The 144179-nt window shown below is 32.6% G+C and overlaps 2 protein-coding genes across 2 annotated transcripts; both read left to right on the top strand.

Annotated features, from left to right (window-relative positions):
- The first annotated feature begins 38340 nt into the window (after window positions 1-38340).
- LOC139901986 (uncharacterized) lies at window positions 38341-124646 on the top strand. Its single transcript, XM_071884644.1, has 3 exons — window positions 38341-38836; window positions 123522-123601; window positions 124521-124646. The coding sequence occupies exons 1-3, from the start codon at window positions 38341-38343 to the stop codon at window positions 124644-124646; spliced, it is 702 nt and encodes a 233-aa protein (XP_071740745.1).
- A 982-nt stretch (window positions 124647-125628) lies between these two features.
- Window positions 125629-129198, top strand: LOC139898464 (zinc finger CCCH domain-containing protein 34-like). The gene is made up of 7 exons (XM_071881198.1): window positions 125629-125706; window positions 125817-125962; window positions 126168-126233; window positions 126967-127086; window positions 127268-127579; window positions 127825-128106; window positions 128675-129198. The coding sequence occupies exons 1-7, from the start codon at window positions 125640-125642 to the stop codon at window positions 128942-128944; spliced, it is 1263 nt and encodes a 420-aa protein (XP_071737299.1). The 5' UTR covers window positions 125629-125639; the 3' UTR covers window positions 128945-129198.
- The last annotated feature ends 14981 nt before the right edge of the window (window positions 129199-144179 follow it).

Here is a 144179-nt window from a genome sequence, read left to right as displayed (position 1 = left end):
TTACATATAACATGAAATATAGTATACTTTGATACATGACAGTTTTGAAGATAAATCTAGTTAATACGCAAGTTGTTCAGCAAAGGAAATAAAGACACGTAATTCATAAGTCCAGAAACAAGTCATGCATTCTGGTTTTACTAAGACGACTTCCCATCCTTGGTCTTGTGGAAAATAACCGTTATGACCATTGGCTAGGCAGCATGTTGTAATGTCGTTAAAAGGATGAGGGTTTTGTAATGTCCAACAGCCCCGTAATAATCTAAAAACCTTGTTTCTCACCCCAACTACTGAATCCGTCACTTGTGGGAAGGTTTTATTTAAAAGTTGCAATCCAATGTTCTTTTTCTCACTTTGATAAGAAGCGAACATCACTAACCCGTAAGCATAACATGCTTCTTTATGTTGCATGTTAGAAGCTCTTTCTAATTCACGAAATCCTATGTTGGGATATGTTGAGTCAAAATAGGTTCTTAACCCGTAGCGTAAAATTGCATTTGGGTTCCCCGCATTTAACGCTTTAAAGAAAACACGGTGTAACTTACGGTCTCCCCAATGTGATATACCCCACCTATCAAAGGAAAGCCTTTTATAAACTAAGGCATTTCTGGAAAGTCTTTCAAATGTTTGACAAGTTAATTTCGCCATAACTAAATGTGCCGATGAATTCTGACCGACTCTAGACAAGATTTCCTCAATCATATCCTCTGGTAGGTCTTCTAAAATATTCGGTTGTCTACCCTTAATGTCCATTTTGTTTTTATACTGTAAAATAGACAAGGATTAGATTCGTAAAAGATAATTAACAAACAATACAAGCAATTTTTACATAGAACATAAAAGTACAAGCACACTACAATACATATAATACACAACATGATTACAACCTTCTAATCTGAATCACTGGTTTCTTCTTCTTCGGACTTGGTTCGTTTTCCTAATTTTCTAGGAATATATGGTGTTCCTCTAATACGAGCCATCGTTTTCCATAATGGTTTAGAAAAACCTGGTGGTTTAGAGGTTCCCGGGTCATTGTTACATTTTAGAAAATACGGATGTTGTCGATACATATAAAGTTCATCGGGGTTGGAATCGGGTTTCTCTATTTTTATACCTTTTCCCTTGTTATTTTCTTTCGCTTTATTAAATTGGGTCGAGGTAATTTCTATAACATCATCGGAATCCTCATCGGGATCCAATTCATCAGAAAATTGGTAATCTTCCCAATATTTTGCTTCCTCGGCGGAAACACCATTGACCTTTATTAACTTTGGTCCGTTGGTTGAGGATTTTCTTTTATTTAATCGATTTACTATAGGTATCAATATTTATTCCTCCGGAACCTCTTCTTCTTCTGGTTCCTCCTCTTCCAATTCATCCTCTTCTGGTTCCTCTTCTTCCGGTTCCTCCTCTTCCGGTTCCTCCTCTTCCGGTTTCTCTTCGGAAATTTGTGAATCTTCCCAAAATATATTCGACTCTTCATTATTATTAGGTGAATCAATGGGATTTGTATTAGAGATAGACATCTATCACACAATATCAAACACGTTAAGAGATTAATATATCACATAATATTTACATGTTAATAATATATAGTTTCCAACAAAAAAAAATGTTAAGCAATCGTTTTTGAAGAAAAACACGGTCGAAGTCCAGACTCACTAATGCATCCTAACAAACTCGGTAAGACACACTAATGCAATTTTCTAGTTCTCTAAGACCAACGCTCGGATACCAACTGAAATGTCCCGTTCATATTGATTATAAACGTTCCATATTAATTGATTTCGTCGCGAGGTTTTGACCTCTATATGAGACGTTTTTCAAAGACTGCATTCTTTTTTAAAACAACCATAACCTTTATTTTATCTATAAAGGTTTAAAAAGCATTACGTAGATTATCAAATAATGATAATCTAAAATATACCGTTTACACACGACCATTACATAATGTTTTACAATAAGAATATATTACATCAAAAATAAGTTTCTTGAATGCAGTTTTTACATAATATCATACAAGCATGGACTCCAAATCTTGTCCTTATTTTAGTATGCAACAGCAGAAGCTCTTAATAATCACCTGAGAATAAACATGCTTAAAACGTCAACAAAAATGTTGGTGAGTTATAGGTTTAACCTATATATTATCAAATCATAATAATAGACCATAAGATTTCATATTTCAATATACATTTCATACATAGAGATAAAACTCATTCATATGGTGAACACTTGGTAACCGACATTAACAAGATGCATATAAGAATATCCCCTATCATTTCGGGAAATCCTTCGTACATGATAAAAATGAATTCGAAGTACTAAAGCATCTGGTACTTTGGATGGGGTTCGTTAGGCCCAATAGATCTATCTTTAGGATTCACGTCAATTAGTAGATCGGTTTACTAATTCTTAGGCTACCAAGCAAAAGGGGCATATTCGGCTTCGATCATTCACCCATATAATGTAGTTTCATTTACTTGTGTCTATTTCGTAAAACATTTATAAAACTGCATGTATTCTCATCCTAAAATATTAGATTTTAAAAGTGGGACTATAACTCACTTTCACAGATTTTTACTTCGTCGGGAAGTAAGACTTGGCCACTGATCGATTCACGAACCTATAACAAATATCTACATATATATCAAAGTATGTTCAAAATATATTTACAACATTTTTAATACGTTTTACTGTTTTAAGTTTATTAAGTCAGCTGTCCTTGTTAGTAACCTACAACTAGTTGTCCATAATTAGATGTACAGAAATAAATCGATATATATATTATCTTGAATCAATCCACGACCCAGTGTATACATGTCTCAGGCTAGATCACAACTTAAACTATATATATTTTTGGAATCAACCTCAACCCTGTATAGCTAACTCCAACATTACTGCATATAGAGTGTCTATGGTTGTTCCAAATAATATATATAGATGGGTCGATATGATATGTCAAAATATTTGCATACGTGTCTATGGTATCCCAAGATTACATAATATATTAGAATATATGTATAATACAATATAATTTAGCTAGGATATGATTAATATAGATTTGTTACCAATTTTCACGTAGCTACAACAAGCAAAAATAACCAATCTTGTTTTACCCATAACTTCTTTGTTTTAAATCCGTTTTGAGTGAATCCAATTGCTATGGTTTCATATTGAACTTAAGTTTATGAATATATACAGAAAAAGTATAAGTTTATAGTCGAAATTACAGGTTACAAGTCATTTTTGTAAAGGTAGTCATTTCAGTCGAAAGAACGACGTCTAGATGACCATTTTGGAAAACATACTTCCACATTGAGTTTAACCATGATTTTTGAATATAGTTTCATGTTCATAAGAAAAATCATTTTCCCAGAAGAACAAATTTTAAATCAAAATTTATCATAGTTTTTAATTAACTAACCCAAAACAGCCCGCGGTGTTACTACAACGGCGTATATTCGGTTTTACGGTGTTTTTCGTGTTTTCCGGTTTTAAATCATTAAGTTAGCATATTATATAGATATAGAACATGAGTTTAGTTGATTTTAAAAGTCAAGTTAGAAGGATTAACTTTTGTTTGCGAACAAGTTTAGAATTAACTAAACTATGTTCTAGTGATTTCAAGTTTAAACCTTCGAATAAGGTAGTTTTATATATATGAATCGAATGATGTTATGAACATTATTACTACCTCAGGTTTTGTGTATAAACCTACTGGAAATGAGAAAAATAGATCTAGCTTCAAAGGATCCTTGGATGGCTTGAAAGTTCTTGAAGCAGAATCATGACACGAAAACAAGTTCAAGTAAGATTTCCACTCGAAATAAGATTGTTATAGTTATAGAAATTGAATCAAAGTTTGAATATGAGTATTACCTTGTATTAGAAAGATATCTTAATGTAAATAAGAAAGATTTCTTGAAGTTGGATGATCACTTTACAAGATTGAAAGTAAGCTAGCAAACTTGGAAGTATTCTTGATTTTATGAAACTAGAACTTATAGAATTTATGAAGAATACTTAGAACTTGAAGATAGAACTTGAGAGAGATCACTTAGATGAATAAAATTGAAGAATGAAAGTGTTTGTAGGTGTTTTTGGTTGTTGGTATATGGATTAGATATAAAGGATGTGTAATTTTGTTTTCATGTAAATAAGTCATGAATGATTACTCATATTTTTGTAATTTATGAGATATTTCATGCTAGTTGCCAAATGATGGTTCCCACATTTATTAGATGACTCACATGGTCTACTAAGAGCTAATAATTGGAGTGTATATACCAATAGTACATACATCTAAAAGTTGTGTATTGTACGAGTACGAATACGGGTGCATACGAGTAGAATTGTTGATGAAACTGAACGAGGATGTAATTGTAAGAATTTTTGTTAAGTAGAAGTATTTTGATAAGTGTCTTGAAGTCTTTCAAAAGTGTATGAATACATATTAAAACACTACATGTATATACATTTTAACTGAGTCATTAAGTCATCGTTAGTCGTTACATGTAAATGTTGATTTGAAACCTTTAAGTTAACGATCTTGTTAAATGTTGTTAACCCAATGTTTATTATATCTAATGAGATGTTAAATTATTATATTATCATGATATTATGATATATTAATATATCTTAATATGATATATATACATTTAAATGTCATTACAACGATAATCGTTACATATATATCTCGTTTCGAAATCCTTAAGTTAGTAGTCTTGTTTTTACATATGTAGTTCATTGTTAATATACATAATGACATGTTTACTTATCATTTATCATGATTAAACATAGTGTAATAATATCTTAATATGATTCATATGTAATTAGTAAGACGTTGTTATAACGATAATCGTTATATATATCGTTTCGAGTTTCTTAATTCAATAAACACAATTTTATGTATATAACTCATTGTTAAAATACCTAATGAGATACTTACTTATCATAATATCATGTTAACTATATATATAATCATATATATGTCATCATATAGTTTTTACAAGTTTTAACATTCGTGAATCACCGGTCAACTTGGGTGGTCAATTGTCTATATGAAACCTATTTCAATTAATCAAGTCTTAACAAGTTTGATTGCTTAACATATTGGAAACACTTAATCATGTAAATATCAATTTCATTTAATATATATAAACATGGAAAAGTTCGGGTCACTACACACACGCACTGGACAGGACACGCCATTATTAGGCCAGACATTAATGCGCCAGATTATGAAATCAAAGGACAAATCCTACACATGGTAACTAATCAATGCCAATATAGTGGTACGCCAAAAGAAGATCCAAACGAACATCTTCGAACCTTTAATAGGATTTGTACTCTATTCAAAATCAGAGAGGTTGAGGATGAACAAATCTATCTCATGTTGTTTCCCTGGACTTTAAAGGGAGAAGCCAAAGATTGGTTAGAATCGTTACCTGAAGGGGCGATTGACACATGAGATGTTTTAGTTGAGAAATTTCTTAAAAGATTCTTTCCTGCATCTAAAGCCGTGAGACTTCAAGGAGAAATTGTTACGTTCACGCAAAATCCAAATGAAACATTATATGAGGCGTGGACAAGATTCGGAAAGTTGTTAAGAGGATGTCCTCAACACGGTTTAGACAATTATCAAATAGTACAAATATTATACCAAGGTGTCGACGTTGCTACACGAAAAGACATCAACACAGCAGCTGGTGGTTCTATTATGAAGAAAACTTCAACCGAAGCTCAAAAAATCATTGATAACATAGCCTCCCACTCGCATGAGTAGCACCAGGAAAAAGATATCTTTCGTTCATCTAAAGCGGCTAGAGCCGATTCTAGCCATGACTTTGATTCCGTTTCCGCAAAAATAGATGCTTTTGAGAGACGAATGGAAAAGATGACTAAAGAATTCACGCAATACGAATCAGTTGTGAGCAATGCGGTGGACCACACTTAACGAAAGATTGTCACATCGAGCAAACGATGGAACAACGTGAGAATGTTTCCTACATGAACCAAAGGCCAGGAAATAATTATCAACCGCCAAGGCCAAACTTCAATCGAAATCAAAACATTTTTTACAATCCAAATGGACCCAACAATAACTCGTATAACCAACAAGGTCCAAATAACCAACCAACTCAAAACAACACTTTCAATCAACAAAGACCTGGCTTGTATAAACCACTACAACAAACCGAAGAGAAAATCCAAATTTGGAAGAAATGAAGGTAAAGCTAATGGAATCTCAAACAAAATTTATTACATCTCAAACCCAAACAAATGAAAGGTTTGATCAGTCATTAAGAACTCAACAAGCTTCCATTCTGAATCTAGAAAAACACGTAGGTACTCTTGCTAGCATGATGAGTGAGAGGGAACAAGGAAAGCTACCGAGTAATACTGAAGTAAATCCTCGGAATGAGAATGTTAATATGGTGTCAACAAATTCTGAAAAACCAGCACTAGAAGATGGGAAGGTTTTAGATGTGAGTAACAATGAAGAAGTTACACCACCACCACCACCCGAGTATGTAAAGCCAGTAGTTGCACCATACAGACCACCAATCCCGTTTTCAAGAAAAGGAGTTGAGTATGAGCAAGTAATAGGTAATAAAGTTTGTGATACCTCTGGAAAGAAGAAGAAGAATAAGAAAGTACAAGAATCAAAAATCGTAAAAATAAACCCGGTGAAGATAGTTTCACCAAAACTTCCACCAAGGTTGGGTGATCCGGGTGAATTTATTATTCCTTGTCTACTTAGTGATTGTGTCATGTATGATGCACTAGCAGATTTAGGTGCGAGTGTGAGTGTTATGTCTCTTTCATTATATAAGAGATTAGGAATAGGTGAGTTAAGTCCAACGAAAATGAGGGTTCGACTCTTTGATCAAACCATTAGGCATCCAGTTAGAATTGCTGACAACCTACCCGTTCAAGTGGGTAATTTAACCTTTTTAGTCAAATTTATTGTCATTGATATAGAAGAGGACCCAAACATTCCTCTAATTTTAGGTCACCATTCTTAGCGTCCACCGGGGCGTTATTTGATGTAAGAGAGGGTAGAATGACACTTAGTAATGATGAAAAATCGATCACCTTTGTGAGTTGAAAGTCTAAATCTCCACCAACCAAAACCGTTGAACCAACAAAAATGATTGATAAGAACCATATTATTTTACCAACTCCAACGGTAGTGCTTAGCAATAATAAAACGCCTAAGTGTGAGGAAGATGAAGTAACACCTAATGATGACCTGATAACAAAGAATCCCGTTATTGATACGAAATTAAATGACCCCGTTATTAACAGTTCAATGAAGAAACTTATTAAACGGATTCGCGATGGTAGAACCAAGGGGAACTTTAAGTTATGTAACCGGTTAGTATCCAATCTATCGCCTAAAGAAAAGGCGAAACTAGTTGAATTTGTAGATATTACACAGGAATCCGACCAATGGCTTAAAGCAAAAGTCACAGATATGCAAGTTGATTATGGTCCAAAAGAAATTGACGATGAAGTTAATCACAATTTCAAAACCACAGCTACCTAAGTGTGGGGAGATTCAAATGTTCTAAGAAATAATGTTATCTTGAGTTATTTATTCTGTTCTCGTGTAGTTCCGAGAATGGAATTCGATTGGTCTTTTCCACTAGCAGACACTAAAGAACTAGTTTTCTTCCCCCCATTCTGAATTTTATTTTGTTTTGTATGTTTGTATGAAATTAATACGCTTTTTAAATTTAAGTTTTGTGGCAATTTAAAATCAAAATTTACTTTATTTCATTAAGTTTAAAAAATGATTTCTAAAATTCATCGTAAGTTGAAGACTAGGTCATGGAACCGAAATTGCTTTACCCGAGGACGGGGCGAAAAATTTTGTTATCATTATTTTTAATTTTATTGATCTAAAGTATACCAAAAAAATTAAAAATCCCAAAAATATTTGCTTTTAAAACAATCACTTTAACGACAAATTTTAAATTTTGTCGAGGGACGGACTAGGTAAACATACTGAAACTACCTAAAGAAAGAAAAGAAAATTTTAAAAAAAATTATTCATTTAAATTGTTTTAATAAATAAAGTTTTATAAAAATATATATATAATATATATATATATATATATATATATATATATATATATATATATATATATATATATATATATATATATATATATATATATATATATATATATATATATATATATGTTTGTAGTTTATCTTATGTACAAAACAGGGTAAAACAGCGCACTTTCAAATACTGGCATTAAAGTTCAGCAAAAGCTACTAATTTTGACGACAAGACGCAAAATATCAAATGTGATATAAAATAATATGTTTGCAAAATCGGTATTTTTAATCACTTTTCTACACTAATCACCCTCATGAATTTATAATTATAGTCTGATTTCATGCAAATGGGGGCATTGCATGATCTCAAGTGTGGGTAAGGGTTATAAATGCTCTCGGGTTTACACTTAGTTTAATTGCCAAATTTTGTGAAAATTTGAAAAAATTTCAACTAAATGAATTCAAAATCATGTTTATACATATTTATGAACGATAAAACTAGGTGTTAATGCCGAAATTATTGTTACCTCGGAGATAACATAAATGGAGAAACAACCCAAAACGATTGAATTCATTTAAAATGGAATAAAGGAGAATAAAAAGGCAAAGAAAAACAAAAGCTAAGTGTGGGAATAATTTACCAAGTTCTTTAAAACACATATCACAGATTTGGTACAGATTATTGCAGGTACTTTTGTTTTGGACTAAACTAATCAGTTTTACCCGATTTATTGTAATACCTTTGAAAGAATAGATGGATCTACACGATGAATCAATTCCATCATTAAAAGGAAGTAAAGTCTTTCGAAAAAGACACGCGCTTCTTGATTTAGGTCAGGAAGTTGTCGTCCAGACCATTTGTAGAGTCTACGAAAAACCTTGAAAAGTTTTCTCGAAAATCAGCTGGAAATCCACGGACCTCAGCATCAAACAGGGTAAACAGGGTCGCCAAGTGGTCAGACTTATCCTAACCATGAGAGGATCTGTCTCGTAAAATGGGGAGGGCGCCGTGCAAATTAGCTTGATAAGACTAATGAATCAGACCCCCAGAAAGGATAATCTCCTTAAAGATTAAAAATCAGCTTTTAAGCCTGATATTACTCAATCCTTGAGATTGACCTTAAAGATTGAGAATTACAAACTCATGGAATTCGATGATATCTAAACTCGAACTTGAACGAGAAAATATTTTGATCAAATTAAAACCGATTTGTTTTCTGAAAACCTATTTTCAATGCGTTCATTACCATTGAACGTAAAATCCTGAGAATTCATCAGAATTCATTAGGTCTCCTGAACCAAATTGGGTGTCAACCGTAAGAATGGTGGTTGCATAGCATGGTCGAAGACAGGACCTTGTGCCAGACCAAAAAATTATAGGGTGATCTTTACTATTGTTCCTACAAAGGATAGTAATTGCATCCGACACGTTTTTGACCATAATCAAAAGCATGTCATTAGACATTGCCTTAACAGTTGCTTGTTCAACGCTTTCCTTTACAACCGGATGGTAGTTTACCAATAGGTAATATACGGAGCAAGTATACTGGACATGTTGCTTTCCTAATACAAGGTTAGCAAGTGGGTGACACAAAATCACGAGTTTTGAGCTAAAATTTTAAAATCTGAAACCCACAAAACCCACAAAAACATTTTTGCAAACACCGGTGAAGGGTTATTCCGGGAAACTTGTCTAGGGTAAAATCTAGCCTGAATTTTCAAAAGATCAAATATTTTCATAAAGATCCAATTTCCTTAAAGGATCTAAATTTTTATAAGTCATGTGGGACTGTAAACCACATCGTTACTATCATTGTTTATACCACCGTATTAAAATCACTGTTGTACAAAGTGTGAGAATAAAAAAAGTGATTCAAGTGAAGTGTGATTTAATTTCAAGTTCTGTATTGCTTGAGGACAAGCAACGTTCAAGTGTGGAGATATTTGATAGTGCTCTAAATGAACATATATTTAGTATCAATATCCTTCCAATATGTAAAGCTTTTAGTTACTATTGTTCTATTTTTATGTAATAATCGTTTAAATAAATAAGTGCGAAGACAAAAGAAGAAAATGACGATTTGAAGACGCAAATGACCAAAAAGCTCAAATGTACAAGTTACAATCCAAGTGGTTCCAATTATTGATAATTAACGTCTAAATATTGATAAGAGTACAAGTCGCGGAACGCAAAGTACAAGATACCTACGCGTACGAAACGACGTTCAAAAATCCGGAACCGAGACATAAACTGAGTATCAACGTACGACTCAACGGAGCTAAAAGAAATTACAAGTCAACTATGCACAAGAATATAATATAATATATATAATTATATATTATTATATTATATATTATAATATTCAGCAGCCCACGTTTAACTCAATTTGGTGAGCTGGAATCCGAAGCTCCGCACTCACGGAGCTGTAAGGCACAAAAGTACCGCACTCGCGGAGCTGTACAGTTCAAAGTGGGCCTATAAAAGCTCACGCATTCTGCTCGAATTATACATATCTTTTTCTTTTCCTTTCTATGTAACGTAAATATATATATATATATATTTATAATATAATTTTAATTTTAAGTTAATAATAATAAGGTTATTGTAAGAATGTTTTACGGGTTTTAAGTCAAAATTCTGTCTGTGCGACGCTACGCGATTAATAACCACTGTAAGCTATGTTCTTCCTTTTTCAATTAATGTATTGTAACTAAGTTATTATTATGCTTATTTGAGCCGAAGTAATCGTGATGTTGGACTAAAATATTAAGATGGGGTTATTGGATTTTGTACCACAATTTGGGTTTGGACAAAAGACCGACACTTGTGAATTAGGACTATGGACTATTAATAGATGGGGGGTATTGTCTAATTGAATGACAACTCATTGGAATCTGTCGAACCTATCTTCAAATTAGTTAATCTAATAATTATTAAATGATTATGCATGTCCTATTTAGTGACGTTTATACGACATCTTTTACAAATCATTTAATTTAATCAATTGGATTGGGTAATTTATTATTCATTATGGCCAAGTGAATAAATTAATGTATCATGGACTAATTATAACAGGGGTGGATTACATACAAGGGTAATTGGTGTAATTGTTAAAAAAGTATTAAAACCTTGGATTATACGCAGTCGATAACCTAGTGTAATCATTAAACAAAGTATTAAAACCTTGTTACAGTTCGAATCCCTAATTAGTTGGAATATTTGACTTTGGGAATAAGATTAATTTGATGAGCATTTTATAATTAGGATCGATGAACTATTATGGACAAAAACCAGATATGTTTCAAATAATCCAGGACAAAGGACAATTAACCCAAGAATAATAAATTAAAATCAAAACGTCAAACATCATGGTTACGGAAGTTTAAATAAGCATAATTGTTTTATTTTATATTTCATCGTACTTTTATTTACTGTCATTGTCATTTTAAATATTGTTATTTATTTTACGCATTTTAATTATCGTCATTTATCTTTACGCTTAAAATATAAAATCGATAAACCGGTCATTAAACGGTAAAACCCCCCTTTTATATAATATTATTACTACTTATATATATATATATATATATATATATATATATATATATATATATATATATATATATATATATATATATATATATATATATTTTATATAAATATAGTTGTTAAAAATATAGTACGTATCACTAGCTCCCTGTGGAACGAACCGCACTTACTAAAAACTACACTACTCTACAATTAGGTACACTGCCTATAAGTGTTGTAGCAAGGTTTAGGTATATTCCATAAATAAATAAATAAAACTTGTGTAATTTGTATCGTATTTTGTAATAAAAATAATAGTATTTCGTACCCCTCTGCTTTAACATCAATAATGATCAGACATTTCATTGAATCGCTCAACATTGTCAACGGTCAAACAGATAGCATTGAAGCAGTTGTTTATCCGCTGTCTTTCAGCTTGAGCGAAGGTAAATTCGCGATACTGTTGTTGAACGTTTCAGGGTACAAACTTGCAGAGTTTGCGGTAGAGTTTGTTAGCTTGTTCCTCTTCTGCATCTTCATCTGCATCTTCTTCGCGGTTTGATGCTTTGACGTCAGAGGGGAGGTTTAAATCTTCATTTTCGGGCTCTTCAACGATATCATCAGGGATTTCCCCAGTAATGTTGTATAGCTGCTCGGGCCCCCCCTGAATCTGAAAGCACAACTGATAGCGAATAAGAAAATAAGATAAGTTAAAGGATATGGGAATAATACTCGCAAAATATATGCAAAAGTATTGAATATCGCTAACTTACTTGCTTCTTGCTCTGTAATAGAGCGAAGGCGTTTTTTGCGGGGAGTAGTAGCCCCCTCCGTTGTTGCTTTACGTTTCTCGCGTTCTTCAACACCGGGAATTGAAAATGTATTAAGAACAGATTCGTTCATAATAATGACTTCGTCTTCGCCTTCTTTTAGGCGGCACGCTGGTTTGATTGCTCGAACGTCGGTTGTGGTCATCAGTTGATCTAAAGTAATTTCTGCAAAAAACATAAGCGCATTAGTTTTTGCAAATGCAGTATAAGATAAAATGCATACTTAAGAAAAAAGAAAAGAGTATATGCGATGTACCATTTTTTGCTTCATCAATCAATATGGCGTCGTGATCACCCCATAGCCAATATATAGAAACTCTGCCGATATAAAGCGGCACGTTGGAGTATGCCCGCATAATCAAGCCCGCATTCTTAATTGTTTTGAGGATATATTATTCAAGGTCAACTGGGGTAACCTTATCGTTCACATTGGCATCCATCTGTAACACCCAGTTTTTTTTTTAAATCACAGCGGAAGACTTAATTCACATAAATACCATTATTCGATTGCAAGCATGATTACCACAAATCATCTAATTAATTGCTTAATTACAAACCACAGGTGTTACGTTAAACGACTAACTACATATATTAGAAAAGTTAAGACATCAGAGTTCATCTTGTCAAACATATCGTCAGCCCGACTCCCATCCCTACCAGCACTAAGATCCAAAACCTGCAAGGGATGAGGTGAGGGGTTAGCACAAGGCTAAGTGAATGGAACTATCAAAAGGTCTAGCATATGGTGCCAACTTGAACTCCTACAGCAACAACGATATGCAACCACATACAACACACAACAACTAGCAATTAGCAACTTTGCTCCAACTAGAGGATCGACGGCTTGTACGGGCACATAACCACTAGCTGATCAGTCTAGCGTCTACCGATAGTCTTTACTACTGAATCCCCAGTATAGTCATCCACACGCAGGTGATGCGTCGTTCAGCACTATACTCAACAAACAGTAGCCAACTAGACCCAAACACAACTAGGTTGACCTCTCTAAGCTGAACCTAACAGATCAAGGTTCCAACTACAACAACTTGTGCACATACAACCAGTGAACTATGACTACTACTACTACTACTACTACAAGCAACTAATACTACTGAAAGCATGGTAACCTTAAATGTGATCAACTGTACAGCATAACTACTAATCATGGCAATTATCAATAATATAAACATAGTAGCGCAACTTGCTACTCTATACTACACCAAGAGATAATCCCACTCACCGAATACTAGCAACTAGCTCAGATAATCTATCACTGAGCTTCTTCCTTATCCTTATCACCCGAACATAAGGCAAATCAAGTTAGTTTCTGTCTATTAACACAAAACAGCACAGTACAGTAAATCAGTCACAAAAAGCGCCGCTAAAAGTCCACCTAACACTTATGCATTTTCAGAATTTATATCCTGGTCATCATAAGTCATGCGGATAGCATAACGACTAGAAAACAACTAAATTACACAATACTGCATTGCTAATCTACATCTGTACGGTTGTACATGCATCCGTACGGTTGCAAGTCCATCTGTACTATTGCACATGCATCTGTACGGTTGCACACTCACTGCCCGGTTGCACCAACACCACTGCATCTGTACGGTTGCACATGCATTCATACGGTTTCACCGTGTACCCGTGCGGTTGCAATCTGCAACCGTACGATTGTATTCATCGAGCAGCAGCAGCAGAAACTGACGGGTTTCGAGCCAAAATCACCCAAATCTCGATTTCTAAAGGTTTTGACACCAAAATCCATTTAGGAAACACTTATAGCACTTATAGAAACAACAACCCCAACTAATTTCATCAAAACAACACCCAAATCACTTGATTTTGACCAAAAATGCACTTTTAACAAAACCTAACCAAAAACTCCATTTAAACTCAGATTACAACACGAACATGAATGATTCTTACCTTGTTATGACCACTAAATCAGTAGCAACTGATTACACAACACAATTTAGATTCAAAATCGAGATTCAAGAGATTAGGGTTTCAAGAGAGTGAATGTTAGGTACGAAGTAATATTTGGAAGCTTCAAGAAAATGAGAGAAGAAGCTGACTTCTGGCTTTTATAATTAGGTTAAATACAATACCCCATCACACACGGGTATTTACCAGTTATCTAATATCTTTCGTACTTAATTTGACTACCCTAACGGAGTCCAAATTAAACAAACGAACCTGTTTGGTGACCTTTGTCACAAACTGGTCTCAACTAAACAACTAAATAATTATAAACATATAATTATTATATTAACATACAAACACACCCAAGGTCAAAAGGGTCATTTTAGCTAGGCCCGGTAACAAGATGTTACAAATCTACCCCCTTAAAGAGATTTCGTCCTCGGAATCGGTTCAACTACGGTCAACAAACCCTAAACTCAACTAAGTCTTTCACAATAATCAACCCAAAATAGAAAATGTTCCTTCCAATACCCACCGTCTTTCTTCAAACAAGTGCACGCATATGGAATTTCAAACTTTTACTCACGTTCGATACAATACAATTTACCACCATGTCCATTGGTCAACAACTTGAATTCACAAATCTCCACTGTCAATCCAATTATCCAAGTCAAATTTCACGTTTCACAATCTGTCATCAAATTCAACTCTTAACATAGTCAACATTTCACATTTATTCCAAGCTAAGGCAACATCATTAGTCATCAGTCTAAGTCATGGGTTTATGTCCATAAAATTGTCCTTAAGTCAAGATAGTATCCAATATAATTCGTCTTATTTCCCATCATATAAAAGTCCCTATGTTCAACTTGTAGTGACCCGAACTTTTTCATGATTATATATTAAATTAAAACTATATTTGCATGATTAAATGTTTCCAACATGTTAAGCAATCAAACTTGTTAAGACTTGATTTATTAAAATGAGTTTCATGTAGACAATTGACCACCCAAGTTGACCGGCGATTCAAGAACGTTAAAACTTGTAAAAACAACATGATATATATATATATATATATATATATATATATATATATATATATATATATATATATAACATGATATTATGATGAGTAAGTATGTCACCAAGTACATTAACAATGAGTTATATACATAAAATGAAAGTAGTTAATTAAGAAACGCGAAACGATATATATAACGGCTATCATTACAACAACGTCTTACTAAATACATATGTATCATGTTAAGATATTAATACAATATGTTTAACATCATAAAATGATAATTACATATATCATTAAGCGTATTAACAATGAACTACACGAGTAAGATGAGACTACTAACTTAAGAATTTCGAAACAATACATATATGTAACGATTATCGTTGTAATAGTATTTTACACATATTTATATGATACTAAGATATATTAATACACCATGTTAACATGTTAACATAACAATTTAACATCTCATTTAAGTGTAATAACAATGGATCAATTACATTTAACAAGACCGTTAACTTAAAGGTTCCGAAACAACACTTACATATAACGACTAACGATGACTTAACGGCTCAGTTAAATGTATATACATGTAGTATATTAAGATGTATTAATACACTTTTGGAAGACTTCATGACATATATCAAAGTACTTCTACTTAACAAAAATGCTTACAATTACATCCTCATTCATTTTCATCAATAATTCTACTCGTATGCACCTGTATTCGTACTCATACAATACACAGATTCTAGATGTATATACTATTAGTATATACACTCAATCATCAGCTCCTTAGCAGCCCATGTGAGTCATTAAACATGTGGGAACCATTATTTGGCAACTAGCATGAAATATCTCACAAAATTACAAAAAATATTATAAATCATTCATGAATTATTTACATGAAAACAAACTTACACATCCTTTATATCTAATCCATATACCAACGACCAAAAACACCTACACACACTTTCATTCTTCAATTTTCTTCATCTAATTGATCTCTCTCAAGTTTTATCTTCAAGTTCTAAGTGTTCTTCATAAATTCTATAAGTTATAGTTTCATAAAATCAAGAATACTATCAAGTTTGCAAGATTACTTCCAAGCTTTCTAATCCAATCCAAGTAATCATCCAAGATCTAGAAACCTTTGTTATTTATAGTAGGTTATCTTTCTTATTCAAGGTAATATTCATATTCAAACTTTGATTCGATTTCTATAACTATAAACTATCTTAATTCGAATAAAAATCTTACTTGAACTTGTTTTCGTGTCATGATTCTACTTCAAGAACTTTCAAGCTATCCAAGATCATTTGAAGCTAGATCATTTATTGTCACTTCTAGTAGGTTTACCTACTAAACTTGAGGTAGTAATGGTGTTCATAACATTATTCGATTCATATATATAAAACTATCTTATTTGAAGATTTGAACATGTAATCACTAGAACATAGTTTAGTTAATTCTAAACTTGTTCACAAACAAAGTTAATCCTTCTAACTTGACTTTTAAAATTAACTAAACACATTTTCTATATCTAAATGATATGCTAACTTAATGATTTCAAACCTGGAATCACGAAAAACACCGTAAAACCGGACATACGCCGTCGTAGTAACACCGCGAGCTGTTTTGGGTTAGAAAAATAAAAACTATCTTAATATTTGAATTGGAAGTTTGTTTTCTGGAAAAATGATATTACATATGAACATGATACTATATCCAAAAATCATGGTTAAACACAAAGTGGAAGTATGTTTTTCAAAATGATCATCAAAATGTCGTTTTTTCGACGGAGATGACTATCTCTTTAAAAAATGACTTGTAACCTATATTTCCGACTATAAACTTATACTTTTTATGTTTAGTTTCATAAATTTCAGTTCATTATGAAACCATAGCAACTTGAATCACACAAAACGGATTTGAAACGAAGAAATGACGGGTAAAACAAAATTTGATAAATTTGCTAGTTTTAGCTACGAAAATTTTGTAACAAATCTAGACTAACCATAACTTAACTAACTTATATTGTATTATACATATATTATAACATATATTATGTAATCTTGGGATACCATAGACACGTATACAATGTTTTGACATATCATATCGACTCATCTATATATATATATTATTTGGAACAACCATAGACACTCTATATGCAATAATGCTTGAGTTAGCTATACATGGTTGATGTTGATTCCAAAATAATATATATACTTTGAGTTGTGATCTAGCCTGAGACTTGTATACACTGGGTCGTGGATTGATTCGAGATAATATATATTGATTTATTTCTGTACATCTAACTGTGGACAACTAGTTGTAGATTACTAACGTTGGACCGCTAACTTAATAAACTTAAATCATTAAAACGTAATAAAAAATGTTGTGAATATATTTCGATCATACTTTGATATATATATATATGTATATATTTGTTATAGGTTCGTGAATCGATCCGTGGCCAAGTATTAAATTTTCGACGAAGTAAAAAATCTGTGAAAGTGAGTTATAGTCCCATTTTTTAAATCTAATATTTTTAGGATGAGAATACATGCAGTTTTATAAATGTTTTACAAAATAGACACAAGTACGTGAAACTGCATTTTATGGTTGAATTATTAAACCGAATATGCCCCTTTTTAGTTTGATAATCTAAGAATTAGGGAACAGATACCCTAATTGACGCGAATCCTAAAGATAGATCTATTGGGCTCAACAAACCTCATCCAAAGTACCAGATGCTTTAGTACTTCGAATTTATCATGTCCGAAGGGAGTCCCAGAATGATAGTGGATATTCTATATGAAACTTGTTAAGGTCGGTTACAGGTGTTCACCATATGAATGATTTTTATCTCTATGCAGTTTGCGAAATGCCTGATACGAGATGTGTATTTATGAGAAATGAAATCTTGTGGTCTATTATTACAATTTGATAAATATATAGGTTAAACCTATAACTCACCAACATTTATTGTTGACGTTTTAAGCATGTTTATTCTCAGGTGATTGTTAAGAGCTTCCGCTGTTGCATACTAAATTAAGGACAAGATTTGGAGTCCATGCTTGTATAATATTGTTTAAAAACTGCATTCGAAGGCATATATTGATGTGTAATATTATTGTAAACCATTATGTAATGGTCGTGTGAAAACGCAATATTTTAGATTATCATTATTTGATAATCGTCGTAATATTTTAAAAGTTATGGTTTGTTTTAAAATCGAATGCAGCCTTTGAAAAACGTCTCATATAGAGGTTGAAATGTCCCGTTCTTATTGATTAAAAACGTTCCATATTAATTGATTTCGTTGCGAGGTTTTGACCTCTATATGAGACGTTTTTCAAAGACTGCATTCATTTTAAAACAAACCATAACCTTTATTTCATCAATAAAGGTTTAAAAAGCTTTACGTAGATTATCAAATAATGATAATCTAAAATATCCTGTTTACACACGACCATTACATAATGGTTTACAATACAAATATGTTACAACAAAATAAGTTTCTTGAATGCAGTTTTTACACAATATCATACAAGCATGGACTCCAAATCTCGTCCTTATTTAAGTATGCGACAGCGGAAGCTCTTAATAATCACCTGAGAATAAACATGCTTAAAACGTCAACAAAAATGTTGGTGAGTTATAGGTTTAACCTATATATATCAAATCATAATAATAGACCACAAGATTTCATATTTCAATACACATCTCATACATAGAGATAAAAAATCATTCATATGGTGAACACCTGGTAACCGACATTAACAAGATGCATATATAAGAATATCCCCATCATTCCGGGACACCCTTCGGATATGATATAAATTTCGAAGTACTAAAGCATCCGGTACTTTGGATGGGGCTTGTTGGGCCCGATAGATCTATCTTTAGGATTCGCGTCAATTAGGGTGTCTGTTCCCTAATTCTTAGATTACCAGACTTAATAGAAAGGGGCATATTCGATTTTGATAATTCAACCATAGAATGTAGTTTCACGTACTTGTGTCTATTTTGTAAATCATTTATAAAACCTGCATGTATTCTCATCCCAAAAATATTAGATTTTAAAAGTGGGACTGTAACTCACTTTCACAGATTTTTAATTCATCGGGAAGTAAGACTTGGCCACTGGTTGATTCACGAACCTATAACAATATATACATATATATCAAAGTATGTTCAAAATATATTTACAACACTTTTAATATATTTTGATGTTTTAAGTTTATTAAGTCAGCTGTCCTCGTTAGTAACCTACAACTAGTTGTCCACAGTTAGATGTACAGAAATAAATCGATAAATATTATCTTGAATCAATCCACGACCCAGTATATACGTATCTCAGTATTGATCACAACTCAAACTATATATATTTTGGAATCAACCTCAACCCTATATAGCTAACTCCAACATTCACATATAGAGTGTCTATGGTTGTTCCGAAATATATATAGATGTGTCGACATGATAGGTCAAAACATTGTATACGTGTCTATGGTATCTCAAGATTACATAATATACAATACAAGTTGATTAAGTTATGGTTGGAATAGATTTGTTACCAATTTTCACGTAGCTAAAATGAGAAAAATTATCCAATCTTGTTTTACCCATAACTTCTTCATTTTAAATCCGTTTTGAGTGAATCAAGTTGCTATGGTTTCATATTGAACCCTATTTTATGAATCTAAACAGAAAAAGTATAGGTTTATAGTCGGAAAAATAAGTTACAAGTCGTTTTTGTAAAGGTAGTCATTTCAGTCGAAAGAACGACGTCTAGATGACCATTTTAGAAAACATACTTCCACTTTGAGTTTAACCATAATTTTTGGATATAGTTTCATGTTCATAATAAAAATCATTTTCTCAGAATAACAACTTTTAAATCAAATTTTTTCATAGTTTTTAATTAACTAACCCAAAACAGCCCGCGGTGTTACTACGACGGCGTAAATCCGGTTTTACGGTGTTTTTCGTGTTTTCAGGTTTTAAATCATTAAGTTAGTATATCATATAGATATAGAACATGTATTTAGTTTATTTTAAAAGTCAAGTTAGAAGGATTAACTTTTGTTTGCGAACAAGTTTAGAATTAACTAAACTATGTTCTAGTGATTACAAGTTTAAACCTTCGAATAAGATAGCTTTATATGTATGAATCGAATGATGTTATGAACATCATTACTACCTTAAGTTCCTTGGATAAACCTACTGGAAAAGAAAAAAATGGATCTAGCTTCAATGGATCCTTGGATGGCTCGAAGTTCTTGAAGCAGAATCATGACACGAAAACAAGTTCAAGTAAGATCATCACTTGAAATAAGATTGTTATAGTTATAGAAATTGAACCAAAGTTTGAATATGATTATTACCTTGTATTAGAATGATAACCTACTGTAAGAAACAAAGATTTCTTGAGGTTGGATGATCACCTTACAAGATTGGAAGTGAGCTAGCAAACTTGAAAGTATTCTTGATTTTATGAAACTAGAACTTTTGGAATTTATGAAGAACACTTAGAACTTGAAGATAGAACTTGAGAGAGATCAATTAGATGAAGAAAATTGAAGAATGAAAGTGTTTGTAGGTGTGTTTGGTCGTTGGTGTATGGATTAGATATAAAGGATATGTTATTTTGTTTTCATGTAAATAAGTCATGAATGATTACTCATATTTTTGTAATTTTATGAGATATTTCATGCTAGTTGCCAAATGATGGTTCCCACATGTGTTAGGTGACTCACATGGGCTGCTAATAGCTGATCATTGGAGTGTATATACCAATAGTACATACATCTAAAAGCTGTGTATTGTACGAGTACGAATAAGGGTGCATACGAGTAGAATTGTTGATGAAACTGAACGAGGATGTAATTGTAAGCATTTTTGTTAAGTAGAAGTATTTTGATAAGTGTATTGAAGTCTTTCAAAAGTGTATAAATACATATTAAAACACTACATGTATATACATTTTAACTGAGTCGTTAAGTCATCGTTAGTCGTTACATGTAAGTGTTGTTTTGAAACCTTTAGGTTAACGATCTTGTTAAATGTTGTTAACCCAATGTTTATAATACCAAATGATATTTTAAATTATTATATTATCATGATATTATCATGTATGAATATCTCTTAATATGATATATATCCATTAAATGTCTTTACAACGATAATCGTTACATATATGTCTCGTTTAAAATCATTAAGTTAGTAGTCTTGTTTTTTACATATGTAGTTCATTGTTAATATACTTAATGATATGTTTACTTATCATAGTATCATGTTAACTATATATATATCCATATATATGTCATCATATAGTTTTTACAAGTTTTAACGTTCGTGAATCACCGGTCAACTTGGGTAGTCAATTGTCTATATGAAACATATTTCAATTAATCAAATCTTAACAAGTTTGATTGCTTAACATGTTGGAAACATTTAATCATGTAAATATCAATCTCAATTAATATATATAAACATGGAAAAGTTCGGGTCACTAGAGTACCTACCCGTTAAATAAATTTCGTCCCGAAATTTTAAGCTGTTGAAGGTGTTGACGAATCTTCTGGAAATAGATGCGGGTATTTCTTCTTCATCTGATCTTCACGCTCCCAGGTGAACCCGGGTCCTCTACGAGCATTCCATCGAACCTTAACAATTGGTATCTTGTTTTGCTTAAGTCTTTTAACCTCACGATCCATTATTTCGACGGGTTCTTCGATGAATTGAAGTTTTTCGTTGATTTGGATTTCATCTAATGGAATAGTGAGATCTTCTTTAGCAAAACATTTCTTCAAATTCGAGATGTGGAAAGTGTTATGTACAGCCGCGAGTTGTTGAGGTAACTCAAGTCGGTAAGCTACAGGTCCGGCACGATCAATAATCTTAAATGGTCCAATATACCTTGGATTTAATTTCCCTCATTTACCAAATCGAACAACGCCTTTCCAAGGTGCTACTTTAAGCATGACCATCTCTCCAATTTCAAATTCTATATCTTTTCTTTTAATGTCAGCGTAGCTCTTTTGTCGACTTTGGGCGGTTTTCAACCGTTGTTGAATTTGAATGATCTTCTCGGTAGTTTCTTGTATAATCTCTGGACCCGTAATCTGTCTATCCCCCACTTCACTCCAACAAATCGGAGACCTGCACTTTCTACCATAAAGTGCTTCAAACGGCGCCATCTCAATGCTTGAATGGTAGCTGTTGTTGTAGGAAAATTCTACTAACGGTAGATGTCGATCCCAACTGTTTCCGAAATCAATAACACATGCTCGTAGCATGTCTTCAAGCGTTTGTATCGTCCTTTCGCTCTGCCCATCAGTTTGTGGATGATAGGCAGTACTCATGTCTAGACGAGTTCCTAATGCTTGCTGTAATGTCTGCCAGAATCTTGAAATAAATCTGCCATCCCTATCAGAGATAATAGAGATTGGTATTCCATGTATGGAGACGACTTCCTTCAAATACAGTCGTGCTAACTTCTCCATCTTGCCATCTTCTCTTATTGGTAGGAAATGTGCTGATTTGGTGAGACGATCAACTATTACCCAAATAGTATCAAAACTACTTGCAGTCCTTGGCAATTTAGTGATGAAATCCATGGTAATGTTTTCCCATTTCCATTCCGGGATTTCGGGTTGTTGAAGTAGACCTGATGGTTTCTGATGCTCAGCTTTGACCTTAGAACACGTCAAACATTCTCCTACATATTTAGTAACATCGGCTTTCATACCCGACCACCAAAAATGTGTCTTGAGATCCTTGTACATCTTCCCCGTTCCAGGATGTATTGAGTATCTGGTTTTATGAGCTTCTCTAAGTACCATTTCTCTCATATCTCCAAATTTTGGTACCCAAATCCTTTCAGCCCTATACCGGGTTCCATCTTCCCGAATATTAAGATGCTTCTCCGATCCTTTGGGTATTTCATCCTTTAAATTTCCCTCTTTTAAAACTCCTTGTTGCGCCTCCTTTATTTGAGTAGTAAGGTTATTATGAATCATTATATTCATAGATTTTACTCGAATGGGTTCTCTGTCCTTCCTGCTCAAGGCATCGGCTACCACATTTGCCTTCCCCGGGTGGTAACGAATCTCAAAGTCGTAATCATTCAATAATTCAATCCACCTACGCTGCCTCATATTCAGTTGTTTCTGATTAAATATGTGTTGAAGACTTTTGTGGTCGGTATATATAATACTTTTAACCCCATATAAGTAGTGCCTCCAAGTCTTTAATGCAAAAACAACTGCGCCTAATTCCAAATCATGCGTCGTATAATTTTGTTCGTGAATCTTCAATTGTCTAGACGCATAAGCAATCACCTTCGTTCGTTGTATTAATACACAACCGAGACCTTGCTTTGATGCGTCACAATAAATCACAAAATCATCATTCCCTTCAGGCAATGACAATATAGGTGCCGTAGTTAGCTTTTTCTTCAATAACTGAAACGCTTTCTCTTGTTCATCATTCCATTCAAATTTCTTCCCTTTATGCGTTAATGCAGTCAAGGGTTTTGCTATTCTGGAAAGGTCTTGGATGAACCTTCTGTAGTAACCAGCTACTCCTAAAAACTGGCGTATGTGTTTCGGAGTTTTCGGGGTTTCCCACTTTTCAACAGTTTCTATCTTTGCCGGATCCACCTTAATACCTTCTTTGTTCACTATGTGACCGAGGAATTGAACTTCTTCCAACCAAAATGCACACTTTGAAAACTTAGCGTACAATTCTTCCTTCCTCAATACTTCTAACACCTTTCTCAAATGTTCACCGTGTTCTTGGTCATTCTTTGAGTAAATAAGTATGTCATCAATGAAAACAATGACAAACTTGTCAAGGTATGGTCCACACACTCGGTTCATAAGGTCCATGAACACAGCTGGTGCATTAGTTAAACCAAATGGCATGACCATAAACTCGTAATGACCGTAACGTGTTCTGAAAGCAGTCTTTGGAATATCATCTTCTTTCACCCGCATTTGATGATACCCGGAACGTAAGTCAATCTTTGAATAAACAGACGAGCCTTGTAGTTGATCAAATAAGTCGTCGATTCTCGGTAGTGGGTAGCGGTTCTTGATGGTAAGTTTGTTCAACTCTCGGTAGTCGATACACAACCTGAATGTACCATCTTTCTTCTTGACAAACAAAACAGGAGCTCCCCACGGTGATGTGCTTGGTCGAATGAAACCACGCTCTAAAAGTTCTTGTAATTGGCTTTGCAGTTCTTTCATCTCGCTGGGTGCGAGTCTGTAAGGAGCACGAGCTATTGGTGCAGCTCCTGGTACAAGATCTATTTGAAATTCAACGGATCGATGTGGGGGTAATCCCGGTAATTCTTTCGGAAATACATCGGGAAATTCTTTTGCAATGGGAACATCATTGATGCTCTTTTCTTCAGTTTGTACTTTCTCGACGTGTGCTAGAACAGCATAGCAACCTTTTCTTATTAGTTTTTGTGCCTTCAAATTACTAATAAGAAGTAGCTTCGTGTTGCCCTTTTCTCCGTACACCATTAAGGGTTTTCCTTTTTCTCGTATAATGCGAATTGCATTTTTGTAACAAACGATCTCTGCTTTCACTTCTTTCAACCAGTCCATACCGATTATCACATCAAAACTCCCTAACTCTACTGGTATCAAATCAATCTTAAATGTTTCGCTAACCAGTTTAATTTCTCGATTCCGGCATATATTATCTGCTGAAATTAATTTACCATTTGCTAATTCAAGTAAAAATTTACTATCCAAAGGCGTCAATGGACAACTTAATTTAGCACAAAAATCTCTACTCATATAGCTTCTATCCGCACCCGAATCAAATAAAACGTAAGCAGATTTATTGTCAATAAGAAACGTACCCGTAACAAGCTCCGGGTCTTCTTGTGCCTCTGCCGCATTAATATTGAAAACTCTTCCGCGGCCTTGTCCATTCGTGTTCTCCTGGTTCGGGCAATTTCTAATAATGTGGCCCGGTTTTCCACATTTATAACAAACAACATTGGCATAACTTGCTCCGACACTACTTGCTCCGCCATTACTCGTTCCGACACCATTTGTTCCTTTCGTTCTATTAACCCCTGGTCCGTAGACCTCACACTTCGCCGCGCTATGACCATTTCTTTTACACTTGTTGCAAAATTTGGTGCAGAACCCCGAGTGATACTTTTCACACCTTTGGCATAGCTGCTTCTGAATGTTGTTGTTATTGCGGTTATTATTGTTGTTGGGATGATTGTTGTAGTTGCTGTTGTTGTTGTTGTTGTTGTTGTTGTTGGGCTGTTTGTTGTAGTTGCGATTGATGTTGCGATTGTTGGGATAATTGTTGCGATTATTGTTGTAATTGCTGTTGTTATTGTATTGGTGATTCTTATCACCGTTTTCCTCCCACTTTCTTTTGACTTGCTTCACATTGGCCTCTTCAGCAGTCTGTTCTTTAATTCTTTCTTCAATCTGGTTCACTAGTTTGTGAGCCATTCTACATGCCTGTTGTATGGAGGCGGGCTCGTGTGAACTTTTATCTTCTTGGATTCTTTCCGGTAATCCTTTCACAAACGCGTCGATCTTCTCTTCCTCATCTTCGAATGCTCCCGGACACAATAGGCACAATTCTGTGAATCGTCTTTCGTACGTGGTAATATCAAATCCTTGGGTTCGTAACCCTCTAAGTTCTGTCTTGAGCTTATTGACCTCGGTTCTGGGACGGTACTTCTCGTTCATCAAGTGCTTGAATGCTGACCATGGTAGTGCGTACGCATCGTCTTGTCCCACTTGCTCTAGATAGGTATTCCACCATGTTAACGCAGAACCTGTGAAGGTATGCGTAGCGTACTTCACTTTGTCCTCTTCAGTACACTTACTTATGGCAAACACCGATTCGACCTTCTCGGTCCACCGTTTCAATCCGATCGGTCCTTCGGTTCCATCAAATTCCAAAGGTTTGCAGGCTGTAAATTCTTTGTAGGTGCATCCTACATGATTTCCTGTACTGCTAGATCCAAGGTTATTGTTGGTATGTAGCGCAGCCTGTACTGCGGATATGTTTGAAGCTAGAAAAGTACGGAATTCCTCTTCATTCATATTCACGGTGTGTCGAGTAGTCGGTGCCATTTCCTTCAAAATAGTCAAATGGAACAAGTTAATCATACAGAATATTAAGAGTAGTTAATAGTATTTCGTAGCATAATATGAACTCATTTATAAAAGCTTTTTCTTCATATTAGCGTTTTATAAGTTTAAATTCGGGTAGTACCTACCCGTTAAGTTCATACTTAGTAGCTAATATACAATTCAACTACTACAATTCTATATGAAAAACTGATTATAATAATATTTCGCGTTCAAACTTTTACACAATATTTTACAAACTTACAATACTGCTTATTTTACATATAGCATGAAATATAGCACACAATAAATTTGATACAAGATGGTTGTGAAGATAATTCTAGCTAGTACACAAGTCGTTCAGCAAAGGCAATAAAGACACGTAATTCATACGTCCAGAAACAAGTCATGCATTCTGGTTTTACTAGGATTACTTCCCATCCTTGGTCTTGTGGAACATAACCGTTATGGCCGTTGATAAGATAGCGTGTTGTAACGTCGTCAAAGGGGCGAGGGTTACGTAATGTCCAACAGTCCCGTAACAATCTAAAAACCTCAGTTCTTACCCCAATTACCGACTCCGTCACTTGTGGGAACGTTTTGTTTAATAGTTGTAGCCCGATGTTCTTGTTCTCACTTTGGTGAAAAGCGAACATTACTAATCCGTAAGCATAACATGCTTCTTTATGTTGCATGTTAGCCGCTTTTTCTAAATCACGAAGTCCAATATTCGGATATATTGAGTCAAAATAATTTCTTAACCCATTGCGTAAAATAGCATTTGGGTTCCCCGCAATATATGCGTCAAAGTAAACACATCGTAACTTATGGATTTCCCAATGTGATATCCCCCATCTTTCGAACGAAAGCCTTTTATAAACCAAGGCATTCTTGGAACGTTCTTCGAATGTCTTACAAACTGATCTCGCCTTAAATAGTTGTGCCGAAGAATTCTGACCGACTCTAGACAAGATTTCATCAATCATGTCTCCGGGTAGGTCTCTTAAAATATTGGGTTGTCTATCCATTTTGTGTTTTTATACTGTAAAATAGACAAGAGTTAGATTCATAAAAAAAAATACTTATTAATACAAGCAATTTTTACATATATCATAAAGCATAAGCACACTATATTACATATATTACACCACACGAATACAACTATCTTATTCCGACTCGCTTGTTTCTTCTTCTTCGGTTTTGGTTCGTTTTGCCAAGTTTCTAGGGATATATGATGTTCCCCTAATACGAGCCGTCGTAATCCACATTGGTTTAGAAAAACCTGGTGGTTTAGAGGTTCCCGGGTCATTGTTACAACTTAAGGACTTCGGGGGTTGACGATACATATAAAGTTCATCGGGGTTGGAATTAGATTTCTCTATTTTTATGCCCTTTCTCTTATTATTTTCTTTTGCCTTTTTAAATTCAGTTGGGGTAATTTCTATAACATCATCAGAATTCTCGTCGGAATCCGATTCATCGGAGAATTGGTAATCCTCCCAATATTTTGCTTCCTTGGCGGAAACACCATTGACCATAATTAACCTTGGTCGGTTGGTTGAGGATTTTCTTTTACTTAACCGTTTTATTATTTCCCCCACCAGTTCTACTTCTTCATCCGGTTCCGATTCTTCTTCCGGTTCCGACTCTTCTTCCGGTTCCTCTTCGGGAACATGTGAATCAGTCCACGAATCATTCCAATTTACATTCGACTCTTCATTATTATTAGGTGAGTCAATGGGACTTGTTCTATAGGTAGACATCTATCACATAATATCAAACGCGTTAAGAGATTAATATATCACATAATATTCACATGTTAAAAATATATAGTTTCCAACAAAATTTGTTAAGCAATCATTTTTCAAGTAAACACGGTCGAAGTCCAGACTCACTAATGCATCCTAACAAACTCGATAAGACACACTAATGCAAATTTTCTGGTTCTCTAAGACCAACGCTCGGATACCAACTGAAATGTCCCGTTCTTATTGATTAAAAACGTTCCATATTAATTGATTTCGTTGCGAGGTTTTGACCTCTATATGAGACGTTTTTCAAAGACTGCATTCATTTTAAAACAAACCATAACCTTTATTTCATCAATAAAGGTTTAAAAAGCTTTACGTAGATTATCAAATAATGATAATCTAAAATATCCTGTTTACACACGACCATTACATAATGGTTTACAATACAAATATGTTACAACAAAATAAGTTTCTTGAATGCAGTTTTTACACAATATCATACAAGCATGGACTCCAAATCTCGTCCTTATTTAAGTATGCGACAGCGGAAGCTCTTAATAATCACCTGAGAATAAACATGCTTAAAACGTCAACAAAAATGTTGGTGAGTTATAGGTTTAACCTATATATATCAAATCATAATAATAGACCACAAGATTTCATATTTCAATACACATCTCATACATAGAGATAAAAAATCATTCATATGGTGAACACCTGGTAACCGACATTAACAAGATGCATATATAAGAATATCCCCATCATTCCGGGACACCCTTCGGATATGGTATAAATTTCGAAGTACTAAAGCATCCGGTACTTTGGATGGGGCTTGTTGGGCCCGATAGATCTATCTTTAGGATTCGCGTCAATTAGGGTATCTGTTCCCTAATTCTTAGATTACCAGACTTAATAGAAAGGGGCATATTCGATTTCAATAATTCAACCATAGAATGTAGTTTCACGTACTTGTGTCTATTTTGTAAATCATTTATAAAACCTGCATGTATTCTCATCCCAAAAATATTATATTTTAAAAGTGGGACTGTAACTCACTTTCACAGATTTTTACTTCGTCGGGAAGTAAGACTTGGCCACTGGTTGATTCACGAACCTATAACAATATATACATATATATCAAAGTATGTTCAAAATATATTTACAACACTTTTAATATATTTTGATGTTTTAAGTTTATTAAGTCAGCTGTCCTCGTTAGTAACCTACAACTAGTTGTCCACAGTTAGATGTACAGAAATAAATTGATAAATATTATCTTGAATTAATCCACGACCCCGTGTATACGTATCTCAGTATTGATCACAACTCAAACTATATATATTTTGGAATCAACCTCAACCCTGTATAGCTAACTCCAACATTCACATATAGAGTGTCTATGGTTGTTCCGAAATATATATAGATGTGTCGACATGATAGGTTGAAACATTGTATACGTGTCTATGGTATCTCAAGATTACATAATATACAATACAAGTTGATTAAGTTATGGTTGGAATAGATTTGTTACCAATTTTCACGTAGCTAAAATGAGAAAAATTATCCAATCTTGTTTTACCCATAACTTCTTCATTTTAAATCCGTTTTGAGTGAATCAAATTGCTATGGTTTCATATTGAACCCTATTTTATGAATCTAAACAGAAAAAGTATAGGTTTATAGTCGGAAAAATAAGTTACAAGTCGTTTTTGTAAAGGTAGTCATTTCAGTCGAAAGAACGACGTCTAGATGACCATTTTAGAAAACATACTTCCACTTTGAGTTTAACCATAATTTTTGGATATAGTTTCATGTTCATAATAAAAATCATTTTCTCAGAATAACAACTTTTAAATCAAATTTTATCATAGTTTTTAATTAACTAACCCAAAACAGCCCGCGGTGTTACTACGACGGCGTAAATCCGGTTCTACGGTGTTTTTCGTGTTTCCAGGTTTTAAATCATTAAGTTAGCATATCATATAGATATAGAACATGTGTTTAGTTTATTTTAAAAGTCAAGTTAGAAGGATTAACTTTTGTTTGCGAACAAGTTTAGAATTAACTAAACTATGTTCTAGTGATTACAAGTTTAAACCTTCGAATAAGATAGCTTTATATGTATGAATCGAATGATGTTATGAACATCATTACTACCTTAAGTTCCTTGGATAAACCTACTGGAAAAGAGAAAAATGGATCTAGCTTCAATGGATCCTTGGATGGCTCGAAGTTCTTGAAGCAGAATCATGACACGAAAACAAGTTCAAGTAAGATCATCACTTGAAATAAGATTGTTATAGTTATAGAAATTGAACCAAAGTTTGAATATGATTATTACCTTGTATTAGAATGATAACCTACTGTAAGAAACAATGATTTTTTGAGGTTGGATGATCACCTTACAAGATTGGAAGTGAGCTAGCAAACTTGAAAGTATTCTTGATTTTATGAAACTAGAACTTTTAGAATTTATGAAGAACACTTAGAACTTGAAGATAGAACTTGAGAGAGATCAATTAGATGAAGAAAATTGAAGAATGAAAGTGTTTGTAGGTGTTTTTGGTCGTTGGTGTATGGATTAGATATAAAGGATATGTTATTTTGTTTTCATGTAAATAAGTCATGAATGATTACTCATATTTTTGTAATTTTATGAGATATTTCATGCTAGTTGCCAAATGATGGTTCCCACATGTGTTAGGTGACTCACATGGGCTGCTAAGAGCTGATCATTGGAGTGTATATACCAATAGTACATACATCTAAAAGCTGTGTATTGTACGAGTACGAATACGGGTGCATACGAGTAGAATTGTTGATGAAACTGAACGAGGATGTAATTGTAAGCATTTTTGTTAAGTAGAAGTATTTTGATAAGTGTATTGAAGTCTTTCAAAAGTGTATAAATACATATTAAAACACTACATGTATATACATTTTAACTGAGTCGTTAAGTCATCGTTAGTCGTTACATGTAAGTGTTGTTTTGAAACCTTTAGGTTAACGATCTTGTTAAATGTCGTTAACCCAATGTTTATAATACCAAATGATATTTTAAATTATTATATTATCATGATATTATCATGTATGAATATCTCTTAATATGATATATATCCATTAAATGTCTTTACAACGATAATCGTTACATATATGTCTCGTTTAAAATCATTAAGTTAGTAGTCTTGTTTTTTACATATGTAGTTCATTGTTAATATACTTAATGATATGTTTACTTATCATAGTATCATGTTAACTATATATATATATATCCATATATATGTCATCATATAGTTTTTACAAGTTTTAACGTTCGTGAATCACCGGTCAACTTGGGTGGTCAATTGTCTATATGAAACATATTTCAATTAATCAAGTCTTAACAAGTTTGATTGCTTAACATGTTGGAAACATTTAATCATGTAAATATCAATCTCAATTAATATATATAAACATGGAAAAGTTCGGGTCACTACAGAGGTCAAAACCTCGCAACGAAATCAATTAATATGGAACGTTTATAATCAATATGAACGGGACATTTCACAACTCACAGTCCACGAATAGTACATGCACCTACTTTTTTTTTTCCTTCTGCTTCCCAGAAACTCTGTATGACTCACCATAATACACTTCTGTTGGCCAGACACAAGTATATTATCCTGAATCGCACCTTCATTCTGAGTCGCTCGAAATGAAAAAATACTACTTGTCCCTTTCACTAGCTTAAGTCCAACAAGTCTCCTTAAATGCTTCGGCAATAATTAAGCTACTTTATAATTAATCATTCACACCATCTGTCCAACAATAGTTATTTAAACATTGTCCATCAAATGTTTAAGTATAATCTACCAACATTACCACACATCCAACAAGCATAGGAAAATATCTGGTAATTAAATTCCACTATCGACATATCACTCCTACTCATGTCACTGTCTAACTACTTTATGTCGTCAAAAGCCCACTGCGTAAAGATACCCAACACATCTTTATCTAAGTCACGGTTTTAAATCCCAACAAGTCAACCTAAAGGTCACCTTACCCCCACAAAGCACACAAGCGTCGCAACTAAAAAATACAACAACATAACCCAACAAAGTAAATCTTACACTACAATCAAGATCTACCAATCTAAAACACACAAAATATATATACATAACCATATACATATATATATATATATATATATATATATATATATATATATATATATATATATACAACTAAACAGTACGAGGATTTTAAAGCATACCTGTATTCGTATCATAATCATCATCTGTATCAGCAACCATCTGATAAGCTCTTGATGTTGTCGTAGGTGGATTCTTTCTTTTCTGCCCTACTGGAGAACCAGAAGATCCACCTACCGATCCCGACTGCGCTCCTGGCCCCGCCCCAGAACCTGATCCTCTTACATACGGACATTGAGCTGACCTATGCCCCACTTGATGACATCTCCAACATACAACCTCTTGGAACGAACACATCTGAATCTCGTGTCCCACAATACCACATCGCAAACATCTTTTGGTTGAATCTGAACAAGGACCACTATGAGATGATCTGCAACTATAACACCAAGAATTCTGACTTGATGCTGACCCACTTTGTTCTGACCCACTTTTATATTTCAACTTAACAGACTTCTTTGACCTAGAGTCTGACTGACTCATCACCTGATCTTGTTGTGGCATCACATAATCTTCCATTCTGTTTCTTGCTGCTCTGACATCATCTTCTACCATCTTAGCCATAACGAATGCTTGCGATAACGTCGTCGCCATCCTAACCATTGTTCTATACTCTGGTAAAATTATATTAACAAAATGTTAAATTTTGGACTGGTCATCTGGAACCCACTATTGCACGAACCTTAATTTATCCATATACTACTCAATCACCTCATCTATCGTCATATGAGATGTCATTTTCATTGCCAGAAATTCCGTCTTAATTCGATTAAGGTCATAAGACGAACAATACTGCTCATAAACTTTACTATAAAATTGTTCCCAAGTAATCATGCTCACTTGCTCTTTTGGTATACTAGAAATAACAATATCCCACCAAACCATTGCCCTATTTTTCAGCATACGACTAGCATAAATAACCTGTAATTCTGGTTTGCACTGATAGGCCTTAAAAACCTTTTCTATCTCTCTTAACCAGTTAAGGGTTACCATTGGGTTAGAACTTCCGGAGTACTCTGGTGGATTACAATTCATAAACTGTTTGAAAGTACATTTCTTCGGTTGTTGAAACATCGGCATCTGATACTGACCCCACATCTGATTTTGAAACTGTTGATTAAACTGAGGTGGCACCTGATACTGTTGAGGAAATTGATACTGAGGTGGTAACCATTTATGTTGTTGGAAGGCATCCCCAGTTTGCTGATAAATATTCGACTGCACCGGATACCCACTAAACATCTTATTCGAAACACTACCACTTGGATTCACTATTACCTGACGTTGTTCTAATTCTCTTATTCGCTCACGTGCTTCCTTTAACTTACTTTCTAAATCTAGAATGTGCTCATGCGGATCCTCTTCTGACACATACCCGTCGTCATCTGGGGCTCTGAATGTTCCGGGGGCTGACGGACCAGTTGCGTTTCCTGTATTATCTGCCATATCTGCACTACCACAACAACTCACATAAACTCTTAGTGGAAAACATGTTAGTGCCTATCGACTAACACATAACAACCCTATATTCACTTAACCCATCCCCTCTGATATGTTTGACACAACACAAGGTTTGGGAACATGACATTCAACACAATGTACATGCGGCCAAACCTATGATCTGATACCACAATTGTAACATCCAGTTTTTTTTTTAAATCACAGTGGAAGACTTAATTCATATAAATACCATTATTCGATTGCAAGCATGATTACCACAAATCATCTAATTAATTACTTAATTACAAACCACAGGTGTTACGTTAAATGACTAACTACATATATTAGAAAAGTTAAGACATCAGAGTTCGTCTTGTCAAACATATCGTCAGCCCGACTCCCATCCCTACCAGCACTAAGATCCAAAACCTGCATGGGATGAGGTGAGGGGTTAGCACAAGGCTAAGTGAATGGAACTTTCAAAAGGTCTAGCATACAGTACCAACTTGTACTCCTACAACAACAACGATATGCAACCACATATAACACACAACAACTAGCAACTAGCAACTTTGCTTCAACTAGAGGATCATCGGCTTGTACGGGCACACGACCACTAGCTGATTAGTCTAGCATCTACCGATAGTCTTTACTACTGAATCCCCAGTATAGTCATCCACACGCAGGCGATGCGTCGTTCAGCACTATACTCAATAAACAGTAGCCAACTAGTCCCAACCACAACTAGGTTGACCTCTCTAAGCTGAACCTAACAGATCAAGGTTCCAACTACAACAACTTGTGCACATACAACCAGTCAACTACTACTACTACTACAGGCAACTAATACTATTGAAAGCATGGCAACCTTAAATGCGATCAACTGTACAACATAACTACTAATCATGGCAATTATTAATAATATAAACATAGTAGCGCAACTTGCTACTCTATACTACACCAAGAGATAATCCCACTCACCGAATACCAGCAACTAGCTCAGATAATCTATCACTGGGCTTTTTCCTTATCCTTATCACCTGAACATAAGGCAAATCAAGTTTGTTTCTGCCTGTTAACACAAAACAGCACAGTACAGTAAATCAGTCACAAAAAGCGCTGCTAAAAGTCCACCTAACACTTATGCATTTTCAGAATTTATATCCTGATCATCATAAGTCACGCGGACAGCATAACGGCTAGAAAACAACTAAATTACACAATACTGCATTGCTGATCTACATCCGTACGGTTGCACATGCATTCGTACGGTTGCAAGTCCATCCGTACGGTTGCACATGCATCCGTATGGTTGCACACTCACTGCCCGATTGCACCAACACCAATGCATCTGTACGGTTGCACATGCATCCGTACGGTTACACCGTGTACCCGTGCGGTTGCAATCTGCAACTGTAGGGTTGTATTCATCGAGCAGCAGCAGCAGAAACTGACGGGTTTCGAGCCAAAAATCCGTTTAGGAAACACTTATAGCACTTATAGAAACATCAACCCCATCCAATTTCATCAAAACAACACCCAAATCACTTGATTTTGACCAAAAATGCACTTTTAACAAAACCTAACCAAAAACTCCATTTAAACTCAGATTACAACATGAACATGAATGATTCTTACCTTGATATGACCACTAAATCAGTAGCAACTGATTACACAACACAATTTAGATTCAAAATCGAGATTCAAGAGATTAAGGTTTCAAGAGAGTGAATGTTAGGTACGGAGTAATATTTGGAAGCTTCAAGAAAATGAGAGAAGAAGCTGACTTCTGGCTTTTATAATTAGGTTAAATACAATACCCCATCACACACGGGTATTTACCAGTTATCTAATATCTTTCGTACTTAATTTGACTACCCTAACGGAGTCCAAATTAAACAAACGAACCTGTTCTGTGACCCTTGTCACAAACTGGTCTCAACTAAACAACTAAATAATTATAAACATATAATTATTATAATAACAAACAAATACACCTAAGGTTAAAATGGTCATTTTAGCTAGGTCTGGTAATAAGATGTTACACCATCTCGGTACACCAAGTTCTTGGTATGTTGCTATCGACATGGGCAGTGTTGTTAATAAAGAAGAATGAGCCGCGCCAGTTCCCAATAGAATCCTTGGGAGAAGTCATCATGCAAGATGACCGCGGAATGAATACCATCCCGCATCATGTGGCGTAAGGCTGTTAAAAGTGCGAAAGACGTTAAGTAATGGTTGCTTATTGCGAGGTCTGCAGTACATCTCAAAGAGCACAATTTTGTTGACGGCGTTCGGATGCAGTTGAGCAACTGCAGCCTTGTAATACTCGCATACACTGCGAAAGAAGGGTGTAAGTGGTAATCGTAGGTTGCATGTGAAATAGCAGCCTCATAAATAGTAATCATATTCTTTGGAGGAGCATTAGCTCTATCCTCTGCTGTTGGTGCAGTAGGAGAAAACTGCGCTAATAGTGGGTAGTGCTGTTGAAGGGTTTCGATTTTCACTGTTGTCATATAAGATACAAAAGCGTTAGGAGTGTTCGCGGAAGATGATGATGCCGTTTTTTCGATTATATAAGTGGATCTGGTAATGAATTGTAAAACGGCGAAGTATGAATTGATTAATTGCAGGTGGGAATTGATAGAAGATAAGAGTGAGTTTCGGTAAATTTTGATCGATTAAGAAGTTGAAGGTGAAAGTGTAAAGTTGTTAACGCGAGTTGATTGGCTATTTATAATTAAAATTTAGGCGAGGAAGTCGTAAAGGCAATGATTAATTTTTAACCGCTAAAATTACCGCAACGTTGCAACGGTAATTAAATAGTCGTTATTGCGTTTCTGATTTGACAGCTTTGCAGAGTTGCTGTTATTATTACGCGTTGTCATTGCAAAAATCAACGGTAATAAATTACCGATGGAAAATTATTAAAATTTATTACAAATATATTAAAGTCGCATATTTTAGTTTTTAGAGTTTATCATGATACATTTGCTTCGCAAAATGTATCATAATAAACTGGGGGACATGATCATATACATAGCATTGTATATGTATATTTTACTTATTAAAGGTTAAAAACGGAAGTTACGCGAAGTGTATTCAAAAGGATTGGAATATTCACCGAAAATAAAGATAGCGGATCAGTTGCCGCATTAATAAAAGACTGCGGGTTAATTCGCTAAGATTGCGCGGATGATTAGACAATCCGCAGACCGCGAATATTTCAAATACTATAAATAGAGAGCTTGGCCTCTCATTTATAGGTGGTTAATTCTCTGCCATTTGCCCGAACCTCTGTAATTTTCTCTTGTGATCTTGCCCAAGGAACTTTTACATTGTGTTAAGGTGAATCATGCTAATTAACAATCAAGACCGGGTTGGGGTGGTTGATAAATTGATTACTAAAGTGAAAGACGATCATCAGGGCCCAAAATAATCATCAAACATCCCATACTCCATCTTAATCTCATTGCACTCAATCCATAATTAAGTAACTCATTGATTATGGATTGATCAGCAAGAAAGTGCGAAGAATGCGCAGATTTGTTCTAGACACCTTTGCCAATCTTATGCGGGTATGCTATGATTATATGCGTTGCAAAGAAGATAATAACATTAGACCATTTGTATCGCCAGAGGTTCAACCCCGTTGAAGCCTATGTGGTAGGCCAGCAACGCCGAAGCTCGGCCGTATCCCGGCATTGGCCGGTCACATTTTTCAGGCATTGGTGAGAGTCCAACGAGGTAGCCAACGGCCGTTGAGGCCACCAAAAAAATCAAACCGTTGGGGATTGATCCGTTGGAAAAAAATAATAATTTATTTTTATATTTATCTATATATACATACTCTATTAAATCATTTTACACACACACAAAATCTTTCTTTCTATATTTCCATTATCATTTAAAAAATAACAAACAATGGAAAATGCATACAAAATGTTCAATTTTAACATTGATGACTCCGATGATGAAAAGGTGGTTAATTTTATTAAGAGTTTAACGGAAGAAGAGGTGGAGGGAGAAGCGAGTAGTTTATGAGTCCCTCAAACATGGGTTTATATTGCAAGGGATCGTGAAGATGCGGCTGTGAGGTTATACAATGATTATTTTTCAGAAACACCCGTGTATCCGGAAAAAAAATTCAAACGACGTTTTCAAATGAGTCGTGAATTATTTCTTCGAATCATCGAAGGTATATGTAACTTTAATAGTACAAATATTCCCGATTATTTTTTGTATTTTAGGGAACGTCCAGACGCAGTTGGTAGTCAAAGTTTGATGATCCTACAAAAGTGCACCGCGGCCATACGTCAAATGGCGTATGGAACTACACCAGATATGTTTGACGAATACATAAAAATTGGTGAGAAACGGCTGCTTTATGTCTAGATAATTTTTGTAGATATGTATTTCATTTGTTTTCTCCCATGTATTTGAGAAAACCAACCGCCGATGATATTGCCCGACTTTATAATTTTCACGAACAAAAACATGGTCTACCGGGTATGCTCGGTAGTATAGATTGTATGCATTGGGAATGGAAGAATTGTCCAATTGCTTGGCAAGGACAATATACTAGAGGTGATAAAAAAGGCCCATCTATTATGCTTGAAGCAGTGGCTTCTCAAGATTTGTGGATATTGCATGCATTCTTTGGTATGGCCGGTGCAAATAATGACATTAACGTTTTAAATTATTCACCGTTGTTTAACACTATAAAAGAGTGCACTGCTCCACCTTCACCGTTTAATGTAAACGGTCATCACTACGAGAGAGGGTATTACCTAGGTGATGATATATACCCAAATTGGGCTATGTTGGTCAAAGCTCCCCACAATCCAATTGATGAACAGCATAAAAAGTTTTTACGGTTTCAAGAAAGTGCAAGGAAAGATATTGAACGTGCATTTGGAGTACTACAAGGTAGATTTGCCATGTTAAAGACTCCGACAAGATCTAAGGACTTCAACAAAATTAGAAGACATATGTACGTTTGTGTTGTATTACATAACATGATTCAAGAAAATAACATTTTTGTGATTTCGAAAATGTAACAACCCAACTTTTTCCTTTTACTATCGTTACTTGTCTGTTAAGTATTTAACGATATTTACTTAGACTTGTGTGTTTAATAGAATTAAATACATGCTTATTAGAGGGATTCTTGAATTAATAGGTTATATTAATTTATGAATTTATTTCGGAAAGTGAAATAACTAGAAAACTTTACGATTAAGTTAATCGCGTAGAAAGCTTTTCAGTTTACGGAACTCAGAAAAACAACGAAATAATTATTTTCAATAATTATTTACTTTAAGAAAAACTAATTTAATTTATTATTTATTTAGTGAATTAAATCCGTTGATTTTGTTTCAATGACTAGTTAACGTTCCGGAGACCCAGTACGATTAACGACACTCGAAACGGACCACACGCATATGAGTAATTAAGCAAAACGACGGCCGAACCCCCCCCCCCCCCCATGGAACCCCTTATTGGACTTTAAATTGCTAATTGGGTCATTAGTGGTGAGATTAGGGCTTAAGGGGACTATAAAAGGAAAATAGAATTAGAAACCCTCATTCTTCTCCCTTGTTTAGTCGACATCTCCCTCCCCTCTCCCTCTCTTTGGCCCTCGGCCATCACCACCACCATACCATCATCAAAAGTTGTTTTTGGAAGAAACCCTGTACACGAACATTGTTGCTTTAATCGTTCTCTACGCGATAGTATAAACAATTTGATCAATTGAGGTATAATTGCTAACCCTAGTTTTCATAAATCTGATTTTTATGCAATTACATAGTGTAGTAGAGTCTAGTGCTCAATTAATGGTATCTTGTGTTGTTATTAATCGTTTGATTGCTTAATTAACGTTGTTTACATGAAAAACGAATTTGTATTTTAATGATATGATTTAATTGACATGAGAACTGATCTTGTAACATGTTTTAATGGAAAGATATTTAGTCATTTATGTCAAACGTTTTCTAGTTACGTTTTCGTTAATAAATGACTTGATTTGATAATTAATGCGAATACTTTTCGGAAATGTCTCACATAGAGGGCGTGACCACTAAACTGTGGGACCAGGAGTTAATATTCAGTTAGTGGATTCTGACGGGGTATTACAGAAAAGGGATGAAAAAATGATTACTCACCCAAGTAAGCAACCTATTAGGTTGGAAAGGAATGTGATTTCGTAGCGCTAATACTAATTTTGATAATTAATAATCTGTTATGTATTTTATTTTTTTGTTTATGAATTTTAAATTGATGTATTGTTTTAGGAATTAATGTACTTTATTTTCATTAATAAAAAGTAGTCGTTTATTTCATTCATTCGCAAACATACGATTACATTATTTTCCTAAAAATTGAAAAACAACTTAGTTCCTAAAACGATTACATTATTTTCCTAACGGCTATCTTCAACAAACACCTTCATCAATCATTGAAAAACACCACCACTACTCTACTCAACAACACAACACGTCATAGTCATCAAAAAAGTGCAAAAAGTGCACAACACGAACTCACAACACGAGTTACCACTACAAATGGTCTTACTCGCACTTGTGGTTGGAATAGGGACAAAAGTTGGAAAGATGATTATGATCATCATCACAAACAAAAATAAATTATCTGGATCTGCGCGCAACAATTCCAGAGGTCATTGCACAATGATAGATTTTCGTCTTGTGGACCAAAGGAAAAATATTCGTCGCACAAATGGAATCATGAAAGTTTCGCAAAGGTGTGAAATATGTCAAAAACTCCGCAAGAAATCCTATCAACTGAGTGTTTCAGTTTCACATTTAGAAAACCGAAGCCATTATCAGATGATAATAAATGTGAAACGTCGAAGTTTTTCTCATTTCACAATGATCATGGACATGATACTGATACGTGTAAAGAGCTCATCGACAGGGTTTGTTGTGGCTTTTAACGAAGGAATTTGAATCAAATTAAAGATGTAGAATTTAATACGTAGAGGGATATTCTATCTTGTACCCCGGATAGAATCTATGTAAACTCCACTCTTAATTCCTTATCATCAATGATTTTACATTATAAGCTACTTTCTTTGAAGTAATCAAAGAAGTAGCAAAAGCTTTCACCCGTAATAATTCTAAGTGATTGTAAGCTTTTAACTTGAGGTGATCAAGTTAGTGGCATTGTTCTTATAATATAAACACCATTCTACTTAGTTAACTAATTTCCTTAAAGGGACTTAAGAAATTGATTGTTCTTGTGATAAGAACAGTTAGTATCTCATGGAGATATGAGTGATCTAAGTAGGCCTTAATCTTTCAACGAGATAGAAAGATTTTTAATGTGGCTAATTAAAGAACGAGTGTTGTAAACGAATCACCACCGGGTTTGTAGAAAATCTTAGTAAAGCTAACTCTCAACATGATGTTTCAAGGAGTGGATTAAGGAGGATTAGTTAACATCCTCCCCAACCACTATAAATCCTTGTGTTTATGCATTTTACATTATTTACATTATTGTATTAAAAAACACAAATGCTTTCGCACTTAAAATGTATGCTTTGATCATCAAACATATCGAAAATGTTTTAAGATACCACTTAGTTGTTGGGATTTAACATGTTCCAAAATACTTAAAACCCATTTAAGAAATAAACTTTGTGGAAGCGTGTAAACCGATTACAAACATGTTATTCTTTAACCAATTAAAGTCAAATCCCAAATCGGATCAAGTTGTAAAATATGCTTACAAACTACAAGTGAGTTAAGAGATTATACCTTCTCCAAGTTAGGAGGTAACAAAGAAGATGATGATGAAGATAAGTTCCAAATGGATGTAACCTCAAGTTGTAATACCCCAAGCTTGACACCAACACCTTCTTGAGTTTGGTTAGGATTTCTACACTTGAAATTACCCTTTTAAAACTCAAAAGAACCCTTTCTTTTCCTCTCTAAATTTCGGTCAGCATCATTGTCAAAGGGAGAGAGAGTTTTAAATGTCTTGATATGTGATTTGCATGTGTATCTAGTCCAAAATAAGGCTTGGTACATATGCATATAGAAATGGGAAAAGTAGCCAATGAAAGGAGTCTTGGACATGCAAAACATCCCTTCCCAATGCCACTACCAAATTTATAAAATTAGATTTTATAAAATATATTTTATAAACTTCCAATATATATGTTATGTACACTTTATTTATAAAACTCATTTTATAAAATGTAATATAACTTAATTATTTAACCAATAAATAATTAAATCCGCATTATGTAAATTAATCCATAATTTATTTACATATCAAGAGATTTAAAGAAAACCAATTTTCTTATAATTCAAGTGTAGTTTGATCAACAAACCAATCGCTAAGATCAAATATGAATAAGATGTCGATTAGCTTGTTATTAGGTATGACATGACTTGGATCAAAACATACTAGCCACATTAATTTAATATGTCTCTCGGTCATACGAAATACCATCAATCTCCCACTTGCACGAGAAACATAGGAAATTAATGCAAGTGATGGATACCACCTAACGACCGTCCATCACTCCCAATATGTTATGACTTTATGCCATTCAATAACATCATCCCTTTCGAGATCCCAACTCGAACATGAATATGTGAATCTTTCATTACATCCTTTCGTCCTAGATGTCATGTTAAATCTAAGAGATACAGAGTGATCACTCTCTTCTAGATTTAACTTTATCAAGCCTTAGACATCTGACTCTCAACGAATAAGAGGGACAAATTCCATCTTGACTACATACGTCCTAAATATATACTTTGTATTATACCTGAGCTCTTCCTTATGAACTACCATATTTCAGAATAGCGAAGGAAAGAATCAAGGCACAATACTTGGTAAATATCCGAACCCAATATGTATCTCAGGTCAGAGGATACAATGACATTCGCCTTTACTCAAGATTACATGTGATCTACCACAAAGGTTTCGTTCAGTAAGTCTTGAGAGCGGGTTTTCCAATATTTGTATCCCACAAATATCTATGAACCTTGGTAGCAACCTTGCCCCACATTCAATCGGAATGTATACCAATCCAAGTTCATAATAGTCTGAACCTCACACTTGTACCCACAAATGTGATCGACTATGGAATTTAGAATAATAGCTTATTCATGGATAAAATATGCAAAATAGGAACATGACTCAAAATAAATTAACACCATAGTTATATTAATGAGTTTGAACCTCTTCGTTCCATTACAATACTTAACACAGATCATGACCAATGTGACGGGTCTTTTGGTGAGCACGAAGTTCCTTGATTTGAGCAATCACACCCTCGTTGTCACAAAAGATCTCAAGAGGGTCCTGAATGGAAGGGACCACTCCTAAATCGTCGATGAATTTCTTCATCCATGCAGCTTCCTGCGCTGCCAATGAGGCATCAATGTATTCTGACTCTGTAGTGGATAATGCAACAACATCCTGTTTTGAACTCTTCCAAGAGACCGCACCTCCATTTAACATGAAGACAAAACCGGATTGTGATCTAGAATCATCTCGATCAGTTTGGAAGCTCGCGTCCACATAACCTTTTACTGCGAGTTCCTCCTCACCAGACCCGTATATGAGAAACATATCCTTAGTCCTCATAAGGTATTTCAATATACTTTTAACAGCAAACTAATGAATGTTTCCAGGGTTATTCTGGTATCCACTTGTCAAGCTAAGAGCGCATGACACATCCGGTCTAGTGCATATCATTGCATACATGATTGACCCAATAGCAGATGTGTATGGGACATTCTTCATTCTCTCATGTTCATCTTTCGTGGTGGGGTACTAAGATGAACTGAGAAGTGTTCCTCTTTGAATAGGTACCAAACCTTTCTTAGAGTTCTCCATCTTGAACCTCTTCAAGACCTTTTCAATGTATGTACTTTGATTCAAACCTATCAATTTCTTGGATCTATCCCTGTAGATCCCAATCCCCAAAACGTATTGTGCTTCTCCAAGATCCTTAATGGAGAAGCATCTACTTAGCTAAGTTTTGACACCTTGCATTTGCGGAATATCATTTCCAAATAACAATATATCATCCACATATAGTACAAGGAACATGATAGTGCTCCCACTAGCTTTCTTGTATACACAAGCTTCATCACCATTTTTAAAGAAGCCAAATTTCTTGGCCTCCTCATTAAAATGATGATTCCACATTCTAGATGCTTGTTTTAATCCGTAGATTGACTTCTTTAACTTGCATACTTTGTTAGGATATTTTGAATCAACAAAACCTTCGGGCTGAACCATATAGACATCTTCCTTAAGATATCTATTTAGGAAAGCGGTCTTGACATCCATTTGCCATATTTCATAATCATAATGAGCAGCAATGGCAAATAATATCCTAATAGACTTAAGCATTGCCACAGGGGAAAAAGTTTCATCATAGTCAACCCCTTGAGTTTGAGTGAAACCTTTTGCTACAAGTCTAGCTTTATATGTATCCAAGTTTCCATGCATGTCGGTTTTCATCTTGAAAAGCCATTTACAATCAACTAACTTGGAGCTAGTAGGTTGTACAACTAGTTCCCAAACTTGGTTGTCATACATGGATTGCATCTCAGCGTTCATGGCTTCCTGCCATTTATCTTTATCAATCCGTGATAAAGCATCTTGGTAGTTTGTTGGTTAATCCAAATCAACCACATAGCAATCATCCATGAGATACCCATATCTCTCAGGAGGACTACTAACCCTACCAGATCTATGAACGTCTTGTATACTTTGATCACCCATGTGATCATTCCCAACATTTTGATGTTGAGTGCTAGTGTCAACCAATTGTGTATCATCTTCTTAATCTTGAACCTCTTCAAGATCTACCTTCCTTTCACTATTACCTTCCATAAGGAACTTAGTTTCAAGGAATTCCGCCTTCCGAGCAACAAATACATTTTGCTCGATTGGATCATAGAAATAGTATCCCATATCATCCTTGGGATATCCTATGAAAATATACTTCGTGGATCGAGTATTCAGCTTATTAGCGACAAAGCGCTTAGGATAAGCTTCGCATCCCCATACTTTCAAGTATGATAGAGAAGGAGGTTTTCCAAACCACATCTCATGAGGAGTTCGTTCCACTTTCTTGGTTGGGGCCATATTTAGAATACGAGCCGCGGAGCATAGACAATAACCCCAAAATGATAGAGGTAACGAGCTTCTTGCCATCATAGATTGAACCATATCCATTAGGGTTCGGTTCCTCCTTTCGGATACTCCATTAAGTTGGGGTGTTCCATGGGGAGTAAGTTGCGAGATAATCCCACAACTTTTAAGATGATCTTGAAAAGCATCGCTTAGGTATTCACCTCCTCTATCGGTATGAAGTACCTTGATTGTCTAGTTGAGTTGATTTTGTACTTCGTTTTGATATTCTTTGAATGCTTCAAAAGTTTCGTCCTTGTGTCTTAATAAGTAGACATATCTGAAATGACTGAAGTCATCAATGAAAGTAACGAAGTATCTTTCACCATTCCTAGTCATGGGCTTAAAGGGTCCGCATACATCTGAATGTATTAATCCCAATAAGTCTTTAGCCCTTTCATAGGTCCCTTTAAAAGGTGCTTTAGTCATTTTGCCTTGTAAACAAGATTCACATACTTCAATTGAGCCTAGTTCACTTGATTTCAAAAGACCATTCTTTTGAAGTGTATGCATTCGGTTCTTGTTTATGTAACCAAGGCGACAATGCCATAAGTAGGAATCACTCAAATCCCTTTTGAGTTTCTTGGTGTTTGCATGGTATATTGAGCTATTGAATGATGTGTCATCATGAACCAATTCATAAATACCATTCAAAGGTGAAGCCTTAAAATAGAACACATTATGTAAAGAAACGTGGATATCATCATTAAAACCACATTGTCTTAAACGGGATATAGAAATAATGTTTCGAGTCAAATCAGGGGCATACAAAACATTTTTCAAAACAAGCTCCAAACCAGTTTGTAGCTTCAAAACAAAGTCTCCTTGAGCTTCTACGTCTACCTTTGCACCATTTCCCATGAAGAGGCTTGTTGTTCCCGCATCTAGTTTACTTCTTTTGAACCCCTGCAAAGAATTGCAGATATGAGTTCCACATCCTGTGTCTAATACCCATGTATTAGAAGAAGTAATACTAAGCTCAACGTATACTATGTATACATTACCCGAGGTTTGCCCTACATCCCTCTTTTCTTTCAACTCCTTTAGGTAGATCGGGCAGTTGCATTTTCAGTGACCCATTTCACCGCAACCAAAGCACGGATCTTCCTTGGGGTTTCCTTTACCAGCAACCTTTTGCTTCTTGTTTTTGTTGGTTGGGGTAACCATCTTCCCTCTTCCCTTGCCTTGGTAGGCGGGTCCTTTCCTCTTAGCCACCTTTGGCTTAGAAGTGGAATCGATCTTGGACCCACCTTCATTGATCATAAGCACGGGTGAAGCCCATTTACCCATGCTTGATTCGGCCGTCCTAAGCATGGCATGCAATTCGCCAATGCTCTTATCCCAACCATTCATGTTGTAATTCAACACGAATGTGTCAAACCTTTTTGACAAAGAGTTGAGGATAAGGTCCGTGGCTAATTCATTAGACACGTTACAGTTTAGACGGTACAATCGATCAATTAGGATTTTCATTTTAAGAACATAGGATGAGACGGATTGGGAGTCGTCCATTCGACAAGCATGAAGCGCTTGAACCGTTTTGAAGCGCTCAATATGAGCTTGTTGAAGGAACATCTACTTCAACTGAGTGATCATCTCGTATGCCCCATGATGCTCAAAATCCTTTTAGAGCTCGGGGATCATGGTCCCAAGCATAAGGCAAGAAACCTGCACCGAATCGGCGCAATATTTCTCCCAATATGCCATACCTTCAACATCATCCTCCTCGGGTTGATCGGGAATGGGGTCTTTCAACACATACGCCATGTCCTCAAGCTTTAGGACTATTCTTAGATTGCGATACCAATCCATGAAATTCGTATGGTTGAGTTTTTCCTTTTCGAGTAAGGATCTCAATGTTGATTGGTGCGTTTGAAATGTTGTTGTTATTGGCGGCCATCTACAAAATTTAACAAAGTTCGTTTAAGTATCAATTTTAATTTAACAATCAATACCCTTTTTATCCAATTGATATATTAAATTTTATAATCCAACGGTAAACCAAATTCCGGTTAGGTGACCTTTATCCCGTTATTTGATTTAGCTAGGTAGTCATTATATGACAATTGCAACCCTTTGCAACTTCTAAGGTATGGGATCATGCAATTCTTTTGCATGGCATATTTATCCCATCAACGCCTATTTGTTCCTCATGCTTCGGTGACCCTAAGTTCGTGATTCCCAAATCAAGTCGTCCTACTTGTGTAAACATGTAAACTTAACATACAAGTGGTTAAGTGACCTTTATCCCACAAGCATGCGAAATTCACCTTAATCATATTAGTTTGCTCATAACAGTTAGGTGACCTTTATCCCATCATGAGTTCCCTAACATGCTTAAGTGTCATACAAAAGGATGGCGTTAAACTTGTTTCCTTTGCATGTAAAAGGGTTTTTGAGGTTTATTTATTCTAGTTCAAGAAAACTTTTATACCATACACTAACATGCATTTAGTGTGTGGTACATGTGAAAATTCATTTTCATGTCATGTAATAAAACCAATTTTATTACTACTAAATCCTTTTAGTCATTTCAAATTTAACCAATTAAATTTTAGCTTAATTCTTTGCAAGTTGTTAATATATGAGATAAACTTGTAGCATACAAACATATAATCCACAATCAAACAATAAACAACCAAGCATGCAAAGAATATGTTCACAATCAAGCCAATTTGGTGGACATTTTTTTAGCAGAAGACGAATGTCACCGGTCAATGGGGACAAACACAGATTTGGAGATTCCAAAATCTTCCACTAAATCTTGCATCTAAATGCTTTCTCTTTGTGTTCTTCCTTGTCACCATCTTGTATCTTCATCTTATTACAAAAAATATATCTAATACATTTTTCTCTAGAAAATGAAAATACAACCTAATCTATTTTACATACCAAATATAAAATAAATTACATGACCAAATGAATAATTATTATTACAAACCAAATGAATAATAATGAATCAACCAAACATATAACCAACCACAAGGTCAAGACTAAGATTGTGAACATCATCATACAACCAAGTATGACCAAAATGGAAAAACCCAAAACCCATTTTTGGGTCCCCATAAATTCGGCCAAAACCAAAAACCACCCAAAACCCAAAAAATTTTGCATTCTACTATCATGCATGTTCATAGAATGCAAATATAGTGGGTTTAATAACCATCTCGAAGCATATTCCAACAACCTCGGCTCTAGATACCATTGTTGGGATTTAACATGTTCCAAAATACTTATAACCCATTTAAGAAATAAACTTTGCGGAAGCGTGTAAACCGATTACAAACATGTTATTCTTTAACCAATTAAAGTCAAATCCCAAATCGGATCAAGTTGTGAAATATGCTTACAAACTACAAGTGAGTTAAGAGATTATACCTTCTCCAAGTTAGGAGGTAACAAAGAAGATGATGATGAAGACAAGTTCCAAACGGATGGAACCGCAAGTTGTAATACCCCAAGTGTGACGACCCGAAAATTTCCGACCATATTTAAACTTGATCTTTATATGTTTCTGACACGATAAGCAAAATCTGTAATGTTGAGTCTCGAAAGATTTGGAATTATATTCAAGTAATCAATTACCCTTTTGACTGTGCTTGACGATTCACGAACATTTATGTGTATGTAGATATGTATATATAATATATAAAATTATTAAGTTATTATCAAAATGTGTGTGTATATATATATATATATATATATATATATATATATAAATTCCATATTTAAATAATAAATATTCAGTATATATATATATATATATATATATATATATTACATAAATATTATTATGTAATGATAATATTTAATATAATAAGTTTAATTATAAATTATATTTGTTATAATAATATTATTGTTACTTTCAATATTAAAATCTATATTAGTAATATTAATATGAAAATATATATATATATATATAAATAAAGTATATAGAATATATATATTTTGTGATATCTAAACTATTTAGTAAACGAAGGTAATGCTCAATTGTCATTCGATTGATTGTAAACGAGTTAAGAAGAAACTTATGTAATTTTAAAATAAATGGTGATCCGAAAGTGAGCTATATAAATTATAGGCTCATTAAAAATATATTTAGGAACTATTTGTTGAATTTTAAAACTTTTTATATTTTACTTGGGGTTGGTAGTGAATAATTAATGTAATTTTTATTTAACATTTAATAACCGAATTTTATACCATAATGACTGAAATAATTAAAGAAACTTAATATAAATATTCGGGATTTTTCTGAGAATTTTTTTTTAAACCGCCACTAATTAACATTGAAGCACGATATAGCGCTCCGTGAAAAAGGATAGGTAATTAAAATCCATTTTCACCCGGCTGCTCCACTATTCTTTTAATAGATTTAGTGGATTCATTGTCTTTGATTAGTTTTAAGTCACCATCCACTTTACTTACATATACAAACATATTACATGTGCATTCTGCGTAAAATAAAAACCCACATGTATCCCTTCAATCATTTCAACTCTTTGACAAGCATCACCACCTCTTTAATTGTCACAACCTTCTTCTCAAACCGCTACCACCATCGGTTCCCTTCTCCACCACCACTACAACAGTTATACAAGCCACCACCACCTAGGATAACCATCACCACCACCGAACACCCATCACCTATATAGCTTGTTCGTCTTTCTGTCTCCATTTAAAGTCGAACAACACCATCTTCAACCTTTTAACATCACCATCCGCCACCCTAAACCACCATCAATCGCCACCTATATCTCTCTTTCTCTCTCTCGTCCACCTCTCTCACTCTTAACTATGATCGAAGACCCCCTGCACCAGCCCAAAAATTAAACCGCCACCAAATACCTACTACTACTGCTACTAGGCTATTTTTATGTTTCATCTTGAACCATATTAACCGCCACCTCATTATTATTTTTTTCGCTGAAAGAGCTGCGATTGCAGCTGAAATATTTCTGTTTCACTTCGACTTCTGCTACTACTACGCTACTGCATACTGTTGCTGTTATGTTCTTAATTCCTACGAAAAGAGCTGCTGTCCCAGCTCCGGTATCTACTTCCATGATGATGGTACAATACACAATACACTTTTGTTTCTACTTCTTTTAAGGTTAAGTGAATTGTTGATGATTGGTGTTAAAATAGTGAAAACAAATACGAAACTTGGGATAACCTTTGAGTTAATGACCATCGGGCTTTATTAACAAATATATTTTGGACTTCTTTAATTTAAATGGATCGAGAGAAATTTGGGTTGTGTGTTTGTTTTATTATTGGGCCGAAGTAATTCTGGGCCAATTACTATGCTAGGGACGAGTTTCAAGTGATAAAAATAAGATTATGATTAAGTTGGCTGATGATTACTGTGTTAATGATGATCACGATGATGGTGTTGAATATGTTATAAAAATCGATGATACGAAGATGATGATGAGTGTTATAATCTTATGAGGAAGAAGATGATTACATGTACATGATGATATGTATGATGAGATGATAATTACGGTGTATAATAATGATGATGGCAAGTTTAATACGGATTACACAGTGGTAATTTAATGATAATGTTATTTGATGATTATTAGGATTTGGATTATGACTATGATGATAATATAGAAAAACAGATAGATAAATGGTTACATAGTTTTTAATCCAAGATTGTTTCAAAAATGAACAAGCAGAGGAATGGTTAGTGGTGTTAGCGGGTGAACGAGAGGTCTCGAGTTTGAGCCCGGGTTGGGACATTTTTTTTTGGAAGCTAATTCTTAAGGTAGTACTATTCTTATTCTTATTCTTATTATTATTACTATTATTTTTTATTATTATTATTATTATTATTATTATTATTAAATATATTAAAAGTATTAAAATTATGATTAATATCCTTAATAATATATTTTATGAGTATAATATTAATATAACATATATATATATATATATATATATATATATATATATATATATATATATATATATATATATATATATATATATATACTTAATATTTCAAATGACAAATACATTATTATAAGTAATGTGATATATAATTAATATAGAAACTAGTTTGATTACTATTACATGCTTATTATGTGTGTTAATATATATATATATATATATATATATATATATATATATATATATATATATATATATATATATATATATATAAATGATATAGGTTCGTGAATCCGAGGCCAACCTTGCAATTGTTCAATGCCGTCATATGTATTTTTACTACGAAATACAGTATTGTGAGTTTCATTTGCTCCCTTTTTAAATGCTTTTGCGATATATATTTTTGGGACTGAGAATACATGCGCTGTTTTTATAACTGTTTTATGAAATAGACACAAGTACTGAAACTACATTCTATGGTTGAATTATTATACCGGATATCACCCTTTTAGCTTGGTAGCCTAAGAATTAGGGAACAGACCCCCTAATTGATGCGAATCCTAAAGATAGATCTATTGGGCCTAACAAATCCCATCCATGTTATGGATGCTTTAGTACTTCGATTTTATATACAGATGAGTGTACCTGTATATTTGGGGATATTCTAGATACATTTGTTAATGTCGGTTACCAGGTGTTCACCATATGAATGAATTTTAATTCGCTGGTTATGCGTACTATTTTATTACACAGGTTATGTGTAATATAAAAATGAAATCTTGTGGTCTATTAAAATTATTGAAATGATTGTTATGATAAACCTATGAACTCACCAACCTTTTGGTTGACACTTGAAAGCATGTTTATTCTCAGGTATTAAAGAAATCTTCTGCTGTGCATTTGCTCATTTTAGAGATATTACTTGAAGCATTCATGGCATATTTCAAAAGACGTTGCATTCGAGTCGTTGAGTTCAAAAAGATTATTATTAAATCATTTATAGTATGGATATATATTATGAAACGGTATGCATGTCTGTCTACTTTCGACATAATGAAAGTTTGTCTTTTACAAAACGAACGCAATGTTTGTAAAATGTATCATTTAGAGGTCAAATACCTCGCAATGTAACCATATGTTATTGTATTCGTCCTTATGGATTAGGACGGGTCGTCTCACCAAGCTTGACACCAACACCTTCTTGAGTTTGGTTAGGATTTCTACACTTGAAATTACCCTTTTAAAACTCAAAAGAACCCTTTCTTTTCCTCTCTAAATTTCGATCAACATCATTGTCAAAGGGAGAGAGAGTTTTAAATGTCTTGATATGTGATTTGCATGTGTATCTAGTCCAAAATAAGGCTTGGTACATATGCATGTGGAAATGGAAAAAGTAGCCAATGAAAGGAGTCTTGGACATGCAAAACATCCCTTCCCAATGCCACCACCAAATTTATAAAATACTTTTATAAAATTAGATTTTATAAAATATATTTTATAAACTTCCAATATATATGTTATGTACACTTTATTTATAAAACCCATTTTATAAAATGTAACATAACTTAATTATTTAACCAATAAATAATTAAATCCGCATTATGTAAATTAATCCATAATTTATATACATATCAAGAGATTTAATAAAACCATTTTTCTTATAATTCAAGTGTCGTGTAGTTTAATCAACGAACCAATCGCTAAGATCAAATACGAATAAGGTGTCGATTAGCTTGTTATTGGGTATGACCCGACTTGGATCAAAACATACCAGCCACATTAATTTAATATGTCTCTCGGGCATATGAAATACCATCATAAGTAACTATTCAACCCTCTAGTTACTTACAATTGGTATCAGAGCGGTTGCTCTAATCTTTGCTCAAAATTATTTTCAATCTCTCTGAAACAGTTTCGTTCAAAAACTCGAGTTAAAGATCTTGGTAATAAGCTCTACTCTTTCGAGATAGCAACATATTGTTAAATATCTCAATACTCCGAAAGAGAACAGTTTAATGATAATGAATAATAAACAAGGAAAAATGATCACCAATCATGAGCTCTAAAACTTGTTTAAAGTTGGAAATGTCAAGGAAGAAATCAGATACGCACATATTCTAGCAACTTCAAAGCTACCACGTGATGAGAAGTCAAGCAAAAGAATTAGAATTCTCAAATTCACATCCATCATGTTGAGAAAAAAATACCACCATTTACATGGTGAGGTAATGTGACGACCAGGAAATTTTCGATCAAATTTAAACTTAATCTTCAAATGATTTAATGTTTCTGACACGATAAGCAAAGGCTGTAATGTTGAAATCTCAAAAACTTTGAACTGTGTTTCATATATTCATTTGACCCTCGACTATTCCCGACGATTCACGAACCACTATTTGAAAATAAATACATATATATTTAAATATAAATATATAAATATGAAAGAGAAACTTATGTGATTTAGTTCATTTGTGTAAATAAAAATAATATATATATATATATATATATATATATATATATATATATATATATATATATATATATATATATATATATATATATATATATATATATATATATATATATATATATATATATATATATATATATATATATGATTTAGAATTTATTTAATAAACGCTCGTAGCACTCACTTGTCATCTTGATAGTTATTAATCAAGTTAAAAACGAACTTATGTGATTTTAAAATAAACGGTGATCCGAAAATGAGTTCTATAAATTTTAGGCTTACTAAAAATGTATTTAGAATTTAGTTATTAAATTTTAACACTTTTTATATTTTACCTAGAATCTAGTGGGACAGTTGATGTAATTTTTATTTAATAATTTAATGATCGAATTTTATACCATAATGATCAAAATAAATAAATATAGTTAATTTAAAAATATGGGATTTTTCTGAACACTTTTATTCGCCACTAAGTAACAACGGAGTACGTTATAGCAGTCCGTAAAAAACTGTCGGTAGAAACAATCCAAATATTTCGATGGCTTACTGTTTGTTTCACACACAGTGCACTGATTGAAGAATATTATAATATATTATTATTATATTTATTATTTTATCATATGTCTATATCTATATATTTACATACGGAGTATTATGTGATCATTTTATAAGCCACCAACCACTTCATAGAACTGTAAACCACAAACAACCACCTCAAAACCCATTTCATCTTCAATTAAATCATCACCATCACAAACCCATGATTACAAACCAAAACCCAAATTCGTTTCTTGTTTTTCTTATCGAGAACCCACCATCTTTAACCACAACGACAACCACCACTTGTTTTCTCTTCCTCATCTAACACAATAAACCACATCACTTTGCTAAATTGTTACTACTACAACAATATGCTTTTACTGTTGTTTTTGAGTTTGATTAACACCAAACCATCATCACATTCTTGCTAAAACATCAACCATTTGAGCCACTTGCTACGTTCCATCTATTACTATTACCATATCCTTACTACATCCAAATGACACCACTTTCATCAAATCATGTTATAACACACATGATTCTATTAAGTTGCAACTCGTAACCCAATAACCACTTGTTCTAAGTTATTCAACGAAACCTCAAAATACCATCAATTACTAATAATAACACAACCACCATCATTGATTATCATTGAACATAACCGAACACCCTCTTGGTCGATCACCCGATACAAACCCACTTCACAACTATAGAGCCGCCACCCACAACCTCAAACAGTCCAACACCTACTCGCCACCATCTCCTCATCACCGGCCACCATAATCACAACCACCAGAGTCCACCGGCTACCACAGTGAACCATCGGCCACCGTCATGTCCATCTATCTCTATTCATCTCTCTCTCTCTCTCTCTCTCTCTCTCTCTCTCTCTACGTCTCTCTCTCTCTTTCTTTCCTGCAAGTCACAACACCACCACTTTGAATTTTCTACCATCATGAGATTCACACCTCAAACCTTTTCAACTATGAGCCACCATTGCAACCCACCTCCGGTCACGATGAACAAACCAACACCACCCTTCTGTATTTTTTTCTTTTCTTCTTCTCTTGTTTCTGTTTGTTCATGTCGGCAGAATCACAGAATTTGCTGCTGCTGATCTCCCATTATCTCCATCACATACAGTTCTTATCTACTACTGCTCCTGTCAGTTTCTGTTTCATGATGACAATCGGAGAAGATGATGAACAGTTAAATGATAATGATGACGATGAACAGTGAAGAGTTACGGTGATGATGTTACAAGAATGATAACGTTGGTGATGATGATTATAATGGTACTATGATGATACGTGATATACGATGAAGAAGCGGTATGATGATGTTCGACTGTTGACTGCTTCTGTATTATTGTTTTTGTGTTTTACTACGTATTTAACGAGAATGAAGATGGTGTTGCTGATGCCTTAAAGATGATGATGAAGAACGCTAATGATGATAATATGTAGACGAGTTGATGATTCTATGTTAACAGAGATTTGACGATGGTTGCTGTGACAGGAAACAAAAGAAACCATTATTATTTCTTTTACTTGATACTAGTTGGGCCAACTTTTAATGGAATGTTGTTTTGGGCTATATTAATGGGTTAGCTTATCATTGGGCTGTCATGTTTTGATTGGGCCATAGCTATGTTGTTGGGCTATTTAAATGAAGGCCAAACCCAATAAACTGATTAATGAGCTGAGTCCGAACAGATGAAGGTTAAATAAATTGAAGTTATGAATTAAATCAGAAAGTAACAATCAGAGGAATGGTTAGTAGCATGTTAGGGGAACTAGAGGTCGTGATTTCGAACTCGGGCTAAGGCAGTTTATGTTCTTTTTGAAGCCTTTTCTCTTAAGGTAGTAATATTATTATTATTATTATTATTATTATTATTATTATTATTATTATTATTATTATTATTATTATTATTATTATTATTATTATTATTATTATTATTATTGTTATTATTATTATTATTATTATTATTATTATTATTATAATTATTAATGTTATTCCAAAAATTATCATTATAGTTAAAATTATAAAGATTATCATTTTTATTGAAAGTAATAATTTTATTATCATTTTCCTTAAAATTAACATTTTTATTAGGATTATCATTAGGATTATTATTACTATTACCAATATTATTTTTATTATTATTATCATATGTATTAGTATTATTATTAGTAGTATTATTATCATTATAGTTATTAATATAAATATTAGTATTATTATTATTAGTAAAACCATTATCTTTATAGTTATTATTATTAGTATTCATTATTATTAAAAGTATCATTTATATAAAAATTACCATTTTTATTATTATAACTATTATTATTATTATTATTATTATTATTATTATTATTATTATTATTATTATTATTATTATTATTATTATTATTATTATAGGATGAAACAACTTTTATTTATTATTATCAATATTATTTTATCGAATGACTATTAGTTATATAAAACTATATTTACTACATATAACATAACTATATTAATATTTTTATAATAAATACTAATTATTTAACTAAAGTAAATAAAGTAAATATATCTAACTAAATTATTAATAAAACCTATAAATTGCCTTTCAAAAAAAAATAAAAAAAATAAAAAAAATAAAACCTATAAATTATTAAAAATAATAATTATGTCACTAAGAATAATATATAAACTTGTTCGATTACAATTATGTGTTTTAATATATATAATTGATATATGTTCGTGAATCCGAGGTCAACCTTGCATTGTTCAGTTCCGTCGTATGAATATTTTTACTACAAAATATTGTATTGTGAGTTTTATTTGCTCCCTTTTTAAATGCTTTTGCAATATATATTTTTGGGACTGAGAATACATGCGCTTTTATAAATGTTTGATGAAATAGACACAAGTAATTGAAACTACATTCTATGGTTGAATTATCGAAATCGAATATGCCCCTTTTTGAATTATCGAAATCGAATATGCCCCTTTTTAGTCTGGTAATCTAAGAATTAGGGAACAGACACCCTAATTGACGCGAATCCTAAAGATAGATCTATCGGGCCCAACAAGCCCCATCCAAAGTACTGGATGCTTTAGTACTTCGAATTTATCATGTCCGAAGGTTGTCCCGTAATGATGGGGATATTCTATATGCATCTAGTTAAGGTCGATTACCAGGTGTTCACCATATGAATGATTTTTATCTCTATGCAGTTTGCGAAATGCCTGATATGAGAAGTATATTTATGAGAAATGGAAATGAAAATCTTGTGGTCTATTAAAATTATGGAAATGATTGATTATGATAAACTAATGAACTCACCAACCTTTTGGTTGACACTTTTAAGCATGTTTATTCTTAGGTATTAAAGAAATATTCCGCTGTGCATTTGCTCATTATAAAGATATTACATGGAGTCGTTTATGGCATATTTAGGACAGTACCTCGTAATGGGACCAAATGTTGATGACTTCGTCCAGGTGGATTAGGACGGGTCACTACAGGTGGTATCAAAGCGGTGGTCTTAGCGAACCAGGTCTTGCATTAGTGTGTCTAATTGATAGTTGATTAGATGCATTAGTGTGTCTGGACTTCGATCGTGTCTGCATGTCAAAAGTTTTGCTTATCATTTTGTGTCAAAAATTACCTGCTTATCATTCTTAGTCTAGACACATCTTACTGCATTGATTGCATGAATAGTGTATAGACAAAAATTCATATCTTAGCGTATCTACTAATTCATATCTTAGCGTATCTGTTACTGTAAATCTTGCCTGGCATATTCTGTAAATTCCTCCGTGATCTACGAAATCTTTTGTTCTATATATATAGCTATTCTATGTAATTAGAATACCATCCGATAGCCAGAAATCATTTCATATCGAAAAATTCTTTATTCACTCGTACGAAATGGAACGCGCCACTAGTTCAAGTTCCTCGGATTCCGATATGGAGTTTCACTCAAGCTCCGAAAGCAGCGTCACCGGAATGAATCAACCAATCAGCCATCATCAATTCTGGATGAATTGGAGATGGGTTCGTAATCGACTTAATCAATGAAGACGAGAAGAGGGCGATCCTTTCCACCAACCGAATTCACCTCTTGGTGAAGAACCTGAAGCACTTACCGGCGAACCTGTCCGAAACACCATATTCACCCTCATTGCCAGGATATTTCACAACAATTATATGATATTCCAAATTTTGAACCTTATTCATTCCCTCGTTTCGACCGACAATCATCCCGGAATAATAGAAGAAGTCAACGAACTTCGCGTTCGAGTAATCAATTTGGAGAATATGGTGCAAAACTTACTAGCTTCAACAACATCACCAGCATCAACATCACCAGCAGCATAACCAATACCACCATCAGCAACATCCACATCCCACACCTCAACATCACAATCTGTACCTCGAGCATCAACGTCGTACGCACCATAGATACCAAGGAGTACAAACAACAACAACAACAACCGATGAAGTACTAATCTATAACATCATTGGAGAAACATTCTGTGGCGATTAAGTAATCTCCAAAGCCTCAGAGATTATTTATTCTGGCTCAAATCGAAAAGCAAATGAGATTAATATCATATTAACTCATTAAATTCATGATTACATCTGAAGAAAATATATATGTATATATGTTTTCATAAAGGTTGTAATTAAAAATTCTTTTGTACAAACTGTTAATGGTGAAAATATTTTAACGGGTAGGTAATACCCGAGGAATATTAAATTTCACATTAATAAGTTACACTGTACATTCTTCAAATCTGATTCAACAGTCATTTACTATCCTACTTACATCCACAGATATACGAATCCGTTCACCACGGAATAATCATTTTCATTCAATTTCATATTTGGATTTTGACTTATCAGAATCCAACAAGTGGCATAATGAAGAAAACATTGGACAAAAATAAAATTTGTTAGAAACAAACAAATTAACTATGAGAAATTTTGTTAAGAATCCATGCTAACAAAATCCTAGCTAACTGTTCCTAGCTAACTGTTAATTCCTTATTACATTTATTTATCGCAATTTATTTATCGCAATTTTAATTCTCTCAATTTTATTTATCGTCATTTAATTTCTGTTATTTACTTTACGCACTTTAAATATCGTCGGATAAATCGGGACACATATACAATGTTTTGACATATCATATCGACGTCATCTATATATATTATTTGGAATAACCATAGACACTCTATATGTGGTATTGTTCGAGTTAGCTATATAGGGTTGAGGTTGATTCTCAAATAATATATATACTTTGAGTTGTGATCGAGTCTGAGACTTGTATACAATGGGTCACGATACGTATTAATTAATTCGAATATTATATATTAAACTATATATATATTATTGAACTACTAACTGTGGACTACTAACATTGGACAATTAAAATGAATTAAAATATTGATTATAACATATGAAACTAAACATTTCTTCAAGTTTGCCACTTGATTTCATCTTAAACCTCATTTGTATCTTGACGATTACAATCTGCGTTCAAACCTTTCATGATTCTTGAAAACACCTCAATCGAGAGGATGAACCAACCGTACTTCATCTACGAAAGAAAAGATTGATGCATATAGTTATGCACCTGAAAACACTCGGGACCTGAGTAAACGTTTAACACGTATCTGTGCTTGCTCCTTTGGCATTGTTATTACCGAAAATAACATTGCAATTTTTTTTCAAATTCGCAAATTTTATCACAGCTCCAGCAAATCAACTTCAAATTTTCATTCGAATAAGCCTTATTATAAGTTTGATATATAAGTTTGCCTTTCGTCATCATTACCGGGGAACCGTTTACACCCCATCACATTAGCAGTAAACTTAAAAACAACTTCATTGATCTTTGACTTTCTGACATTATATTCACTGAAACTCTATCATATACTCATCCGCACCTTGTAACAAGAATTGCCATACCAATTACTGAGAATTAGCAAGTAGTATTTTGAATCTCGCAATGTTTCTACATCAACAGTTATATGTATACATATAACCTTTATCTCTTAGAATTATGATCTTCCATTTTGAAATTCTGGAAAGCACCTAGTCTGTGAATTAATACTTGGAATGTTGAAAAAGCTGAATGAAGCAGCAGAAACTGTAGACAACCGTAAACGACCTTAATCGTCGAAAGTTGGATGATAAGGAATAGTATGTTCGCAAAGTTTAGAAATGTTGGAACTGGAAAACGGATTGAGCAAACCATGAAGGAGGCTGTGGACAAATCACAAAGACTAAACCTGCCTTCAAAGAATCCAAATGATTCAGTATCTGCTGAAATCATTAACGAATACCTTGCTCCTGACTCTAAACCTTTGCGAACAGATCTTCTTCATCATCTTTTGATATTAGAAATTCTAAGATATCATCGAATCTCTCATTATAAATATCCTCGATATTTCTGAAGATATTTTCATAACTACTCTTATCTGAAATTATTTATCTCCACTCAATATGAGTGTTACATCAGAAAGGAAACTATTTTAGTTTCTAAACTCGGAAAAATTCAAATTTAAAATATGAAAGTTTATGAAGTAGTGTAGGGAACTGAAGCATGAGTTAGTATAATATAATGACACTTGATCAACATAATTATATTACAGTAAGTCATGCTGAGTTTCTAATGAAACGTGATGATTCACAGACCATAACGTCATCATGTGCCATGTTACACGACTCTTACATTCTGCCTAATTTCCAAACAAATCAAGAACATATTTTCTTGATAGTTCTATCTTTCTCTGGAATTCTGGTAATTTAACCAATCAAAATCATGCTATTACAATTTCTCTCTTAGAACGTTAGTCTTGTTCATTCGAAACTTCATACTTACCAATTCTGGACCATTACTCTCTTTACTAGAGGTTAAGAAGAGAATAAAAAGGCAAAGAGCTCCAAAATATAAGAGAAAATATAAAGCCCAATAACAACACGGAGGTTACAAACCGTGGATATTAATACGAATAGCAATATAAAGATACGGTAGAATTAAGAATAGTATTACCCCAAGAAAATAGTAGAAGTAAACAGATTTTTCTGGTAGAAGATTGAAAAGAAGGATGACAGAAATGATAATTAGGAAAATATCAAGGATTAGAACTGGATTAAGCATTTTCACAATCTTTTGGATGTATGAACTAAGAAAGAAAGTATAGGAATGGTGAAAATAATGGAACGGAAAAAGTTTAATTTATAATGGAAATATCGGACAGAGTAATCAAGGCAGATCACCATATTTAATTATAGAGATCTTAATTTCCTTATTCGCTGAAGAATCAAATCTTGTAGATTACGAAGATTTTCTTTAAATCCCTTGAATTCCGGAATTCAACCAAGACAACGTCAAAAGTTAAGACGCACCTTATTTTCTAAATTCAACCCTGACTACGTCAAAAGTCAAGAAGAATCTTATTTTTCCCAGTTCACTATTTTGTGATAGTTTCACTCGTACTCTTCACAAAATCAAATTGTTTTGTCTATATTAATCGATGATGATAAAACTCTAATTTACAGCTCGTATGCGTCATGAAAACATACTTATTGTCAGCCATGACCATCCCAATCAAATTTCAGGACGAAATTTCTTTAACGGGTAGGTACTGTAACGACCCTAGAATTTCTGATCAAATTTAAACTTAATCTTCAAATGATTTAATGTTTCCGACACGAAAAGCAAAGGCTGTAATGTTGAAATCTCAAAAACTTTAAACTGTGTTTCATATATTCATTTGACCTTCGACTATTCTCGACGATTCACGAACCACTATTTGAAAATAAATACATATATATTTAAATATAAATATATAAATATGAAAGAGAAACTTATGTGATTTAATTCATTTGTGTAAATAAAAATAACATATAATATTACTATAAATCTATATATATATATGAAAAGTAATGAATATATATATATATATATATATATATATATATATATATATATGATTTAGAATTTATTTAATAAACGCTCGTAGCACTCGGTTGTCATCTTGATAGTTATTAATCAAGTTAAAAACGAACTTATGTGATTTTAAAATAAACGGTGATCCGAAAATGAGTTCTATAAATTTTAGGCTTACTAAAAATGTATTTAGAATTTAGTTATTAAATTTTAACACTTTTTATATTTTACCCAGAATCGAGTGGGACAGTTGATGTAATTTTTATTTAATAATTTAATGATCGAATTTTATACCATAATGACCAAAATAAATAAATATAGTTAATTTAAAAATATGTGATTTTTCTGAACATTTTTATTCGCCACTAAGTAACAACGGAGTACGTTATAGCAATCCGTGAAAAACTGTTGGTAGAAACAATCCAAATATTTCGATGGCTTACTGTTTGTTTATGTTTCACACACATTGCGCTGATTGAAGAATATTATAATATATTATTATTATATTTATTATTTTATCATATGTCTATATCTATATATTTACATACGGAGTATTATGTGATCATTTTATAAGCCACCATCCACTTCATAGAACTGTAAACCACAAACAACCACCTTAAAACCCATTTCATCTTCAATTAAATCATCACCATCACAAACCCATGATTACAAACCAAAACCCAAATTCGTTTCTTGTTTTTCTTACGAGAAACCACCATCTTTAACCACAACGACAACCACCACTTGTTTTCTCTTCCTCATCTAACACAATAACCCACATCACCTTGCTAAATTGTTACTACTACAACAATATGCTTTTACTGTTGTTTTTGAGTTTGATTAACACCAAACCATCATCACATTCTTGTTAAAACATCAACCATTTGAGCCACTTGCTACGTTCCATCTATTACTATTACCATATCCTTACTACATCCAAATGACACCACTTTCATCAAATCATGTTATAACACACATGATTCTGTTAAGTTGCAACTCATAACCCAATAACCACTTGTTCTAAGTTATTCAACGAAACCTCAAAATACCTTCGATTACTAATAATAACACAACCACCATCATTGGTTATCATTGAACATAACCAAACACCCTTGTGGTCGATCACCCGATACAAACCCACTTCACAACTATAGAGCCGCCACCCACAACCTCAAATAACCCAACACCCACTCGCTACCATCTCCTCATCACCGGCCACCATAATCATAACCACCACAGTCCACCGGCTACCACAGTGAACCACCAGCCACCATCACATCCATCTCTCTCTCTCTCTCTTTACGTCTCTGATGTTGTGTCGTGAGGGTACGAAATATACTATTATTTTTAATACAAAATACGTTACAAATTACACAAGTTATTTATTTATTTATAGAGTGGGATATACCTAAACCTTGCTACAACACTATAGGCAGTGTACCTAATCGTAGAGTAGTGTAGTTTTTAGTAAGTCCGGTTCGTTCCACAGGGAGCTGGTGATACTTACTATATTTTTAACAACTACATTTATACAAAATATATATAATTATATAAGTAGTAATATTATTATAAAAGGGGGGTTTTACCGTTTAATGACCGGTTTGTCGATTCTATATTTTAAGCGCAAAGATAAATGACGATAATTAAAGTGCGTAAAATAATGACAATAAATAAAATGACAGTAAATAAAATTGCGAGTAATAAAATGACAGTAAATAAAGATACGATGAGAAATACAATAAAAGAATTATGCTTATTTAAACTTCCGTAATCATGATGTTTGACGTGTTGATTTTAATTTATTACCATGGGTTAATTATCCTTTGTCCTGGTTTATTTGATACGTCTATCTGGTTTTTGTCCATAATAGTCCACCGGTCACAAATATAAAGTGCGAGTATCCTCGTCAAATTACCCTTATACCCGAAGTCAAATATTCCAACTGATTAAGAATTTAAACTGTGACGCAGTTATCACTTCTGTCAACAATTACACCAGTTATCACTGTATGTAATCCACCCCTGTTTTAATTAGTTTATGAATATTAATTCATCCACTTGATCAGAATGAATAATCAATTACCCAACCTAATTGATTAATTAAATGATTATAACAGATTCCATATGAACGTCACTAAATAGGACAACCATAATCATTATTAATTATTAGGTTAATTAATTTGAAGATAGGTTCGACAGACTCCAATGAGTTGTCACTCAATTAGACAATACCCCCCCATCTATTAATAGTCAATAGTCCAATTTCCACAAGTGTCGGTCTTTTGCCCAAACCTTAATTATGGTCCAAAGTTCAATAACCCCATCTTAATATTTTAGCCTAACATCACGATTACTTCGGCTCAAATAAGCATAATAATAACTTAGTTACGAGACATTAAATTAAAAAGGAAGAACATAGCTTACAGTGGTGATTAATCGCGTAGCGTTGCACGGACAGAATTTCGACTTAAAACTCGTAAAACATTTCTTACAATAACCCAATTAAACCATAACTTTATTATTAAAATTAACTTATATTAAAATTATAATATAAATATATATTACATATTACAGAAGAGAGAAAGAAATATGAAGAAAGGTGTTCTTTTCATTACACCGTGAATTTCATTTTATAGACAATTGGTGATTTGAAATTTTCACTTATGACCCCTTAACTATGCTCAAGTAACAACTTTTTATTATTTATTATTATTCTTATTATGAATTATTTAAATATTATATTATATTCTTGAGCATAGTTAACTTGTAATTTTAGCTCCGTTGCGTCGAGCGTTGAAAGTTGGTTCATGTCTCGGTTCCGAATTTTCGAACGTCCTTGCGTACAATTTAATATCTTGTACTTTGCGTTTTGTAACTTGTACTCTTGTCATTTTTAGACGTTTCTCATCAATAATTTGAACCACTTGGATTGTATCTTGTACATTTGAGCTTTTTGGACGTTTGCATCTTCAAATCTTCGTTTTCGCCTTTTGTCTTCGCACTTATTTATTTAAACAATTACAATGAAAATATAATACAATTACATATGAAAACCTATTTTTTAGGAGGGATATTGCTATGAAATATATGTTCCTTTTTAGCCTTATCAAATATCCCCACACTTGAGCGTTGCTTGTCCTCAAGCAATACAGAACTTGAAATAAAAACATACATGAATCACTTTTTTATTCATCACACTTTGTACATCAGTGATTTTGATATGGTGGTATAAACAATGATAGTAACGATAGAACCATGGTTAAAGGTGGGTTTGTCATCCACAGTTGCCTCGGGTTTAGGTCAACGACACTTGCAATCAAATAGCCGATTTACTTTCGGTTTCCAAAGCAAAGTGCACATTTGAAAGGCGGTTTACAGTTCCACATGACTATGAAAATTTAGATCCGTTAGGAAATTGGATCTTTATGAAAACATTTGATCTTTTGAAAGTTCAATCTAGCTTTTACCCTAGACAAGTTTTCCGGAATAACCCTTCACCGGTGTTTGCAAAATATTTTTGTGGGTTGTGTGGGTTTCAGATTTGAAAATTTTAGCTCAACACTTGTGGTTTTGTGTTACCCACTTGCTAACCTTGTATTAGGAAAGCAACACGTCCAGTTTACTTGTCCCGTATATTACCTTTCGGCAAACTACCGTCCGGTTGTAAAGGAAAGCGATGAACAAGAAACTGTTAAGGCAATGTCCCGTGACATGCTTTTAATTATGGTCCAAAAATGTGTCGGATGCTTTTACTATCCTTTGTAGGAGCAATAGTAAAGCTCACCCTTATAATTTGTCGGTTTGGCACAAGGTCCTATCTCCGACCATGCTATGCAACCACCGTTCTTACGGTTGACACCCTATTTGGTTCAGGTGACCTAATGAATTCCAATGAATTCTCAGGATTTTACGTTCAATGGTAATGAACTCATTGAAAATAGGTTTTCAGAAAACAAATCGGTTTGTATTTTGATCAAAATATTTTCTCGTTCAAGCTCAAGTTTAGACATCATCGAATTCCATGAGTTTGAATTCTCAATCTTTAAGGTCAATCTCAAGGATTGAGTAATATCAGTCTTAAAAGCTGATTTTTAATCTTTAAGGAGATTATCCTTTCTGGGGATCTAATTCATTAGTATTATCAAGCTAATTTGCACGGTGCCCCCCCATTGTACGAGATAAATCCTTCTCATGGTTAGGATAAATCTGACCACTTGGCGACCCTGTTTGATGCTGAGGTCCGTGGATTTCCTGCTGATTTTAGAGATGACTTTTCTAGATTTTTTGTCAACCTACAGCTGGTCTGGACGACAACTTCTTGACCTAAATCAAGAAGCGCGTGTCTTTTTCGGAAGACTTTACTTCCTTTTAATGATGGAATTGATTCATCGTGTAGATCCATCTTTCTTTAAAATATATTACAGTAAACCGGGTAAAACTGATTAGTATCGTCCAAAGCAAAAGTACCTGCAATAATTCTTATACAAAAATGTAATAGATAGTTTTTAATTGAATAACTTGGTACATTCTCCCCACACTTAGCTTTTATTTATTCTTTTCTTTGCCTTTTTATTCTCTTCTATCCCATTTTAAATGAATTCAAGCGTTTTGGGTTGTTTCTCAATTTATGTCCTCGAGGTAACAATAATTTCGGCATTAACACCTAGTTTTATCGTTCATAAATATGTATAAACATGATTTTGAATTCATTTAGTTGAAATTTTTTCAAATTTTCACAAAATTTGGCAATTAAAACAAGTGTAAACCCGAAAGAATGTATAACCCTTCCCCACACTTGAGATCTTGCAATGCCCTCATTTGCAAGAAATCAGTAAAAATTTAAATTCATGAGGGTGATTAGTGTAGAAAAATGATTAAAAATACCGAGTTTGCAAACATATTGTTGTTATTTCACATTTGATATTTTGTTTTTTGTCGTCAAAATTAGTACCTTTTTCTGAACTTAATGACAGTCTTTGAAAGTGCGTTGTTTTACCCTGTTTTGTATATAACATAAAATACAAACATACATAATTTTGAAGTTGGGTATATTACCCCACGTTCAAAAATTTATAAAATCTAATATTTTTTTTGGCATACTTTAAATCAATTAAATTAAAAATAATGATAACAAAATTTCTCGTCCCGCCCTTGGTTAAAGTAATTTCGGTTCAACTACCTAATCTTCAACTCACGACGAATTTTAGAAATCATTTTTTTACTTAATGAAATAAAGTAAATTTTGTTTTTAAATTCACACAAAACTTAAATTTAAAAAGCATATTAATTTCATATAAAACCTACAAAATAAAAAAAAATCAGAATGGGGGGAGAAAACTAGTTCTTTAGTGTCTGCTAGCGGAAAAGACCAATCGGATTCCATTCTTGGAACTACACGAGAACAGAACAACTAACTCTAGAGAGCATTTTCTTTTTAGAACACTTGAATCTCCCCACACTTAGGTAGCTGTGGTGTCGAAATTGTGAATAACTTCATCGTCAATTTCTCTTGGACCATAATCAACTTGCATATCTATGACTTTTTTTAAGCCATTGGTCGGATTCCTGTGTAATATCCACAATTTCAACTAGTTTCGCCTTTTCTTTAGGCGATAGATTGGATACTAACCGGTTACATAACTTAGAGTTCCCCTTGGTTCTAGCATCGCGAATCCGTTTAATAAGTTTCTTCATTGAACTATTAATAACGGGATCATTTAATTTCGTATCAACAACGGGGTTCTTTGTTATCAGGTCATCATTAGGTGTTACTTCATTTTCACCACACTTAGGCGTTTTATTATTGTTAAGCACTACCATTGGAGTTGGTAAAACAACATGGTTCTTACCAATCGTTTCCGCTGGTTCAACGGTTTTGGTTGGTGGAGATTTAGTCTTTCGAATCATAAAGGTGATCGATTTCTCATCATTACTAAGTGTCATTATACCCTTTCTTACATCAAATAACGCCCCGGTGGACGCTAAGAATGGTCGACCTAAAATTAGAGGAACGTTTGAGTCCTCTTCTATGTCAATGACAATGAATTCGACTAGAAAGGTTAAATTACCTAATTGAACGGGTAGGTTGTCAGTAATTCCAACTGGGTGCTTAATGGTTTGATCAAGGAGTCGAACACTCATATCCGTTGGACTTAACTCACCTACACCTAATCTCTTATATAATGAAAGAGGCATAATATGAAATGTCCCGTTCTTATTGATTAAAAACGTTCCATATTAATTGATTTCGTTGCGAGGTTTTGACCTCTATATGAGACGTTTTTCAAAGACTGCATTCATTTTTAAAACAAACCATAACCTTTATTTCATAAATAAAGGTTTAAAAAGCTTTACGTAGATTATCAAATAATGATAATCTAAAATATCCTGTTTACACACGACCATTACATAATGGTTTAAAATACAAATATGTTACATCGAAATCAGTTTCTTGAATGCAGTTTTTACACAGTATCATACAAACATGGACTCCAAATCTTGTCCTTATTTTAGTATGCAACAGCGGAAGCTCTTAGTATTCACCTGAAAATAAACATGCTTTAAACGTCAACAAAAATGTTGGTGAGTTATAGGTTTAACCTATATATATCAAATCGTAACAATAGACCACAAGATTTCATATTTCAATATACATCCCAAACATGGAGATAAAAATCATTCATATGGTGAACACCTGGTAACCGACATTAACAAGATGCATATATAAGAATATCCCCATCATTCCGGGACACCCTTCGGATATGATATATATTTCGAAGTACTAAAGCATCCGGTACTTTGGATGGGGTTTGTTAGGCCCAATAGATCTATCTTTAGGATTCGCGTCAATTAGGGTGTCTGTTCCCTAATTCTTAGATTACCAGACTTAATAAAAAGGGGCATATTCGATTTCGATAATTCAACCATAGAATGTAGTTTCACGTACTTGTGTCTATTTTGTAAATCATTTATAAAACCTGCATGTATTCTCATCCCAAAAATATTAGATTTTAAAAGTGGGACTATAACTCACTTTCACAGATTTTTACTTCGTCGGGAAGTAAGACTTGGCCACTGGTTGATTCACGAACCTATAACAATATATACATATATATCAAAGTATGTTCAAAATATATTTACAACACTTTTAATATATTTTGATGTTTTAAGTTTATTAAGTCAGCTGTCCTCGTTAGTAACCTACAACTAGTTGTCCACAGTTAGATGTACAGAAATAAATCGATAAATATTATCTTGAATCAATCCACGACCCAATGTATACGTATCTCAGTATTGATCACAACTCAAACTATATATATTTTGGAATCAACCTCAACCCTGTATAGCTAACTCCAACATTCACATATAGAGTGTCTATGGTTGTTCCGAAATATATATAGATGTGTCGACATGATAGGTCGAAACATTGTATACGTGTCTATGGTATCTCAAGATTACATAATATACAATACAAGTTGATTAAATTATGGTTGGAATAGATTTGTTACCAATTTTCACGTAGCTAAAATGAGAAAAATTATCCAATCTTGTTTTACCCATAACTTCTTCATTTTAAATCCGTTTTGAGTGAATCAAATTGCTATGGTTTCATATTGAACTCTATTTTATGAATCTAAACAGAAAAAGTATAGGTTTATAGTCGGAAAAATAAGTTACAAGTCGTTTTTGTAAAGGTAGTCATTTCAGTCGAAAGAACGACGTCTAGATGACCATTTTAGAAAACATACTTCCACTTTGAGTTTAACCATAATTTTTGGATATAGTTTCATGTTCATAATAAAAATCATTTTATCAGAATGACAACTTTTAAATCAAAGTTTATCATAGTTTTTAATTAACTAACCCAAAACAGCCCGCGGTGTTACTACGACGGCGTAAATCCGGTTTTACGGTGTTTTTCGTGTTTCCAGGTTTTAAATCATTAAGTTAGGATATCATATAGATATAGAACATGTGTTTAGTTGATTTTAAAAGTCAAGTTAGAAGGATTAACTTTTGTTTGCGAACAAGTTTAGAATTAACTAAACTATGTTCTAGTGATTACAAGTTTAAACCTTCGAATAAGATAGCTTTATATGTATGAATCGAATGATGTAATGAACATCATTACTATCTTAAGTTCCTTGGATAAACCTACTGAAAAATAGAAAAATGGATCTAGCTTCAACGGATCCTTGGATGGCTCGAAGTTCTTGAAGCAGAATCATGACACGAAAACAAGTTCAAGTAAGATCATCACTTGAAATAAGATTGTTATAGTTATAGAAATTGAACCAAAGTTTGAATATGATTATTACCTTGTATTAGAATGATAACCTACTGTAAGAAACAAACATTTCTTGAGGTTGGATGATCACCTTACAAGATTGGAAGTGAGCTAGCAAACTTGAAAGTATTCTTGATTTTATGTAACTAGAACTTGTAGAATTTATGAAGAACACTTAGAACTTGAAGATAGAACTTGAGAGAGATCAATTAGATGAAGAAAATTGAAGTATGAAAGTGTTTGTAGGTGTTTTTGGTCGTTGGTGTATGGATTAGATATAAAGGATATGTAATTTTGTTTTCATGTAAATAAGTCATGAATGATTACTCATATTTTTGTAAATTTATGAGATATTTCATGCTAGTTGCCAAATGATGGTTCCCACATGTGTTAGGTGACTCACATGGGCTGCTAATATCTGATCATTGGAGTGTATATACCAATAGTACATACATCTAAAAGCTGTGTATTGTACGAGTACGAATACGGGTGCATACGAGTAGAATTGTTGATGAAACTGAACGAGGATGTAATTGTAAGCATTTTTGTTAAGTAGAAGTATTTTGATAAGTGTCTTGAAGTCTTTCAAAAGTGTATGAATACATATTAAAACACTACCTGTATATACATTTTAACTGAGTCGTTAAGTCATCGTTAGTCGTTACATGTAAATGTTGTTTTGAAACCTTTAGGTTAACGATCTTGTTGAATGTTGTTAACCCATTGTTTATTATAACAAATGAGATTTTAATTGTTATATTATCATGATATTATGATATATAATATATCTTAGTATGATATATATATATAGTTAAATGTCGTTACAACGATAATCGTTACATATATGTCTCGTTTCGAAATCATTAAGTTAGTAGTCTTATTTTTACATATGTATTTCATTGTTAATACACTTAATAATATATTTACTTATAATTTAACATAATTAACCAAGTGTATCAATATCTTAATATGATTCATATGTACCTAGTAAGACGTTGTTATAACGATAATCGTTATATATATCGTTTTCGAGTTTCTTAAATTAATAGTCTCATTTTTATGTATATAACTCATTGTTAAAATACCTAATGAGATACATACTTATAATAAAATCATGTTAACTATATATATAACCATATATATGTAATCGTATAGTTTTTACAAGTTTTAACGTTCGTGAATCACCGGTCAACTTGGGTGGTCAATTGTCTATATGAAACCTATTTCAATTAATCAAGTCTTAACAAGTTTGATTGCTTAACATGTTGGAAAAACTTAATCATGTAAATATCAATCTCAATTAATATATATAAACATGGAAAAGTTCGGGTCACTACAGTACCTACCCGTTAAATAAATTTCGTCCCGAAATTTTAAGCTGTTGAAGGTGTTGACGAATCTTCTGGAAATAGATGCGGGTATTTCTTCTTCATCTGATCTTCACGCTCCCAGGTGAACTCGGGTCCTCTACGAGCATTCCATCGAACCTTAACAATTGGTATCTTGTTTTGCTTAAGTCTTTTAACCTCACGATCCATTATTTCGACGGGTTCTTCGATGAATTGAAGTTTTTCGTTGATTTGGATTTCATCTAACGGAATAGTGAGATCTTCTTTAGCAAAACATTTCTTCAAATTCGAGACGTGGAAAGTGTTATGTACAGCCACGAGTTGTTGAGGTAACTCAAGTCGGTAAGCTACTGGTCCGACACGATCAATAATCTTGAATGGTCCAATATACCTTGGATTTAATTTCCCTCGTTTACCAAATCGAACAACGCCTTTCCAAGGAGCAACTTTAAGCATGACCATCTCTCCAATTTCAAATTCTGTATCTTTTCTTTTAATGTCAGCGTAGCTCTTTTGTCGACTTTGGGCGGTTTTCATCCGTTGTTGAATTTGGATGATCTTCTCGGTAGTTTCTTGTATAATCTCCGGACCCGTAATCTGTCTATCCCCCACTTCACTCCAATAAATCGGAGACCTGCACTTTCTACCATAAAGTGCTTCAAACGGCGCCATCTCAATGCTTGAATGGTAGCTGTTGTTGTAGGAAAATTCTGCTAACGGTAGATGTCGATCCCAACTGTTTCCGAAATCAATAACACATGCTCGTAGCATGTCTTCAAGTGTTTGTATCGTCCTTTCGCTCTGCCCATCAGTTTGTGGATCATAGGCAGTACTCATGTCTAGACGAGTTCCTAATGCTTGCTGTAATGTCTGCCAGAATCTTGAAATAAATCTACCATCCCTATCAGAGATAATAGAGATTGGTATTCCATGTCTGGAGACGACTTCCTTCAAATACAGTCGTGCTAACTTCTCCATCTTGTCATCTTCTCTTATTGGCAGGAAGTGTGCTGATTTGGTGAGACGATCAACTATTACCCAAATAGTATCAAAACCACTTGCAGTCCTTGGCAATTTAGTGATGAAATCCATGGTAATGTTTTCCCATTTCCATTCTGGGATTTCGGGTTGTTGAAGTAGGCCTGATGGTTTCTGATGCTCAGCTTTGACCTTTGAACACGTCAAACATTCTCCTACATATTTAGCAACATCGGCTTTCATACCCGGCCACCAAAAATGTTTCTTGAGATCCTTATACATCTTCCCCGTTCCAGGATGTATTGAGTATCTGGTTTTATGAGCTTCTCTAAGTACCATTTCTCTCATATCTCCAAATTTTGGTACCCAAATTCTTTCAGCCCTATACCGGGTTCCGTCTTCCCAAATATTAAGATGCTTCTCCGATCCTTTGGGTATTTCATCCTTTAAATTTCCCTCTTTTAAAACTCCTTGTTGCGCCTCCTTTATTTGAGTAGTAAGGTTATTATGAATCATTATATTCATAGATTTTACTCGAATGGGTTCTCTGTCCTTCCTACTCAAGGCATCGGCTACCACATTTGCCTTCCCCGGGTGGTAACGAATCTCAAAGTCATAATCATTCAACAATTCAATCCACCTACGCTGCCTCATATTCAGTTGTTTCTGATTAAATATGTGTTGAAGACTTTTGTGGTCGGTATATATAATACTTTTGACCCCATATAAGTAGTGCCTCCAAGTCTTTAATGCAAAAACAACCGCACCTAATTCCAAATCATGCGTCGTATAATTTTGTTCGTGAATCTTCAATTGTCTAGACGCATAAGCAATCACCTTCGTTCGTTGCATTAATACACAACCGAGACCTTGCTTTGATGCGTCACAATAAATCACAAAATCATCATTCCCTTCAGGCAATGACAATATAGGTGCCGTAGTTAGCTTTTTCTTCAATAACTGAAACGCTTTCTCTTGTTCATCATTCCATTCAAATTTCTTCCCTTTATGCGTTAATGCAGTCAAGGGTTTTGCTATTCTGGAAAAGTCTTGGATGAACCTTCTGTAGTAACCATCTAGTCCTAAAAACTGGCATATGTGTTTCGGAGTTTTCGGGGTTTCCCACTTTTCAACAGTTTCTATCTTTGCCGGATCCACCTTAATACCTTCTTTGTTCACTATGTGACCGAGGAATTGAACTTCTTCCAACCAAAATGTACACTTTGAAAACTTAGCGTACAATTCTTCCTTCCTCAATACTTCTAACACCTTTCTCAAATGTTCACCGTGTTCTTGGTCATTCTTTGAGTAAATAAGTATGTCATCAATGAAAACAATGACAAACTTGTCAAGGTATGGTCCACACACTCGGTTCATAAGGTCCATGAACACTGCTGGTGCATTAGTTAAACCAAATGGCATGACCATAAACTCGTAATGACCGTAACGTGTTCTGAAAGCAGTCTTTGGAATATCATATTCTTTCACCCGCATTTGATGATACCCGGAACGTAAGTCAATCTTTGAATAAACAGACGAGCCTTGTAGTTGATCAAATAAGTCGTCGATTCTCGGTAGTGGGTAGCGGTTCTTGATGGTAAGTTTGTTCAACTCTCGGTAGTCGATACACAACCTGAATGTACCATCTTTCTTCTTGACAAACAAAACAGGAGCTCCCCACGATGATGTGCTTGGTCGAATGAAACCACGCTCTAAAAGTTCTTGTAATTGGCTTTGCAGTTCTTTCATCTCGTTGGGTGCGAGTCTTTAAGGAGCACGAGCTATTGGTGTAGCTCCTGGTACAAGATCTATTTGAAATTCAACGGATCGATGTGGGGGTAATCTCGGTAATTCTTTCGGAAATACATCGGGAAATTCTTTTGCAATGGGAACATCATTGATGCTCTTTTCTTCAGTTTGTACTTTCTCGACGTGTACTAGAACAGCATAGCAACCTTTTCTTATTAGTTTTTGTGCCTTCAAATTACTAATAAGATGTAGCTTCGTGTTGCCCTTTTCTCCGTACACCATTAAGGGTTTTCCTTTTTCTCGTATAATGCGAATTGCATTTTTGTAACAAACGATCTCTGCTTTCACTTCTTTCAACCAGTCCATACCGATTATCACATCAAAACTCCCTAACTCTGCTGGTATCAAATCAATCTTAAATGTTTAGCTAACCAGTTTAATTTCTCGATTCTGACATATATTATCTGCTGAAATTAATTTACCATTTGCTAATTCGAGTAAAAATTTACTATCCAAAGGCGTCAATGGACAACTTAATCTAGCACAAAAATCTCTACTCATATAGCTTCTATCCGCACCCGAATCAAATAAAACGTAAGCAGATTTATTGTTAATAAGAAACGTACCCGTAACAAGCTCCGGGTCTTCTTGTGCCTCTGCCGCATTAATATTGAAAACTCTTCCGCGGCCTTGTCCATTCGTGTTCTCCTGGTTCGGGTAATTTCTAATAATGTGGCCCGGTTTTCCACATTTATAACAAACTACATTGGCATAACTTGCTCCGACACTACTTGCTCTGCCATTACTCGTTCCGACACCATTTGTTCCTTTCGTTCTATTAACCCCTGGTCCGTAGACCTCACACTTCGCCGCGCTATAACCATTTCTTTTACACTTGTTGCAAAATTTTGTGCAGAACCCCGAGTGATACTTTTCACACCTTTGGCATAGCTGCTTCTGATTGTTATTGTTGTTACGGTTATTATTGTTGTTGGGATGATTGTTGTAGTTGCTGTTGTTGTTGTTGTTGTTGTTGGGCCGTTTGTTGTAATTGCGATTGATGTTGCGATTGTTGGGATAATTGTTGCGATTATTGTTGTAATTGCTGTTGTTGTTGTATTGGTGATTCTTATCACCGTTTTCCTCCCACTTTCTTTTGACTTGCTTCACATTGGCCTCTTCAGTAGTCTGTTCTTTAATTCTTTCTTCAATCTGGTTCACTAGTTTGTGAGCCATTCTACATGCCTGTTGTATGGAGGCGGGCTCGTGTGAACTTATATCTTCTTGGATTCTTTCCGGTAATCCTTTCACAAACGCGTCGATCTTCTCTTCCTCATCTTCGAATGCTCTCGGACACAATAGGCACAATTCTGTGAATCGTCTTTCGTACGTGGTAATATCAAATCCTTGGGTTCGTAACCCTCTAAGTTCTGTCTTGAGCTTATTGACCTCGGTTCTGGGACGGTACTTCTCGTTCATCAAGTGCTTGAATGCTGACCACAGTAGTGCGTACGCATCGTCTTGTCCCACTTGCTCTAGATAGGTATTCCACCATGTTAATGCATAACATGTGAAGGTATGCATAGCGTACTTCACTTTGTCCTCTTCAGTACACTTACTTATGGCAAACACTGATTCGACCTTCTCGGTCCACCGTTTCAATCCGATCGGTCCTTCGGTTCCATCAAATTCCAAAGGTTTGCAGGCAGTGAATTCTTTGTAGGTGCATCCTACACGATTTCCTGTACTGCTAGATCCAAGGTTATTGTTGGTTTGTAGCGCAGCCTGTACTGTGGCTATGTTTGAAGCTAGAAAAGTACGGAATTCCTCTTCATTCATATTCACGGTGTTTCGAGTAGTCGGTGCCATTTCCTTCAAAATAGTCAAATGGAACAAGTTAATCATACAGAATATTAAGAGTAGTTAATAGTATTTCGTAGCATAATATGAACTCATTTATAAAAGCTTTTTCTTCATATTAGCGTTTTATAAGTTTAAATTCGGGTAGTACCTACCCGTTAAGTTCATACTTAGTAGCTAATATACAATTCAACTACTACAATTCTATATGAAAAACTGATTATAATAATATTTCGCGTTCAAACTTTTACACAATATTTTACAAACTTACAATACCGCTTATTTTATATATAGCATGAAATATAGCACACAATAAATTTGATACAAGATGGTTGTGAAGATAATTCTAGCTAGTACACAAGTCGTTCAGCAAAGGCAATAAAGACACGTAATTCATACGTCCAGAAACAAGTCATGCATTCTGGTTTTACTAGGATTACTTCCCATCCTTGGTCTTGTGGAACATAACCGTTATGGCCGTTGATAAGACAGCGTGTTGTAATGTCGTCAAAGGGACGAGGGTTACGTAATGTCCAACAGTCCCGTAACAATCTAAAAACCTCATTTCTTACCCCAATTACCGACTCCGTCACTTGTGGGAACGTTTTGTTTAATAGTTGTAGCCCGATGTTCTTGTTCTCACTTTGGTGAGAAGCGAACATTACTTATCCGTAAGCATAACATGCTTCTTTATGTTGCATGTTAGCCACTTTTTCTAAATCACGAAGTCTAATATTCGGATATATTGAGTCAAAATAATTTCTTAACCCATTGCGTAAAATAGCATTTGGGTTCCCCGCAATAAATGTGTCAAAGTAAACACATCGTAACTTATGGATTTCCCAATGTGATATCCCCCATCTTTCGAACGAAAGCCTTTTATAAACCAAGGCATTCTTGGAACGTTCTTCGAATGTCTTACAAACTGATCTCGCCTTAAATAGTTGTGCCGAAGAATTCTGACCGACTCTAGACAAGATTTCATCAATCATGTCTCCGGGTAGGTCTCTTAAAATATTGGGTTGTCTATCCATTTTGTGTTTTTATACTGTAAAATAGACAAGAGTTAGATTCATAAAAAAAAATACTTATTAATACAAGCAATTTTTACATATATCATAAAGCATAAGCATACTATATTACATATATTACACCACACGAATACAACTATCTTATTCCGACTCGCTTGTTTCTTCTTCTTCGGTTTTGGTTCGTTTTGCCAAGTTTCTAGGGATATATGATATTCCCCTAATACGAGCCGTCGTTTTTCACATTGGTTTAGAAAAACCTGGTGGTTTAGAGGTTCCCGGGTCATTGTTACAACTTAAGGACTTCGGGGGTTGACGATACATATAAAGTTCATCGGGGTTGGAATTAGATTTCTCTATTTTTATGCCCTTTCCCTTATTATTTTTTTTTGCCTTTTTAAATTCAGTTGGGGTAATTTCTATAACATCATCGAAATTCTCGTCGGAATCCGATTCATCGGAGAATTGGTAATCCTCCCAATATTTTGCTTCCTTGGCGGAAACACCATTGACCATAATTAACCTTGGTCGGTTGGTTGAGAATTTTCTTTTACTTAACCGTTTTATTATTTCCCCCACCGGTTCTATTTCTTCATCCGGTTCCGATTCTTCTTCCGGTTCCGATTCTTCTTCCGGTTCCGACTCTTCTTCCGGTTCCTCTTCGGGAACTTGTGAATCAGTCCACGAATCATTCCAATTTACATTTGACTCTTCATTATTATTAGGTGAGTCAATGGGACTTGTTCTAGAGGTAGACATCTATCACATAATATCAAACGCGTTAAGAGATTAATATATCACATAATATTCACATGTTAAAAATATATAGTTTCCAACAAAATTTGTTAAGCAATCATTTTTCAAGTAAACACGGTCGAAGTCCAGACTCACTAATGCATCCTAACAAACTCGATAAGACACACTAATGCAAAATTCTGGTTCTCTAAGACCAACGCTCAGATACCAACTGAAATGTCCCGTTCTTATTGATTAAAAACGTTCCATATTAATTGATTTCGTTGCGAGGTTTTGACCTCTATATGAGACATTTTTCAAAGACTGCATTCATTTTTAAAACAAACCATAACCTTTATTTCATAAATAAAGGTTTAAAAAGCTTTACGTAGATTATCAAATAATGATAATCTAAAATATCCAATTTACACACGACCATTACATAATGGTTTACAATACAAATATGTTACATCGAAATCAATTTCTTGAATGCAGTTTTTACACAGTATCATACAAACATGGACTCCAAATCTTGTCCTTATTTTAGTATGCAACAGCGGAAGCTCTTAGTATTCACCTGAGAATAAACATGCTTTAAACGTCAACAAAAATGTTGGTGAGTTATAGGTTTAACCTATATATATCAAATCGTAACAATAGACCACAAGATTTCATATTTTAATACACATCTCATACATAGAGATAAAAATCATTCAACGAACCTATAACAATATATACATATATATCTAAGTATGTTCAAAATATATTTACAACACTTTTAATATATTTTGATGTTTTAAGTTTATTAAGTCAGTTGTCCTCGTTAGTAACCTACAACTAGTTGTCCACAGTTAGATGTACAGAAATAAATCGATAAATATTATCTTGAATCAATCCACAACCCAGTGTATACGTATCTCAGTATTGATCACAACTCAAACTATATATTTTTTGGAATCAACCTCAACCCTGTATAGCTAACTTCAACATTCACATATAGAGTGTCTATGGTTGTTTCGAAATATATATAGATGTGTCGACATGATAGGTCGAAATATTGTATACGTGTCTATGGTATCTCAAGATTACATAATATACAATACAAGTTGATTAAATTATGGTTGGAATAGATTTGTTACCAATTTTCACGTAGCTAAAATGAGAAAAATTATCCAATCTTGTTTTACCCATAACTTCTTCATTTTAAATCTGTTTTGAGTGAATCAAATTGCTATGGTTTCATATTGAACTCTATTTTATGAATCTAAACAGAAAAAGTATATGTTTATAGTCGGAAAAATAAGTTACAAGTCGTTTTTGTAAAGGTAGTCATTTCAGTCGAAAGAACGACGTCTAGATGACCATTTTAGAAAACATACTTCCACTTTGAGTTTAACCATAATTTTTGGATATAGTTTCATGTTCATAATAAAAATCATTTTCTCAGAATGACAACTTTTAAATCAAAGTTTATCATAGTTTTTAATTAACTAACCCAAAACAGCCCGCGGTGTTACTACGACGGCGTAAATCCGGTTTTACGGTGTTTTTCGTGTTTCCAGGTTTTAAATCATTAAGTTAGGATATCATATAGATATAGAACATGTGTTTAGTTGATTTTAAAAGTCATGTTATAAGGATTAACTTTTGTTTGCGAACAAGTTTAGAATTAACTAAACTATGTTCTAGTGATTACAAGTTTAAACCTTCGAATAAGATAGCTTTATATGTATGAATCGAATGATGTTATGAACATCATTACTACCTTAAGTTCCTTGGATAAACCTACTGGAAAAGAGAAAAATGGATCTAGCTTCAACGGATCCTTGGATGGCTCGAAGTTCTTGAAGCAGAATCATGACACGAAAACAAGTTCAAGTAAGATCATCACTTGAAATAAGATTGTTATAATTATAGAAATTGAACCAAAGTTTGAATATGATTATTACCTTGTATTAGAATGATAACCTACTGTAAGAAACAAAGATTTCTTGAGGTTGGATGATCACCTTACAAGATTGGAAGTGAACTAGCAAACTTGAAAGTATTCTTGATTTTATGTAACTAGAACTTGTAGAATTTATGAAGAACACTTAGAACTTGAAGATAGAACTTGAGAGAGATCAATTAGATGAAGAAAATTGAAGTATGAAAGTGTTTGTAGGTGTTTTTGGTCGTTGGTGTATGGATTAGATATAAAGGATATGTAATTTTGTTTTCATGTAAATAAGTCATGAATGATTACTCATATTTTTGTAATTTTATGAGATATTTCATGCTAGTTGCCAAATGATGGTTCCCACATGTGTTAGGTGACTCACATGGGCTGCTAAGAGCTGATCATTTGAGTGTATATACCAATAGTACATACATCTAAAAGCTGTGTATTGTACGAGTACGAGTACGAATACGGGTGCATACGAGTAGAATTGTTGATGAAACTGAACGAGGATGTAATTGTAAGCATTTTTGTTAAGTAGAAGTATTTTGATAAGTGTCTTGAAGTCTTTCAAAAGTGTATGAATACATATTAAAACACTACCTGTATATACATTTTAACTGAGTCGTTAAGTCATCGTTAGTCGTTACATGTAAATGTTGTTTTGAAACCTTTAGGTTAACGATCTTGTTGAATGTTGTTAACCCATTGTTTATTATAACAAATGAGATGTTAAATTGTTATATTATCATGATATTATGATATATAATATATCTTAGTATGATATATATATAGTTAAATGTAGTTACAACGATAATCGTTACATATATGTCTCGTTTCGAAATCATTAAGTTAGTAGTCTTATTTTTACATATGTATTTCATTGTTAATACACTTAATAATATATTTACTTATCATTTAACATAATTAACCAAGTGTATCAATATCTTAATATGATTCATATGTACCTAGTAAGACGTTGTTATAACGATAATCGTTATATATATCGTTTTCGAGTTTCTTAAATTAATAGTCTCATTTTTATGTATATAACTCATTGTTAAAATACCTAATGAGATACATACTTATAATAAAATCATGTTAACTATATATATAACCATATATATGTCATCGTATAGTTTTTACAAGTTTTAACGTTCGTGAATCACCGGTCAACTTGGGTGGTCAATTGTCTATATGAAACCTATTTCAATTAATCAAGTCTTAACAAGTTTGATTGCTTAACATGTTGGAAACACTTAATCATGTAAATATCAATCTTAATTAATATATATAAACATGGAAAAGTTCGGGTCACTACATAATACTTACACTCGCACCTAAATCTGCTAGTGCATCATACATGACACAATCACTAAGTAGACAAGGAACAATAAATTCACCTGGATCACCTATCCTAGGTAGAGGTTTTGGTGGAACTGTCTTCACCGGGTTTACTTCTACGGTTTTTATTTCTTGCACTTTCTTATTCTTCTTCTTCTTCTTTCCAGAGGTATCACAAACTTTATTACCTATCACTTGCTCATACTCAACTCCTTTTCTTGAAAATGGGATGGGTGTTTTGTATGGTGCCACCACTGGCTTTACATACTCGGGTGGTGGTGGTGTTGTAACTTCTTCATTGTTACTTACATCTAAAACTTTCCCATCTTCTGGTATTGGTTTTTCAGAATTTGTTGATATCATGTTAACATTTTCATTCCGAGGATTTACTTCATTATTACTCGGTAGCTTTCCTTGTTCCCTTTCACTCATCAATCTAACAAGAGTACCTACTTGTTTTTCTAGATTCAAAATGGAAGCTTGTTGAGTTCTAAATGACTGATCAAACCTCTCATTCGTTTGGGTTTGAGTTTCAATAAATTGTGTTTGAGATTCAACTAGCTTAAATACCACTTCTTCCAGATTTGACTTCTTCTCGTCAGTTTGTTGTGGTGTGATAATGCTAAAAACAAACATATATTTCATAGCATTATTCCTCAAGAAAGACAAGCTTTTAGTTGCAATTGTTCTATTTACAAGTGATATTCGTTTAAATAATAAAAGGTGAAGACAAAAGACAGATTCGACGAATTGAAGACGCAAACGACCAAAAAGCTCAAAAGTACAAAAGACAATCAAAGAGGTTCCAATTATTGATAAGAAACGTCTCGAAATTACAAGAGTACAAGATTCAAAACGCAAAGTACAAAATATAAAATTGTACGCAAGGACGTTCGAAAATCCGGAACCGGGACCGGATTCAACTCTCAATGCTCGACGCAACGGACTAAAAATTACAAGTCAACTATGCACATAAATATAATATAATATTTAAATAATTCTTATAATTATTTAATATATTATATTATTTATAAAACGTCGGCACAAGGAAACAAGCAACATGTGAGCTCTCCCAGCTGGCCATGCGATCGCATGGCCAGGAAGAAGAAAGTCCATGCGATCGCATGGCATGAAAAGTCAGGCCACATCTCCTATAAAATCGAGCTTTGGTGAACCAAAAATATATCCATCAATCTCTCTTCTCTCATATATACGTAAAATATATATATATAATTTATATTTTAATTTTAATTTTAATTATAATTCTAATAATAAGGGTATGTTAGCGAATGTTGTAAGGGTGTAAGTCGAAATTCTGTCCGTGTAACGCTACGCTATTTTTAATCATTGTAAGTTATGTTCAACCTTTTTATATTAATGTCTCGTAGCTAAGTTATTATTATGCTTATTTAAAACGAAGTAATCATGATGTTGGGCTAATTACTAAAATTGGGTAATTGGGCTTTGTACCATAATTGGGGTTTGGACAAAAGAACGACACTTGTGGAAATTAGACTATGGGCTATTAATGGGCTTTATATTTGTTTAACTAAATGAAAGTTTGTTAATGTTAATATAAAGATTTACAATTGGGCGTCCCTATAAATTACCATATACACTCAATCGGACACGATGGGCGGGGTATTTATATGTACGAATAATCGTTCATTTAACCGGACACGGGAATGGATTAATAGCCACTAGAATAATTAAAACAGGGGTGAAATTACATTCAAGGGTAATTGGTGTAATTGTTAAAAAAGTAGTAAAACCTTGGTTTACACGCAGTCGATAACCTGGTGTATTCATTAAACAAAGTATTAAAACCTTGTTACAATTCGAATCCCCAATTAGTTGGAATATTTAACTTCGGGTATAATAATAATTTGACGAGGACACTCGCACTTTATATTTATGACTGATGGACTGTTATGGACAAAAACCAGACGGACAGATTAAATAATCCAGGACAAAGGACAATTAACCCATGGGCATAAAACTAAAATCAACACGTCAAACATCATGATTACGGAAGTTTAAATAAGCATAATTCTTTTATTTCATATTTAATTTCCTTTATTTTATATTTAATTGCACTTCTAATTATCGCACTTTTATTTATTGTTGTTTAATCGCACTTTTAATTATCGTACTTTTTAATTATCGCAAGTTTATTTTATCGCACTTTTATTATTCGCAATTTCATTATCGTTATTTACTTTAAGTTTTAATTTAAGTCTTTTATTTATTTAATATTTTACATTAGGTTTTAACTGCGACTAAAGTTTTAAAATCGACAAACCGGTCATTAAACGGTAAAAACCCCCCTTTATAATAATAATATTACTTATATATATATGTTTGTATTTTTATAAAAGTAAACTAATATAGCGTTGAGCTTTGTTTAAAAAAGATTCCCTGTGGAACGAACCGGACTTACTAAAAACTACACTACTGTACGATTAGGTACACTGCCTATAAGTGTTGTAGCAAGGTTTAAGTATATCCATTCTCTAAATAAATAAATATCTTGTGTAAAATTGTATCGTATTTAATAGTTTTTCCTAGTAAAATATAAGCTATTTTATATACACCTCGCATAACATCAAGTATTTTTGGCGCCGCTGCCGGGGAAACGCCGAAGCGAAACGCCACACACATAAATTTTTTTTTTATTTTTAGTACGTTTTGTAGAAATACGTTTTAAATATTCGAAAATATAAAAATAAAAACAAAAATATAAATATTTTTTAAGAGTTTGTAAGTTATATAAAAGTTTCTTTATCTTTATTTTATAAAAATATAAGTTTTATTTAATTTATATAAATATATTACATAATTTTATTAAAAAAAAAAAAAATTCGGCCTGTACTGTAGCAGCCCACTCTATGGCCCGAAACCCTAGCCCATGCGATCGCATGGCTGGGCAACTGAGGACTCATGCGATCGCATGAGCCCATCTGACACGCCAGATTTGACTTCCTGCTGCAATAATTACGAAATTATTATTATTATATAATTAAAACCCTAATTAGGGTATTATTGTTTTTATTATTAGTTTAGTTTTTTTTTTTTATTAATTTATTATATTTAGTTTTATTTTAGTTTTCATTAAATTATAAAATTAATAGTTTTATAAAATAAATAATATAAAAATAATATTTTTATAAAAATTGTACTTTTTACAACTTTTTATATATTTTTATATTTTGTCCCTTTTTAATCGTTGTAGCATAACTTTTGTATTTTTAGCTCATATTTAGTTTTAAACTTAGTTTTTGCTATAGTCATTTTTACTCCTAGATTTTTAGGCTTTGCCGTAGAATTCCTTAAGTGTTTTTTCTTTATACTAAGATTTAGGTACTTTAAAATTTTGCGACGCCTTTTTAAGTTTTAGTTTCTTTTATTTGGGATTTAGTTTTTCTTGTAAGCTTTAATATTTTTAGACGACCTTTTACTATGTATCAATTATCATTCCAATTAGTAATCTCAATTTGCGATTATAATTTTAAGTTAGTTGTAGTAATAAGGTTAGGTTAGTATTTTTAAGTTTTATAAGTTTCTTTTATTTTTTTTTCGTCACCTTTTATTTTTCAACCATTTTTCTTTTTCGACCTTTTTCGACGAACTCTTTTTCTTTCTTATTTCTCGCTATTCTAGTTTTAGGACATAGATTTTTATTCTACTTCTTATCTAAACTTTCTTAAAATTACGAAAATTTATTTTAAGTGGTTAAATTAATAGACATCAAAATTTTCTGGTTCGTAGTAATAGTTGGATTTGTACGTGGACCGGGTTATTGGAGCCAAACAGTCCTCAATTATATTGAGACCAAACGAATCCTGCCCCTCTGCTGCATCTTTTGGCTATTCGAAACGTGGGCAAAATCAGAAAAGTCTATTGATTGGATAACTTATTATAATTTTTCTTTCCTTTTAAAAACTAATAGGATATTCAGTGAATGCACCGAGCAAGACGTTCACCACCTTTTGTACGTTCACCACCTGTAACTAGATCAAGACATTTAGCAAATATAACCGCCGTTGATTTTTCTTTAGAATCGTCATCCAGTAGACCAAGTACTTCAGTTCAAATTTCCGATAATCCATTTTTTGAACCCGACCTCACAATTGAGAATCCGGAGAATATTCAGGAACGGTTCGTAGATCCTGAACCATTAAACTTTCCTCCGGAACCACCAATCATTCAAACAGAGATTGTTGAGGAACGAACCATTAAATCAGAATCATCTAGTGATACCGATTCAACAAATTCAATTATGGAGAATCTGGAACCTTTAAGTATGGAAGACCGAATGAGAGCTAAACGCACTGGCCAAGGTCACGCAATTACTCATCCAGACATTAATGCGCCAGATTATGAAATCAAAGGACAAATTCTACACATGGTAACTAATCAATGCCAATTTAGTGGTGCGCCGAAGGAAGATCCAAATGAACATCTACGTACCTTTAATAGGATCTGCACACTATTTAAAATCCGAGAAGTGGAGGATGAACAGATATATCTCATGTTATTTCCCTGGACTTTAAAGGGAGAAGCCAAAGATTGGTTGGAATCGTTACCTGAAGGGGCGATTGATACATGGGACGTTTTAGTTGACAAATTTCTTAAACAATTCTTTCCTGCATCTAAAGCCGTAAGACTTCAAGCAGAAATTGTTACGTTCACACAGAAACCAAATGAAACTCTATATGAGGCGTGGACAAGATATGGAAAGTTATTAAGAGGATGTCCGCAACATGGTTTAGACACCTGTCAAATAGTACAAATATTCTACCAAGGATGCGACATCACTACAAGAAAAGACATAGATATAGCAGCTGGTGGTTCTATTATGAAGAAAACCGAAACTGATGCTTACAAAATTATTGATAACACTGCTTCCCACTCACATGAGTGGCACCAAGAAAAAGATATCATTAGATCATCTAAAGCAGCTAGAGCCGATTCTAGCCATGACTTAGATTCCATTTCCGCAAAGATAGATGCTGTGGAGAGACGAATGGAAAAGATGACTAAAGATATTCACTCAATACGAATTAGTTGTGAGCAGTGTGGAGGACCACATTTGACAAAAGATTGTCTCAGTATTGAATTAACAATGGAACAAAGAGAGAATATTTCATACATAAACCAAAGGCCTGGAAATAATTATCAGAATAATTATCAACCGCCAAGACCAATTTACAATCAAAACCAGAATTATAACCGAAATATTCCATACAACAACCAACAAGGTCCTAGCAATCAACAAGTATCCAATAATACTTACAACCAGCAAAGACCGAATTTTCAAAACAAACCACCACAACAAACCGATGATAAAAAGCCGAATTTAGAAGATATGATGATGAAGCTAGTTGAAACTCAAACACAGTTTTTCACATCTCAGAAACAAACCAATGAACAAAATGCTCAAGCATTTAGAAATCAACAAGCTTCTATTCAAAATCTGGAACAAGAAGTAAGTAACCTAGCAAGGTTAATAGGTGAAAGAAAACCGGGAAGTCTACCTAGTGATACAAACGCTAACCCCCGAAATGAAACAGTTAAAGCCATTACCACAAGAAGTGGTACAACACTTAAACCACCTGAAATACCTGTAACTTCTGATGAAACTATTCCTACTCCACAAGAACCACAACCTGACCAAGATAAGGAAAAAGAACCGATAGTTGAAAAGGTTAATGAAGATAACACAGTTAAGGATAAACCTTATGTTAAACCATATCAACCACCACTTCCTTACCCGAGTAAAATGAAGAAAGAGAAACTTGAAGCCGAGCAATCCAAATTCTTGGATATGTTTAAACAGATAAATGTAAATCTTCCTTTCATTGATGTGATTTCAGGAATGCCTAGATATGCTAAATTCTTGAAAGATCTAATCTCAAATAGAAAGAAAATGGAAGAACTCTCGGCTGTTACTATGAATGCTAATTGTTCAGCAGTGCTGTTGAATAAGATACCAGAAAAACTATCTGATCCAGGAAGTTTCACAATTCCATGTTTTTTGGGTAGTCTTAGTTCAATAGAAGCATTGGCAGACTTAGGTGCTAGTATAAATCTAATGCCGTATTCACTATACGCTAAACTAGACCTTGGAGAATTGAAACCAACTAGAATAAGCATACAACTAGCCGATAGATCAATAAAATATCCTAGAGGGATAATGGAGAACATGCTAGTTAAAGTTGGTACTTTAGTATTTCCAGTAGATTTTGTTGTTTTAGACATGGAAGAAGATTCTCAAGTTCCTCTCATATTAGGAAGACCATTCTTAAACACGGCTAAAGCAATGATAGACGTGTTCGGTAAGAAACTGACCCTAAGTATAGAGGATGAGAGTGTTACCTTTTCAGTTGATAGAGCAATGCAACAACCACAATCTGCAGATGATACATGTTATTATATTCAAACTATAGATGCACATGCAGAATTATTAGCAGAATTTCCAGAATTACAAGGAACAGGAGAATGTTCTTTAGGAGAAGGTAATGAACCAATTGATGAAGCTGAAATGTTAGCTACACTTATAGCTAATGGATATGAACCAACAACAGAAGAAATTCAAATGCTAAAAGAAGAAGACAGATATCGATATAAATCATCGATAGAAGAACCTCCGAAATTAGAGTTAAAGCCACTTCCAAACCATTTGGAATACGCTTATTTACATGGTGAATCTGAATTACCTGTAATAATATCGTCTTCTCTTACTGAAAATGAGAAATCACAACTCATTTCTGTGTTAAAAGCTCATAAACCAGCCATTGCATGGAAGATTCATGATATTAAAGGAATAAGTCCTTCGTATTGCACACATAAAATCCTTATGGAAGAAGGTCATAAAACGTATGTGCAACGTCAACGAACACTAAATCCTAATATGCAAGATGTAGTTAAGAAGGAGATTATTAAACTGCTAGATGCAGGTCTGATATATCCAATTTCTGATAGTCCATGGGTAAGCCCAGTTCAATGCGTGCCTAAGAAGGGTGGCATGACTGTCATTACAAATGAGAAAAATGAGCTTATTCCTACTATGACTGTAACAAGATGGCGTGTATGTATTGATTATAGAAAATTAAATGACGCCACCAGAAAAGATCACTTTCCCTTACCTTTCATAGATCAAATGTTGGAAAGATTAGCCGGAAATAGTTACTATTGTTTTCTAGATGGATTTTCCGGATATTTTCAAATTCCAATAGCACCCGAAGACCAAGAGAAAACCACATTCACGTGCCCTTATGGTACTTTTGCTTACAAACGCATGCCATTTGGACTTTGCAACGCCCCTGCAACCTTTCAAAGGTGTATGATGGCGATTTTTCACGACATGATAGAAGAATGCATGGAAGTATTCATGGATGACTTTTCAGTCTTCGGTGATACATTTAAATCATGTCTAGTTAATCTGGAACGAATGCTAATTAGATGCGAAAAATCAAATCTAGTACTTAATTGGGAGAAATGCCATTTCATGGTTAAAGAAGGCATCGTTCTTGGACATAAAATTTCAAAAGAAGGAATTGAAGTGGATAGAGCTAAAGTAGATGTAATTGCTAAACTTCCATATCCCACCAATGTTAGAGGAGTTAGGAGTTTTCTAGGGCATGCCAGTTTTTACCGACGTTTCATAAAAGATTTTTCTAAAATTGCCACTCCTATGAATAAACTCCTAGAAAAGGATGCGCCATTCATCTTTTCAGATGAATGTATCAAATCTTTTAATATTCTTAAAGAGAAACTCACTAATGCACCAATCATGATAACACCAAATTGGAATCTACCATTTGAACTAATGTGCGATGCAAGTGATTTTGCAATGGGAGCCGTTTTAGGACAAAGGATTGAAAAACGATTTCAACCTATATATTATGCTAGTAAGACATTACAAGGAGCACAAACGAACTATACAACTACTGAAAAAGAACTCCTTGCTATTGTCTTTGCTTTTGACAAATTTCGATCATATCTCATTCTAGCAAAAACGGTGGTCTATACCGACCATTCTGCTCTTAGATACCTATTTTCAAAACAAGATGCTAAACCAAGATTAATCCGTTGGATCTTACTCTTACAAGAGTTTGATATTGAAATCCGAGATAAAAGAGGAGCATAAAATCTCGCCGCTGATCATCTTTCTCGTCTTGAAAATCCCGAATTAGAAGTTCTAAATGAATCAGCCATACAAGACAACTTTCCTGATGAATATCTATTGAAGATAGATTATAAAGAAATCCCATGGTTTGCAGACTATGCAAACTACTTAGTTTGTGGATTCCTTGAAAAAGGATTATCGTACCAAAGACGAAAGAAATTCTTCAGTGATATAAAACACTATTTCTGGGAAGATCCACATTTGTTTAAAAGTTGTCCCGATGGAATAATACGCCGATGTGTATTTGGAGATGAAGCTAGTAAAATATTAAACCATTGTCACACAGGACCAACAGGAGGGCATTATGGGCCTCAACTAACAGCAAGAAAAGTTTATGAAGCTGGATTCTATTGGCCTACAATTTACAAAGACGCACACCTTCTTTGCAAATCCTGTGATGCATGTCAAAGGGCCGGAAAAATAAGTCAACGTGATGAAATGCCACAAAATGTCATCTAAGTATGTGAAGTATTTGACATTTGGGGTATTGACTTTATGGGTCCATTTCCAAAATCTCATAATAATCTATATATACTCGTAGCCATTGATTATGTATCTAAATGGGCGGAAGCACAAGCTCTCCCAACTAACGATGCACGAGTTGTAGTCAACTTTTTAAAACGTCTTTTTGCAAGGTTTGGAACACCGAAAGCTTTAATAAGTGATCGAGGTACTCATTTCTGTAATAATCAACTTGAGAAAGTTCTTAAAAGATATGGAGTAACTCATAAAATCTCCACCGCATATCATCCACAAACAAGTGGACAAGTTGAAAATACCAACCGAGCTTTAAAACGTATTCTAGAGAAAACCGTAGGATCAAATCCGAAGGAATGGTCCATTAAATTGGAGGATGCACTCTGGGCTTTTAGAACAGCCTACAAAACTCCAATTGGAACCACACCTTTTAGACTTGTTTATGGAAAAGCATGTCATCTTCCAGTAGAAATTGAACACAAAGCATTTTGGGCTTTGAAAACATGTAATCTTGATTTACATGAAGCCGGACGTCTACGATTAAGTCAACTAAACGAATTAGAAGAATTAAGACATGAAGCATACGAAAATTCGTTAATCTATAAAGAAAGAACGAAGAAATGGCATGATAAAAGAATCAGAAGTTCAAAAGAATTTAAAGAAGGAGACAGAGTTCTTCTTTTCAATTCACGATTCAAGCTATTTCCTGGAAAATTGAAATCAAGATGGTCTGGACCATTCATAGTCAAAAGAGTTTTCCCATACGGAACGATAGAATTAATAAATTCAAATGGGATTGAATTTAAAGTTAATGGTCACAGAGTTAAACATTACATACATGGTCCGATGGAAGTCGACAACGAAGTTAATCACAATTTCGACACCACAGCTAACTAAGTGTGGGGAGAATCAAGTCTTTAAAGGATAATATGTATTTCTGTTAGAGTTAGATTGTCTGTTTTCGTGTAGTTCTCGAAAATGGAACCCGAATGGTCTTTCCCTAGCAGACCCTAAAAAACTAGTCTTCTCCCCCCATTCTGAATTTTTATTTTTTTTAGGTTTTTACAAAATGAAGACTGCCTGTGAACTAAACCATGGTCTAATGCTACACGCTTTGATCACTAAAAGAAATAATGACATACTCCCGAGTGAAATAGTATCAGTAATCAGAGAAAGAATGGACGGAGTTAGAAAAGAATCCAGATGCGAAGATAATAAGTTACAATTTGGTAAAGGAAAATCAAAATCCGCAGCGAAAAGAAGAGCACGACACCTAGAAAGATGTCACAAATGCGGAAAATGGTCACATGGAGGTAAATGTTCAAATAATCAAACCTATTCAAATACCGAATTTGTTACTTTATGCAGAGACGGACCGTTCATATGTTTAGAAGAAAAGACACTGAATGCTCGAGGTTATGCCTATGTAGCCATGGAAAACCAATTAAACGGACTATCTTATGAATGGGATAGATCATATAACTAAGAAATCTATTTCACAGGTATGTCTGTACAGTTTTTATTTTTATTTTTATTTTTAACCTTTTGATAATAAACGCTAATTTGTTCGCTAAAAAGTATTAAATTGGTATTGAATAAAATTAGGTTTGGCGACCGAAATTATTGATATCATTCAAAAATTTATTACATCACTGCGAAATTTAACGTTTATTCTTAAGGTATAAATATCTTTAAACAATCAACCCAAAATATTTCAAAAATTCGTCATGAGTTAAATTAGGTTTTGGAACCGAAATTACTTTACCGAAAAGAGGGGCGCATATTTTTGATAATATTTGATTGATTAAAGTGGAAAAAAAAAGCCAAAAAGATTTTTAATTTTATTTTTACCATGTTTTTAAAATAAATATTTAAATCTTAAATTAATATTGTAAACTTTGTAAAAACAATATTTTTAAAATTGTAAATATTTGAATTTTTAAAATTAAGTCTGGTGTGAATTTTTAATTTTTAAAATATGAATTTTTAATTTTATGCATTTCAAATTTTAAGTTTGGTGTGATTTTTTTTAATATTAATTTTGAATTTTATATTTATGTTGTGTGAATTTAAAAACAAAAATTTACTTTATCTCATTAAGTTAAAAATATGATTTTTAAAATTCGTCGTAAGTTGAAGACAAGGTCTTTGAACCGAAATTGCTTTACCCAAGGGAGGGACGAGAACTTTTATTATCATTATTTTTAATCTTATTGAATTAAAGTATGCCAAAAACATTAAAAAAACCCAAAAATCTTTACTTTTAAAAAACAGCGCTTTGATTTGACAAATTTTAAAATTTTGTCAAGGGACAGACTAGGACAACGATCCGAAACGCCCTCGCTCCTAAAGGAAACCAAATTTTTAAAATTTAAATAATTATAAGTTTTATAAAGTATAAGGTTTTATAAAAAAAAAAAAAAAAAAAAAAAAAAAAAAAAAAAAGGCTGAAAACACTGTAGCCGGCACCCCATGCGATCGCATGGGGTTTGCACTTGGAACCCATGCGATCGCATGGGGACCAAATGCTGGTCAGGAACAAAAACAGCAGAGAGTCTGCTTCTACACCACAACACACACACATACCCGAAAATACTCCCAAATATTCACCAAATTTCACCAAAATTCACCGTAATTCGTCATTTTTCTTGCTCTAATCATGCCTAGATTCTCATTCCTCAGCAAATTGGTAAAAATTACACCCCTAAACTCTATAAATTCCTAGTTTTTGTGATAATTACCAATTTTTTACCTAATGCAATTTTGTTAATTTCTAGTGTAATTAGTGATAAATTGTTAGTATTTTATGCATGTATAACCTAGATTGATGCTATTTAACATGATTTGAAGCCAAAAATTTTAGAAATCTAGGGTTTGTGTTCTTGAGCAATTTGGGGCTTTTTGATATAAACAGGTTATGGCCGATTTTTGTCATGAATTATTGCCAAATTGAGTAGTGTAACATGTTTAGATAGTTAAATGATCAAAACAATGATCCTAAACATGATTTTTAGAGATTAAAGTGGACTTTTTAAGTCCAAAATTCATGAACTTGATTAATTTGATATATTTGCCATTTAAGACTTGTTAAATTATTAGTAATGAATATTTTGACATGTTATTTGAGTTAAATGCTTATGAATTTTGTATACATTTTCATATGTGCTTATTTGAAAAGTGTAGAATTGTGAAAAATTGTGAAAATGTGTATAAGTTTAATTTTGATTTAACATGTTATAGTGATTGTTTTAAGTTGTTATTTTGCTAACACTAATGCATATTTGGATGCACAATTTTTGTGTTTAATGTGTTTTACAGAGAGCCGATACTGGAGGTTCAGGAGCATCATCATCTAGACGACCAGCACCAGCACCAGAACCAGAACCAGAAATGCAACACGAACAAGAACCACAACAGGAACAACAACAGCCTGATCAGCACATACCTTATTATGATCCAGTACAGTTTGTTGATGAATTCATAGTATTCCCAATGAGGCCGCCAGTAGAATTCCCAACGATTCCTGAGCACACTCTACATCCTAATCTGAGATTTGATAGAAGATGGAGAGATTACGAGACATATCAAAGGAACAAATTCAAATTGGTAACAAAAAATGTAGAGGTACCAAGGGTAATTGATTGGGCCCCTTTGGAAACGGTCCATCTAGCTGACCGTGTTAGACAGCTTTTAGTTCAAAGGTATGGCAGTTCTTCTTTTACAGATTGGGAACGTCTTTTCACCATTCGTAGACCTGTATATAAGGAATGGTGTGTTGAGTTGATGAGTACTGTATCACTTGATACAAATATAGTTAGGATAGATGATAGAAGATTTCTTAGGTTTATCCTTGGCGGTAGGATGTACAGAATGTCCATGCTGGACATGGCCAGGGCCTTACAGATTTATACTCCTGGTGAGTTGCTATTACCCGATTGTACAAACTTGATTCATTATGGTGAACGGGTAGATAGTAACTTTGACGCTGACGCCATTTGGAGGCGTATGTCACATTTTGATGTTTTTACACGAGCAGGAGGACACTCCTATACACATATTGACAGGGCCGAGCTTCGTATTATTCATAGATTTTTGGCCAACTCGATTACACAAAGAGGTCATAATAAAGAAAAAATTACCTTATATGATTTATTCTACCTAAAGTGTATTCGGGATCCTAGAAGCTTTGTCAATATCCCTTACTGTGTTGCTTTTTATTTATCTAAAATGGTAGAGGGAATGCAGGACGGGAGTATAATAGGAGGAGGTATTTTTGTTACTCTCATTGGAGAGTATTTAGGTGTTGATAGGAACCAAGGGGGTCCATTACAGATTTGTAGAGAACAGGTTGAGCCCTTAGGATTGAAAGTTTATGTGGGTGCTAAAGTATTGAAAAGTAGACGTAACCAGGCAGTACCCTATGAGGGATCTCATCCTCAGGTAGAGAGAGGCTCAGACGAGGAAATGGAGGAGGCGGAAGACATTAGGGATGTCTTTCGAGATGCTATTCTTAATGTCCACGTTCGTATAGATGAGGAAGCAATGACGAACGCGGCAAGACATAGTATGTATGAGCAGTGGAACTCCGAGCGAGTATACGAGGATTATAGGCGACGCCAACACGATAGCTGGTTAGTTCATCAGCACCAAATCATGAGCCAGCTATCATATCAGGTACCAAATAACTATGTACCTACTCGACCTGCTCATTTTCCGCCACATAGCCCCGATATCCGACCACCCTTTAACCGGTATGACTATAACCAAGCCTATCAGAACACCTATAACCAACAATGGAACCCACCCGATGAGATGAACTGGAACCCCTATCCAGACTGATTTAGTTCCAATTGGTTATTTTTATGATTTTTATGTTTTTATCTTTTGACTTTTTCATGTTTAAACTTATGTTATTGGATAAATTTGTGTAATTTTTATTATTTTATTATTATTGTGTACTAATATTTCATATTTAGAATTTGAAAGTGGGATATTAAGTCCCATTTCAAATTGCCATGCATGATTATACTTGTATGTATGTATATTGTCGATTGTTCAAAACAGGGTAAAACAGCGCATTTTCAAAGACTGGCATTAAGTTCAGCAAAAGCTACTAATATTGACGACAAGATGACAAATAAATATGATGTCACAACAGACGGAATGAACAAATGATGTGCACCATTTATCATTCAGCAAACAAACGCCAATATATTTGGAAATTTTGGTAAAATTTAATCAATTTCACACAAATCACCCTCAATAATTTAAATTGTTACTGATTTCTTGCAAATGAGGGCATTGCAAGATCTTAAGTGTGGGAAGGGGTTAAATTCTTTCGGATTTTAAAAATTTTTACTTTATACACTTGGTAACCATTAAAAATACTAGTAACATAGTAGTTGTATTAGAATCTAGTGCTCTCTGATAAAAAAGAACAGCCCTAGTCTTATATACTGACTACCCAATTCTAGTAAAAATTTTCAAAATTTTCAATTAAATGAACTCAAAATCATGTTTATACATATTTATGAACGATAAAACTAGGTGTTAACACCGAAATTATTGTTACCTCGGAAAGGACATAAATTGAGAAACAAACCAAAATGTTGAAATTCATTTAAAATGGAATAGAGGACGATAAAAAGGGAAAATAAAAGCCAAGTATGGGAAAATTTACCAAGTTATCTTAAACATATGTCACATATATCTGTAACAAATAACTGAAAATACTTTTGCTTTGGACTAAACTAAACTGTTTTACCCAATGAAAGAAAAGAAGAGATGGATCTACACGATGAATCAATTCCATCATTAAAAGGAAGTAAAGTCTTCCGAAAAAGAAACGCGCTTCTTGATCTAGGTCATGAAGTTGTCGTCCAGACCAGCTGTAGGTTGACGAAAAATCTAGAAAAGTCATCACTAAAATCAGCAGGAAATCCACGGACCTCAGCATTAAACAGGGTCGCCAAGTGGTCAGATTTATCCTAACCATGAGAAGGATTTATCTTGTACAATGGGGGGCACCATGTAAATTAGCTGGATAAGACTAATGAATTAGATCCCCAGAAAGGATAATCTCCTTAAAGATTAAAAATCAGCTTTTAAGACTGATATCACTCAATTCTTGAGATTGACCTTAAAGATTGAGAATTACAAACTCATGGAATTCAATGATATCTAAACTCGAGCTTGAACGAGAAAATATTTTGATCAAAATTACAAACCGATTTGTTTTCTGAAAACCCTACTTTTAATGCGTTCATTACCATTGAACGTAAAATCCTAGGAATTCACCTGGAATTCATTAGGTCACCTGAATCAAATCGGGTGTCAACCGTAAGAACGGTGGTTGCGTAGTGGTCAAAGACAGGACCTCGTGCCATACCGAAAAATCATAAGGATGAACTTTACTATTGCTCCTACCAAGGATAGTAATTGCGTCCGACACGTTATAGACCATAATTAAAAGCATGTCAGAGGACATTGCCTTAACAGTTGTTTGTTCAACGCTTTCCTTTACAACTGGACGGTAGTTTACCGAAAGGTAATATATGGGACAAGTGAACTGGACGTGTTGCTTTCCAAATACAAGGTTAGCAAGTGGGTGACACAAAACCATAAGTTTTGAGCTAAAATTTTCAAATCTAAAACCTACCAAACCCACAAAAATATTTTGCAAACACCGGTAAAGGGTTATTCCGGAAAACTTATCTAGGGTAAAAACTAGATTTAATTTTCAAAAGATCAAATGTTTTCATAAAGATCCAATTTCCTTAATGGATCTAAATTTTTATAGTCATGTGGGACTGTAAACCATATCGTTACTACCATTGTTTATACCGCCGTATAGAAATCACTGATGTACAAAGTGTGAAGAATAAAGAAGTGATTCTAGTATTTCAAGACGATATTACTTGAGGACAAGCAACGCTCAAGTGTGGGAATATTTGATAATGCTAAAAACAAACATATATTTCATAGCATTATTCCTCAAGAAAGACAAGCTTTTAGTTGCAATTGTTCTATTTACAAGTGATATTCGTTTAAATAATAAAAGGTGAAGACAAAAGACAGATTCGACGAATTGAAGACGCAAACGACCAAAAAGCTCAAAAGTACAAAAGACAATCAAAGAGGTTCCAATTATTGATAAGAAACGTCTCGAAATTACAAGAGTACAAGATTCAAAACGCAAAGTACAAAATATAAAATTGTACGCAAGGACGTTCGAAAATCCGGAACCGGGACCGGAGTCAACTCTCAATGCTCGACGCAACGGACTAAAAATTACAAGTCAACTATGCACATAAATATAATATAATATTTAAATAATTCTTATAATTATTTAATATATTATATTATTTATAAAACGTCGGCACAAGGAAACAAGCAACATGTGAGCTCTCCCAGCTGGCCATGCGATCGCATGGCCAGGAAGAAGAAAGTCCATGCGATCGCATGGCATGAAAAGTCAGGCCACATCTCCTATAAAATCGAGCTTTGGTGAACCAAAAATATATCCATCAATCTCTCTTCTCTCATATATACGTAAAATATATATATATATAATTTATATTTTAATTTTAATTTTAATTATAATTCTAATAATAAGGGTATGTTAGCGAATGTTGTAAGGGTGTAAGTCGAAATTCTGTCCGTGTAACGCTACGCTATTTTTAATCATTGTAAGTTATGTTCAACCTTTTTATATTAATGTCTCGTAGCTAAGTTATTATTATACTTATTTAAAACGAAGTAATCATGATGTTGGGCTAATTACTAAAATTGGGTAATTGGGCTTTGTACCATAATTGGGGTTTGGACAAAAGAACGACACTTGTGGAAATTAGACTATGGGCTATTAATGGGCTTTATATTTGTTTAACTAAATGAAAGTTTGTTAATGTTAATATAAAGATTTACAATTGGGCGTCCCTATAAATTACCATATACACTCAATCGGACACGATGGGCGGGGTATTTATATGTACGAATAATCGTTCATTTAACCGGACACGGGAATGGATTAATAGCCACTAGAATAATTAAAACAGGGGTGAAATTACATTCAAGGGTAATTGGTGTAATTGTTAACAAAGTAGTAAAACCTTGGTTTACACGCAGTCGATAACCTGGTGTATTCATTAAACAAAGTATTAAAACCTTGTTACAATTCGAATCCCCAATTAGTTGGAATATTTAACTTCGGGTATAATAATAATTTGACGAGGACACTCGCACTTTATATTTATGACTGATGGACTGTTATGGACAAAAACCAGACGGACAGATTAAATAATCCAGGACAAAGGACAATTAACCCATGGGCATAAAACTAAAATCAACACGTCAAACATCATGATTACGGAAGTTTAAATAAGCATAATTCTTTTATTTCATATTTAATTTCCTTTATTTTATATTTAATTGCACTTCTAATTATCGCACTTTTATTTATTGTTGTTTAATCGCACTTTTAATTATCGTACTTTTTAATTATCGCAAGTTTATTTTATCGCACTTTTATTATTCGCAATTTCATTATCGTTATTTACTTTAAGTTTTAATTTAAGTCTTTTATTTATTTAATATTTTACATTAGGTTTTAACTGCGACTAAAGTTTTAAAATCGACAAACCGGTCATTAAACGGTAAAAACCCCCCTTTATAATAATAATATTACTTATATATATATGTTTGTATTTTTATAAAAGTAAACTAATATAGCGTTGAGCTTTTTTTAAAAAAGATTCCCTGTGGAACGAACCGGACTTACTAAAAACTACACTACTGTACGATTAGGTACACTGCCTATAAGTGTTGTAGCAAGGTTTAAGTATATCCATTCTCTAAATAAATAAATATCTTGTGTAAAATTGTATCGTATTTAATAGTTTTTCCTAGTAAAATATAAGCTATTTTATATACACCTCGCATAACATCATGGTGGTTTATACAAGCCAGGTCTTTGTTGATTGAAAGTGTTGTTTTGAGTTGGTTGGTTATTCGGACCTTGTTGGTTATACGAGTTATTGTCGGGTCCTTTTGGATTGTAAAGAATGTTTTGATTTCGATTGAAGTTTGGCCGTGGAGATTTATAATTATTCTGATAACTATTTTCCAGCCTTTGGTTCATGTAGACAACATTCTCACGTTGTTCCATCGTTTGTTCAATGTGACAGTCTTTCATTAAGTGTGGTCCACCGCATTGCTCACAACTGATTCGTATTGCGTGAATATCTTTATTCATCTTTTCCATTCGTCTCTCGAAAGCATCTATTTTTGCGGAAACGGAATCAAAGTTATGGCTAGAATCGGCTCTAGCCGCTTTAGATGAACGATATATATCTTTCTCTTGGTGCCATTCATGAGAGTGGGAGGCTGTGTTATCAATAATTTTGTAAGCTTCAGTTGCGGTTTTCTTCATAATGGAACCACCAGCTGTTATGTCGATGTCTTTTCGTGTAGCAACGTTGACACCTTGGTAGAATATTTGTACTATTTGATAAGTGTCTAAACCGTGTTGAGGACATCCTCTCAACAACTTTCCAAATCTTGTCCACGCCTCATATAGAGTTTCATTTGACTTTTGTGTGAACGTAACAATTTCTCCTTGAAGAATCTTTTAAGAAATTTCTCAACTAAAACATCCCATGTGTCAATCGCCCCTTCAGGTAACGATTCTAACCAATCTTTGGCTTCTCCCTTTAAAGTCCAGGGAAACAACATGAGATAGATCTGTTCATCCTCAACTTCTCGGATTTTGAATAGTGTACAGATCCTATTAAACGTACGAAGATGTTCGTTTGGATCTTCCTTCGGCGCACCACTATATTGGCACTGATTAGTTACCATGTGTAGGATTTGTCCTTTGATTTCATAATCTGGCGCATTAATGTCTGGCTTAATAATGGCGTGACCTTGGCCCGTGCGTGTGGCTCTCATTCGGTCTTCCATACTTAGAGGTTCCAGATTTTCCATAATTGAATTTGTTGAATACGAATCACTAGAAGATTCCGATTTAACGGTTTGTGGTTCAGGAGGAATGATTAGTGGTTCAGGATCTTGGAATTGTCCCTGAATATTCTCCGGATTCTCAATTGTGAGGTCGGGTTCAAAAGATGGATTATCGGAAATTTGAGTTGGAGTTCTTGGTCGACTAGATGATGATTCTAAAGAAAAATCAACGGCGACAATATTGGCTAGATGTCTTGATCGAGTTATAGGTGGTGAACGTATGAAAGGTGGTGAACATTTTACTCGGTGCATTCACTGAATATCCTATTCGTTTTTAAAAGGAAAGAAAAATTATATAAGTTATCCAATTAATAGACTTTTCTGATTTTGCCCACGTTTCAAATAGCCAAAAGATGCAGCAGAGGGGCAGGATTCGTTTGGTCTCAATATAATTGAGTACTGTTTGGCTCCAATAACCCGGTCCACGTACAAATCCAACTATTACTACGAACCAGAAAATTTTGATGTCTATCAATTTAACCACTTAAAATAAATTTTTGTAATTTTAAGAAATTTAGATAAGAAGTAGAATAAAAATCTTATCCTAAAACTAGAATAGCGAGAAATAAGAAAGAAAAAAAAACGCGTCGAAAAAGGTCGAAAAATAAAAGGTCGAAAAATAGGCGTCGAAAAATAAAAATAAGAAAGTAGCGCGAAAAACGGCGTCGCAAAATTCTAAAGCACATAAATCTTAGTCTAAGGAATAAGCACTTAAGGGATTTTACGGCAAACCTAAAAATTCTAGAAATAAAAATAACTATGGCAAAACTAAACTTAATACTAAAAATTGTAACTAGAGTCTAAAAATCTAAAGGTAATAAAAAAAACTTTTTTTTTATTTTTATTTTTTTTATATATTTCGTTTTTTAAGGATTTTAAAATTTTTTTTTTTAAATTTTTTTTTTTATATATTTTTTTTTTAAAAAATTTTTCTTTAAAAAAAATGATTTTTTTTACAATTTTTTTTTAAAGGAATTAATAATTTTTTTATTATTATTATTTTTTTTCAAAACTTTTTTTTAACTCATTTACTATTCATGAATAGTAAATAAAAAGAAATTAATTAATTTACTATTCACATGAAAGCGACATGATAGAAATTATTAATTGCAAGTTACATAATATACCCCTGAAATATTTAATAAATATGACTTTTTAAAACTTTTAAAACTTTTACGATTCAAAATAGTAAAGGAAAGAAATTAATTAATTTACTATTCACATGAAAGCGACATTATAGAAATTATTAATTATAAGTTACATAATATACCCCTGAAATATTAAATAAATACGACTTTTTAAAACTTTTAAAACTTTTACGTATCAAATTTGATTCTAAAATATTATTATATTATTATATTTTATTTCAATATTATTATATTATTATATTTATTAAATTATTATATTTAAATTAATATATCTTTAATCAATCAAAAACTAAAAAAAAACTTAAATACCCCGTGAAAACACAAAAAGTGTCCCCGAAATTACTTTTTTTATAACTATATTTTTACCGATATAAATTAAAAATATAGCGTTTTAGCGCTCCCCGACAGCGGCGCCAAAAACTTGATGTTGTGTCGTGAGGGTACGAAATATACTATTATTTTTAATACAAAATACGTTACAAATTACACAAGTTATTTATTTATTTATAGAGTGGGATATACCTAAACTTTGCTACAACACTATAGGCAGTGTACCTAATCGTAGAGTAGTGTAGTTTTTAGTAAGTCCGGTTCGTTCCACAGGGAGCTGGTGATACTTACTATATTTTTAACAACTATATTTATACAAAATATATATAATTATATAAGTAGTAATATTATTATAAAAGGGGGGTTTTACCGTTTAATGACCGGTTTGTCGATTCTATATTTTAAGCGCAAAGATAAATGATGATAATTAAAGTGCGTAAAATAATGACAATAAATAAAATGACAGTAAATAAAATTGCGAGTAATAAAATGACAGTAAATAAAGATACGATGAGAAATACAATAAAAGAATTATGCTTATTTAAACTTCCGTAATCATGATGTTTGACGTGTTGATTTTAATTTATTACCATGGGTTAATTGTCCTTTGTCCTGGTTTATTTGATACGTCTATCTGGTTTTTGTCCATAATAGTCCACCGGTCATAAATATAAAGTGCGAGTATCCTCGTCAAATTACCCTTATACCCGAAGTCAAATATTCCAACTGATTAAGAATTTAAACTGTGACGCAGTTATCACTTCTGTCAACAATTACACCAGTTATCACTATATGTAATCCACCCCTGTTTTAATTAGTTTATGAATATTAATTCATCCACTTGATCAGAATGAATAATCAATTACCCAACCCAATTGATTAATTAAATGATTATAACAGATTCCATATGAACGTCACTAAATAGGACAACCATAATCATTATTAATTATTAGGTTAATTAATTTGAAGATAGGTTCGACAGACTCCAATGAGTTGTCACTCAATTAGACAATACCCCCCATCTATTAATAGTCAATAGTCCAATTTCCACAAGTGTCGGTCTTTTGCCCAAACCTTAATTATGGTCCAAAGTTCAATAACCCCATCTTAATATTTTAGCCTAACATCACGATTACTTCGGCTCAAATAAGCATAATAATAACTTAGTTACGAGACATTAAATTAAAAAGGAAGAATATATCTTACAGTGGTGATTAATCGCGTAGCGTTGCACGGACAGAATTTCGACTTAAAACCCGTAAAACATTTCTTACAATAACCCAATTAAACCATAACTTTATTATTAAAATTAACTTATATTAAAATTATAATATAAATATATATTACATATTACAGAAGAGAGAAAGAAATATGAAGAAAGGTGTTCTTTTCATTACACCGTGAATTTCATTTTATAGACAATTGGTGATTTGAAATTTTCACTTATGACCCCTTAACTATGCTCAATTAACAACTTTTTATTATTTATTATTATTCTTATTATGAATTATTTAAATATTATATTATATTCTTGAGCATAGTTAACTTGTAATTTTAGCTCCGTTGCGTCGAGCGTTGAAAGTTGGTTCATGTCTCGGTTCCGAATTTTCGAACGTCCTTGCGTACAATTTAATATCTTGTACTTTGCATTTTGTAACTTGTAATCTTGTCATTTTTAGACGTTTCTCATCAATAATTTGAACCACTTGGATTGTATCTTGTACATTTGAGCTTTTTGGACGTTTGCATCTTCAAATCTTCGTTTTCGCCTTTTGTCTTCGCACTTATTTATTTAAACAATTACAATGAAAATATAATACAATTACATATGAAAACCTATTATTTAGGAGGGATATTGCTATGAAATATATGTTCCTTTTTAGCCTTATCAAATATCCCCACACTTGAGCGTTGCTTGTCCTCAAGCAATACAGAACTTGAAATAAAAACATACATGAATCACTTTTTTATTCATCACACTTTGTACATCAGTGATTTTGATATGGTGGTATAAACAATGATAGTAACGATAGAACCATGGTTAAAGGTGGGTGTGTCATCCACAGTTGCCTCGGGTTTAGATCAATGACACTTGCAATCAAATAGCCGATTTACTTTCGGTTTCCAAAGCAAAGTGCACATTTGAAAGGCGGTTTACAGTTTCACATGACTATGAAAATTTAGATCCGTTAGGAAATTGGATCTTTATGAAAACATTTGATCTTTTGAAAATTCATTCTAGCTTTTACCCTAGACAAGTTTTCCGGAATAACCCTTCACCGGTGTTTGCAAAATATTTTTGTGGGTTGTGTGGGTTTCAGATTTGAAAATTTTAGCTCAACACTTGTGGTTTTGTGTTACCCACTTGCTAACCTTGTATTAGGAAAGCAACACGTCCAGTTTACTTGTCCCGTATATTACCTTTCGGCAAACTACCGTCCGGTTGTAAAGGAAAGCGATGAACAAGAAACTGTTAAGGCAATGTCCCGTGACATGCTTTTAATTATGGTCCAAAAATGTGTCGGATGCTTTTACTATCCTTTGTAGGAGCAATAGTAAAGCTCACCCTTATAATTTGTCGGTTTGGCACAAGGTCCTGTCTCCGACCATGCTATGCAACCACCGTTCTTACGGTTGACACCCTATTTGGTTCAGGTGACCTAATGAATTCCAATGAATTCTCAGGATTTTACGTTCAATGGTAATGAACGCATTGAAAATAGGTTTTCAGAAAACAAATCGGTTTGTATTTTGATCAAAATATTTTCTCGTTCAAGCTCAAGTTTAGATATCATCGAATTCCATGAGTTTGAATTCTCAATCTTTAAGGTCAATCTCAAGGATTAAGTAATATCAGTCTTAAAAGCTGATTTTTAATCTTTAAGGAGATTATCCTTTCTGGGGATCTGATTCATTAGTCTTATCAAGCTAATTTGCACGGTGCCCCCCCATTGTACAAGATAAATCCTTCTCATGGTTAGGATAAATCTGACCACTTGGCGACCCTGTTTGATGCTGAGGTCTGTGGATTTCCTGCTGATTTTAGAGATGACTTTTCTAGATTTTTTGTCAACCTACAGCTGGTCTGGACGACAACTTCTTGACCTAAATCAAGAAGCGCGTGTCTTTTTCGGAAGACTTTACTTCCTTTTAATGATGGAATTGATTCATCGTGTAGATCCATCTTTCTTTAAAATATATTACAGTAAACCGGGTAAAACTGATTAGTATCGTCCAAAGCAAAAGTACCTGCAATAATTCTTATACAAAAATGTGATAGATAGTTTTTAATTGAATAACTTGGTACATTCTCCCCACACTTAGCTTTTATTTATTCTTTTCTTTGCCTTTTTATTCTCTTCTATCCCATTTTAAATGAATTCAAGCGTTTTTGGTTGTTTCTCAATTTATGTCCTCGAGGTAACAATAATTTCGGCATTAACACCTAGTTTTATCGTTCATAAATATGTATAAACATGATTTTGAATTCATTTAGTTGAAATTTTTTCAAATTTTCACAAAATTTGGCAATTAAAACAAGTGTAAACCCGAAAGAATGTATAACCCTTCCCCACACTTGAGATCTTGCAATGCCCTCATTTGCAAGAAATTAGTAAAAATTTAAATTCATGAGGGTGATTAGTGTAGAAAAATGATTAAAAATACCGAGTTTGCAAACATATTGTTGTTATTTCACATTTGATATTTTGTTTTTTGTCGTCAAAATTAGTACCTTTTTCTGAACTTAATGACAGTCTTTGAAAGTGCGTTGTTTTACCCTGTTTTGTATATAACATAAAATACAAACATACATAATTTTGAAGTTGGGTATATTACCCCACGTTCAAAAATTTATAAAATCTAATATTTTTTTTGGCATACTTTAAATCAATTAAATTAAAAATAATGATAACAAAATTTCTCGTCCCGCCCTTGGTTAAAGTAATTTCGGTTCAACTACCTAATCTTCAACTCACGACGAATTTTAGAAATCATTTTTTTACTTAATGAAATAAAGTAAATTTTGTTTTTAAATTCACACAAAACTTAAATTTAAAAAGCATATTAATTTCATATAAAACCTACAAAATAAAAAAAAAATCAGAATGGGGGGAGAAAACTAGTTCTTTAGTGTCTGCTAGCGGAAAAGACCAATCGGATTCCATTCTTGGAACTACACGAGAACAGAACAACTAACTCTAGAGAGCATTTTCTTTTTAGAACACTTGAATCTCCCCACACTTAGGTAGCTGTGGTGTCGAAATTGTGAATAACTTCATCGTCAATTTCTCTTGGACCATAATCAACTTGCATATCTATGACTTTTTTTTAAGCCATTGGTCGGATTCCTGTGTAATATTCACAATTTCAACTAGTTTTGCCTTTTCTTTAGGCGATAGATTGGATACTAACCGGTTACATAACTTAGAGTTCCCCTTGGTTCTAGCATCGCGAATCCGTTTAATAAGTTTCTTCATTGAACTATTAATAACGGGATCATTTAATTTCGTATCAACAACGGGGTTCTTTGTTATCAGGTCATCATTAGGTGTTACTTCATTTTCACCACACTTAGGCGTTTTATTATTGTTAAGCACTACCGTTGGAGTTGGTAAAACAACATGGTTCTTACCAATCGTTTTCGCTGGTTCAACGGTTTTGGTTGGTGGAGATTTAGACTTTCGAATCATAAAGGTGATCGATTTCTCATCATTACTAAGTGTCATTATACCCTTTCTTACATCAAATAACGCCCCGGTGGACGCTAAGAATGGTCGACCTAAAATTAGAGGAACGTTTGAGTCCTCTTCTATGTCAATGACAATGAATTCGACTAGAAAGGTTAAATTACCTAATGGGTTAGCTTATCATTGGGCTGCCATGTTTTGATTGGGCCGTAGCTATGTTGTTGGGCTATTTAAATGAAGGCCAAACCCAATAAACTGATTAATGAGCTGTGTCCGAACAGATGAAGGTTAAATAAATTGAAGTTATGAATTAAATCAGAAAGTAACAATCAGAGGAATGGTTAGTAGCATGTTAGGGGAACTAGAGGTCGTGGGTTCGAACCCGGGCTAAGGCAGTTTATGTTCTTTTTGTAGCCTTTTCTCTTAAAGTAGTAATATTATTATTATTATTATTATTATTATTATTATTATTATTATTATTATTATTATTATTATTATTATTATTATTATTATTACTATTATTATGATTATTATTATTATTTATTATAATTATTAATGTTATTCCAAAAATTATCATTATAATTAAAATTATAAAGATTATCATTTTTATTGAAAGTAATATTTTTATTATCATTTTCCTTAAAATTAACATTTTTATTAGGATTATCATTAGGATTATTATAATTACCAGTATTATTTTTATTATTATTATCATACGTATTAGTATTATTATTAGTAGTATTATTATCATTATAGTTATTAATATAAATATTAGTATTATTATTATTAGTAAAACCATTATCTTTATAGTTATTATTATTAGTATTCATTATTATTAAAAGTATCATTTTTATAAAAATTACCATTTTTATTATTATTATTATTATTATTATTATTATTATTATTATTATTATTATTATTATTATTATTATTATTATTATTATTATTATTATTATAGGATGAAACAACTTTTATTTATTATTATCAATATTATTTTATCGAATGACTATTAGTTATATAAAACCATATTTACTACGTATAACATAACTATATTAATATTTTTATAATAAATTATAATTATTTAACTAAAGTAAATATATCTAACTAAATTATTAATAAAACCTATAAATTATTAAAAATAATAATTATTTCACTAATAATAATATATAAACTTGTTCGATTACAATTACATGTTTTAATATATATAATTGATATAGGTTCGTGAATCCGAGGTCAACCTTGCATTGTTCAGTTCCGTCGTATGAATATTTTTACTACAAAATATTGTATTGTGAGTTTCATTTGCTCCCTTTATAAATGCTTTTGCAATATATATTTTTTGGACTGAGAATACATGCGCTTTTATAAATGTTTGACGAAATAGACACAAGTAATTAAAACTACATTCTATGGTTGAATTATCGAAATTGAATATGCCCCTTTTTAGTCTAGTAATCTAAGAATTAGGGAACATACACCTTAATTGACGCGAATCCTAAAGATAGATCTATCGGGCCCAATGAGCCCCATCCAAAGTACCGGATGCTTTAGTACTTCGAATTTATCATGTTCGAAGGTTGTCCCAGAATGATGGGGATATTCTATATGCATCTAGTTAAGGTCGATTACCAGGTGTTCACTATATGAATGATTTTTATCTATATGCAGTTTGCGAAAAGCCTGATATGAGAAGTATATTTATGAGAAATGGAAATGAAAATCTTGTGGTCTATTAAAATTATGGAAATGATTGATTATGATAAACTAATGAACTCACCAACCTTTTGGTTGACACTTTTAAGCATGTTTATTCTCAGATATTAAAGAAATCTTTCGCTATGCATTTGCTCATTTTAAAGATATTACATGGAGTCGTTCATGGCATATTTAGGACAGTACCTCGCAATGGGACCAAATGTTGATGACTTCGTCCAGGTGGATTAGGACAGGTCACTACAGGTACGCGCCTTCGCGTAATTAAAAGTTTACTACTTGATTGATGAAATTAACTGCGCCTTAAATGCTTGAATGAAAACGAACATGAATGTAACAACCCAGATCTGGTTTACCAAAATCGACAACTTTTTTTTTTTACAAACAGAGTTGTTGGACGTTCATTACACTTTCAACACTTCAACCTGTCACACCCCAATTATGGACCAGGGATAATGACTCATAATATCATAACAAAAATTGTAATTACGAGAACGACTCTAAATGAGACATTTTTAAAATAGCATTAAATGAGTTTTGCAGCGGAAAATAAATTTAATGTTTACATCATTATGAAGTAAATGTAATGAAATGTTTAATAAAACATAAAATGATACATGTGGACTCCATCAGGCAGCAAGCAATCATCATGTATCAATCAGTTAAATCACCTGAGACAAAACATGCTTAAAATATCAACATAAAGGTTGGGTGAAATTTATAGGTTTATAAATAATAACCAAGTTGTTTTAGACCACAAGATTTAGTTATAAAAGTTGATAAAAACATATCAAAAGATGCCACGGGCGTATAATATCTAAGCTAAACAAATTACCCCGTGACACATAGAATTCGTGTCGATAATCATTATCATGTAACCAATTGACCACAGATCAACGGATAGAGACGTTGCTCTCAATATGCCTATTCACAATAATTAAGCTTGCATAATAAAAACTAGCAATTGATGATATTATGGCGGGGATTGAGCATGTGTAAAAACATGTAATAAGAATACTCATGTGGGTAGCATATAGTTTAAGTACTTGTGTCCAAAGCGTAAAATAGTTTAAAAACAAAGCATGTGTCTCAACCCAAGTTATAAAGATAATAATAAAATAAGTAAAAAGTGGGGCTATGAAGTTCAACTTAAATAGCACGACAAAGAGTTATTCCTTAAAAGAAATAAGAGAAAATAAGCAGACCGGGATCTCAACCTAGAGATATAAGTTTGGTCATTGGTTGTTCAACCGATAAAGTGTATCAACTTACAAATAAAGTTAATTGGTGTTCGAGTATTTAAATAAATAATCCTTATTTAAATAGTGTTTATTAATATAATAAATATATTAATAGTTGGTTTCCATTTTAGAAAACTTTCTATTTTTAGTAAGTTTTATAAGTTCGGGTTATTAACATTCACGGTAAGATGTTATACAACTAGCAACAAACTTCGATGCTATCAAGTAAATCACGGGATGGCCAGATGTAACTGGGGGCCAAGATTCTTTTAGTTTGACTATAAGTCACAACCTTTCGTAATCCATAACCGTATCCTAAAATGGCAACCTAGACACCATCTGTATGACCGTAAGTATCGGTGAAATTTGAAAGTCGTACGTTATCTTGTTGTGATTATAGTATATATTATACCAACGTATAATATATAGTTATAATATAGGTTACATTATACTATAAATATAATAATTATAAGTATATTATAATTACTTAAGTGTTATATTAATATATTAAATATATATATATATATATATATATATATATATATATATATAGTTTTAATTGTATATAAATATTCAAATACTTATATCCATTATCTTATTCATATAATATTATTATATTAATAAATGTATACATATATATATATCCATATTCATATTTATTTAATAATTCCAAAATATACTCATATTTATTTAATAAATCTGAAATATATATATATATATATATATATATATATATATATATATATATATATATATATATATATATATATATATATATATATATATATATATATATGAATATATATGTTTTATAAATACAAAAGATATACAAAATCTTTGTATTTTCAATTTGATTAATAATACCCTTATATTTAAAGAAAAATATATAATATATATATATATATATATATATATATATATATTATTCTATAGCCGATTATATATATAATTATATATACAATTTTTGTAAGTTTAAATAAATATATAAACACATAATATTTACATATCTACTGATTCATAATATATATATAAATATTTATACGTTTCGGTATATATAACATATATAATCCGATTTATATTAAATTAAATATATATTCTAATTAATTATAATAAATAATTACATTTTCAATTATAATTAATATTAATCTATTTACTTCTATTTTTATAAAACACACACACACACACACACACACACACATATATATATATATATATATATATATATATATATATATATATATATATATATATATATATATATATATATAAGAGATAGATTTAATCAAGAGAGAAGTACTTTTTTGGGGGGAAGTGGGGTAAAGTAAATTTTTTTCGTTTTTATATTTTTTTTCCAGACATCAAGATCACATGAAAATATGAACATTTAAGAAAGACACGTTGTGATGAGTGTTATTATTTTGGCGGAAAAACGCTAAAAAAAACATGCATCATATGCTTCTGAGTGTTTTTTAGAGTTTAAAAATTAGGGTTTACTATTTAGGGTTTAGAAATTAAGGTTCAAAAATTAGGGTTTTAACTATTAGGGTTTAGAAATTAGGGTTTAGGGTTTAGAAATTAGGGTTTAGAAAATTAGGGTTTAAATTGAGTTTTTAACAAGAACGGTTTAGAGTTTAGCGTTTAGCGTTTAGGGTTTTGGGTTTAGGGACTAAACCCAAAACACTAAACCCTAAACTCTAAATCGGGCTAAATTTTGAAAAAAAAAAATCATATATGATGACAGAAAACAACGTTCCAAAAATATTATTAGGAATAACATTACTCATGATGAACGTTATTAATTATTTCTTCAATCGTTTTCCCGTCTAAATAATAACATTCATCACAAAGTTTCTTTTTTAAATGTTCATATTTTCACCTAAACTTGATGTCTGAAAAAATATTTCTAAAAAAATGAAAAAATTTTACTTCATCCATTCCCCCCCCCAAAAAAGTGCTTCCATCTTGATATATATATATATATATATATATATTCGTTTTTAATAATTAATAATATGTAAATTCGAATAATAGTTTTATAAATTATTTATTAATAAATACAAATAAATTTGATTTATATATGTTGGTACTATTTTCCGTCTAACGATTAAAAGGTACTAGTACAATACTATAACTGCCTAGCGCTGAGAGATTTGTTGCCGACTGATGTTTGCCCTCGAGAAAGAATCCCAGCAGACCCGGAACACGGATGAAATATCCGTCGGGTGGCTTTATCAGTCTTTGGACCAAGCTGAGAGTGGTCTGTTTAGCGTTCTGTTACTAAGCGGTGAAGTTCTAGAGTGAGAAAGTACTGTGTGAAAGAGAAAGTGTACTCTTTGACTGAACTTAGCTTGTAAATGTGGTGACCCAGGGGGTCTATTTATAGACGTAGAATGTCTAAAATTCTCAAAAACACGTGTCAGATGATGATTAATTTGGTTATTCAAAATATCCGGAACCGACTTTGGCATGGGCTGACGGGATTGTGTACCGCTCAAAAGGCTACAGGGCTTAAGCATAGAAGCTGTCTACAGAGCTTATGCATGACGCTGGGCAGCCATGCTGAGCGCTGAACGACAATTAATAGAAACTGTTGTAACTGCTATCTTTTATGCTTTTTAATCCTCTCTTTTGTATAAAAATGATGCTATTATGCGTGTATCCCCTAAGATACATCATTAAGTCCCCCCAATTTAATGTCTTTATTTTTGTAAAAAATAAAGTCACTAAACTAAAAAATAAAAAGTGCCTTTTTTCTTGGGAACATAAATCTGCCACAGCCGTCTGTGTCTCTGCGTTATCAGTCACCTTTTTGATGATTGCCTGCTAAATCTACCTTTTCGAATTTTGATTTTTTTTTTCAATTTTGCATTTGCCACATATTTCATATGTCTGACTCGTGGTTGTTTATTGACTGCCCGATTAACATGGGGGTATTATTCTAATCTCAACTATTTTAAAGTTTTATCAATTATAAGGGTTAAAGCTACAAATATGCTACATATACTTTCTTAAATGTCCTGATGTCGGCTATATACCCATTTCCCTCTCACTGCCGGCTATATACTTTCAAATGTGTACTCATGTCAACAATTTGTTACCAGTTACCGGTACAACCGGTCAAAAATATTACGTGTAATCATTTTTTTGTTTTTAAAGGTGACGTGGACTAAATATAATTAAAGATTAAAGCTATAAATCGGCTATATAGTTTCTCTATTGTTCCAATGTAGGCTATATAGTTTTTTTTTTTGTTCCAATGTAAATTATAAATATGATGAAACATCATCAACTTTTTTGGTTGAAGGTTAAAAAAGTATTATCGTTTATATTAGTACACTTTTTGAAAATGTATAGCCGACAGTGAGACGGAAACGTGTATATAGCCGACATCGGAATATTTGAGAAAGTATATAGTCTATTTGTAGCTTTATCCCAAATTATAATTTAAACTATGCTATATCCCAACATATCACTAAGTACGTGATTCCAGCACAATATACGCTTAGAAACAATGTCTCAGAAATATATTTTATTCTATGTGTGAGATATTTACTTTGGAAAATCCCCCGAACATTGAGGACAATGCTATTCTAAGTGTGGGATATAGGCATATGCCTTCACTAAATTCTATGCCTAAGTCAAGTTCTTTAAACTTAAATATTTGTTTGTTTTAAAAGTAAAATGGGACAAAATTTGGCTAAAAGATGTTAAGTGACACAAATGAAAAATGAACAGTTTCAAAAGGCAGTCAAATGCGTATTTTCTAGAGACATCCTTGGCATTTCGAATTATACGAATGCCATGTTCATTTGTCTTCTTATCAAAAAGTACTCAAAGAAAAAGATGTAGCATAGTCAAGTTTCTTAAAACATTCCGAAAAAATATATGAGATCCCTACACTCCCCACCAAAATTCATCCTTACCTCCACTTATAGAAACTCCCACTTTCATTTCCATCATTACACCCCACAAATAACCACTCACCATTACTCTTCACAAAAAATCAAACGAGTTCAAAAACACGAAGAAAAAGATCATATCTACTCGGTGTACATAGCTCTACATTCTCAACAAAATGAAGAGCTACTAGCAGGAAAAGCTTCAAAGAAAAGAAAGGAAAAAAAGTTAGTTATCTAGATATGTTGTGCCGAAAAAAAACACAGAAAGAAATTTCATTCTCAAAAAGAGAAAATCAAAAGTCAAAGAAAAAATACAAACATGCTGAAAGAAAGAAAGAAAATCCGCTCAAGAGAAAGTACGATATCAACGTGATCGTAAAGAAAATAAATAAAAAAACTTCGAAAAAGCAAAAACTTTCCAAAGCACCTCTACCAAAATGAATCACCCTAAATAAACCGTTGAACCAACTCCTATATTATTACCCAACTTGTGACAACCCGGAAATTTCCAACCAAATTTAAACTTTAATCTTTATATGTTTTCGACACGATAAGCAATATTTGTTAAGTTAAATTTCAAGAATTTTAAACTATGTTCATACATTCATTCAACCTCGACCAAGTTCCAACGATTCACGAACCATTAAACGAATATGATTATATATGTATATGTGTATATATATTATAACTTGAAACGTAAACAAAATATTAGATTAAATACTTTATATGATTGTATCTGTTTCAAAATGTTTATCAATGGAATTAGAAGATAAGATCAAATGATTGAATTATCAGATATATTGAATTATTATTACAAGTCTCTGTTGAAAGGCCGACGTTGATTTGAGAAATCTTTCCATTTTAACAATATTCGGAAAATGGTAAAGTGATTTTTAAATAAGAACAAATTGTCAATCATTGAGAACTAGACAAAGGATAGTGGAAGATTGAATCTCATAAAGACTCGATTGATCTATTTAGTTTCAAACGTACAAAAACGTTTTCACTTTAAAAAGAACTTTATTATTAAAACGTATATAACTTTTATAAATATCTAGAACTATTTTTGACAACTCATTACTTAACTAGTATGATAAAGATAATGATATTTATATTTTATTTTATTAAATATATATAACGATTTAAATTAATATTATATATATTTATACACGTATTATACGTACATAGTTTTATACTTTTACTATACTTAAACTTTACCTTTACTTTATTTTTACTTTACTTTAACTTTAATAATTCACTTTAATAATTCATACTTTAATAATTCACTTTAATAATTCATACTTTAATAATTTACTTTAATAATTCATACTTTAATAATTCACTTTAATAATTCAAAAATCTATTATAAATAGAATTCAATAGGTTTCATTATTTCATAGAAACTTGAAAATATTTAAACTCTCTCAATCGATTTACATATATATATATATTTACTCCGTATTATTTCAAGATATTAGTAGTATACATAAAATATTACGACGGAGTGCTGTCCGAGTGATTTCGCAATTTTTTTTCGAGTGGGATAGGATTAAGGAAATTATGGGTTATAGCTATGGAGGTGATTGAGTATGGTTCATGGGTATGCTCGTGAGGTCAATATAGTGTTTATCATTTCCGTTGCGTCTACGTACCTTTCCTGCAATATTGAATCTCAATATTGATACGTGAGTACTCATAATTTAACTTTTACATACTAATAGTGTATCCCTGACTAGTGCTCGAGTATTTAGGATTATGTATGCTTGTACTTTTGATATTGCCCTTAGACAGGTTAGGTTGAATCTTGAATTAGTTACACTTGCGGTTGAGATAAGGTATAAGATATGCATGTCCTTGGAAAGCTAGCGAAAAATTAAGAACTTTTCCTTTAGATATCGAATGGTTTCGATGAACGGATTAGAAGTTATAATCAATTGAATTTTCGATATTTTTATTAAAAATGATTATTATTATCGTCGTTTTTATCGTCGTTCTAGTTTTATCTTATTATTATCATTATTATTATCTTTATCAATAAAAGGGATTTATCATTAAAAATTGTTATTTTTTTTATTATTACTATCGTTATTATCGTTAAAGCTATAATTAGTATTATTATTATTATCCAATTATTATTATTATTATTATTATTATTATTATTATTATTATTATTATTATTATTGGTATTATTATTATTATTATTATCATTATTAATATATATATCATTATTTAAAAATGGTTATTGTTATTGTTATTATTATTACTACTATATTATCATTAAGATAATTATTAGTATTATCGTTAATAATATTATAGTAACTATCATTATTAATATTAGTGTAATTAAAATAAATATTTGTAACACCTAATTATTTTGATTACTATTATTATCATTATTATGAACACGATATAAAAGACGATTAAAAGCTATTAAACAAAACGATTAGGAAATAATGGGTAAGAGTATCATGATGAAATTAAAATATTATAAGATATTGATTTAGATAAAATTATCGTTCTTATTATTTTTATCATTACTATTATTATTAAAAGTATCGTTAGTATTAAAACTATCATTTTAACAAAAATTATCATTTTAATAGAAATGTCATTGTTACTATAAAATATCATTATTATTATTATTATTTTAAATAGAATTATTATTTTAAAGATAATATTAAAAATTATCTTAAATATTAAAGATATCGTAATTAGAATTATCGTTTTATCATAATATCATCTTAGTAATTATAAATAATGATATTTTTATAATAATAATTATTATTACAAAATAATACAACTTTTACTTACTATCATTATAGATATTATTTTATCAAATAAATATGTGATACAAACATATTTTACTATGTGTAATAACTTACTTTAATAATACCTATCATATTATCTTTATGATATTAAATGAACCCTATAAATTTTATTACTTAATGTATATAAAAGTATATTTTATTATATAAATTTAATATAAAATTTTATTTATTAATAAATAAATTATATTATTTACTCTAATAAATCTTTTAAAAATATTTAAAAATATAAAACGACGATATTTAAACTACATATTAATCATGTATAGATTTTTGGAAATTATTTTGCGTCAAATTTACTTTTGTTGACTTTTGCATATTAGTCTCGAGCATTAGGATTGTGGTACACTATGACTTGACCTAATTTGTTAGACAAATATTGACCAACATATAATTATATATAATTAATTTAGGTTCGTGAATCCGAGGCCAACCTTGCACTTGTTCCATGACGTTATATGTATTTTTACTATGAAATACAGTATGGTGAGTTTTCATTTGCCTTTTTACCCTTTATATTTTTGGGCTGAGAATACATGCGCTGCTTTTATAAATGATTTACAAAATAGACACAAGTACGTGAAAATACATTCTATGGTTGAATTATCGAAATCGAATATGCCCCTTTTTATTAAAGTCTGGTAATCTAAGAATTAGGGAACAGACACCCTAATTGACGCGAATCCTAAAGATAGATCTATTGGGCCTAACAAACCCCATCCAAAGTACCGGATGCTTTAGTACTTCGAAATTTATATCATGTCCGAAGGAGGATCCCGGAATGATAGGGGATATTCTTATATGTATCTAGTTAATGTCGGTTACCAGGTGTTCACCATATGAATGATTATTTTTGTCTCTATGCATGGGACGTATATTTATGAGAACTGGAAATGAAATTCTTGTGGTCTATTAAAATGATGAAAATAAATGATTATGATAAACTAATGAACTCACCAACCTTTTGGTTGACACTTTAAAGCATGTTTATTCTCAGGTGTTAAAGAAATCTTCCGCTGTGCATTTGCTCATTTTAAAGATATTACTTGGAGTCTTTCATAGCATATTTCGAAGAACGTTGCATTCGAGTCATTGAGTTCATCAAAGATTATTATTAAATCAATTTATAGTTGGAGAGTGGATATTATGAAATGGTATGCATGCCTGTCAATTTTCGATGTAAAGAAAGATTGTCTTTTAAAAACGAATGCAATATTTGTAAAATGTATCATATAGAGGTCAAATACCTCGCAATGTAATCAACTATTGTGAATCGTTTATAATGTATATGAACGGGTCCTTTCACAACTCACTCAACCCATAAAATCCATATTCCCAAATGTGCGGAATCGAAATTTACGATATTCTTAAAAAGAGTCAAAGCGTATAGGATTGCAAGCAAGTGTCTAGATCAGTTACAAAGCGGTGTTTTTAATAGATAGCACATTCATGCTTAATAGATACAAGAACTTTAAAAAAAAAAAAAACTTATTTTCCCGAGGACTAACGAAAGTTTGCTTGAGGATAAGCAAAAACCTATTCTGAAAATGTCATAGTATGAATTCTTGTTCTAAGTCTTCGAGCGGTATATCCCCATCTAAATTTGATCAGTCAATTAATGTAACTTTAGCTGATAACTACGAGTAATATATTTCCTTTATTTCAGTTATTGTTTTGCCCATTTCGTAAGTACTACTTCATTCGTTCCTAATTTATTGTTCAGTATTTTATTTTAAGATATTCAAAATTAATTGTACATTATCAAAAATAGTAAAAAATAAGAAGATTAAGTTCTAATATGCACTTAATGTATGTGGATAAGAGAAAGGGAGAAAGAAAAAATAAGAAAATAATTAGAAAATAAAAAATAAGAAAAAAATTAAAAAATAAACAAAAAACACAATACTTTTATAACATTCTCTTAAATTCTCTTTTTTTTATCTAGGAATAATTAAACAACGGAGAGAGTACTATAATAGAAAAAATTACGCTTTTGGTACCTGTGGTTTGCTTACATTTTCTTGACAACACCTAAACTTTATTTTTTGCATAGTTGGTACCTATACTTTGCCTAACTTTCGTAGTTGATACCCAACCTAACGTCCGTTAAGTTTTGATGGTTAACCCCTCACATGTGTCACGTATGTGAGGGCAAATTTGTCCCTTCAATTAATTTTCATCTTCATCCATTCATTATATTTAACCTGTTATAAGCTTATAATCAACCACACGTTCTTATCAAATAAACAACCAATTAAATTATGTCTTCCAAATAATGAAAACATGCTTAATAAACCATTGTAACTTAAACTAATTTATAATTGACCTATCAAATAAAGTAACAGATGGTTATGATTTATGAATAAGATAGCATGTGTGACTACACAAGCTCTTGAATACGTAAATCTGTGTTCTAAATCAAATAAGGAGTATGTTCGATATTATCACCTACACCTCTGTATACAAAAATTAAGATTAATATTCTAAAATATGTTTTGTGTTTCAACCCAACCTTTCTTTTTAATTTCATCAGCTATCTATTTCAACCCAAAGCCATCTTATTGCGTTACCCACCCATTCCAATCTCTAATATATTCTGGTCTGAATAGAGAACATCCCACCCATTTTCATCTCTAATATATTTTGATTTGAATAGAGGACATTTACCATGTCGTTAACTGAATAAATGTAGCCGGAAACGTTTCAGTGAGAAGGGTCCATCATATCTGGTTTGTGCTTGGTTGAAGGTTTCGTCAGATCCGTCGTTGATGGTGGTGGTGGCTGTACGTGATGTCGTTGGCGTTGGTGGCTCATGTACATCTCGTTAACAATCGCAAGTGATTTATTTATATGAAAAGCTTCAATTTTCACACCCCCACATCCAATTTCACATGCCTGATAAGGATATTATTCAACCTTTTGTATACATTAGTTTCATTTTTGTTAATGGGTTTTAGGATCACAAAACTTTTTTGTATTTGCATTTTATATTGGTTTTAATAATGATGATTTTGATTTTGGATAGTTTTTTGATTTTGATTTATGATACTTTCTAAACATATGTTCTTTTTCCAATGATTAAATGTGTTTGGATTCATTATTATATACTTAGATTAGTCCATATACTGGACAACGATATAACGATATTATTAAACGATAGATCAATAGTCCAATAGATGCATTTGTTGAGATTTTATTTGTGAAAGGCTCCATGGCTGTAAGACCCATGAGCTTCATAGTTTAAAATTTTTATTATTATTATTATTTTGATGTTGAGAATTGTAGGTGGGGTAAACCCATGAACTTCTAATTGAGGGAAGTCATATATATATAATGATATAAAAAGTTCTGTAGCCAATGTTGTGATTGCTTTCAGAGAGAGGGCGTACTTGAGCTTAAGTGGAATAAATTATTAAAGGACAAAAATACCCTCACATGAATGACATATGTGAGGGGTTAACCATCCACGAAAGTTAGACAAAGTATAGGCACCAACTATGCAAAAAATAAACTTTAGGTGTTGTCAAGAAAATGTAAACAAACCATAGGTACCAACGGCGTAATTTTTTCACTATAATATTTTGGAATGGTATAATAATATCAATAAACAATCTCGTCAATGTGTCAGAAACTTTCATGTTATCGTCAAAAGATACAATATCCTAGTTTTGTGGAGAATTTGATATTTTTATATAATTTATACCCATGAAAGACCGACAAAGAATCATATATAAATTAAAAAGAGTGGAAGACAAGTGGTCAATGGTTTTTTATTTTATTACTTATAACCTTTTAGTAACAGATTTTAAAAAGAATTATATAAATCTTACCATGTAAAAAGCATAATAAAATAATGTTTATGATTTGAAAATACAGAAAGTGACGGTCAAAGTAAACTAAAAATCAAGATGTCGATGGACGCCAAGTATGATGTAAAAAGGGTATTCTTCTTTAATATATTTTTGACTAAAGGCTTATAATTTTATGAAAGAATAATGGTGTTGGTGTACGTGTTGAAAATCGAAGGCACCCATTTGTCAATATGTGTTCTTAATATATTACTCCCTCCGTCCCATATTAATAGTCCAATATTCTATTTTAAAATTTTCTAAACTAATAGTCCACTTTCATAAATAGAAAATAATAAGAAACTTACGTTCTATTATGCCCTTAATGTATGTGGACATGATTAAAGGAGAAATAAAAAGTAAGGACAAAACTGGAAAGTAAAGAGAAAGTACAGTACTTTTATGACATTTTCTTAAGCTGTGTGTTTTTTGTCTGTGGACTATTAATATGGAATGAAGGGAGTATTATTAGAGTGCTCACAACCAAGACACTCCTTCCTTCTCAGGACTAACTGTCACATCAGCGTCACATCAGCACTTTTTTTTCAAGACTAAACTCATGACTAAACACTCTCAATGGTGACACTCCTCTATATTTTAAATTATTTTTTATATTACTTTTTTTTACTTAAATAATTTAAATTATAAATAATTATTCAAATAAAATTACATTTTTATTAAAAATTAAACACATTACAACGATAAAATTAAAAACATTACAACGAATTCTGAAAAGGACCTGTCCTAATCCACCTGGACGAAGTCATCAACATTTGGTCCCATTGCGATGATCGGCTCCAAGTAATGTCCTTATATTGAGCAAATGCACAGCGGAAGACTTAATTCGTACCTGAGAATAAACATGCTTTAAAGTGTCAACCAAAAGGTTGGTGAGTTCATAGGTTTATCTTAACAATCATTTCAATATGTTAATAGACCACAAGATTTCATAATCATAAACATAATACACTCGCAAATGTATGTAAAGCATTCTAAGTGGTTGAGCACTTGGTAACCATACTTAACATTTAATCAACGTCGCATATTCCCTTTATTATAAAATCTCACTACACCGTACCAAGTGTAGTCACTAAAACGAAGTACTGTGCAACCGTTGAATACTGGTCGTCCAGTCCGGTTGGGGTTGTCAGGCCCGATAGATCTATCAACAGGATTCGCGTTTACAATACCCATGTAAATAGTAGTTACCAAGCTACAGAAAAATATGCCAGTGGTGCAACTCAACGTAGAATATATTTTTAAGTACTTGTGTCTATTTTGTAAACATTTATAAAAGCAGCGCATGTATTCTCAGCCCAAAAATATATATTGCAAAAGCAATTAAAAACGGAGCAAATGAAACTCACTTTTGCCTTGAAGGTATTTAATTCGACTTGGTCTCCGATAGATATCACGAACCTAACCATATATATAATATATCAACATATTTTCTTTTTAAGTAATCGTTACATATATATATACTTTTAATACTTTTAATATTTTCTTAGTCCGTAGTTAGCAGTCCGATGTTAGTGGTCCATAATTAGTTGCTTAAATAAAATAAATAAAGACCTCATCGTATTCGTATTGATCAGAATTAATCTCGATCCATGGTACCATGTTGTCAAATGACGTGTTGCGTACATAAAGTACCGTGTTGTCAAATGACGTGTTGCGTACAATCATGAGGTCTTATGATTAATCTTCTCGTGTTGTTTACTGGTGGTCCTGAAATATATAAAATCAAATCATAAGTAATTATATATAAAATATCATATTAATTAGAAAAGATATGATTAATTTACTTTTTCTCCAAATATTTTCGTAGCTAAACTAGCTTCGGATACCCAATCTTGTTTTAGTCGTAGTTTCTTCATTACAACTCCGTTTTTGTTGGTTCAACTTGCCACTTCCTTGGATCGAGTCAAATTTTAAGAATATGAACTGAAAATACCTTAGTTTGTATTCGAAATCATAGGTTATAGGTCAAACTTTGGTGAAACTTATGAAAGTGATCATTTTCCATCATAAAAACAACATTTAATGATCATTTTTCTAAAAATACTTACACTTTGAGTTAAACCATGAAATTTTTATGTGTTAACATATTCATAAGAAATATCATTTTTCCAGAACATGAACTTCCAATTCAAAGCTCAAGATGGTTTTTAATTATCCAACCCAAAACAGCCCCCGGTTGCACTCCGACGACGTAGATTCAGTTTTTAAGATGTTCTTTGTAAAACCAAGTTATATCTTGTTAGGTTAGCATATCATTATGATATATTACAGGTCTTGAAGTGTTTTAAAAGTCAAGTTAGAAGGATCTATTTAGTTTGCGAACAATTTTGAAATCATTCAAACTATGTTCTTGTTGTTAAAATTTTATACCACAAAATAAGATAGCTATATGAATATGAATTGAATAAGATTATGAACAAGGTTACTACCTCAAGTTACTTGGACAAAGTTACTGCAAAAGATAAGAAATAATCTTGGAATCAACGAGTGGTGGAGTTAGATCAAAAGGTTGGAAGTAAACTTCTTCAAATGGGTGGTTATTTTGATATGTTCTTGAAAGAGTTTTCTTATGGTGTTTAAGGCTTGTAATTGAAGCTAAATGATGGGGAAAATGCTTGGAGATGATCAAGTATGAAGTTAGGAGTATTTTGAGAGAGAAATGAGGGTGTAGGTATGAGAAAATGGAGTGAAGAAATGGTGTTCATTTATAAAAACGTTTTTAGTTTATAAAGAAAGAAAATGATTCCTAATTTTGTTTTCTTACTAATAATTCATACTACTTGACAAATTCTAGTTACCTCATATCTAGGGCAGTAATAATGTTGATTAGGATGTTGATTTGATGTGTATATACCAATAGTAAATACGTATAGAAGCTGGGTATGATACGGGTACATATACCCTAGATATACGTATAGAAATCTTGAGGAAACGGAACGAGAATTCAAATATAGCTATCTTTTATGAATATACTTATATTGTTTTATGTATTTAAGTCCTTAAAAAGTGATTAAATACATTATATATACGATACATGTATAAGCATTATAGATTATAAGTATATATATCAAAGAATGTTACGTATAGTTATCGTTTTGAAAACTTAAGTTAGTAGTTTCAAAATATACTTGTAACTCATTGTCATTAGTACACAATGAGATGTTAAACCATCCTTAGATCATGTTAAATATATATCAATACATATATATACACAAACGTATAATTATCGTATGTTATATAGTTCATGATATCATCGGTCATATTGGACGGTCAAACGTTGTGTAAAACTCTTTTCAAAAACACAAGTTTCAACAATTTTGATTGCTTATCATGTTGGTATGGTTTAATTTATGTAAATATTAATCTCATAAGTATAATTTGGTCGAAAAATTCTGGGTCACTACAAATTCTATTAAAAAGCGACATAAATTAGAATACAATACTAGAAACTAAACAATCAAACTACTCGTCCTCGTCCGAAGCTTCGAATGCCTTCACATATTTTTTCTTAATTTTTTACCGAGCCCTCATCACTTGTTGTATTCGCCGGGAAGCAAATCTTTGAAAACCGGTTTGGAAGAAGCTTCAAACCTTTAAACATTGTCCGCATGTCGCTATCTTCACATAGCTTATCTAAAGCTCAATTCGCGGATTCTTGTGAAGCTTCGGTGGATTGAATAATCTTCAAACGTACTTCATCGGATGACATACGGCTTGCGGCATCGGATGAGTACTCGGACCTTTGACTTTTTGCTTGACTTAGAGGGCGTCAGATTGGGTCTTAATCCCTAAACAAATTTTCAAGTTGCCTCGGGTCCGGGTGCGTGCGTGTGTTCGGGTTGGAAATTTCGTCGGTGAGATTTATTGGTATTACGTCGGCTTGTTTTCTTTTGTTTGTAGCTGAGATACCTTCACCTTCTAAAAACTTCGGGAAATCTCTCAAAACTCGCCACGCATCTTCAAAATTAAATTGCCTTTTGGTTTGTGTCTTGAATTGTTTTCGGTCCACGTTCATAAGATCTTCCCCCGCACATCTACTTTGCCACATTTTATCGAGCTTTGAATAAATTGAAATAAATTGCTTAACATCCCGTCCAATTTCAGCCCATTTCCCACTTATTTGATCCGCACGCTTTTTCTCTGAAACAAGCGAATTATATTGTCTTCGGACTTCACCCTAAAATGAATTAAAAGTTTGGTCGTTTCCCGCATCTGGATGTTCGAAAACATACACATAACGCTCGGCTAAAATTCTAGTTTCCAAATCGGTCCAAGCAACTTTCGAACACTTGACTTTTTTTTCCTTTCCTCTCGGCTACGGTTCGGGTTCAAGATCGGGTTCTTCACGTTGAGTTTCGGGAACTTGTTCTTCATCGGATTCGTCGCGTAGTGTAGGATAATGAGGTGTTTGTGGTTGGTTTGGGTAATATGGAATTTGTTGTGATTGTTGTTGGTTCGGGTAAAGTGGAATTTGTTGAGAATGTTATTGGTGCGGGTAGTATGAATGTTGTTGAAATTGTTGTGTGTGAACATTTGGAAACGTATTCGCAAACGGATTGACATTTGCAGAGTGTGAAAAACCCAGAGTTTGTTGCGAAGATTCAAGTAACTCACGCGTCATATCTCGACCGGTCGCATTTTGATCTTGAATTTGTTTGCATTTTCCTTTGTTTGTATTTTTTTGAAACTCATTTTTGTGTATGTAAAAAATGGATAAAGATTTGAGAATGAAATGAAGATGAGAATTTGAATGAATATGGGAGTAGTGGGGAGAAAATGAAGAGTAGATTATGTATATATAGAGAGTAAAAATAAAATAGGAAAAAAATGGCACTCTAGCTGTTAGGTAGCCGTTGGTACTTTTTTAAATTTTTTTTTGTTATTTTTTATTTTTTATAGCCGCTACCTTCCGTTCACAAATATTTCACAGGAGAACGAAAAGTTGGGCGAGCATCTGGGCGGAGCCCAGGACGCGCCGCTGCCATTTGGGCGGAGGTGGTGAACGAGCGGTTGGGAGCAACCTAAAATTATAATTATAGTTATAATTATAATTTATAATAAATATAATTTCACAACGTACCCTTTAAAATTACATTAAATACTTATATTTCCCTTCATGTTCTTCTTCAGCGCAATAAACTTATACATGTCATAATATGAGTATATGAGTATATATATTATATTGGGAAGGGATCAAGGGAATTGATCATGTGGGGAAGTATGTAAGAATTTTTTCTCTCGTGTTTTTAAAACTTTTTCTTATAACTATCATGATCAGGTGAAAATATAAATATTTAAAAAATATAATTTGTGATAAATGTTATTATCTTGATCAGAAGAAAATGTTCGAATAAATAACATTCATCGATAAATGTTATTCTTAGTACATTCACCGTGATGAATATTATTTTTTGAACCTTTTTTTAGTTTTTTTTTTTTTTTTAATTTAACCTTTAAAGGGTTAATTTTAAAAAGGGGGATGATTCTCACACACTGTTTTTTGATCCTCACACACCCTTTTACCCTACTATTAGGGAGGAGTTCAAGTAAATTGGTGTGTGAGGATTAAAAAATAGTGTGTGAGAATCATCCCCTTATAAAAATGTTATGAAAATAGTAAAAGTAAATAAAGCCACTCTCATGAATTTGGCGCGTATATGAGCTAACAAACAACAGAAACTTGTAAACGAGAAACTTAATATAATCAAAATCAAAGAAAACGGAAAATAATCTAGAGAGAGAATGAACGCCAAAATCAGACACAGAAGTGTGTGAAATAACGATATAAATATATATACATATACACACACATACGTATGATATTAAGATTCATTACAAATATAAATAGTTATAGGAGAAAATAAACCCTCAAAGAACTCATCTTTCTTCCACTATACAACCCGATCGAGTAACCAAATTTGTTACGATTTTACCCTTTTATGTTTCTTGAATCTGCGTGTATAGTGTTGATTGATTACTATATTTCTATTTTTGTAAAGTTTCGTATCTGTGTTTAGAATGGAGATGCAGCAACCAGATCCGGTTACAAAATGGACCTCATCTGGCGACCAAATCGGGTTAGAAGGTGAATAAAGTTTACATTTTTATGATTTAACTTTTGGGAATTTGGTATGAAGTTTTGTATTATAATGTGAATTTGGAAATTGGGTATTGTTTAATTTGATTGAAATGCAGAACCCATGTGGCAATTAGGGTTAGGAGATGAGTCTGAATCATATCCTGAAAGACAAGATGAAGCTGATTGTATATATTATTTGAGGACCGGGTTTTGTGGGTACGGTTCAAGGTGCCGGTTCAACCATCCTCGTGATCGTAGCTCGGTAAAGTTGTAAACTTTAGTGTGTATTTTGGTGTTTTGTTGTGTGATTTAATGTGATCATTTGTGGGTTTCCTAAAAAGGAAAGTTTTTCTTTGAGTTTAACAAAATTTTGTAACAGTATCTTTGGATTAGATTTAGGGAATTAATATTCTTGATTACATTTTTATATTGAAATTTGTAGTCACAAAATGCTAATATCTGTTCAGGTTATTGGAGCTTTACGGGGTAGTGCAGGGGAGTACCCCGAACGAATTGGTCAGCCAGTGTGTCAGGTATTGTATTTCGAAATTGAAATACATGATCTTAATGTTAGAAATTTGATGTTTGTTAGTAATATGATAACGTTGTGGGGATGGAAGAATTTAAGTTAAGATTACTGATTCTGTTGGTCAAAAGTTTGTCTTTATCGTTACTTTCGAAACTTAGAGTCGTTTGATGCAGAACATGTTCAAATGGGATTATTTATCAATTTCTATAATTTTGGAGCGAAAAGAATGTCCAGTATGCTATGTTATCCTATTTTCTTGTACATGTTTTATACTGTTGTTCATTACATCTTTAGATTTAAGTTTGCTGCTGCTAGCTTATTCGTCTTTTTCTGTAATTCCATATTGGAAATTTTACTCTATTTGTTTTCATAGCTTTTGTTAAAAATTATTGCTTTATATCTAGAAAGATTGAAATCGAAGTTTTATTTATTTATTATTATTATTTATTTATTTTTTGGTTATGCGGAGCTACTATTTAATTCCAGAATGTCAAGTTCTTACCCTGCTGAAAATAAGTTCTTGATAGTAGAAGCCTTGAACTGTGCATGTGCGCGGAACTTTTATGATTAAAATTTTTGTCTGACTTACTTTTAGCATGTTAACAAGCAAGATGCGGAAATTGTATAATTGCTGAAAGTTATTAACTTGCTAATCATATCGACGTAGTTTATACTATATGAAATATATTGATCTGTTACTTCCTAATGTAAATGGTAACATTGTGACTTACGTCCAGTATTATATGCGAACTGGAATGTGTAAATTTGGGTTGTCTTGCAAATATCATCATCCTAGACACGGAGTTGGATCGTCAAGTACAGTGGCGCTCAATGTATCTGGATATCCACTTCGTCCGGTGAGTTTTTATTATAAATGCGTTATTTTATTTTGTGGTTTTAGAATTTGACAACCTATTTTGGTTATGATCATTTAGGAAGAACGTCTCTCTCGTTTTGTCTCATAATCTTTAGTAGTCTGATGTGCCCAACACTCAAACATCTAATTAATAACTTTTTTATTTTAATTTCTTTTCACAGGGTGAAAATGAGTGCTCTTACTATGTGAAAACAGGGCACTGTAAGTTTGGTGCCACCTGTAAATATCACCATCCTCAGCCAGCTGGCATAATACCGTCCCCACCACCACCACTATCGGGATTATCGTCTCCCATGCCTTCAGCTATTTACCCGAGCGTGCAAACTCCTTCTCAACCAACATATGGTTTATTAGCCAGCAACTGGCCCGTTGCAAGGCCTCATCTTGTACCCGGTTCTTACCTCCCTGGAAATTATGGTTCAGTGCTCGTCCCACCTGGAATGGTTCCATATCCTGGTTGGACCCCTTACCAGGTTTGTCAAGTATATTTTAATTAAATCTAACATCACATCATCTTATTTGTAAATCATTTCTAATAATATTTATGTTTAAAATATTTATATTTAATATATTTATATTTAAAAGTCAATGTTGGTCCACGTCCGCCTCGACCCACTAGACCTTTCAGACCGACTAGTCTCCATCTCGCGTCTTTTTTAACATTGTTTTTTTTTTTAACCAGTTTATTCAGTCAGTATATTAATACCATTTTGTGCAGGCACCTGTACATCCGGCAACCTCTCCTAGTGCGCAGCCTATTCTTGGAGGAGGGCCCGCGTATACACTGACTCAACTATCTACTTCAGCTCATTCTTACCCTTTGACTAAAAGTCAAAAGGAGCATGCTTTTCCAGAAAGGCCTGGTGAACCTGAATGTCAATATTACATTAAGACTGGAGATTGTAAATTTGGTTCTTCGTGTAGATACCATCATCCACCAGAATGGACTGTCGAAAACACAAACTTTGGCCTTAGCCCAATGGGCCTTCCTCTCCGTCCAGTAAGTATCCCCTACTTTTTAAGACCATATATCATCATAGATAATGCCTTTTTCTAAGTGGTAATGGTTTTGAGTTTTGACTAAAAACGCGCTTTGTCTATCAATGTGCTTTATAATTTCATATTCATAATGATAACCAAATTATAATGTATCGATGATAATTATTTTTACAAATCATTTGGGAGATTTACGCGTTTATAATAAACTTTGGGTGAGTTTCAATCTGTCTAAAGCATTTGAATCATTATCTAATCTTTTGATTTAATCCATTTGATCCATTAGATAAAAAAAATCAATCAACACACTGATAAGTAAATGAGTCAATAATGTCATCTCTAATTTTACAAGGCTTACGGATTATTATGGTTTCGAAAGAAATTTTTCTCGTATAACCTAGTCATTTGTACTTTATAAAACTGAAAGTAACTTTTGTTTAAGAGGTCATACGTAAACTAATTTATATGATCTTTCATACCGTAAAGATTCAAACTAATAAAAAGAAGTACCTTGCTTATTCTGTAAAACTATATTAATTTTTCAATCTTGTTAACCATTTCTCATGTTTCAGGGTGCTCCTCTTTGTTCACATTATGCTCAAAACGGTATCTGTAGATTTGGGCCATCGTGTAAATTTAATCACCCAATGGGAACACTAAGTTATAGCCCATCTGCATCTTCACTAGCTGATATGCCCGTTGTACCCTACCCTGTTGGCTCGTACGTGGCCACTTTAGCACCATCTTCCTCATCATCTGAACTAAGACCCGAGCTCACTTCCGGTTCCACTACGGACCATGTCTCGACTAACACACCAAGTGGATTAAGTTTCACAAACTGAACACAAATTGGCCTAACAATTGATTTTCAATTTTTGATTTTTTTTTATATGAAAAAATGTGAGTCCATTGATTAGAATTCAGGTTCCTTTTTATTCACTTGATGGTTCCATGACAAGGTCCAGCATTTTTAGACTGTGTGTTCATATATTTACATGGCATTCGTCTGCATATTTGAATAAGCCATATTTAAACAATTAGGAAAAAACCGTCTGCGTTCTGCACATTTAGATCTTTAACTAGAAGGAAAAAACCTCCTCGGATTTGTATTTGTTGTAAAACTTTTTCGTCGAGAAGAAGATTCAACCGTGTTTCCGTTTTTGTTGTTGTTAATGGCTTAAGAGATAATATTTTATTCGATCTTGTTACATTAGTTTTCAAGATTTATTCGGGAATAGAGATAGAGATGTTTGTTTTACAGTGTGTCTTGTGCGTGCCTTGGTGTTACATCTATACGAGTTTTTGTGGATTTATAAATTTCTAATATCAGTTGTGTACTCTTGTTATTTTATGTTTTTTTGTTTGATTTTATCTTTCATTAAATAACTATGATACGTGATGTAAATAAATATTCCTTCCGTCTCATCAAGTGTCTACTGTTAATTTTTCAAAGTCTTTTTTATCAGCTTTGACCGTAAATATTGTATTTGTATTATATAATATTTGATAAAAATTATATGAATGAACATACATTTAAAACTCAATTCATTCATATAATTTTCACAAAATATTATATAACAAAAATAACAATTCATTCATATAATTTTCACAAAATATTATATAACAAAAATAATAAATATTTAGGTCAAAGTTCATAAATAAATAAAGCCTTCCAAAAAGTCAACGGTAACGATCGACAGATAGGGAGGGAGTATAAATTATGAATATAGAGTTCTAAAAAATTCAGATGGAGTCGATGCATGATTGGATAACATTATCAATTGATTGTGAGCAAGACACATGTCTCTAGAATTGCAAAAGAATGTGCCAACTTAGCAGAAATGACATCACTAAATTAGACATTTAGTATATATATATATATATATATATATATATATATATATATATATATATATATATATATATATATATATTAAATGTGTAATTTAGTGATGTCAAATATATATATATATATATATATATATATATATATATATATATATATATATATATATATATATATATATATATATATATACTAAATGTGTAATTTAGTGATGTCAAATATATATATATATATATATATATATATATATATATATATATATATATATATATATATATATATAGTAATCAATCGTGGGGAAGCGGGGAGAAACAAAATCTTTTTTTTTTTCGTTTTTTGAAAAAACTTTGTTCACGAACATTATAGATAGGATGAAAATATGAACATTTAATAAAGACACTTTGTGATAAATGTTTTTATTTTGACGGGAAAATGCTCGAAGAACTAATATATAACAATTATCGTGTTTTTCGAGCGTATGTTGAGGTTTTATATATTAGGGTTTAGATATTAGGGTTTAGAAATTTAGGGTTTAGGGTTTAGATTTAGGGTTTAGATTGAGTTTTTAACACGGACGGTTTAGAGTTTAGGGTTTGGTGTTTGGGTTTATGGAATAAACCCAAAACACCAAACCCTAAACTCTAAATCGGGGCTAAATTTTACTTCACAAAACATGAAGAAAAAAAAAAAGTTAACATTCTTCACGAACAATATTATCTTGAATGTTATTTTTGTCGATCGTTTTTTCGCCTAAATAATAACATTCATCACGAAGTGTCTTTTCTAAATGTTCATATTTTCGTGTGATCTTGATGCCTGAAAAAAAAATCAAAAAAAAAAAAAAAACATTTTGCTTCCCTTGCTTTCCCCCGATTGGTTACTTCCCCATTGATTCTGCCCATATATATATATATATATATATAGGGGGAGATCAAGGGATAAGTGGTATTTTTGGGATAAGGGGATAAGTAAAATGAGATTTTTATATCTTTTACGTTAGAGCTCCAATTTAAAAAAAAAAAATTCCGTAATCTACTGACATTGTGTAGATTCATAATTTTTTTTTTTTCAACAGGAGCTTAAAATGCATGTGATGCATGTTAACGTCTTTTGAGGTTTTTTTGAGTTTTTTTTAGGATTTAGCCCGATTAAGAGTTTAGGGTTTAGGGTTGAGGGTTTACGGAGTAAACCCTCAACCCTAAACCCTAAATTCTAACTCCTAAACTCTAAACCGTTCGTATTAAAACTCGTTCTAAAACCCTAATTTCTAAACCCTAAACCCTAATTACTAAACCCTAAACATTGTTTTTTTAATCAAAAGTCATTTTTTCTTTGTTTTTTTGTTAAGATGCATCTGATGCATGAAAGGTAGTTAACATGCATCAAACAGCGGATAACATGCATCAGATGCATCTTAACGCTCCAGTTGAAAAAAAAAAATTCTGAATCTACACAATGTCAGTAGATCACGGAATTTTTTTTTTTAAAATCGTACCTGAAGAAAAAAAAGATATAAAAATCACAAAATCCCTGCTTGGGAGCTTACAGTTTCATGTTCTATTTCACTCCCCGATGGGGGTTCTTTTCACCCTTCCCTCACGGTACTACTTCGCTATCGGTCACCCAGGAGTATTTAGCCTTGCAAGGTTATATATATATATATATATATATATATATATATATATATATATATATATATATATATATATATATATATATATATATATATATATATATATAGTAAAAAGTTCAAACGAGAACCACAAAAAAGCGAGAACTGCGAGAACTTTTAATCTATAAAGATTTTCATACATGGGTAGATTGAATCACCTATAAATTTTGATGGAGAGTAAGAATGAACATGAAATACTTTTAAAAAACCTTAAATTTTACCTATATAATCAAATATATAGTTTCTCGTTTACATGTGCATACTTGTTTGTGAACATGTGAACATTTTATATAAGGGGAAATTGATTCAAAATGCATCGAACTTTCATCAAAATTCTATTGTATGCGTTCAACTTTCAAAAGTCCTATTGTATGCATTCAACTTTGTATTTTCTCCTATTGTATGCATTCAACCTGTTATAACAAGTTACCTTCTAGGTCATCTTTTAGATATTTACATTTTTAGTCTCTCATATTTGTAAACTCTAATTTCATTAGTCATTCTGTTAAACAGAACATTTATATTTATATCTTCATACATTTATATCTACATCTTTTCTCCAATCATTATCAGGTTTAATGTTTAATCTATTATATGTTTTTGGGTGCTGTTTGATAGCAGGTTGTGGTGCCATCATTGGTATACAAACTCAAACTCAGTTATCTTATTCTTCCTCTACACACAAAAATATAAACAAAGTTATTCTGTTTATGTTGTTACTTGCTACAATAAATATTGATTTTATCAGAGTTTCAAATAAAGTAAATAGATGATTTATCCTTTTGCAGCAATAAACCATAAAAAAGATAACCTGTTAAATAGTGAATTTTATCAATAAAGTTGTTTTTAGGGGCTGCAAAATAGATAAATCCATAGATATAAAGTAATTTTATAAATATAGTTGCTAGCTTGAGTATTGCTAAAGGAAAACCATGTTTATGACAGACAATTGTCATTTGTCAATCAAAATTCTCAAAGACAACTCATTAAGTTAGATAATGTGAATGGGTAAGCTAATCAAAGCTCCTTTTTTTGTTTTCACCTGTTTTCTGCTTATATCCTACAATAGTTTGATTATTATCGTGTATACTAATAAGTATACTAATAAGTAATATAGGGAGTGTTATCGCCTTTCAAAAAAAAGTAATACATGGAGTGTTTGGATAAGCTTATATTTATTTACTCACGAGCTTTTCAATGATAGATTAAGCTAATGAGTGTAAGCTTATTTTTTGGGCTTATTAGAGCTTTTAATCTAAGCTATAAGCATGAAAATAAGCTTGGTTCTTGACAAGTTTTATACTGTTACATATTTTCCATTCATCTTCTATAGTTTTAGACCGAGAATTTATCAAATTATTTGAATATTCTGTCTTGAGGATTACATTAATCTGGTGTGCATATGTACAAGTGCTACCTTCTTAAAACATCAATATGGATACTATTAGCTCCATCGTTTCAGACGGCTTTTTTTTTTTTTTTTTTTTTTTTGTTTTTTTTTTTTTTTGAAGTTATGGGTTTCTTTTACAACTTTTGCACCAAGAATATGGGTTTCTTTTACAAATATATTTACAGGAAAATAAATAGGCCAAGCAAGTCGAACATCACTTATGGAAACGAAGAAATTCTGCTGCATCCGGGCATGGACATATCTTGAACGACTTTAGTGGGAGGGCCAAAATCGTTTCAAAAACTTAACAATTATATTATAAAGAAATTCTAAAATCTTGAAGGGGCTATTATATAAAATATGTATATTTTAAATTCAAATAATATAAAATTTACGCTAAGAACATAAAATTTTGGAGGGGCCAATGCCCACCCCTGCCACCCTAAAGATCCGTCCATGATCCGGGCAAAAGGCACTTAATCTTGTTCGAATTGTAAGTGCACCTTTTAATAAGCTTACTTATTTCGCCCATGATTTTGCATACACATGATAGATCCATTTCAAAAAGGTTGTTTTCACGAATGGTATCCATTTATGATCATCATGACATGCCTAATGACATAATCGATGTATAGTCATTTATTTATTCATCTTACATACTTGGAAATTACCCATTTTGACCCATTAATGTCCATTTTATCATATCTATTATCATGTGTATTTTGTTGTATAAAGCAATATAACTATAATCTTGGAAATAATCAGGTGTTTGCAGACAAACAACAGTATGTATTTTGTGTTTTCTATTTTTTTTCTAGGTTATAGACAAGATGAAGATGAAGAATAATAGATGATGATGAATGTATGAAGATATAAATGTTTTGTTTAACAGAAGGACTAATAAAATTAAAGTTTACAAATATGAGGGACTAAAGATGTAAATATCTAGAAGGTGACCTAGAAGGTAACCTGTTATAACAGGTTGAATGCATACAATAGGAGAAAATACAAAGTTGAATGCATACAATAGGACTTTTGAAAGTTGAATGCATACAATAGGATTTTGATGAAAGTTCGATGCATTTTGAATCAATTTTCCCTTTATATAATTAACAGTTTAACATGTAAATTGTGGCAATGAACATAATGAAATGAGCATTAATTAACATTTGCATATGAACTGTTGCATTTAAATGTATAAAAACTATGAAATTAAGAAGTTCTCGCAGTTGTCACTTTTTTGTGGTTCTCGTTAACGAGAACCACAAATGAATATATTGATATAAACAAGATACAATGAGGTACAAACGGTTATAGGATAGACCCTATAACCTCACAACCGACCAAGCTTCAACTATCTAAGAAGAAGCAACATCCCTATTGTGATGACCCGGAAATTTCGACTAAATTTAAACTTAATCTTTGTATGATTAACATTTCCGACACAATAAGCAAAGTCTGTAAAACTGAATCTCAAAATTTTTGAAATACCTTCGGTTGTTTTCGACGATTCGCGAACAATTATATGTAAACAGATACATATATACTATAACATGAAAAGGTAACAATGTATTAATTGTTTGATACCGTACATTAAACTTATTGGTTTAAATATCTATTTGAATATATATGATAAGTTGAGATATTTATTATTAAAATTTATTTATAAATAACTTCCAATGTGTATTTAAAAATTGATTTATGTATATTAAAAAGATATATACATATATATAATAAACGATAGTAACATTCGTTTATTGATTCGATTGATATTTAGATAAGTTAACTAAAGCGTTTAAGATGAACCAGTAAAACACTAATTTGCTACAGTGTTTTCCAATTTGCCACATTACTCAAAATGCTACAGTGTTTTCGAAAATCACTATTTGCTACAGTGAAATTGACTTTGCTACAGTGAATTGCTACAGTAAAAATTGACTTTGCTACAGTAACTTTGCTACAGTGGTATATTTTATGGATGATTTAAGACTATATTTTGACAAAGGTACGATTCACGAAACGTAAAGTACAAGTTTTCTCAGCGTACGAAAGGGCGTTCGAAAAACCGGAACCGGGACATAAGTCGAGTGACAACGTACGACTTATCGGAACAAAAATTACAAGTCAACTATGCACGTGAATTTAATATAATATATAATTAATTAATTTAAATTATATATATTATATTTATATTTATTTTATATTATGTCGACAAGCTAGGAGCCAAAACAATGTGAGCTGTCCCTGGTCCTCATGCGAGTCGCATGGCCAGAAGGCCATTTCCATGCGAGTCGCATGACTCCAGATTCCAGGCCAGGTACTATAAATTCAGGTGTTTTGCTCGAATGAAAAATCAAACACACATACACAAATATATATTACTCCGTATAATATTTATTATTATTATTATTATTATTATTATTATTATTATTATTATTATTATTATTATTATTATTATTATTATTATTATTAAGATTATTATTAATCTTATTAATCTTATTATTAGTATTATTATTTTTGCGATACAAAAATAATAATGTACATAAAATATTACGACGGAGTACTGTTCAAGTAATTTTCAAAACGAGTTTCCGAGCGAGCTAGAGCTAAGGAAAATATGGGTTATTGCCAAGGAGGTTATGGGTAATGTTCGGGGGTATTTTTTTGTGAATCAAACCTCGTGTTTATCATCTCCGATGCGTCTACGTGCTTTCCTGCAATATTGTATATCAATATTAAACAGTGAGTTCATTTGATCCCTTTTTACATATATTTTTGGGCTGAGAATACATGCAAATGCTTTATTAACCGATATACAATATTTATATGCGTGAGTTTCATATGATCCCTTTTACTCCCTACATTTTTGGGCTGAGAATACATGCAAATGCTTTATTAACCGATATACAATATTTATATGCGTGAGTTTCATTTGCTCCCTTTTTAATTGCTTTTGCAATCTATATTTTTGGGCTGAGAATACATGCACTTTATTTTAAACGCAATGGATACAAGTACATACTAAATTCTACACTGAGTTTGAACCGAAAATCCCTTAGCTTTGGTAACTAGTAACTGCCAGTTATAAGAACTGGTGGGCGCGAGTAGTAGTATATGGATCCATAGGGCTTGATATCCCCGTCCGAGCTAGAGCACTAGCCTTTTAACGGACGTATGCTATTTGAGAAGCGTACACGTTGGTTTGCGTGTATTATTAAGATGATTATACAAAGGGTACAAATTATATAAGCATTAAAGTTTAGTTACCAGGGTGCTCAATTTTGTAGAACCGATTGATAAACGTTTCGGATGAAACAACTGAAATCTTGTGATCCACCTTTTATGTAAAACCTATTGATAAACGTTTTGAATAAAACAACTGAACTTTTGTAAATCCACATTGATATACGGATTATGTGTAATATTAAAACTATGAACTCACCAACCTTTGTGTTGACACTTGAAGCATGTTTATTCTCAGGTTTCTAGAAGTCTTCCGCTGTTTGCTTAGATGTTAGACAAGCTATGTGCATGGAGTCTTGCATGACATATTTTTCAAGGAAACGTTGCATTCACTAAATCATCACCATGTATCTTATTTTGACTACATTGTCAATAGAAGTACTATTGTAAACTATTATTTATGGTGATTGTCTATATGTAGAAATCATTAGATGTCGAAAACCTTTGATTTAAATATTCATTTATGGTGTGCCTTTTCAAAAGAATGCAATGTTTACAAAACGTATCATAGAGGTCAAATACCTCGCAATGAAATCAATGAATGACGTGTTCGTCCATATGGATTTGGACCGATCGTCACAGTTGGTATCAGAGCGTTGGTCTTAGCGAACCAGAAATTGTATTAGTGTGTCTAACCAGTTATTGTTAGGATACATTAGTGAGTCTGGACTTCGACCATGTCTGCATGATAAAAGTTGTTGCTTATAATTTCTTGTTAGAAATTACCTGCTTATCATTCCTTGTGTGGAAAACTACCTGCTTATCAATTGTAGTCTAGACACACCTTATTACATGAATTGCATGACTAGTGTATAGACAAAATGAATATCTTAGCGTATCTGTTACTGTTACCTTTATTTGACAGTTTCCGAAAGTTTCTCCGTAATTTGCGGAACCTTTGTACTATATAAAGGTATTCTATGTGATTAGAATATCATCCGATATCCGAAAATCATTTCACATCGAAAATTCTTTATCTAACCGTGTAAGATGAATTCTACAAGTAATTCGAGTTCTTCGGATTCCGATATGGATATTCACCTGAATTCCGAAGACAGTGTAACCGGAATGGATCAACCAATTAGCCATCATCTATTCTGGATGAATTGGGGATGGGTTCGTAGCCTACTTAATTATTGGAGACAAGAAGAAGGCGATCCCTTCCATCCACCACATTGCCCTCTTGGCGAAGAACCTGAAGCACTTACCGGCGAACCTGTTCGTAATACCATTTTCTCTCTCATCTCCAGAATATCTCGTCATGATCATATACTCTCTCAAATTCTGGATCTTATTCATCCGCTCGTCCGAACCGCCAATCATCCCGGTGTAGTAGAAGAAGTCAACGAGCTTCGTGCTCAGGTAGTGGCTTTGGAGAATATGGTGCAAAGGTTACAAACACCAGCAGCATCACCGGCATCAACAGTACCACCGACAACAACACCAACAGTACCATTACCACCACCAACAACATCCGCATCGCAAACCTCAACTTCACAATCTGTTCCACGAACATCAACGTCATATGCACCGTAGTTACCAAGAAATACCAGCAACAATAACCGATGAAGTATTAACTCATTTCCCCTGAAGAAATTTTATGTATATTTAATATATATGAATTTTGAAATCAAAATAAATATTTTCGTACTAAGCTATTACGTGTGAATCTTAACTGGTAGGTACTACTCGGTTAGTTCATATTACTAATATGCAATGATGTACATCCTTCATTAACGGCTTAATCATCGATAACTACAATCTCTGTTTCAATTCAATGAATTTCATTTCATAATAAACCAAGTGTATTATTCAATAACATGGTTGATTTTACACTTTCATCTTCGATACACTCAAAACTTTCTAGAAAACATCATTTGCACCTTGCAAAGTTTGCAAGAATTCCACGAATATCAACACCCTTCACCAAGGAATATCAATAAGAATAAATAATGAAGTATTGATTTCATTAGTGAAATACTCCGCGAAGATTATGTAATCTCTAATGTTTTAGAGATTATTCATTTCTAATTCAAGTTAAAAATCAAATGAGCTTAATATGATATTAACTCATTAAATCTGTATTACATCTGAAGAAATATACATACATATATTTTCATAAAGACTGTAATGAAAATTCTTTTGTACAAAATATTAATTGTGAAATCTTTAACGGGTAGGTAATACTCGGGAATATATAAGTTCACAATTAATATGTTACACTGTACATTCTTCAACTTTGATTCAAAAATTATTAACTATGCTCACAGCGATATACAATCGTTTCCATACAAATTCAATTACATATTCTGATATTGACGGATCAGAATCCAAGTCAAGATTTAATGGGTGACATCATTCTTAGATCTCTACATCTTTCAAAGCTATAATTTGACTTCAAAAATGTGAAAGATCCTTTAGCATTGTTATTACTGAAAATAATCTTGCAATTCCTTTTTAAAAGTATCCAGTATTATCACCCATTCAGGTAGTCAACGACGACCTTTCAGACTTATAACTTTGGCATATACGTTTTTGTTACTGGGGAACCTTTTATGTTCCACCATATTAGCAGTAAATGTACCAGCGACTCCGTCACTCTGCTATTTGAAACTCTCCGGAAATCACTATATATACATTGAAACCCTATCATGTATTCATCCACATCTTGTAACAATAGTTGCCATTCCAACTATCGGGAATTTGCAATCAGTATTTTGAAATCTTGCAGCACGTCTACGCCAACAGTTATATGTGTACATATAACGTCTACCTCCTCGAATTACATACTTCGAATGTGAAGTTTTTGAAAAACACCCCAAACTATGAAACTAGTTCTCTGAAATTGGAACAATACTGATGAAGCAGCAAAAACTGTAAACGACCTTAACAGTCAAAAGTTTGATGATAAAGAATAGTATGGTGGTAAAGCAGAGAAAAAGAGAAGGTTTGGAATTGAAAAATGGATTGAGCAGACCATGAAGGAGGCTGTGGACAAATCACAAAGACTAAATCTACCTTCAAAGAATCCAAATGATTCAGAGTCTGCTGAAATCATTAAAGAATACCTTGCTCCTTACACTAAAACCTTTGCGGACAATATTCTTCATCATCATCTTATCTTAAATATTCTAAGATATCATCGTATCTCCCATTATAAATATCCTCCATATTTCTGAAGATATTTTTTGAAACCATTCTTATCTGAAATCATTACCTCTTCGCGCTATCTGTGTTACATCATAAAAGAAACTATTTTAATTTCTAAAATCTAAAAAAATTCGAAAAAATGGATGTTTTGAAGTAATGTTGGGAACTGAAGCATGAGTTAGTATAATATAATGACACTTGATCAACGTGATTATATTACAGTAAGTCATGTTGAGTTTCTAATGGAACGTGACAAAGGTTCACAGATCACACCCTCATCATAAACCATGTTACATAACTCATTCATTCTATATAATCTCTAAATATAACAAGAAAATATATTTCTTGATGATTCGGTCTTTTTCGAGGTATTCTGGTAATTTGACAAGTCAGATTGTACTATTACCATTTCTTTCTTAGAACATTATTTATGTTCATCTGAAACTTCATACCTACGAATTCTGGACCATTATCCGTTTGACTTAAGGTCGGGAAGAGAAAACGAAAGCTTGAAGCTCCGAAATATAATGGAGAATATAAAGCCCGATAACAACCCCGAAATTACAAACCGTGTATATCAATGCGTATAGCAACATAAAGACACGGGAGAATGAAAAACACTATAACCCCAAGGTAATAGTAGAAGAAAATAACTTCCTCTGGTGGTAGATGAAAAAGAAGAATGAAGGATACGATAGCCAGGAAAATATCAAGAATCAGAACTGGATTAAGCATTTTCACAATCTGTTGGGATGTATGAAATAATAAAGAAGAAAGTAGGAGTGGTGAAAATAAATGAAACGGAAGAGGTCAATTTATAGCGAAATATCAGACATAGCAATCGAGGCAGATTACACATTTAATCAAAGAAAATCCTAATTTCCGCAAATTCCGAAGAATCAAATCTTATTTAGATTATGAAGATTTTCTATTGCTTAAATTCCGGAAATCAATCGTTACTACGTCAAGAGTTAAAACGTATCTCTATTCTCCATTTCACTCTATTACGATAACTTCTCTCATACGCTTCGAGTAATTGGATTGTTTTATCCATATTATTCAACGGTGATAAAAATTCTATTTATCAACACATTTTCGTCATGAAAACATTTTTATTGTTAGCCATGACGACCTCACTCAAATTTCGGGACGAAATTTCTTTAACGGGTAGGTACTGTGATGACCCGGAAATTTCGACTAAATTTAAACTTAATCTTTGTATGATTAACATTTCCGACACAATAAGCAAAGTCTGTAAAACTGAATCTCAAAATTTTTGAAATACCTTCGGTTGTTTTCGACGATTCGCGAACAATTATATGTAAACAGATACATATATACTATAACATGAAAAGGTAACAATGTATTAATTGTTTGATACCGTACATTAAACTTATTGGTTTAAATATCTATTTGAATATATATGATAAGTTGAGATATTTATTATTAAAATTTATTTATAAATAACTTCCAATGTGTATTTAAAAATTGATTTATGTATATTAAAAAGATATATACATATATATAATAAACGATAGTAACATTCGTTTATTGATTCGATTGATATTTAGATAAGTTAACTAAAGCGTTTAAGATGAACCAGTAAAACACTAATTTGCTACAGTGTTTTCCAATTTGCCACATTACTCAAAATGCTACAGTGTTTTCGAAAATCACTATTTGCTACAGTGAAATTGACTTTGCTACAGTGAATTGCTACAGTAAAAATTGACTTTGCTACAGTAACTTTGCTACAGTGGTATATTTTATGGATGATTTAAGACTATATTTTGACAAAGGTACGATTCACGAAACGTAAAGTACAAGTTTTCTCATCGTACGAAAGGGCGTTCGAAAAACCGGAACCGGGACATAAGTCGAGTGACAACGTACGACTTATCGGAACAAAAATTACAAGTCAACTATGCACGTGAATTTAATATAATATATAATTAATTAATTTAAATTATATATATTATATTTATATTTATTTTATATTATGTCGACAAGCTAGGAGCCAAAACAATGTGAGCTGTCCCTGGTCCTCATGCGAGTCGCATGGCCAGAAGGCCATTTCCATGCGAGTCGCATGACTCCAGATTCCAGGCCAGGTACTATAAATTCAGGTGTTTTGCTCGAATGAAAAATTAAACACACATACACAAATATATATTACTCCGTATAATATTTATTATTATTATTATTATTATTATTATTATTATTATTATTATTATTATTATTATTATTATTATTATTAAGATTATTATTAATCTTATTAATCTTATTATTAGTATTATTATTTTTGCGATACAAAAATAATAATGTACATAAAATATTACGACGGAGTACTGTTCAAGTAATTTTCAAAACGAGTTTCCGAGCGAGCTAGAGCTAAGGAAAATATGGGTTATTGCCAAGGAGGTTATGGGTAATGTTCGGGGGTATTTTTTTGTGAATCAAACCTCGTGTTTATCATCTCCGATGCGTCTACGTGCTTTCCTGCAATATTGTATATCAATATTAAACAGTGAGTTCATTTGATCCCTTTTTACATATATTTTTGGGCTGAGAATACATGCAAATGCTTTATTAACCGATATACAATATTTATATGCGTGAGTTTCATATGATCCCTTTTACTCCCTACATTTTTGGGCTGAGAATACATGCAAATGCTTTATTAACCGATATACAATATTTATATGCGTGAGTTTCATTTGCTCCCTTTTTAATTGCTTTTGCAATCTATATTTTTGGGCTGAGAATACATGCACTTTATTTTAAACGCAATGGATACAAGTACATACTAAATTCTACACTGAGTTTGAACCGAAAATCCCTTAGCTTTGGTAACTAGTAACTGCCAGTTATAAGAACTGGTGGGCGCGAGTAGTAGTATATGGATCCATAGGGCTTGATATCCCCGTCCGAGCTAGAGCACTAGCCTTTTAACGGACGTATGCTATTTGAGAAGCGTACACGTTGGTTTGCGTGTATTATTAAGATGATTATACAAAGGGTACAAATTATATAAGCATTAAAGTTTAGTTACCAGGGTGCTCAATTTTGTAGAACCGATTGATAAACGTTTCGGATGAAACAACTGAAATCTTGTGATCCACCTTTTATGTAAAACCTATTGATAAACGTTTTGAATAAAACAACTGAACTTTTGTAAATCCACATTGATATACGGATTATGTGTAATATTAAAACTATGAACTCACCAACCTTTGTGTTGACACTTGAAGCATGTTTATTCTCAGGTTTCTAGAAGTCTTCCGCTATTTGCTTAGATGTTAGACAAGCTATGTGCATGGAGTCTTGCATGACATATTTTTCAAGGAAACGTTGCATTCACCAAATCATCACCATGTATCTTATTTTGACTACATTGTCAATGGAAGTACTATTGTAAACTATTATTTATGGTGATTGTCTATATGTAGAAATCATTAGATGTCGAAAACCTTTGATTTAAATATTCATTTATGGTGTGCCTTTTCAAAAGAATGCAATGTTTACAAAACGTATCATAGAGGTCAAATACCTCGCAATGAAATCAATGAATGACGTGTTCGTCCATATGGATTTGGACCGATCGTCACACCTATAAACAAAAAAATTAAGAAAATTTTCAATTGGACTTTAATCTAAGCACACTAGCCGATTTCTTCCACTTTAAGGACATGAGCTTGATTCCAATCGTTGAGTAAATATCCTTATAAACGTATTCCGCGATTCGTCTACCTTTCTTGAACAATCTTCTGTTCCTCTCTTGCTAAATAAAATAGATGGAGGCTCAATAAATTAGTTTTATAACAGTAATTCTGGCTAACGTTCGAGAAGCAAATGGGTTCAACAAAAGATAAAAGTCTTTCCAACCATTAAAGATAATCGGGAGATCAACATGCTTCGAAGCCATAGACCATACACTAGTAGAGAAACTACATGCAAAGAAAATGTGATCATGAGAATCTGGCACTTGACTACATAGCAGCACTTCTCTGGGTCGACATGCCCATGATTTTAACTTATCTTGGATTTTCAAACGTATGAGCAACCATAATACAAAAGCATGTCTTGGGATACATTGCGAAAATCATACGACATTAAACCAAAGAACATGACTCGACCTTTGCTGAATATATTCCCACACATGCTTAACCGATAATTCACACTCAACACCATCGGCTCCCTTCCATAAAACAATATATTGAGAAACTAAGAAGTCGGGTGTGATGACCCGGAAATTTCCAACCAAATTTAAACTTAATCTTTAAATGATTTAATATTTTCGACACGATAAGCAAAGTCTGTTAAGTTAAATCTCAAACATTTTGAACTGTGTTCATGTATTCGTTTAACCTCGACCAGATTCCAACGATTCACGAACCATTATATAATTGGATATGAATATATATGTATATATATTATAACTTGAAAACATTAACAAAGTATTAAATGTATAATACTTTACATTAAACGTATTTGCCTCAATATATGTTTAATATATTTATTTTTGAATTTAGAAGATAATACCAATGATTGATTTAGTAGATATTTTAGTATTTATAAATCTCATAAATATTATGATTTGGTTACGGGTCTATGTTGTGAGGTCCACGTTGATTTAGAAAATCTTTCCTTTTAACAGCATTTGGAGTAGATGATAATAAAATCTACAAGTAAGAACTAAAGTGTCAATTAACGGGAATTAGACAAATATTAGGGGAGATTCCTGTTTAATCTTCAATGCATGCTTTACAATAATTT

The sequence above is a fragment of the Rutidosis leptorrhynchoides genome, chromosome 3 (assembly GCF_046630445.1).
Source record: "Rutidosis leptorrhynchoides isolate AG116_Rl617_1_P2 chromosome 3, CSIRO_AGI_Rlap_v1, whole genome shotgun sequence".
In the NCBI taxonomy this organism is placed as follows: Eukaryota; Viridiplantae; Streptophyta; class Magnoliopsida; order Asterales; family Asteraceae; genus Rutidosis; species Rutidosis leptorrhynchoides.
This window is presented reverse-complemented; position numbering and strand designations above follow the sequence as displayed.

What these genes read in the sequence shown, in the direction of transcription:
- LOC139901986 (XM_071884644.1), top strand. Translation starts at nt 38,341, where the DNA reads ATGTATTTGAGAAAACCAACCGCCGATGATATTGCCCGACTTTATAAT. An exon ending in TGCATTTGGAGTACTACAAG is followed by an intron (nt 38,837 to 123,521) that starts GTAGATTTGCCA and finishes TTTTGTTTGTAG; the next exon opens with CTGAGATACCTTCACCTTCT. An exon ending in CAAAATTAAATTGCCTTTTG is followed by an intron (nt 123,602 to 124,520) that starts GTTTGTGTCTTG and finishes TATTTTTTATAG; the next exon opens with CCGCTACCTTCCGTTCACAA.
- LOC139898464 (XM_071881198.1), top strand. Translation starts at nt 125,640, where the DNA reads ATGGAGATGCAGCAACCAGATCCGGTTACAAAATGGACCTCATCTGGC. An exon ending in CGACCAAATCGGGTTAGAAG is followed by an intron (nt 125,707 to 125,816) that starts GTGAATAAAGTT and finishes ATTGAAATGCAG; the next exon opens with AACCCATGTGGCAATTAGGG. An exon ending in ATCCTCGTGATCGTAGCTCG is followed by an intron (nt 125,963 to 126,167) that starts GTAAAGTTGTAA and finishes ATATCTGTTCAG; the next exon opens with GTTATTGGAGCTTTACGGGG.